Source organism: Capra hircus, chromosome 29 (assembly GCF_001704415.2).
Source record: "Capra hircus breed San Clemente chromosome 29, ASM170441v1, whole genome shotgun sequence".
Lineage (NCBI taxonomy): Eukaryota > Metazoa > Chordata > Mammalia > Artiodactyla > Bovidae > Capra > Capra hircus.
This window is the reverse complement of record NC_030836.1, coordinates 25,360,278-25,503,117: the sequence shown is the minus strand read 5'-3', so window position 1 is coordinate 25,503,117 and position 142,840 is coordinate 25,360,278. Positions and strand designations below refer to the sequence as shown.

Here is a 142,840-nt window from a genome sequence, read left to right as displayed (position 1 = left end):
TTAAATAGGCCCTTATACAAGTAACTACATAATTTTGCAATAATTCTTAAATACCGAGTGCCAAAAAAGTAAATCTAATCATTGAAGGATTCCTAATTAAGAATTGTATTCAATGCCTCTACTATTAATGTTTATTTTTCCCCCATAGAATGGATTATTCAAAATAAAAGTCTATATATACACACATATATATTTATATATAAATATATATATAAATCTTCTTTATCCTTACTTTTTTCGGTCATAGCCAAAGATTTCTCGAATGTGCTTGGATATTTCTTCCTGAGGTTCTCCTTCATCTTCAATAAAGTCTTCCATTTCAGAGTCATATTCTTCTTCTTCATCATCTTCCTCCTCTTCATATTCTCGCTGCCTTTTGTAACCACTAGGAAAGGGAAGCCTTTGAGGACCTAAGAATAAAAAGGCCATTATTTATAAGAGTAGTAAAATTTAATAGTCCCAACAAAGTCCTATGCAAGCTGAGATACTAAGAACTTACTAAGATGGCAGCCTCAAAAACCAGAGCCAGCAGGCTGGCCCCCAGCCAGCTGAATTCACTACTCCAGTCCTCTCTGTTGCTTCATGGTACTCAACAAGGAATACAACTTCTGTCTGTCCCAAGGCTTACCAGAACTGTTACATTTTTCTAGCTTAGTAGTTTCTATTATTTTGGATTTAAAAGACTAGAAAAATTTCTTAAAAAGAAAAAAAAGTTACAAATCGCTGAAGGAACACAAATTTTAATCTTGCCAAAAAAAGACACCAAAGGTAACAGTCTATTTATGATCATAATTCCATTACAGTTTTTAAAAGTCCAGTGAAGTATGAAAGATTCTCAGAAATGGATCATTGTTCGAACTGAGCAAGTCTGACTAAAAGGAAAAACTTGCCACACCAACCTTATTTTTGTCATTTTGCAAAAGCCAGGCACTGATCAACAGACTAGTATCTGGGAACAGCTGCTTCCTAGCCCTTGACTACAGGCACTCTCTTTGCTGTTCTGCAGCTGTTTTTAATATGCATGGCTCGTCTCCTTAGCTCAGAATTCCTTAACTTCAGCGCTTTGACGTTTTGGGTCAGCTGTTTGTTGGTTATGAGGAAGCTGTCCTGTACAATGAAGGGTGACAGCATCCATGGCCTCCATCAACTAGATGGCAGTAGCATCCCATCCCCACTTGTGTCAATCAAAAATGTCTCCAGATGTTGTCAAATGTTCACCGGGGATCAAAACTGTCCTTGGTTGAGAACCAATGTTTTGACAAAAGTAGGAAGTTTAACACATGGAATACCATCTTTTGTTTCTTTTTATATTCTCCATGGTGTCTAACACGTGCTTCATCAAATCCTTACTACCATGTAGAAACGACGATCTAGCAGTTAATAGGTGCCAACAATGATCCCATACCTTGGGACAGTAGATCCCTAAAGGACTGGTAGCTAGGGCCACGATGAGGAACAGAAACACAGGGACAGTCCAAAATCATTCCTGGCGTATCATGGGTGCTCAACAATATTTGATGGAATCAGTTATGCACCAAAAGGCTTCAAGCTTATAAATGCACTCCAGTCCCTGAAGAGAGGCACTTACAGTCTTCATGAAGAGGTAAAGATGAATTCATTCATTGAACCACAAAAGGCATATACAATATATGCTTATCCTATCAAACCACAAAAGGCATATACAATATACACTTATCCTATCATATAAATTCCATAGCTAAGCTTATTGCACTTGGAGACATTACAGAGGTGAACAAACAGGGCCCCAGATAAGTCTCTTTCTAAAGACTTTTCCAAGCCATAGTTATTAAAGGAACTCTCTGGCACAGGGCAGACAAAACATCATGATTCTATCAACACAAGAATACACTGAAAAGCACATAGAAGAGCTCACAGCATCTTTGGTTCTATAAAACAAAGCATTCTTCCCAATTTCCTAGTGACAAATAAATACTTTTAGGATAAGGGGAAATCTTACCATGGGCAGATCTGTAGCCAGATAAGGATGGCTTCATTCCATTCATCTGTCCATTGCTGGGCCGGCTGATTATATTCTTGGAAGAAATTGTTTCTGAGACAACAGTGCATTTGGGCTTCAGAGGGGGACCTGAGGTATTAACTGTTCGCCCAGGTCCCAAGCTGCTCACTGGTCTACCGGGGCCTGAGCTGCTGACAGGTCGTCCAGCTGGAGCTGGGCCACTGACTGACCGGCCGGGGCCACTGCTGGACCGCCCAGGGGGGCCTGAGCCACTCACTGGTCGTCGGAGGTCATGTGGACTGCTTACAGGCCGCCCAGGGCCCCCAGAGCTGCCCACGGGTCGCCCAGAACCACTGGAGCCACTGACAGGTCGCCCAGGGCCGCCTGAGCCGCTTGCAGGTCGACCAAGGCCACTTGTACCACTGACTGTCCGTCCTGGGGGACTGAAGTCACTGGCTGGCTTCCTGTTCCCACTGACTGATCGCTCGGGTCCTGAGTTGGAGCTGCCATTCTGGCGCTTGGGCACGGGGCCAGAACTAACCGTGGGCCGGGCAGTCCCCGTGCTAGGCCGCCCAGGGGCTGAGCTGGAGCTGCTGCCTGGCGGCCTGACACCTGGACTCTTGGCCTTATTGTGTGGGGTGGCCATGGGTCCAGGCCTGGAATGGCTAGGATGGGGAGGAGATTTTTTGGCTTTGTGCTCGGTAGCAGATTTCTGAGGCCCTTTAGCAGAAGTCTTTGGGACACTTGGTGAATAGGTGCTGGGGTGGGGCTTTCCAGCCCCATTAAAAACAGGTCTATCACGGCCCTCATGAAGCGAGGGTTGGGAGCAACTGCCAGGGGCTACTTTGGTCCTCTCCCCTGGCACGGATTTGGACGAAGACAAATGCAGGCGTTTCTCATCAGCTGGGCTGGGTCTGGGTTTCTTCTCAGGATGAGGAAGGACAGTACCCTTGCAAGGAGGATGCGTGTCTCCAGAGCCTCTGCTAAGCTTTGTGCCCACACCTTCTTTCTGAGAGGATGCTCTTCTGGTTGGCGGCAGTCTTGCATCTGTCTCAGGTGTCCTTTTCCTCCGCTTTCGTTCAAGGAATTCTCGCTCCCTAAGTTCTTCTGCAGTCATAGGCCGCTCTTCCGTCTTCTTCACGACCTTTATCTCCACCGGCTCGTACTGCTTCTTCTCAGCCAGCCTGAGTAGATCACTGAAGTTCATGACTGGTGGGGCACTTTTAAGGGGGACCTTTGGTTTGCTTTCAACTTTGGGAGGTTCTTGTTCTTCCTCGTACTCCTGCTCTGACTCTGCTTGATTGTATTCTAAGAATTCATCCTCTTCTTCCATCTCGTACTCTTGGTCTGCTCCCTGGCTAGTGTGACTTTGCATTGCCTGCCTCTTCTTTGACTTTTCCTCAACAGGAATCCCATTGTAACCGTGGAAATTATCCTTTGTCCTTTTGGCCATAGCTCTTGCTTTCTTGTCATGTTTTAGCTCAATTCGCTTTTTCACTAGCTCTTCTTTTCTCCTCTTCTCTTCTAAGGCTGAAAAAGACAAAACAACACAGTATTCCAAGGTCCGGATAAAACTGTACGTTTATCTGAAATCAGTAGGTGGCCGAAACCAAGCAACATTCAAGCTACAGTTTGAAGAAATTTGAAAACTTCTAAGAATCAAATGAGGAAGTCATTCAAACAAGTATCAATGAGTCATCTTTACACAATGACTGGATCACATATGGGTTTTTCTATATGACTAAGCAAGAGACGGTCTTGGCTTTTAGCTTTAAATACAGAAAACAGTTCATATTAAATAAATATACCAAGTTAAGAGAATACTAGTACCCACGTAATAGTTGTTAATTATGAATCAATGGATACTCAGACTTACTGAATCAGTTTCCTTGTCATTTGCATGAAGTAAAACTACTGCTTGAGTTTAATGGTTTTCAAAAACTATCCCTATTTTAATCTTTTAGATAGTACTCTCTATATTTTAAAAAATTAAAATACAAAGTAGGTAGAAACAGATTCAAAACTAAGTTTAAGAGGGAGTTTCCTGTGGTCTGGTGGTTAGGGCTCAGCACTTTCACTGCTGTGGTCCCAAGTTTAATTCCTGGTTGGGAAACTAAGATCCCGCAGGCTGTACAGTACAAGCAAAAAAAAGAAAAAGGAAAAAACCCACAAAAATAAACAAACAAAAAACAACAATAGTGGAAAGGAATATTTTTTAAATGTCTATATGTGTATAATATAACTGAGTCACTTTGCTGTACAGCAGAGATTGATACAACATTGTAAATCAACTACACATCAATTAAAAGTACAAAGAAAAAAGAAAGAACCAAGGTAAAAGAATGGAATTCTTACTGGAGTTGCTAATATGATCAATTAGAAGATATGGTCACTATTCTCAAAAGGCTTTTAATTTAGGAGGAAATAAAAGATAATATCTATACAAATGACCAACATAAGAACATATGTAATACTACAAGTACAGCTGACTCAGACACATACACAACAAATCCATTAGCCGCTTACGATATTACAAGCATCCCATGGTTAGTTACAAGCCAGTTGTGAAGACAGAAGACTTTAGAACTGAGAATAAGGCTATAGATTCATACCTTTTCGTCTGAGCTCCTCTTCTTTCCTTCTGAGAAAAGCCTGGACAGCTGCTGACTGGACACCCTTAACTTTTGGGTCTTTTTTGGGAGGTCCCACTGCCAAACTGTATCTTTTCTGAAAATAAAACAGAGTAAAAGTTACACACAATTAACTCTGAAGCAATAGAGAGGTCTAAATGTTGACTAAAAAACCTATTCTGAGTAATTAAAAGACCACATAACCCTCATGAAAGCTCAGCTATAAAATTTCAGGCTAAAAATGATTATATATGCCTGTTTCCAGGTATAGAGTCTCTTCAAACATCTTCAACAATACATAAATGAACAACTCACAGAAACATCATTTTCAAGCTATTTTCCCAAAAAGGTACCTGGACTGGGGGAATTGAAAAAAATCACCACTAAAACAGACTGTTCTAGAATTCTGATTTAAAAGAGTATCCTTTTTCAGAACTTTCCAAGTCTACGGTAGAAAAACCTATCACAACTGTTTTCCTCCTGAGTACCCAACTCATGGTTTTCAGCTGCTACACTGGTTATCTTGCCTACAATATTAAATATCGAGATCCTACTGTGATCTCGGGCAAAGGAGATGGCAAACCATAGCTAAAAGGCATTTCAAAGAAACTGAAGCCTCAAGAAGGGTCCAAGTCTCTGTAACCTCTAAGTGCAGCTCTATGTTCATTAAATATTAATTCTCCACACAAATCCTTTCAGACAAGTTTCCAGATCACCCAAAAGGTACTAACATCATCTTGGAACAGATGGTATTTCTCTGGCCTTTGATTTTTATGCAATTGCACTGGGAAATGACTAAAACTAGAATAATGCTAATTTAAACCATAAAAGGAAAAATATTTTCATTTTATAACTATCATTAGAGAAGTATAATTAAACAGAGCTAATAAATCAGACCAGGATGATTAATCTCTAGGACCATTTCACATTAAACTTACAGGCTAGGAAATAAGAATTTTTTAATGCCCTTCTTTCATCTTAGGCAGATGACATTCTTATCCACTCAACCTTGCTGTTGTGCTGGTTTAAAAAGAAACCTTAACCTATAAGAACAAATTGAGCTACTAAGGAAGCAAAAAAATGTGTATCAAATTCCTGGAGGAAAGCCAAAGGACTCCTGCTTACTATACAGCTGCCAAACAGAAGGCATCTTGAAACAGGCTGGAAGTTCCAGCTAAGTTAGTCTACTCATGAAGCAGCTGGCCAAGAAAGCAGGCCCTAATCCAACCTGAAAATCCTGCGTGATGGCAATGCTGAGACCTGACACGTCCCTCACACAGAGAAATCCCAAGAGAGCATCCAGATTCCTTTCCCAGTCGCCTTGGCTGCCAGTGAAATTCTTTAACAAGTCCCTATCTTTGTAAATTTAGTTGCAGGCCCTTTCCATATTGGATGGGGGCCCAAGGTTTAAAGGAGAAAAGGAGAGGGAAAGGAAGGTAGGAGAAAGAGAATACTGCTTACCTAATTATATAGACATAAAATCTGTCGTGGTTACAAGAACCTCAAACATCGGCCTTACTCATAGAAAACACACATTTTCTTAACAGAAGGGCTACTGTGAAGATGATTCAAGTTGCATAAGACACAAACTCATAAGCAGAGGCACGCACTCACATCAGGTAGATATATGAGAAGGGTGCATTTGTGCTGCCAAACTCCAAATATTTCTCTCCCTGCCAACTATATAGCCCAGATTCACCTGCCAAATCGAAGCTTAATATAGGGGTCCCCCTACCCCAAAATACCAATCTTAATGTTAATTATTTAAAATAGGATTAGCTTGTTATCTAGGTATTGCAACAGCAAATGAGCACTTCCTAATTTGATTTCAGGGTCGATATCTTTCTTCCTAACCTGGCACTTAAATAGGTAGGTAGTGGGTTATGTATTTTTGACTAGAGACACCAAAAGAGAAAAATAGTGCCAATGGGATATAGTTTAATACTGTGTTTAGTAAGCTTCAGCCACTCCCATATCACTGTCATGATTTTGCCCTTTTAGTATGCCAACTGTATTATTATTGACTAATTTTAAGAAAATATGTAGATTGAACACCATGACTTATTACTGCACCTTTACCTCAAGCAATAATACTCATGAAATGACAGGCCTGAAAGGCTAGTTCTGTTTTCCCAAATTCTATCAAAATATAATTTAAAATATGCATCTATAAGAATAAAAAGTATTTATGAGTCACCTAAAATCATGGTGACAGCCAGAGCTATGTGTACCGCACTTTGGGAAACACCAACTGAGGAACATAAACCCCGGAAAGGTGGAACGCAAGAAAGCAGCAAGGGAGGGGGTTCAGGAACTTGGATTCACTCAGAAGAGAATCCCAAAGACTCACTTAGCTTTCTTCCAAGTATACATCTATTTTCATCAATTCACATGCCAATTTCAAATTCAGCTTTGTTTAAAAAAAGACCTCCAATCCTTACGGACACTTACTAAGCTGGGCTCACATTGAACTCAACAATTTTGCTGTCCTTGTCCTGTCCCTACGATGGAGAAGGAATTCAATAAATCTATAAAATGTCTTATTTTGTGGGTCTACTGGGAAACAATTTAAGTAGGACAAGGTCCTACTTGATGAGGCTTGATCTTATTTACTGACTTGAGCTGAGTCATAATTAATAGTTTCTTACATCCTCTGTAGCTTGATGCACTCAAAGGCAGATACCAGGAGAATATTAAAATATTCTCTTAGGCAAAATTTAGATCAAAATGTAGACATTTGGGGCAGGAAAAAAAGGGGGAGGCTAGGCCTCCAGAGACAGCGATCTTTTTTAAAACATTTTCAATGAGATACAATTCACAAACCATAAAATCCACCCATTTAGTGTGTACTAGTATATTCCCAGAGTTGTACAACCATCACCACTATCTATTTCCAGAGCATTTTCACCTTCCCCAAAAGAAATCCCTTACCCTTCAGCAGTCATTCCCCATTCCCCTCACTATGGCCCTGGCAGCCATTAATCTTCTTTCTGCTTCTGTGGATTTGCCAGTTCTGAACACTTCATATAAATGAAATCATGCATCCAGTGTACACACATAGTGATTGATAATGCATCATAAAATAAAGTCTAGAAGCCATAGATACTGTATCAGTTCAGTTGTTCAGTCGTGTCCGACTCTTCGCGACCCCATGAATCGCAGCACGCCAGGCCTCCCTGTTCATATAGGTAAGTGATTATTCAAAGTATCTAAGATATTCCAATTCAAAAAACTGTTTTTTCTCTATCTGCTCCAGAATTTCTATGAGAAACTCTAACCCATCAGACTTTACTGGACACTGAGAAGTGTCATCACAAAATATAAGTTACTACCCAAGGCTTTATTAGGCTGGAGTAGAGAGATGGACGGAGAAGGCAATGGCACCTCACTCCAGTACTCTTGCCTGGAAAATTCCATGGACAGAGGAGCCTGGTAGGCTGCAGTCCATGGGGTCGCGAAGAGTCAGACACGACTGACTGACTTCACTTTCACTTTTCACTTTCATGCATTGGAGAAGGAAATGGCAACCCACTCCAGTGTTCTTGCCTGGAGAATCCCAGGGACGGGGGAGCCTGGTGGGCTGCCGTCTATGGGGTCGCACAGAGTCGGACACAACTGAAGCGACTTAGCAGCAGCAGCAGCAGCAGCAGCCGCAGCAGCGAGACGGATTCAGGTTTTATAGATGGCAATCCTTATTCACTTCCCATTCCTGACGGACTACAGTATTAACTCCAGCCTGAGTTTCCAGCCTGTCCTACAAATTTCAGACTTGCCAGTCCCCACAATTATGTGAGCCAATTTCCTAAAATATATCCTACTGGTTCTGTCTTTCTGGAGAACCCTAACTGCTGCAGTGGTCTTTTGTATTAATATCTTACCACTTTCATTTAATGTTTTAAAGGTTCATGCTGTAACATATGTCAGTACTTCACACCTTTTCTGGATGAATATTTCATTTTATGGATTATACCACATTTATCTAATCATCAGTTAATGGATATGTAGATTGTTTCTGCTTTTTGGCTATTATGAATAAGGCTCTGTGAACATATGTATACAAAGTTTTCTGTGAACAAATGCTTTCCTTTCTCTTGGGTCTATCACTATAAACCTTCTTAACATTGAGCTGGCTAGACTTTTGAAACAGGGGTTGCAGTCAGACCCTGGTATTAGCAGATTTACTATAGTAGAACATTTTACTGGACAGTTTTCTTCCTCCTCATGGGGCGCCCAGCAGAGAACCATGTTTTTAAAAGAAAGCTTCAGGCTGGGATTACACTGTATGCCATTTAATACGGCAGGAGAACTATTTGGCACTTTCTCCCACATCAGATGGTCACATTTAGCTCTAGCGGCAACACATCAAGATGTACCCATCAATTCTGAATCTGATTCAAGGCACCAGGCTGTTTCATTGTTTGAGCTTCATGAAAAGCAGCTGGACAAGAGTTTCTTTTATCCTAAGTATATCCATTTTATTACACTGCAGGCCAACTCAGTCATTCTGCTGGGCCCCAGTGAATGATCCACAACAGTGAAGCTTATGCCCTCTAAATGCAGTATCAGAGATTTTGCCAAGATTTGTAATTCTGAAGCCAAGAGACCTAGAAAACATTAAGTCACTTTAAACATATGTGTTCCTTGCACTGAAACCATACTGTCACAGTCTGACTAAGAAAATCAAGAGTTTTCAGTGTGGAAATACATGTTCACCAAATATGTTATTAACATATAGGAATCAACAGCAATTCCTTCTTGAAAGTTCTTCTTTACTCGAGAGATAATATATCGTTGTAAATGTAGAAAATAAATATTCTGATGATTTTGTATAGAGATTTATCATTGGTTAGAAATCAGAGTTGGAAATATTCAAAGGATATACCCTTAACTTTAATGACTATACAACTTCTACAATCCTCTCAATACGTAGTCAAGGAACGAATGCAAGCCTGGAAAACCACTGATGTGCATTAGGCTTGCCTACGCTAAGAGGGTGAAAATAAAAGCACCAAAAAGCATGCTATTCAAGACTGCTAAGAGGTCAAATATAAATTTTAGTATTACTGTTTATAAAACTATACTTGATTATAAAGTATAGTATCAGATAGACACCTCAGAGTCTCTAGTTCAACTTCATGTTAGAAATGGCCCCCAAAGGACAACTGTATATTTACTGGCTATCACTCATACCATTTGTAGCAAAGACTGAATTAGAATCTAGATCTCCTGACTCTGGGGCAAAAGTTTTCCTATTACAATGTGCCTCACTTCTAACTTAATCCCAACACTTTCATCTCTAGCTCTAACTTCATTCTACATGTCCCTCCTTAACTTCCATCTGCTTCCTAGACAACGCCATTACTCCAAACAAGTCCATCACAGAACCTTCCCCCAATCTCAGACCCCATTTCTGTTAACCATGCTGGCACTCTCCCAAACAGCCTGTAAATCTCTATTCACCAGTTTTCAAACGCTGTTAGTTTAGCCTTTAAATTTCTCTCCCATCAGATTTTACTGTACAGAGAGAAGTGTCATCAAAAAACCAACGGGGTTACTGCCTAAGGCTCTATTAGGATGGAGTTGGGGGTAGGGAACTAGATGGATTCAGGCTTCATATATGACAACCTTCCTCATCACCCCATTTCCAATAGACTCTCCTCATTCAACACAGGGTCATGATTAAGAAAACTCTGGAGCCACTTTGCCTGGACTAGATTCTCTGCTCTGCCATTACTAGCCCTGCCACTTATTAGCTGTGTGACTTTGGAAACGTTTCTTCGTCTCCCTGAACCTCAGTTTCCTTATCTGTAAAACAACCTTCCTTATATGGTTACTATGATAATTAAACTAATTAATATATAGAAAGTGCTTAGAACAGTGCCTGGCACAAAGTAAGCATTATAAATGCTAATTGCTGTTGTTATTATCCTTACTATTCATAAAGAGATTGCCTAGGTAGGGATGGGAAAGAGAACAGAATCTCTGTGGGGCAATATTACAGATGGACAAAAAGCACATGAAAAGATGCTCAACAGCACTAATTATTAGAGAAATGCAAATCAAAACTACAATCAGGTATCACCTCATAGCAGGCAGAATGGCCATAATCAAAAAATCTATAAACAATAAACAGTGGAGAGGGTATGGAGAAAGGGGAACCCTGTTACACTGCTGATAAGAAAGTAAATTGGTACAAGCATTATGGAGAACAGTACGGAGGTTCCTTAAAAAACTAAATATAGAACTACCTACCATATGATCCAGCAATCCCACACTTGGGCATACATCCAGAGAAAACCATTATTCAAAAGATAACATGCAAAAAAAAGATACATGCACCCAGTGTTCACTGCAGGACTATTTACAACAGCCAAGATATATGGAAGCAACCTAAGTATCCACTGACAGAGAAGTGGATAAAGGAGGATTGGATACAATGGAATATTACTTAGCCATAGAAAGAATGAAATAATGCCATTTGCAGTAACATGGATGGACCTAGAGATTATCATACTGAGTGAAGTCAAGACAGAGAAAGACAAATATATGATAAATGTGGAAAATCCACCTGCAATGCAGGAGACCCAGGTTCAATCTATAGGTCAGGAATATCCCCTGGAGAAGGGAATAGCAACCCACTCCAGTATTGTTGTCTGGAGAACCTCATGAAAAGAGGAGCCTGGAAGGCTACAGTCCATGGGGTCACAAAAAGTCGAGCATGAAAGTGACTAAGCATGCATATATAGCAGAGGGAACTCTACTCAGTACTCTGTAATGACCTATATGGGAAAATAATCTAAAAAAGAGCGTATATATGTATATGGAAAACTGACTCATTTTACTGTTCACCTCAAGGGTCCATAGACCCCTAAATCCTTATATGTCTAATACCATATGAAGGCTTCCTCTTTACTTTTTGATTTGAGGGTCACACCACAGTTACAGTATCTTGCCCGGGACAGTTTTCAGTCTGACTGTGAGAAAAACCATGTATCTTGCTTTGTGCACCACAAGGCATCAATTATAGTTACTTGAAACTTGCTTTTGCTAGAGGAGCTCAGTGAGAAAAATATTAAGGGTAAAGTTACCAAAAATATCGTTTCCCCTTTATATATAAACAAAGCTAATAACAGTGACTGGTTACATCACCTTGATCAGCTGTGGGTTTTTTTTGTATTCAGTTTTCCACTGGGAAAAGGCATGATGCAATCCTCCTTTGGTTTTAACCAAAATCTTTTACAGATAACTATTTCTCTTAAAAAGAAACAATATGAACGAAAGCTGTCCCAAATGGGAACTGTTCACTGCTTTTCAAGTCAGATATAGTAGACATTTCTTTAAATAAAGGGTTCAAAGTGGCTGTACAGGTGTTTCAGATTTTAGCCTCCTTTGGATTTTAGTCTAATAAACGCGTTTATTTCCTTTCTGTAACAAAGTTGTGACAAAGGAACTTGATGACTGAAATTGAAAGTCAACTATGATACGATCCAAATGGAAGGTGGGGACAAAGATGGCTAAAAGAGAAATACAAACCAAGCCCTAGAGAAGGATGGATAACTCAGTATTTGTGAAGCAGGGTGTGTCTGCGTGGTGTGTGTGTCTGTGTCTGTGTGTGTGTGGTGTGTGTATACTGTAACGCTGTTTGACTTGGATGTTGGTTTATAAGGATACTTGCTTTGTAGTACTCTCCCACTGTGCAAAATGTTAGATTTCAGAACTCATAGTGTGAGCTAAAAGGTTTCACTTGGAGCTGATAAAGAAAATAACTTAAAATAATCAGATGACTTAAGATCATGGATGAAATTTAATACAATCTTGCTGTATTCCTCAATAATTTCTTTTGTGTTTTACTTTCATCTGAAGTAAAAAGATAAGGATTATAGTGCTGATAACTAAATGAAACCTCCAGGCTTACTAGCTTTTGGGATGAGTGGGAGGGAAAAACATACTTTCATGAAGTATATGCCTATAATCATCTATTAAATTTTAAATGACCTCACCAATTTACCCATTTTCCTTTTGCTTCCAATCTTTGTTATTCCAATCATAGATCAATAATGTATATATTCCGAAATACAGACATAATTTGAAATTTCCCACTCTAGAAATATGTACTTCTCTGTCAGCAATTTGGTTTTTAGAGTAAGAAACAACTAACTTGGTACTGGTTCTTTCACAGGATAGTCCTGGGCCTCAGGGTATTATTTTTCTTTGATCTCCACTGAAATTGAGGAGGATGTAGAAAGAAATATGGACCCAATTATGCAAAGATAAATGTTACTAGATCCAATATTGACTTGCCTAGGAAATTTACAGAGGCAGAAAATAATTCTGTCTTTCAAGGTTTCATAACTTCAAGATCATTCAGAGTATTTGAGATGGGATGTGAATACATATAATAAACTGATCAATGTCGGTTTTATTTACCAGTTATTTTTACATCAGTATCCTCAAATGAGTAAAAGAATGAGCACAGGAGAGGAAAAAAAATATTGCAAGTATACAAAAATCTAAGAAATGCAGAACACATCATGAGAGCTCAATAAGATCTAGTTGAACTGACTTAAAAAGAGCGCCGTTTGAGCTCCACACCTCGTCGCTCAAACCGCAGGTATCACAATGCAATTCATCGGTTTACAGCTGGGGCTGTGGTACCATCTGAGGATCCTGAAATGATTAGTTTATGCAAAACAGCTACACCCTCGCAAACCAGGCCCTCACCACCACTACCCATTACTAAAGTCTTACACAGCTCAGCGAATTAGCAAACCTCATAGGGTAAATGGGACCTAGATTTCAAACAACAAATCTGGAAGACCACAGGTAAACGGAAGCTCAAACTATTTCTCTCATTCTGTTGGCCAAAATTTCGTGGAATCCACTCACACTCCCTTCCTAGGGAGGTGATAATTCAATCACCTGGTTGGCTGAGTGGATGGGGAACACAAGTCAAAAAACTTGTTCGGGAAATCACAAAACGTTTAACCCAAAGATCAGCGGAAAATCAGCTCAAAAACTATCAGGCCAAGCCCCTAATATTCCTGAACTCCCCAATCTCTGGGTTGAAGTTTATGCCGAAGCTAGAAACTACGAGCATTAGATTCCACTACGTGCCAGGCACGGCTCTACTCACCAACTTTCACGCAACTCTAAAATACCCTAAACGCAAAGTTCAAGTTGTAGGGGTAACTAAGCCGAAACAAACCAAATCTGCTCGTCAGCACGCTCCCGCTTGCTTATCTCAAGCCCCCAGTAACTTCACCCCCCTGTACCCAGAAGTACATGTCCAAAAGTTAAAAAAAAAAAAAAAAAATACGGCGTCCAGATCTTTCTTCTCCTGGAGCGGATGTGCTGATTCCTGAAGTTCCAAGGACCACACACTCGGAACTTGAAGACCAGGATCTCCTACAGTCGCGCCCCGGCTGATACTTACCGGCACGTTGTTGACACCCTGCGCTTTGGAAGCTATCAGGAGAATTTCCCTAAAGTCCATTCTGGTCGAGGAGGAGGACTGGGCCAGCCTCTCGGAGAGGAGGGAAAGCGCGCCTTACCGAGGCGACCAGCAACACCCTAATGATCTATCTGGCCAACCTCTCTCCCACCCCTCCTCTGCACGACCACTTCCGGCGCTTTCCAATGCCGTCTGCCCGCCCACTTTCCTCCAGAGGCCAGTATCCTTTCAGGCCCGCCGCTTCCCTCGCGAGTCTTTGGCGTAACTTCCGCTTTCAGGCTCGAGACACGTAGAAACGTGGTACGTGGCTGCTGGCGTCGGCTCGAAGGGGCGGGACTAAGTCCTACCCGGACCAAGGAGACTCAACCTGTAAACTGGGGGGCGTGGCCGACGGAAAGCCGCTTCCCTGGAGGCGCTGGCGCAAGGCCTGTGTTCGTGCTCCGTGTGCGCTCTCGTTCGCTAGAGCGAGGGCGGTGAGGCGTTACTCTCTGAGTGTCACGGTTGGACGCTCAGGTCCGAGACGGCGGTACCTCAACAGCAGAACCGACAGGTCTCGAGCAGGGGGTTACAGTTAGGCGTTTGTAGGCACTCGCCAGGCTGCGCAGATGCGAACGACACCGACTGGTCCCCTGTCCTGGGAACGCTTGATTCTTCGCATCCTGGCATAGGGTGTGTGCTCACCTCCTACACAGATGCGGCGTGTGATGTACAGAGGCGCCCGCTTACTGCTTTTGCTTCATTTTCTATTATAAGCCCCACGTAGGGCAGCCAACTGTGCTTTGTGTAGTGGCTGAATGGAGAAATTTCTCACAGACCCAGCCTGGATATATTTGGTGCACTGATCAAAATGTACATATATGCCCCAATTTCACATTTGTTGGGAGTCCAGTCCTGGCTTCCTCTTAAGGGTTATTTGGGGTCTCTAACGTCATTTCTAATTAGTGTAAAGTACACTAATTAGGCAGATAGGCTGTGGCTAAGAATAGGCGGGAATCCACCGCAGCCAAGCAGTAGGGATCTTCCAGTGTGATGAAATTGGTCCAAGACTGGTTATACTGATGGCTGGGCTACATTTTTACTAATCATAGTACTCTTAAGTCAGTTTTACAATGTGTAAATTATCTCAATAGGGTAAATTATCTCTGCTGCTGCTAAGTCACTTCAGTCGTGACCGACCCTGTGCCACCCCATAGACGGCAGCCCACCAAGCTCTGCCGTCCCTGGGATTCTCCAGACAAGAACACTGGAGTGGGTTGCCATTGCCTTCTCCAATGCATGAAAGTGAAAAGTGAAAGTGAAGTCGCTCAGTCCTGTCCAACTCTTAGCGACCCCATGGACTGCAGCCCACCAGGCTCCGTCCATGGGATTTTCCAGGCAAGAGTACTGGAGTGGGGTGCCATTGCCTTCTCCAAAATTATCTCTCGTGGTTGTATATTCGTTAAAAATCTGACTGCCAGTGCAGGGGACGGGTTGGAGCCCTGGTCTAGGAAGATCCCACAGGCCACTGAGCAACTGAGCCTGTGCTCTATAAACTGTGTTCCACAGCAAGCAATGAGAAACCTGCGAACCTGCAAGGAAGACTAACCCCTGCTCACTGCAACTATTGAAAGCCGGTGGGCAGCAATGAAGACTCAGAATAGCCATCAATCTTTAAAAAAAATCATCTCAATAAGGCTGTTTAAAAGTATTAGGCAAAGCCTCTCAGTCTTCTCTTCCAATCTAAGTTTTAAGGCTGAGGTGTGGCCCTGACTACATTTCCCTGTTTATGTTTGCCCAAACAACAGACCGAGATTAAATCTTTGTCCAGTGGCAGAACTGTAGTTCGAAACGTTTTTATTCCATCTGGGAAGTCCAGCATAGCCCACGGTAGCCTATGCCATCTTGTTGTTCAGTCGCTCAGTCGTGTCCAACTCTTTGCAACCCCATGGACTGCAGCATGCCATGCCTCCCTGGCCACCACCAACTCCCGGAGCTTGTTCAAACTCACATCCATCAAGTTGCTGATGCCATCCAACCATCTCATCCTCTGTCCTTCCCCCACCCATTTTTCCTCATGCTCTTAATCTTTGCCAGCATCAAGGTCCTTTCCAATGAGTCGGCTCTTCACATCAGGTCGCCAAAGTATTGGAACTTCACCATCATTCCTTCCAATGACTATTCACGGTTGATTTCCTTTTGGATTGACTGGTTTGATCTTGCAGTCCAAGGGACTCTCGAGTTGTCTCCAGTACCACTAATCAATTCTTCAGTGCTCATCCTTCTTTATGGTCCAGCTGTCACGTCTGTACATGACTATTGGAAAAACCATACCTTTGACTATACTGACCTTTGTCATATTTCCTTTCAAATACATATCAATCTGTTTTAAATAGTTCACTTGCAGAAGACCAACTCTACAAGTATTTCACCCTCATGGGATTGTGGGTTATAGGGAAGCTTGTGTGTAATATCAATATATTGAAAAAAATAACATGTCAGATTCCTCATCCATTAAAAGTTAAAACATAGATTTTAAAATTTTCTCCTAGTGGTTCTCTATCCAGTAGGCAGAGTCATCCTTCAATGGTTTCCCATTGTTTTTAGGATAAAGAACAAAATCTTAATCCTACCATGACTTGAAAGGACTGCTATGATTTACCTGCACCCTCATCTTTAAGGTCATCAGATAGATTCTTTCATTTTGTTAGAAGAACCAAGCTGTCTTCTGTTGCAGGCCCCTGGTATTCTAATCCCATCTGCCTGGTATGTGACCTCTAACATTTGCTGGGCCAGCTCCAACTTGTTTAGCACTCCATAAGCTGATGGTGATGGATATCAGGGTTCAAGGGCCAGTTTTGTTGATTCCTAGGTATTATATGAGACAAGTGCTTAACCTCTCTCTGTACCTCAGTTTAATCTATGATAGTAAAGTAATAATGATAGGATTGTTGTAAAATAATTCTTTTAAGGACTGTAGATTAGTACCTGGCTGTTATGGGATGTATTGTGTTCTCCTCCCGCCAAATTTCATTGTTGTTAACAGAAATAAGCAACACTCTATAATGGGAATGAGAAGACTCTTGAGAGTCCCTTGGACAGCAAAGAAATCCAACTAGTCCATCCTAAAGGAAATCAGTCCTGAATATTCATTGGAAGGACTGATGCTGAGGCTGAAAATCCAATACTTTGGCCACCTGATGGGAAGAACTGACTCATTGGAAAAGACCCTGATGCTAGGAAAGATTGAAGGCAGGAGGAGAAGGGGACGATAGAGGATGAGATGGTTGGATGGCATCACCAACTCGATGGACATGAGTTTGAGCAAGCTCTGGGAGTTGGTGGTAGCCAGGGAGGCCTGGCATGCTGCAGTTCACAGGGTTGCAAAGAGTCAGACACAACTGAGCAACTGAACTAAACTGAACTGAATAATGGGACTAGAAAAGAATTTTTATTTGAAGAATTGATGCTTTTGAACTGTGGTGTTGGAGAAGACTCTTGAGAGTCCCTTGGACTGCAAGGAGATCCAACCAGTCCACTCTAAAGGAGATCAGTCCTGGGTGTTCTTTGGAAGCAATGATGCTAAAGCTGAAACTCCAGTACTTTGGCCACCTCATTCTAAGAGTTGACTCATTGGAAAAGACTCTGATGCTAGGAGGGATTGGGGGCAGGAGGAGAAGGGGACGACAGAGGATGAGATGGCTGGATGGCATCACCAACTCGATGGACGTGAGTCTGAGTGAACTCTGGGAGTTAGTGATGGACAGGGAGGCCTGGTGTGCTGCAATTCATGGGGTCGCAAAGAGTCGGACACAACTGAGCGACTGAACTGAACTGAACTGAGGATGATAGCCAAGGAGACAGTCTCTCAGGTAGCTCTGAGGAACTATTCCAAAGAAACATGGTTTTTAGCACCATGGTTTTTATATCATGTCAGAACAATGAACCTGAGCCATCACAGGGTATATTCCTTCAAAGTTTTAAAGAAGGTAGATGAGCATGTATACAGCAAGTCAGCCTGGCTCTGACGCCTGGGAAGGGAGCCTTATCATTAAAGGAGCACCAGCACTGATGTCGGAGAAGGCGATGGCACCCCGCTCCAGTACTCTTGCCTGGAAAATCCCATGGACGGAGGAGCCTGGTGGGCTGCAGTCCATGGGGTCGAGAAGAGTCAGACACGACTCAGTGACTTCACTTTCACTTTCACGCATTGGAGAAGGCAATGGCAACCCACTCCAGTGTTCTTGCCTGGAGAATCCCAGGGACCGGGGAGCCTGGTGGGCTGCCATCTATGGGGTCGCACAGGGTCAGACACAACTGAAGCGACTTAGCAACAGCACTGATGTGCCAGGAAAGGAGGCATTTATCTCTATCTTCAAAACAGACATTCTTTGCTTCTGGAAAATGTACCCTTTTCTTGAATGGTTACAGCAGATGTATAGTGTATGTTTAATAGGCTACAAAACAGGCTATTCTAGTTGGCATAAAGTTTAAGTTGACTTGAGTGTGCTAAGTTGCCTCAGTCGTGACCTACTCTTTGCGCACCTGTCGGGCTTAGTCGCTCTGTGACATGTGGGATCTTCCTGGATCAGGGATCGAACCCATGTCTCCTGCTTTGGCAAGCAGGTTCTTCACCACTGAGCAAAAGGGAAGCCCTTAGATAGGGTCCTTAAAAACATTTTTTTTTTCTTTAGCCACTCCACATAGCTTGTAGGATCTTAGTTCTCTGATGAGGGATCCAACTTGTATCCTCTGCAGTGAAAGTGTGCAATCCTAACCACTGAACAAAGGAAATCTCTGCAGATAAGGTCTTTAAAGACATAGCTAAGTTAAAATGGGGTCATTAGAGTGGACCCTAATCTAGTATGATGGTAGTCCTTATACGAGGAAATATGGACACAAGTTCAGAGAGAAAACACAAGGAGAGACGATTATCTATAAGCCAAGGGGAAAGGCCTCAGAAGAAATCAGCCCTGCTGATACCTTGATCTCAGACTTCTAGCTTCAAAAATTGTAAGAAAATAAATTTCTGCTATTCATGCCATGCAGCCTACGGTTCTTCGTTACGGTAGCTCTAGCAAATACACTGGCATATGGTGAGTATTCAATAAATGTCAGGTATTATTTCTCAAGAAAGCTCTCTGTGAACTAGCTCAGGGCCAGTTTCGTAAATTCTTACAGGTACTGGCATTTTCCTGTGTAGAACCTTTCACAGTTTGTAATTACGCATTTGTGTTTTTTCTTTCTAGTTGCTGACTGTCTCTCACGTTCGATTGTAAGATCCATGAGAAAAGGGACCAAGCCTATTTTATCCATTATATTCGTGTCACCAGCACAGTTCCCTGCACATAAAAGCTGCGATAAACACTTTGGTATACAGTTTTAAGTTGCTAAGAGTATATTTTAAAAGTTCTCATCACAAGAAAAAAAATTCTTATAAGAAGGTATGGCAATGGATGCCAATTAGACTTAAGTGCTGATCATTTCACAATCTATACAACTACTGAATTGTTATGTTGTACACCTGAAATTTATATAATGTTTCATGTCAATTTACCACAATTTGAAAATAGATCTACCATTTAAAAAAATCACATTTGGGGCAAATTAATGAAAGCCCTCAATATTCAATATGATAATATTTGATTTAATCATAAGTGCCTGTGGTAAGGTGCTTGATCCTATTTTAGAGATGAAAAAACTGAGGTTCGAAGAGATACCAGTCATACAGTCATATGACTGGTCAATAGGAGAGCCAAGATTTAAATCTGTGAGAGACTGCCCACCGTACTAGACTGCCTCTTTATTTTTTAAATTATTTAATTAATTAATTAGGCTGTGCCAGGTCTTCATTGCAGCACGCAGAATCCAGTTTCCTGACCTGGGCCCCCTGCTTTGGGAGTGCAAAGTCTTAGCCACTGGATCACCAGGGAAGTCACTACACTTGTTTATATTTCAGTAAATCCATGAACAATTTATGTAAAAACCCAAATGAACTTTTTAGCCAATCCAATACATGTGAAATTAAAGATAATTTCGTAAGAGAGCTTGGATTAGATAATTAACATATGGTTACTCAAAAGCACCAAAAATAACTACTGGATGTGGGAATGAGGTAAGGAATAAGAGGAAAGGAAATTTTCTTGTACCCAAAGAAAATTTATATCACTGAATTCAGCAAGTATCTCCTGAGAAACTATTGTGTGCTCAGCCTTATTTACAGTGCAGAGAGGAAAGGCCCAGGGCTTGCCTGGCCGGGGCTCTCGTTCTTGTGTGAACACTAGATACAATGATCTAGTCAGACAAAGTATTACTGCCTTAGGGGCACAAGGTACTGGGCGTAGAGTTGCCAGATTTAACAAATAAAACGTTTATCTGAAACACCAAAAGCAATTTGTTATCTGAAATTCAAATTTCACTGGGTGTCCTGTATTTTATTTGGCAACTCTAGAGGCGATTTAGTTCCAGCTAGAACATGAGCAAAGGCAGAGAGGCAGGAAAGCGTATGAAAGCATTTAGAGAACAAGTAGGAGAGGTGTATTTAGAAGAATATAAGGTGACCCTCGTTGGATCTGAGGGGTAGGAAGACCTGCTAGAGTAGGAAATGGCAACCCACTCCAGTATTCTTGCCGGAGAATTCCATGAACAGAGGAGCCTGGTGGGCTACAGCCATGGGGTGGCAAAGAGTTGGACACAACTGATCAACCAATATACACAAAGTCAGATAAGTAGGTGAACCCGTGTTGAGAAGGTCTTGAGAGCCAAGCCAGGAGAGAAGGAGAAAGAGGAGCCAGTAAAAGGCCAATCACAAGACTTCCCTGGTGGTTCAGTGGCTAAGACTCCAAACTCCCAATGCAGGGGTCCCGGGTTAGATTCCTGATCAGGGAACTAGATCCTGGATGCTGCAACTAAGACCAGGTGAAGCCAAGTAATAATTAATTAATTTAGAAAAAAGACCAATCAGAGAGGCAGGCGGAGGACCGCAGGAGCAGAGTGCAGTATTCCAGAAGGCCCTAGAGAACTTTCCTAGGAAGAGAGGACAATCTAATAGGTCTAGGCTTCAAATGTCAAATACTGTGAGGAAGCTCTGTATGAATAAGACTCAGAAGGTCACTGAATTCATAATTGAATTTTTATATGAAAATTTAAATCAACGTGATATCATTTATATTATTGTTTAGTCACTAGGTCATGTCTGAGTTTTTCTGTGACCTTATGGACTGTAGCTCACCAGGTTCCTCAGTCCATGGGATTTCACAGGCAAGAATACTGGAATAGATGGCCATTTCCTTCTTTAGAGGATCTTCCTGACCCAGGGATTGAATCTGCATCTCCTGCATTGCAGGCAGATTCTTTACAACTGATCCAGGGAAGCCATCACTTAATTATGGAGTCTTAAAAAAAAGAGAGAAATGGATACTAATGAACTTACAGAAGTAGACTCATAGACATAGAAAGCAAAGAAGATGCGGGGGATAAATTAGGAATCTGGGATTAACATACACACACCACTATGTATAAAATAGATAAACATCAAAGAACAACTATGTAGCACAAGGAACTATCATCAATGTCTTATAATAACCTATTTTTATGGGAAAATGTGTTAATAATAATTTTGCTGTACGCATGAATACAACATACTATACTTCAGTTTTTTACATGGACCAAAAATAAAAGAAAAATTAAAATCACAGTGAGATCCCCTTTTCACCCATCTGATTGAACAAATTCAGAAGTTTAAAAAGGAGCAGTGTTGGTGAGTGAAAGTCGCTCAGTCATGTCCGACTCTTTGGATTTACAGTCCGTGAAATTCTCCAAGCCAGAATACTGGAGTGGGTAGCCTTTCCTTTCTCCAGGGGACCTTCCCAACTCAGGGATCGAACCTGTCTCCCACATTGCAGGCGGATTCTTTACCAGCTGAGCCATAAGGGAAGCCCAAGAATACTGGAGTGGGTAGCCTATCCCTTCTCCAGTGGATCTTCCCAACCCAGGAATCGAACCAGGGTCTCCTGCATTGCAGGCAGACAGTATGGTGGGAACATGTTACTTTAATCTCTTTGAAGGCAATATGACAAAGAATTATAATGAAGGCTAGTGCTATTTTTTATGTGCCAGATGCTCTTCTAAGCAGTTATTTTTCGTATATTAACTCATTGAATTTTCACAGCAACCCTGTGGGGGAGGTCCTAAATAGAGCTGGAGAAACTGTGGTTTTAGAGATGGGGTGGTGAAGGGCATTGTCCAGGTTCATCCAACTAGTAAGAGGATAAGCCAGCACTTGGCTCCAGTTTGTGCTCTACTACAATATCCTACTCCCATCAGTCAAAAATCTCAAATGCAATTACTCTGACACAAAAATTACCTTTCTAGGAAAATATTCTACCAGAATATTCACATGTGTGTGCAAAGACACTTGAATGACATCACTCATTGTATCATGGTTTGAAAAGCAATCTGAATGTCCAACAGTAGGAGACTAATTAAACACATTTTGGTATAGCCTTCAAGTGGAAAACTATGCGACCCTTACAAAGAATAAGGCAGATATATATGTACACAGAGGGAATGAGCTCTGAGCTAAGTGTTAGGTGAAAAGAGCAAGACTTAGAACAATGTGTGCCCCTGCTGGGGTTAAAAAAAATAGTGAATATAGATACTATACACACATGTGCTTGTATATGGAGAAGGAAATGGTAACCCCCTCCAGTATTCTTGCCTAGAGAATCCTGTGGACAGAGGAGCCTGGAGGGCTGCTGTCTATGGGGTCACACAGAGTCAGACATGACTGAAGTGACTTAGCAGCAGCAGCAGCAGCATGCTTGTATATATAAAGATTATCTCTGAAGGGATGGGGATCAAGAAGATGAGTTAGAAAATGATTCCTTTGCAGCTCCCCTGGTGGTCCAGTGGCTAAGACTCCATGCTTCCAGTGCAGGGAGCCCAGGTTCAATCCCTGGTCAGGGAACTAGATCCCACTTGCCACATGGTGCAAGTAAGACCCGGCGCAGTACAAACAAATAAATAAATATTTTTAAAAAAAAGAGAGAGAAGACGATTGTGTCTCTGGTAAAGTCAGTCACTGGTGGGAGGATGGAAGAAAGATTTTCTTTCCAGCTCAGTCTGTTTGGTAGCATTTGACTGTTTTCCCTTACACATGTACTACTTTTTCAAAAATAACACCTTTTTTTTTTTTCCAGATTTTTACAAAACATTAAAATAGCCAATAGTTTTGTAGCGTTCTCCACTTTATAATGTGCACTCAAACGCAGGAATGTCTTTGATGCTCAGATAACCTGTGAGGAAAACCTTATGAACCCCTTTTCCAGAGAGTCATGTCAGAAACAGGAGGTAACTCTTTCAGGAGCCTTTGTCTGGCGTGGCCTCTCTGGAGCACTGCACTATTGCAGCTGTGCTTGTATTGCCATTTATGAGAGGCAGAGGCCTGAGCAGGGCAGGCCTGTGTGTTTAGCTGTCTCAGCACTCAGAGTTCCTCTAGGAATTAAAGAAACCCAACCTGACGGCACGGCTTCAATAAGCAGTTTCAGCAATGTGAGCTGGGGAGAACAGTGACTAGGGGTTAATGAGGTGGGAGGAAGAACGGATGACTTTGGGATTTGAAGACATTGGGTGATGAAGGTGAGGCACATGCAAGAAGGAGGGTGGCGGCTACTGGGAGAAGGAGACTCAGATTGTGTGAACAGGGAATAATGGAATGAACTGCCTTCGCCAGTTGCAGGTCTAGGCTGTCGTCTTAGCCCTGCCTTGGAAGGGCTACATGTCCTTAGGCCAGTTACTGTTTTACTTTTTTTTTTTAATGCATGTATTACACGGTATTGGGGTTTAAAACATTTTTAAGTTTATTTTTATTTTTACCTTTTTTTTTTGTATTGGGGTATAGCCAATGAACAATGTTGTGATAGTTTCAGATGTACAGAGAAGGGACTCAGCCATACATATACATGTATCCATTCACCCCAAACTCCCCCGCCCCCATCTAGGCTACCACATAACATTGAACAGAGTTCCATAAGCTATGTAGTAGGTCCTTATTGATTATCCATTTCAAATATAGCAGTGTGTACAGGTCCATTCCAAACTCCCTAGCTATCCCTTCCAACATTCTTTCCCCATCCACCTCCTGTTTGCATAGTATTTGAATCCAATGCTTGATGTGAAAAAATTTCAAATAATACAAAAGCCCCTATCTGCCCTACTCAATTTCCCCTCCCCCTTACATGAGGAGTCATGTTGCTGGAGATGTTTTTATATGTTTTTATATGCACAATTATATCCAAGGTAAAATATATGGGTAATGCACATATTTAGGGTACAAAATAGATACCTACATAGGATATATAATATTTTCATATCAATACAGATCTAGAACAGGTATATTTGGAAACATGATTTGATATATTTACAGAAATAAGATCATCCCTTGTGTGAATGTATGTATATAAATTTTTTTCAGTTTAAAATATATTGTAGAGCTCTTTTCATACCAGTACTGTTAAAAAAATTTAACCAAGTAAGTTTGAAGATCTAGTTAGCTTTAATCAATAATTCATCCATCAGGCAGAATCCTATCTTATGAACAGATGGGCGCTCTAAGCGGGGTCGTCACTCACTGCAAGGGAGCTATGTTGTCGTTCAGTCACCCAGTCGACTTCAAGAATCTTCTCCAATACCACAGTTGAAAAGCATCAATTCTTCAGCCCTCAGCTTTCTCTATAGTCCAACTCTCACATCCATACGTGACTACTGGCAAAACCACAGCTTTGACTAGATAGACCTTTGTTGGCAAAGTAATGTCTGGTTTTTAGCATGCCGTCTAGGTTGGTCATAGCTTTTCTTCCAAGGAGCAAGTGTCTTTTAATTTCATGGTTGCAGTCACCATCTGCAGTGGTTTTGAAGCCCCCCAAAATAGACAGGTAAGATGGTTTGGTATTCCCTTCTCTCTAAGAGCTTTCCACAGTTTGTTATGATCCACACAAAAGCTTTAACGTAGTCAATGAAACAGAAACAAATGTTTTCCTGAAATTCCCTTGCTTTCTCTATAACCCAGTGAAGGTTGGCAATTTTATCTCTAGTTCCTTTTCCTTTTCTAAGCCCAGCTTAGACATCTGGAAGTTCTTGGTTTGCATAATGCTGAAGCCTAGCATGCAAGATTTTAAGCACAACCTTACTAGCATGGGAGATGAGTGTGACTGTCCAGTGGCTAGCACATTCTTTGGTACTACCCTTCTTGGGAACTGGGATGAGAATTGACCTTTTCCAGTCCTGTGACCACTGCTGTATCTTCCAAATTTGCTGACATAATGAAAGCAAAACCTTGATGGCATCTTCCTTTAGGGATTTAAATAGTTCTGCTGGAATTTCATCCCATCCACTAGCTTTATTAAAAGCAGTGCTTAGCAAAAGAAAAAAAAATTTAAGGCCAGGATGTCTACTTTTGGGAGGTGGGGAATGGGCAAGGTCTTTATCATGCAAACTACCTCTTCCAGAAGGAGGATGGGAATGAAGAGGGAAAGGTGACAGGTCACCTTTGTGTGCTGACCAGAAAATTCCAAAGACTAGTTAAGATTTCATTTCTGGTAAAAGTCAAAGCTACAGTTAGTTTAGGTATCAAATCTAGATTTGGTGTCCTGGGCACAAATGACGCCATTTGGAGCTTTTCTCCGTAACAGTACATATTGATCTTTTAATTGTTTATAGGAAAAAATCATATTTCATAGTATGTATTTTGTACAGTTTATTTAACCAAACTTAATGAACTATAGGGGCTTCCCTGGTGGCTCAGCCTGCAATGCAGGAGACCCAGGTTTCTCCTGGATTCTTCCAGATCCCTGCGTCTGGAAGATCCCTTGGAGGAGGCCAAGGCAACCCACTTTAGTACTGTTGCCTAGAGAATCCCATGGACAGAGGAGCCTGGCAGGCTGCAGTCCTTAAGGTCACGCAGAGTTGGACACGACTGAAGCGACTAAGCAGCAGCAGCAGCAATGAACTGCAAGGCTTTAACAAGTTTTTACTATCACAAAAAGTGCTGCAGTGAGTATCCTCATACGTGCTTTAACGTGTAAATAAATATTCCTCATGTTTTCCCGTGTTAGATATTTAGATACCTAGGAACTGGATTGCTGGGATGAAGTGTATGCACAATAAAAAGTTTGATAGCTACTATTTGATTGTCCTCCCTACTATTTAACTTGATCTATCAAGTTAGATGGGCTCCCTCGGTGGCTCAGCGGTAAAGAATCTGCCTGCAATGCAGGAGACACAGGAGATGCAGCTTCAATCCCTGGGTAGGGAAGATCCCTTGGAGGAGAGCATGGCAAGGCTAGTATCCCTGCTTGGAGAATCCCAGGGAAAGAGGAGCCGGGCAGGGCTACAGCCCATAGGGTTACAAAGAATTGGATGACTGAAGAAGGGACTCATCACGCACATACCAATTTAGATTCCTATCAATAATACATTGAAGCACTGTTTTCTCTATACATCAGATCTGAATAGTATTCAATTTAAATTTTTGCCATTTTGATGGGTTAAAAATATTCCATTGTTGTCTTATTTTTCCTATGCTCCATTACTAGCTGGGGTCTTTTCATGTGCTAATCAATCATTCGTTTTTCCTTTTCTTCTGTAAATTGTTCACATCTGCAATGGGTATTTTTGATTATTTTGCTGGCATCCATTCCACTCACTCTCCTATAGTATTAACAGAGATGCCATCTGGGTGTGACCCTACTATCAGCTTTACTGAGTGCTACAACCCAGTCAGCACAATCTCACCTTTGTTTTCCAAGTGATTAAATTAAAAGGCCTAAACCAATCAAGCAGGAGTCTGTATTCCTTAGACTGAGTACAATGCCTAGGGCCCATAGTCTTTTCATGAGCACAGAAAAACATCTTGCTGCTGCTAAGGTGCTTCAGTCGTGTCCGACTCTGTGCCACCCCTCAGACGGCAGCCCACCAGGCTCCCCCATCCCTGGGATTCTCCAGGCAAGAGTACTGGAGTGGGTTGCCATTTCCTTCTCCAATGAATGAAAGTGAAAAGTGAAAATAAAGTTGCTCAGTCGTGTCCTACTCCTAGCGACCCCATGGACTGCAGCCTACCAGGCTCCTCCGTCCATGGGATTTTCCATGCAAGAGTACTGGAGTGGGTTGCCATTGCTTTCTCCAAAAACATCTTAATTTCTTCTAAAATCAAAATTTAAAAAAAAATTTAGGTTAAAGAAGGTTCTTTAATAAATATTATGGGGGCTTCCCTGGTAGTCCAGTGGCTAAGACTTCAAGCTCCTAATGCAGGGGGCACAGGTTTGATTCCTGGTCAGGCTTCCTAGGTGGCTCAGTGATAAAGTATATGCCTGCAATGCAGGAGACAAAGGAGACACGGGAGACCTGGGTTTGATTCCTGGGTCAGGCAGATCCCCTGGAGGAAGGCATGGCAACCCACTCCAACACTCTTGCCTGGAAAATTCCATGGACAGAGGAGCCTGGTAGGTTACTGTCCATGGGGACACAAAGAGTCACACACGACTGAGCAGCATGCATGCAGGGAAGTAGATTCCACATGCTGCAACTAAAAGATTCTAAGCGCAGCAACTAAAATCGTGTGCAGCCAAATAAATACATTTTAAAAAATAAATGTTCTGGACTGAATTGTGTCACCCCCAAACTCATCCCAAATCTCCAATATGATTGTATTTGGTGATAGGGCCTTTAAGGAGGTAATTAAGGTTAAATGAAGTCGTGAGAGTGCAATCCTAATCCCATAGGACTGGTGTCCTTAAAAGTAGAGATTGAGATACCAAAGAGTTCTCCTTCCATGCCTACTTGGAAGAAAGGCCGTGTATTTTGCCATGGCCACTGAACAGAAGAATACAATACATAATATTTGTGTATCCATCTTAGCTTGCCAAGAGTCAGACATAACTGAAGCCATTTAGCATGCATCCATCTTTGCTATCAGTGAAGTCGTAAAATATAATTAAAAAACATTTTTAGTGCAGGAAGGGAACCATGAAGGCAAAGGTGCCTAGAGCCCATGAAAGCCATAATATGGCCCTGAAATTAGGCCCTAACACCTCTTGCTGCAGGCCTTTAGAATAAGAGTAGGGAAAGAGGGTTTCCTAGGCAGTTCAGTGGTAAAGAATCCACTTGGCGATGCAGGAGATGTAAGTTCAATCCCTGGGTCAGAAGATTCCCTGGAAAAGGAAATGGCAACCCACTCCAGTATTCATGCCTGGGAAATCCCATAGACAGGAGATCCCATGGTGGGCTATAGTCCATGGGGTCACGAAGAATTGGATGCAACTGAGTACAATCCCAAAGAAAGGCAATGCCAAAGAATGCTCAAACTACTGCACAATTGCACTCATCTCACACACTAGTAAAGTAATGCTCAAAATTCTCCAAGCCAGGCTTAAGCAATACGTGAACCGTGAACTTCCAGATGTTCAAGCTGCTTTTAGAAAAGGCAGAGGAACCAGAGATCAAATTGCCAACATCCGCTGGATCATGGAAAAAGCAAGAGAGTGCCAGAGAAACATCTATTTCTGCTTTATTGACTATGCCAAAGCCTTTGACTGTGTGGATCACAATAAATTGTGGAAATTTTTGAAAGAGATGGGAATATGAAACCACCTGACCTGCCTCTTGAGAAACCTGTATGCAGGTCAGGAAGCAATAGTTAGAACTGGACATGGAACAACAGACTGGTTCCAAATAGGAAAAGGAGTACGTCAAGGCTGTATATGTCACCCTGCTTATTTAACTTCTATGCAGAATACATCATGAGAAACGCTGGGCTGGAAGAAGCACAGCTGGAATCAAGATCTCTGGGAGAAATATCAAGAACCTCAGATATGCAGATGACACCACCCTTATAGCAGAAAGGGAAGAGGAACTTAAAAGCCTCTTGATGAAAATGAAATAGGAGAGTGAAAAAGGTGCCTTAAAGCTCAGCATTCAGAAAACTAAGACCATGGCATCTGGTCCCATCACTTCATGGGAAATAGATGGGGAAACAGTGGAAACAGTGTCAGACTTTATTTTTTGGGCTCCAAAATCACTGCAGATGGTGATTGCAGCCATGAAATTAAAAGACGCTTACTCCTTGGAAGGAAAGTTATGACCAACATAGATAGCATATTCAAAAGCAGAGACATTCCTTTGCCAACAAAGGTCCATCTAGTTAAGGCTATGGTTTTTCCAGTAGTCATGTATGGATGTGAGAGTTGGACTGTGAAGAAAGCTGAGCACCGAAGAATTGATGCTTTTGAACTGTGGTATTGGAGAAGACTCTTGAGAGTCCCTTGGACTGCAAGGAGATCCAACCAGTCCATTCTAAAGGAGATCAGTCCTGGGATTTCTTTGGGAGGAATGATGCTAAAGCTGAAACTCCAATACTTTGGCTACCTCATGAGAAGAGTTGACTCATTGGAAGAGACTCTGATGCTGGGGGAGATTGGGGGCAGGAGGAAAAGGGGGCGACAGAGGATGAGATGGCTGGATGGCATCACCGTCTCATTGCATGTGAGTTTGAGCGAACTCCAGGAGTTGGTGATGGACAAGGAGGCCTGGTGTGCTGCAATTCATGGAGGCTCAAAGAGTCAGACATGACTGAGCGACTGAACTGAGTACAATGCATGAATGCATTTGGTTTTAAATTTTATCATAAAATTATTAAATTAAATATTAATTAATATTAAACACGAAGATTATTTTTAGTAAGAATAGTTTTTTATCCACTCCTCTCCATACTCTTCAGAGTGCACCTTCCCTGCTGCAAGCAACCATACTCTGTCCTTCTGGATGCTTCCCTATTATTTAACTTTTAAATGTCTAAATAGTATCTTTATAATCTCTGCCTTTTAAAAAGTATTTGTGAAAAGAAGTGAAAGGAGAAGGAGGAAAGGAAAGGTATACCCATCTGAATTTAGAGTTCTATAGAATAGCAAGGAGAGATAAGAAAGCCTTCCTAAGTGAACAATGCAAGAAATAGAGGAAAGCAATAGAATGGGAATGACTAGAGATCTCTTCAAGAAAATCAGAGACACCAAGGGAACATTTCATGCAAAGATGGGCACATTAAAGGACAGAAATGGTATGGGCCTAACAGAAGCAGAAGATATTAAGAAGAGGTGGCAAGAATACACAGAAGAACTATACAAAAAAGATCTTAATGACTAGGATAAGCATGATGGTGTGATCACTCACCTAGAGCCAGACATCCTGAAGTTCAAAGTCAAGTGGGCCTTAGGAAGCATCACTATGAACAAAGCTAGTGGAGGTGATGGGATTCCAGCTGAGCTATTTCAAGTCCTAAAAGATGATGCTGTTAAAGTGCTGCACTCAATATGCCAGCAAATTTGGAAAACCCAGCAGTGGCCACAGGACTGGAAAAGGTCAGTTTTCATTCCAATCCCAAAGAAAGGCAATGCCAAAGAATGTTCAAATTACCCTAAAATTGCACTCATTTCACACACTAGCAAAATAATACTCAAAATTGTCCAAGCTAGGCTTCAACAGTACATGAACCGAGAACTTCCAGATGTTCAAGCTGGATTTAGAAAAGGCAGAGAAACCAGATATCAAATTGCCAACATTCATCAGGTCATTGATAAAGCAAGAGAATTCCAGAAAAACATCTGCTTCATTGACTATGCTAAAGCCTTTGACTGTGTGGAACATAACAAACTGGAAAATTCTTAAAGAGCTAGGAATACCAGACCACTTTACCTGCCTCTTGAGAAACTAGTATGCAGGTCAAGAAGCAATAGTTTGAACCAGACACGGAACAACAGGCTGGTTCAAAATTAGGAAAGGAGTATGTTAAGGCTGTGTATTGTCACCCTGCTTATTTAACTTATATGCAGAGTACATCATGCGAAATGCTGGGCTGGATGAAGCACAAGTTGGAATCAAGATTGCCGGGAGAAATATCAAACCTCAGATATACAGATGACACCACCCTTATGGCAGAAAGTGAAGAGGAACTAAAGAGCCTCTTGAAAATTAAAGAGGAGAGTGAACAAAGCTGGCTTAAAACACAACATTAAAAAAACTAAGATCATGGCACCTATTCCCATCACTTCGTGGCAAATAGATGGGGAAACAAAGGAAATAGTGACAAACTTTATTTTCTTGGGCTCCAAAATCACTGCAGATGGTGACTGCAGCCATGAAATCAAAAGACGCTTACTGCTTGGAAAAAAAGCTACAACAAACCTAGACAGCAAATTTAAAAGCAGAGACGTTACTTTAGAGTCAAAGCTTTGTTTTTTTCAGTAGTCATGTATAGATGCAAGAATTGGACCATAAAGAAGGTTGAGCACTGAAGAACTGATGCTTTTCCACTGTGATGGTGAAGAAGACTCTTGCAAGTCCCTTCGAGATCAAACCAGTCCATCCTAAAGGAAATCAGTCCTGAATATTCATTGGAAGGACTGATGGTGAAGCTGAAACTCCAATACCTTGGCCACCTGATGTGAAGAGTCAACTCATTGGAAAAGACCCTGATGCTGGGAAAGATAGAAGGTAGGAGAAGGGTACTACAGAGAATGAGATGGTTGGATGTCATCACTGACTCAATGGACATGAGTTTGATCTATCTCTGGGAGATGATGAACAGGGAAGCCTGGTGTGTTGCAGTCCATGGGATCTCAAAGAGTCACGGACACGACTGAGAGACTGAACAGAAACAAAAGGTATTTGTTTATTTGGCTGCACCACGTCTTAATTTCACCATACTGGAGCTTTAATTGTCGTTGCAGCATATGGAAAGCTGCAGCATGTGACCTCTTAGCTTCCACTTGTAAGATCTAGTTCCCCGACCAGGGATCCAACCCAGAGCCTGTGCTTTGGGAGCTGGAAACCTTAGCAACTGGACCACCCGAAAAGTCCCCTGATTTCTGTCTTTTTTACTCTAATAATGATCATAGGGGGCTTCTGTAGTGGCGCAGATGGTAAAGATTCTGCCTGCAATGCAGGAGACTTGGGTTAAATCCCTGCGTCAGGAAGATCCCCTGGAGAAGGGAATGGCTACCCACCCCAGTGTTCTTGCCTGGAAAATAGAAATCAACACATGTAAAGTGTTTAGTGCTCAACAAATTGTAGCTTTAATGTTATTAGTCATCAAAACAACACAATGAGGAAAACATTCTTCTGATGAAGAAACAGAGGCACCAGAGCGGATGTTACTTTCGTGAGATTTCACCTCTTGTAAGGGGCTGGAGCTAGGATTCTAAATCCAGAGCCACGGTAATTCACGTATCACCTGCAACCACCATCTTGAAAACCCCTGGGGTGGAATGTGATACTGTAGAAGTGTCTGAGAATAAGGGAGGTAAGGCGTGGTGAGGCTGGGAACTCAAATTTTTCAAAGTTCTGAAATAGGATTGCAGGATAAATTATGCAACACCTAGTTATATTTGAATTTCAGATAAACCAGGAGTAATTTTTTAGTACAAGTATGAACCAGCTAAAAAGTTCTTTGTCACTTATCTGATATTCATATTAACTGGAGATCTTGCATTTTAATTTACTTAAAGAGGTACCTAGGAACCAAGGCACAGGAAGCTGGCCCCAGTGGAGTAGGCAATTAGAGCCCTGGGGATGGGTGGTAAATCCACCCCCTGCCACTAGGAGGCAGTAGAGGACTGAGTAGGAGGGGCCGGGGGAGCTGAGGGTGTCTGCAGAGCAGGCCTGGGAAAAGGCTTTGGGACTGCTGTCCATCAAGACTAGAATTTTAAATCAAATCACAAAAGAAAGAGCACGAAGCTCACAGAAAAAGAACAGCTTATTCATGACTAATAAACATGAACCGAAGCTCACTGCCATTCATAATTAAATGAATAAGCCTGAAATAAAATGAGGTATTTTCCAACTCTCAAATTGGCAAAAATAAAAATATCAAAAGGATTAAAAACTCAGTTTCATGACAGTATGAGGAAATACTATGTGAGTGGAGTCTAGCATATCGTCTTTGGATTAATATAAAATTTAAAAATGCATGTAGCCTTTACATGCCTTTAAAAATTCATAGGTTTCCCTGGTGGCTCAGTCAGTAAAAAATCCACCTGTAATGCTGGAGACCTGGGTTGAGTCCCTGGGCTGGGAAGATCCCCTGGAGGTGGGCATGTAACCCACTCCAGTATTCTTGCCTGGTGAATCCGTGGACCAAGGAGCCTGGTGGGCTGCAGTCCGTGGGGTCGCAAAGAGTAGGACACAACTACTCTTTGAATGACTAAGGACATGTAGCCTTTAACCAATGGTTTAACTTTTAGGAATCTATCAGACAGATCTGCTTTCACATATAGGTGGAAACATATGAAGATGTTCATTTTTGTATTAGCTAAAACCAAGGCAAACAAACTGCCTAAACATTCATGCAAAGGAACATGATTAATAAATGATAACAGATAATGTAATACCATGGAATCATTTAAAGAATGCTATAGATCTATATGTTGATAAGTTTTAAAAATCCAGGGTATTTTTCCAAGTGAACAAAGCAGTGTGCACACCATTATACAGATTTTTTCCAATTTGTATGTAACAGAGAGGGAATGAGATGTGTTTATAAATTCATAAGACATTTCTGAAAGGATACCCAAGAAACCATCCGCAGTAGTTCTGTGGCAGAGGGACCTGGGATGGGCAGGGGGTCTGGGATGAGCAGGAAATTTACTACCTACTGTATCAGTTTTACTTGTTCGTTTTTTTAAACCTTATGTTGGTATAGCCTTTACCAATTTAAAATAAAGTAGAAATTTGGGAAGATACCCTGGAGAAGGAAATGCCAACCCACTCCATTATTCTTGCCTGGGAAATCCCATGGACAGAGAAGCCTGGTAACTCCATGGGAGTTGCAAAAACAGTCAGACAGGGCTTAGTGATTAATCAATAACACAAGAAATCTGAAGGGACAAAGAACGTCAAAGTCGGGCTAAGAGATAGAAGGCAATGTGTCCAAAAACGAGATAGGAAAAGAAAAATGGTCTAGTCCCTGGGGAACGCGTGAGTCAAGAGGCAGCAGCAAGCTGGGAAGGTCTGTCCAGAACCCATGGAAAACCTCTGCCTCCTAGGATGCCTGGCCTACCTTGGGGTGAGCTAGAGAAGTGCCCACAATCTCCGTAGTCAACAGGCTACTGTGCAGGGACTCTGCCCATTGGTCGCTTCTTGGGCAGCCAGAAGATGACTAATACAAACTGGGGTGAGGGAGGCCAGCCCAGGGCAGGGCCTGCAGCCTCTCCTCACCTGGGTACTTTATTTCAATTAAGACAGTCTGAGTCATCACTTTTCTGGTTTCACAAAGAGCTTGTGATCATGTTAGCCCACTGGGTTGTTTCTTGTTTTTAAATAATTTTGTTTATTTGTTTGTTTTTGGCTGTCCTGGGTCTTCATTGCTGTGCCAGCCTTTCTCTAGTTGTGGAGAGCCAGGCTACTCACTAGCTGTGGTGTACACGCATCTTATTGCCATGGCTTTTCTTGTTTTGGAGCACAGGCTCTTGGGCGAACCAGTTTCAGTAGCTGTGGCATGTTGGCTTGGTAATTTCGGCTCCCAGGTTCCAGAATGCTCTCAATACTTGATTGCGCACTGGTTTAGTCGATTTGCGGCCTGTGGAATATTCCTGGATCAGTGCTCGAACCCATGTCTCCTGCATTGGCAGGCAGATTCTTTATCATTGAGCCACCAGGGAAGCCCAGCCACTGGGTTTTTGATGCTACTGACAGGAGGAACCTAGAATATTATGGATGTGAGAGATGGACCGTAAAGAAGACTGAGCACCGAAAAACTGATGCTTTTGAACTATGGTGCTTAAGAAGACTCTTCAAAGTCTGGACTCTTCAAAGCCTTGGACTGCAAAGAGATCAAACCAGTCAATCCTAAAGGAAATCAGTCCTAAACATTCATTGGAAAGACTGATGCTGAAGCTGAGGCTCCAATACTTTGGCCACCTGATGCTAAGAACTGACTCATTGGAAAAGACCCTGATGATGGAAAAGATTGAAGGCAGGAGAAGAAGGGGACAACAGAGGATGAGATGGCATCACTGATTCAGTGGACATGAGTTTGAGCAAACTCAGAGAGATAGTGAAGGACAGAGAACCCTAGTGTGCTGCAGTTCACAGGGTCACAGAGTCGGACACAACTTAGTGACTGAACAACAACAAGAACAGAATATTAACAAAAGCAAGAAGAGAGAGACAGAGAGGCCAGAAGTAGTGGGAGGGGCTAAATGGGAAAATATGAAGATGTTTAGTCCAGGAGACAGAATTTAGAACGAGAACAGTGGTTCTCAAAGTGTGTACTGCAGACATGGCCCTAAACATTGAAAAACACTGACTCCACCTCCGATCACATTTGTAATTAAACAGTAAAAAGGTATGGAAGTCCAATAAAGTTCTGAATTCTCTCCTTGTGACATTTTCTCCATTGTTTTGATCTTTTAAATATCAAACAGAATCCTTTCCTCATCTTTCTGCCTCCCTTATTTGCTAATTCATGGAACTTGTGATTTAATCTCAGTACTGAATAATTACTACTAGCATCAAACATATTGGGTTGGCCAAAAAGTTTGTTAGTGTTTTTCCATACCGTCTTACAGAAAAACCCCAACAAACTTTTTGGACAACCCAATACCTGGCTTTTTGATGGCTACCTCAGCACTACTGCATTGGAAGGTCTACAGGCAGGGCCAGGAAATTGAATTTTAACCAGATGAGAAAATAATAATAAATCCTACAGTAACCAGCACTCAAGATGGGCTCACTGACGCCTGCACCGTGATGGTCCCAGCCTTGTGTGGTTTTCTCCTGCATGGTACTGGGGTTAGCATCTGGTGGCTGCAAAGTGATTTCATGCCCAAGATTAGGCTATAAATGTTTTTGGCTTCCACCTTGGGTGCCCACTTTCCATCTCTTTTCGGAATCTGTCACTCTGGAAAAGCAAGCTTCTACGTTGTGAAGCTTACGTTTTTAGGAGAGGCCTACAAGGCAAGCACTGGGGCTTCCCATGTGGCATTAGTGGTAAAGAACCTGTCTGCCAATGGAGGAGACATAAGAATCATGGGTTTTATACCTGGATCAGGAAGATCCCCTGGAGGAGAGAATAGCAACCAACTCCAGTATTTTTTGCCTGGAGAATCCCATGGAGAGAGGAGCCTGGTGGGCTATAGGCCATAGGGTCACACAGAGTTGGACATGACTGAAGCGACTTAGCATGCACGCACACGCACACACACACATAGGCAAGGACTAGAAGCCTCTGAGTAGCTAAGAACTGAAGCTTGTGAGAGTGAGAGTGAAAAAGCTGGCTTAAAACTCAACATTCAGAAAACTAAGATCGTGGCATCCCGTCCCATCACTTCATGCAAATAGTTGGGGAAACAATGGAAACGGTGACAGACTATTTTCTTGAGCTCCAAAATCACTGCAAATGGTGAGTGCAGCCATGAAATTAAGAGATACTTGCTCCTTGGAAGAAAAGCTGTGACCAACCTAGATAGCATATTACAAAGCAGAGACATTACTTTGCCAACAAAGGTCTGTCTAGTCAAAGCTATGGTTTTTCCAGTAGTCATGTATGGATGTGAGAGTTGGACCATAAAGAAAGCTGAGTGCCGAAGAATTGATACTTTTGAATTGTGGTACTGGAAGAAGACTCTTGGACTGCAAGGAGATCAAACCAGTCCATCCTAAAGGATATTAGTCCTGAATATTTATTGAAAGGACTGATGCTGAAACTGAAGCTCCAATACTTTGGCCACCTGATGTGAAGAACTGATTCATTGGAAAATGCCCTGATGCTGGGAAAGATTGAAGGCAGGAGGAGAAGGGGACTACAGAGGATGAGATAGTTGGATGGCATCACCAACTCGATGCATATGAGTTTGAGCAAGCTCTGAGAGTTGGAGATGGACAGGGAAGCCTGGTGTGCTGCAGTCCATGGGGTCACAAAGAGTCAGACACGACTGAGTGACTGATCTGAACTGAACTGAAGCTTGTGAACAACCATGTGAATGACATTGGTAGAGGATTCTTCAGCCCCATTTGAGCCCTGAGATAACTGCAGCCCCAGGCTTGACTGCAGCCTCATGCAAGACTGATTCCAATCATCTCTGCTAGCTACTTCTGCATTCCTGACCCTCGGAATCCATGAGATAAGAAATGCCTGTTGTTTAAGTTTAGAAGTAAAGTGTTCTGCAGCAATAGAAAACTAGTACAAGTGCTTTTGGGGGGAAGCTTACTATGTATTACACTTTCTTCCAAGTGTTCAACACACATTATGCCATGTGAATTTCTCTGCATATTTGTGGGGTAGGGATTATTGTCCCCTTTTTACAAGGGAAAAACTAAAGTTCAATGAGAGTGCTAAAATACCATCGTTTTGCTTACAAAGGTTGTACTAGAATATACAAAACGTTGAGTGAAGATATCACAAGCCAGTTACTTTAACAACAAATTAAAAATTTTTTTAACTAAAACTGAGCTTTGGTTTAAATATCAGACAAAATCATTTATATTTCTTCCCCAAAATGTACTCCCAAATGTACCCAGAGTAGCTAAATTAGTTGGCCATTCAACATAATATTTTTCACTTACATTTTGGAGAATTCCTGCCAAGTTTCAGTATATTAAAATTGAGGCGTAATTAATGCTAAGGACAGAGAAGGCAATGGCAACCCACTCCAGTACTCTTGCCTGGAGAATCCCATGGACGGAGGAGCCCACCTGTCTATGGGGTCGCACAGAGTCGGACCCGACTGAAGCGACTTAGCATGCAATGCTGAGGCAGCCTTCTTACAATAAATTGGTAGTAAAATAGTAATCCCTTTTTAGTGAGCTTATCAACTCATGTCAATAAAATCATGCCATTAGCAGAAGTGATAAGAAAGAAAAAGAAAGATTAAGAGAGTTTAAGAGGCATGTTCTCAGGAATTCCCCGATTTCAGCCATTAAGACTCACTTAACTGAGTGAGCATTCACTGCACAGGGCATTTGTTTGATCCCTGGTCGGGGAAATAAAATCCAGGAAGCTGCATGGTGTGGCCAAATAAATAAACAAATAAATTTTTAAAATGGCAGAGATTCTATGACAGAATATCACAATAAATCTCATTTTCAGAGACAGTGGACTAGAACAATAGTAAACCTGTCATTGATAAACAAGACAAGTAACAGTCACTCATCTTAGCCAAGACAGAAGGATGAGTGGTAAAGATCCTGCAAGCCTCGACATGGGCCAAAAAACAAAAAGCATGTTCTCACGCTGGGTGGTTGCTAAATTGGAATTTAGCCTAGGCCTCTGCACTCCTGAGCTGGGCCCATTCCTATAGCTTGAGGCTTTCCCTCTGTGAAATCCCGCACAGGCCTCTTACAGAGGCAAGGTAGAACTGGGTCACAGGTCCTGATGGCCGCTGGATGTGAACATGGACTTTACTGGCCATGAAGTGTGACTGGACCTGAGGAAAGAGATAGGGGAAGCTCGGATTTAGCCAGCTGAATGTTAGCTAACTCCCTCCTCCCAACTTCTTCCTCCGATAGTGCTCATCTCTGCTGCAGCAAAGACAGAACAGATTTTTAGAACCAGCTGGACCTGATGTCTAACCCAGGCTCTGCCACTTACTTGCTGTGTGACTGTGGCCTAGCAATTTCACCTCTGTGCCTAAGCTGCTTATTTTCATTCATTCATTCATTTAATCAATCAATTGCATATTTATTAAAGAGTATTGATTGAGAACTTACTAGGTACTAGAATTTCGTGGTGAACAAGACGAAGTCCCTTATCTGCAAGAGCTTTCATTCTAGCAGGTATGAAAGGGTGTTTGGGAGACAGAAACAAACAAGAAAACTAACAGATAATGTCATGGGAAAGGTAGCAGACGCTATAAAACACAAGAAAACAAGTAAAAGGATAGAGTGACCAGGCGTGCTTCTTACATGTAGGAGATGGTAATCCCTACTTCATAGGATTGTTATAAAAATTCTGTAAGATATAATGTACAAAATACTTTGCACTGTACCTGGGAAGGAGTAGTAATGATGGTAACAGTTACTGAGTGCTTGTTATGCGCTAGATACCGTTCCAGGTACTATAGATATATTGACTCATATAGTCACTTCCTTCCATAGATGCGCGAACTGGCACAGGTAGGTTCAAGGTCAGGAGGTTAACAGCTCATAGAATTGGGACTTGAACCCTAACATTCTGGCCTCAGAGCCTATGATTTTAGTTGATTTGCTAAATGTTAGTGGCTCTCTCTGCCATCCATATCATGGCATCTGGTCCCATCACTTCATGGGAAATAGATGGGGAAACAGTGAAAACAGTGTCAGACTTTCTTTTGGGGGGCTCCAAAATCACTGCAGATGGTGACTGCAGCCATGAAATTAAAAGACGCTTACTCCTTGGAAGGAAAGTTATGACCAACCTAGATAGCACATTAAAAAGCAAAGACATTACTAAGGTCCGTCTAGTCAAGGCTATGGTTTTTCCTGTGGTCATGCATGGATGCGAGAGTTGGACTGTGAAGAAGGCTGAGTGCCAAAGAATTGATGCGTTTGAACTGTGGTGTTGGAGAAGACTCTTGAGAGTCCCTTGGACTGCAAGGAGATCCAACCAGTCCATTCTGAAGGAGATCAGTCCTGGGATTTCTTTGGAAGGAATGATGCTAAAGCTGAAGCTACAGTACTTTGGCCACCTCATGCGAAGAGTTGACTTATTGGAAAAGACTCTGATGCTGGGAGGGATTGGGGGCAGGAGGAGAAGGGGACGACAGAGCATGAAATGGCTGGATGGCATCACCGACTCGATGGACATGAATCTGAGTGAACTCTGGGAGTTGGTGATGGACAGGGAGGCCTGGCGTACTGCGATTCATGGGGTCACAAAGAGTCGGACACGACTGAGCGACTGAACTGAACTGAGAACCGCAGAGGGGGGCATATTCAGTTTTGTTGGAGTTGGCAGGGATAGACACCAGGTGGGGCTTAGGGCAGCTTGTGGAGCAGAAGCAGGGCATCTGGAATTGAGTAACCAAGTAATCTGATGATGGGACTAGATAACAAAGAAGGGGAGAGTTTGAGATGATGGAGTTATGAAATAATGGAGTAGGATGGTGTCTTCATTGGCTTAGGCTACTGTGTGGCTTACAGAGTAGACATTTATATTCTCATAGTTGTAGGGGTTGAAAGTCTGAGATCAGGACGCCAGTATGGTCAAGTTCTGATTAAGGGCTCTCTACCTGGCCTGCTGATTGCTCTCTTCTAGCTATGAAATCAGTGGTGGACAGAAAGATAGAGAGGGAGAGGCCGAGGGCAATGTCTCTTCTTATATGGGCACTAATCCCATCAAGAGCGTCTCACCCACATGACTTCATTTAACCCTAATTACCTCCCCAAAGTCCTATTTCCATGTACGATCGTACTGGGGATCAGGGCTTTAACATTTTAATTTGAGGAGAGACACAATTCAGTCACCAGCAAAGAGGATAGATAGAACCTATGGAACTTACTGCCAGAATCTGGATTCACAAGGCTGCCAATGGACAAGAATCAACAAGGATTAAACATAGTAGGAAAAATGCCAAGTCCTGAATTTAGATACAAAACAATTACAAAGTCAAAGGATGGAAAAAAGTATTTCTAGGTAATTAACTAGAAAATAACCCAAGCTGGTGGGACAAGATGGTCATCAAAAAAGCTGACTCTTCTTTGGTCAGATGTAGGCATTCCTGGGACAACATTCTATCTGGGCATCCCTCACAACACAGTTCTAAGGTGCTCTGAAGTTTTAATGTGGGGTCTCCCAGCCCCTGCCACCTAAAAACAAATCCTGCCATCCGCAACCCACTTTCCCAGATTTTTTTCAAAAAGGCTGTCATATTTGTATTCATGAACTTTATGGAGCACTGATGCATTAAATTTTTAGCGACTATATGTCACATAAAATGCCACAGTATGCTAGGTCTTTGTATAGATAATGAATAGCGGTTATTAAAAAGTTAAAAAAAAACCACATGAAAATAAAAATTTAAGTTGAGAAAATTAAAATTGAGAACAAGTCTAGGATTATCTTAAGTGGTACAAAACCATGTTCAGGGCAACTTATAGAACATTAAGAAACAGTCTGAGAGCGACTGCTTTACTGTGTAACTGCCTCCATTTTTTCAGCCCCTTAAGTGCCTTGTTACCAGTGGGCTTTTCATACTGTGGCCACAAAACCCAGTCCTTCTGTTTCTCCCTCTTCATCATTTTTAGCTCTCCTCCCTCAGTGGCTATATGGCAGGTCTAATCAGACAGTCATTCACTCATTTGCCAAATATTTATTGAGCAGCTACTGTGCCAGACTCTGTGTTAAACATTGATGATACAATATGACCAGAAATAGGCATGGTCTCATCTCTTAGGAAACTTCTAATCGGGTAGGGGGAAAGTTAATCAAATAGCCTCCTTTAATTGTGCCTATAATTATAAATTGAGATGACAACTATAAAAGAACAAACTGATGTAGGCACCATGGGAACAGATATCAAAGGCAGTTCAGTCACCTTTACCATTAAATTTACTTGATTAAGTTAAGGAAGTCATAGGGAGTTAATTATGACAGATCAATACAATGCCTTATGAAAAACACAGTTTATCATCTTGAGTAAACAACCCAGTTTCATACAAAAAGCATCTCAATAAAAGTCATTTCTTTAAAAAATATTTATGGGGTAAATGTTGTTAGTCAGCAATCCTTGAAACCATGAAAACCAACCTGTCATATTACAAGGAAGCTCTTTGCCTCTTAGTAAGCAAATATAGAAGCTCAACTTTATAATGACAGGCTATAAGTTAACATAGATTTAACATAAATTTTATGATAATGATATGTAAATATTCTCTAGTCTTTAAATTATCTACCCAAGATGTAAGGCCAGCCGAAAACTTTGTCTCCAAGCAGCTGTGTCAGCAGTCATCTTATTCTTTTCAAGACTCCTCATTAAATGGGAAATTAAAGTTTGTGGCCTCTGGCTTCAGATATAATTTCTGGGCAACGTTAATTAAAGAATTCTGGGAGATTTATAATTTCTGTTTCCTTGTACGTGACCTAAGTCAAGTCTCTTAGCCTCTCTGAGCCTCAAGTTACCCATGGAGACAATAATAGTGCCTATATAAAAAAGATTCTATAAGAATTAAAAACTATATAGGGAATTCTCTGGCAGTCCACTGGTTAGGCATGCACTGCAGGGGTGATGGGTTCAATCCCTGGTCAGGGAACTGAGATCCCACAAGCTATGTGGGGCAGCCAAAAAAAACCAAAACAACAATAAATAAACAAATAAACTGAATTATTATATAATATAACTATAAATAACTTAGTTCAGTTCTGTCACTCAGTCCTGTCTGATTCTTTGTGACCCCATGGACTGCAGCATACCAGGCTTCCCTGTCCATCACCAACTCCCAGAGCTTGCTCAAATTCAAGTGCATCGAGTCACTGATGCCATCCAACCATGTCATCTCCTGTCATCCCCTTCTCCTCCTGTCTTCAGTCTTTCCCAGAATCAGGGTCTTTTCCAATGAGTCAGGTCTTCACATCAGGTGGCCAAAGTATTGGAGTTTCAGCTTCAAAATCAGTCCTTCCAATGAACACCCAGGACTAATCTCCTTTAGGATGGACTGGTTTGATCTCCTTGCAGTCCAAAGGACTCTCAAGAGTCTTCTCCAACAACACAGGTCAAAAGCACTTATATACAGATACAATAAATATAAAATATTATATAATTCAGTTTATTTACTTATTTATTATTTTTTTCCCTGTATATGTACAGTGAAAGTATCCAATAGAGTGTCTGGCATATAGCAAACACTAAAAACATTTGTTGTTATTGATTAAAAAAATTTTTTTTTCATTTGTTGTTATTAATACAGGAAGTAGAGGTTCTAGGAAATTAATTAAACAGAAATGTGATCTTTATATCAGGCATAAGTGAAGAATTTACATGCTTATTTCCCAGCTGAATTACTGTGCTTCATAGTCATTATAAAAGGAAAAAGGTTTGTTTGGGGAGTAAAGTGCTGGAGAGATGTTTATGAATCATAAATATAATACTTTGCTTTGGCTTAATCATCTTACTTCTAAGAAATTTTCCTAAGAAAATAATCAAAGATGTGAGTAAAGATTTGTGTGGAGTACTGTGTGATTCATTATAGCATCATTTATATTAGGGAAAAATCTACATATTCAGCAATATGGGAAAATTAAATTATAGTGAATTTATAGTTTAAAACTTAAATATGCATGTCAAACAATTGGAAGGAAATATACCAAAACATTCAGCTGTGATTATCTCTGGACTGTGACATTATAGGTGATTCTTATTATTTATACTTTTCTATATTTTCCATATTTTTCATAATGAATATGTTACTTTCACAGTCAAAAGAGGTTCTTTTTAATAGCCTCATAGACAAATTTGCTCCATTTCCCAACCAGTCAGCAGGAAACTTTGGGAAGGTCCAGCCAGCCCTTGCTCAATTTTCTGGCCTTGGAGACCTAGGGAAGAGGTGTGGAGTGGATGTGGGAGGCTGAGGTTGTGGTTTCATTGCATCGGCTTGTCCTGCTGGATCGTGAGTGCCACAAGGACAGGAAAGGTCTGTTTGTTCATATCTGTGACACAGATCTAGCCTGGCCCGCTGTAAGTGGTTGATAAATACCAGATTCATGAATGGATGACTGTATCTCAGCGAAGTAACTAGACAAAGAGTCCAGTGAAAGAAGTTCATCTGTTTGGGAAGATGCAGTCTTTGAGAGGAGGAGATTGGAGGGTCTGCTCTGGACAGTTAGCCTAAGGGAGCCGAGGCTGAGGACAGAACTAGGCATTCAGTGTCCTGAGGCTTGATGTGTGGGATCTTCTAGGTTTTTGTTTGTTTCTCAAAACCATCTTCCTGCTTAACCCCCAGCCACTTCACTTTTCTTGCTTCTGTTTCCTCATACTAACTTACTTTTTAATAGCTGAAGGAACCATCCAAATGCACAAGCCAGAAAGCTTAGGGTCTGGATGGAGGGAGCATGTTGGGTGGTGGGGGAGGGACTGAGGCTGTTGGTGAGACAGCTGAACTTGGATGACCTCAATACAAGGAGTGACTAAAACACTTGGACTTCACGAAGTTTGGGATGCTAGACTCTTGGGTGTTGGTGGTCTTCTAATCCCACGCATCTCAGCAAAGTTAGGTATCCCTCCTAGACATCCCTGCACTGAACCCCATCAGGAGAGCCTTGATTTGGTAGTTTCACAGTTAGAGAAATCCACGTATGTTTAAGGTCAGTGATATCCCTGTCAATAGACAAAGGAAAGGAAAGAAGAGTAAGAACCCAGGTGTGTCTGGCCCCAAGCCCAGAAGCCAAACAAAGAGCCCAGAATGTCCTTAGAGATACCGACCCACAAGTTATCTCAAGACAGCATTAAAATTTCATCCTAATGGAGGGTCTGGAAAGGTGAGTTTTGCTAAAAATCTTTGTCCTTTTCCTAAAGGCTCCAGGAGCAGACCGTGAATCATGGGCTATATCAGCTACTCCAGGGCTCATGGTTCAGGTGGGGTCAAGCATGAGAGAGGCATTCTGGAACCAGCGTCTTCAGAAGATGGGTTACACTGGGATTTGGTCCACCTAGGCTGACTCCTGTAAGCCGACAGGGCAGGAGAGACCTTCAGGAATGCCCTGGGCTGGAGTCGAGAGAGTGGAACACACAGTGAGGAATGAAGATGTGTCATTGCTTTCCGTCTTCAGAGTTTCTGAACTACTCCAATAAGGAAGCAGAACCGCCATGTGTCCCCTGTTCCGGAAGGAGGGAGCCAAACCACAAATACCATAGATCGTCTATGTGAACCTACGCTTCCCTGGGTGTGTCTGTCTCTTCCCCGATGAGTATACCGGAGGTGTCAGAAACAGCTTTGACCTGACTGTTGACCTGTGTGTTTGTCTCCTTCCCAGTTCTCCTCTTTTTTTTCTTTACCCTGAAATATGACCTTCAGGGCTTGGTCTAGTCCCCCTTCTCTCCTTCTTCAAGATCTCCCTGGCTAATTGCTTCCATATAGTCTTCAGAATGGCTTTGGCTTCCAAGTCTCTACTGTCTTTTCACCTTGTGTTCTGAGCTCCAGATTTGTAACTGATTCCTCCCAAACGCCTCCACTTGGCACACACATTCAGCTCACTTTCAACAACGCACCAAGACACTCCCCCTGCATTGCTATAGGAACATCTAAACTTATCACACCCTCCTTAATATTTACTCATCATTGTCTGATTTTCCTCCCCAGATGTCCAAGAGGGATAGGGATTGGATGGGGCGGGGTGGCTTTGAGAGTTGATTAGAGGTGTTCTGGGGATCTGAAACAGTCATGGAGAAATTAGCTGAGATCCAGCAGTACGTGAGGAATCAGGTAAACAAGCAGATGGTGACTGCAGCCATGAAATTAAAAGACGCTTACTCCTTGGAAGGAAAGTTATGACCAACATAGATAGCATATTCAAAAGCAGAGACATTACTTTGCCAACAAAGGTCTGTCTAGTTAATGCTATGGTTTTTCCAGTGGTCATGTATGGATGTGAGAGTTAGACTATAAAGAAAGCTGAGGGCCAAAGAATTGATGTTTTTGAACTGTGGTGTTGGATAAGACTCTTGAGAGTCCCTTGGACTGCAAGGAGATCCAACCAGTCCATCCTAAAGGAGATTAGTCCTGGGTGTTCATTGGAAGGACTGATGTTGAAGCTGAAACTCCAATACTTTGGCCACCTGATGCGAAGAGCTGACTCATTTCAAAAGACCCTGATGCTGGGAAAGATTGAGGGCAGGAGGAGAAAGGGATGACAGAGGATGAGATGGTTGGATGGCAACACTGACTCAATGGACATGGGTTTGGATGGACTCTGGGAGTTGATGATGAACAGGGAGGCCTGGCGTGCTCCAATTCATGGGGTCGCAAAGAGTTGGACATGACTGAGTGACTAATCTGAACTGAACTGAAACAGGTTAGAGCTGCATTACAATGCCAAGTGGGGCAAACCAAGAAAATATCCCAGGGCAAAACTATGGTGATCAGAGATGGAGAAGGCTACTGGTGAGAAAAAGCCCCCAAAGAGGAAAAAAGGCAAGCCCAGACGAATGATCAGTCACCATTTCTGCGTATCCTCCATGTATCTGGTGTGCGAGAGCAGAAAACAATCACAGAAACTGAGGAACAAAAGACAACTGGCTTCTTGGCGCTTGTTAGGTCAAGTCCAAACTGGCTGGCAGAACATTCAGATCCTTTCTGATCTGGCTCCTTCTTACTTCTCCAGGTTCACCTTTCCCACCCCCCAGCACTCCCCAAGATGATAGGTATTTCCTTGAATTCAGTGTGTCTCTTGTGCTTCTGTGTACACACGCAATTCCCTCTGTCCAATGTTGACCAAATAAAAAGCACAATATGAGAGTTGCGAGTTAAGTTTTATTTGGGGAAAATGAAGACTATAGCCTGGGAGACAGTGTTTGAGACGGATCTGAGGAACTGCTTCAAAGATGTGTGGCAGGGGACAGTATTATGTATGATTTTAGTGAAGGGGGATACGTGCATATATTGGGCAGAGGGTTGCTGCTAGTCATGAGAAATTTGCTGCTAGTCATGAGGAGCAGATACCTCTGTTAATGAGTTTAGTGCTTTTCTAGATATGAGAAGATATGAGAAACTGGGGTCATAAAATCTCCTGAAAATACCTATCTGAAGGCCTGTTCTGCCAGTTTTTTCCAGAGCACAGAGGGCCTCATTCCTGGTCTCCTCCCTGATCTCCTTTCACAGTGTGTTAAAGGTCAGAGACTGCAGTGGCTAGTGGCCTTGTAGAGGTAGAAAGCAAGTGATAATTTTTAGTTGGCACCTAGAATATCGGTGTCTACTCAGTGAAGACCAGCTCACCTCTATAGATTTAGCTGCAGCTTTCTTAGCTCCTCAAGGCAGGCTAAAAGATAATTTTAGATGTCTTTTTGATGTCAGACTTCCCTGGTGGCTCAGACAGTAGAGCGTCTGTCTACAATGCAGGAGACCTGTGTTCGATCCCTGGGTCGGGAAGACCCCCTGGAGAAGGAAATGGCAATCCACTCCAGTACTATTGCCTGGAAAATCCCATGGACAGAGGAGCCTGGTTGGTTACTGTCCATGGGGTCACAGAGTCAGACACAACCTTCATACCTCAATTATTTAAATTGTGTAATTATTGTTTACTTGCCTGCCTGAACTGAACTCCATGACAGAACCTATATTTATTTTTCTTTTGGTTGCACGGCCTGGCATGTGGGATCTTATTTCCTGGAACAGGGATTGAACCTGGGCCCTCAGCAGTGAAAGTGCAGAGTCCTAACCACTAGACCGCCAGGGAGTCCCTAGAACCTATATCTTAAAGAAGGTTTTAAACCCCATCATCTAACATAGTGGCTAAGACATACTTGGTGCACAATAAACATTTGTTGAATGAATGGATGAACATGCTCAAACTTTGGTAGGGGAAACAAGCAAACAAAATTACCAAGTTGTGTGAAATAGGTAGTTTTGGGTACAGAGAGGAAGGGATGTCTAATTTTAGGCAGCCCTATCCCATTTTCTGCCTGTTATACTATGTAATCAACATAAAAACACTACACAGTACATACAATTGCATTTTTGAAACAACTGAGAAATCTTATTCATAGGAATGAAATTAGATAAGCTCTTTCTGTAGGGGAAGGGGGCAGTGCCTCTGCCTCATTGATGACTCACTCTATCAATCAAGTTGCTGATTCAAGAATATAACTTATGAGATGGCAGAGATGTGGGCAGGGTTAAGGAAACTAGTCAGAGCTGAAGAGCAACAACTAGCCACAAATCAGTCAGGGTTGAAGACTAGCAATAGCGGGAAGCTGTTGCCAATCCTAGGCCTGGGGTCCAGGGTGGAAGACTGGAGTTGTAGCCACGGAAGAGCACAGCCACTATTGGAAATTCAGTCGCACTCAGCAGACTAGTGGTGGGTGGAGGGGGACCTCAACCATGTTCTCTTCCAACCACAGATCAGCCTCTGCCTCTTATTAGCTGAGCGCAGAAGCCAGAACACAAGTGAACCCTAGTGATACAGTTCCTAGAGGTCAACCTCCAGGGGCAAGGTGGAGAAGGACCAAGAAAGGATCTGGGTGGTGGAAGGGCAAACAAAATAATCAGCACGGAGGGGAGATGCCTCTGCTTTGTGGACGACCTATATAATTGATTCTCGCCTATTCAGTAATCAGACATTGATACAGCCCTGTGGATTGCAATTCTAGGTCTCATGTTTTATCTATTTGCTCTGCTTAGTTGCTCAGTCATGTCTGACTTTTTCGACCCCATGGACTGTAGCCTGCCAGGCTCCCCTGTCCATGGGGATTCTCCAGGCAAGAATAGGTGGAGTGGATTGCCATGCCCTCCTCCAGGGGATCTTCCCAACCCAGGGATCGAACCCAGGTGTACATTGCAGGTAGATTCTTTGCCATCTGAGCCACCAAGGGACGTCAAAGGTGTTGATATACTCAAGTTTATTACAGTCTGTGCCACCTAATTAGCAGGTCTGGGGTGGAACAAGGGTATCTATGTTTTTAAAAAGCTTCCCAAGTAATTTTGATAGGCCCTAGTTGTTGAAAACCACTGTGATAGTCCTCTCATTTTTATGGATAGGAAACTAACATCCAGAGAAATGAAAAATACCCTAACTTGGCCACTCTCTGAGAATTATCCCTTAGGTGACATTAAAGGGTTTAGGTCAAAAGCTGACACATTTGCACATATCTTCTGGCCCAATTTTACCGACAAGAAAACAAAAGTGGAGTGATGTGCCCAGCTATATATGTGCCCAGTAAGTCACAGAGGAGGAAGGGCTAGTACTGTGTTTGTAACTTTTAATGCAGTGTTCATTCCAGGCAGCACACTTGGTAAGAGTGTGTGTGTGTGTGTGTGTGTGTGTGCGCGTGTGTGTGCGTGTGTGTGTGTGTGTGTGTGTGTGTGACAAAGCAGCTGGGGGCAGCAATGGTAAGGTGAGTTCTGGTAAGGTGAGTTTCCCCACAGCTCCTGACTAGAAAGAAAGTAGAACAAGGGGAGTTCATACCATTGGGACTCTGTAGCAAGAGCCTGGAGGGGATAGGGGAAGAGTGTGAGAGAGCCTCAGCCCCAGTCCTTGCTTCTCACCTTTATTTCCCTGGCTCTGAATCTCTGCCAATTCTTTCACTAGAAGAGGGCTGCTCCTGGCTTGGAGAGACTGTCATGTGGACCACACTGGCTTTAGGGAAAGTAGGCAGGGTCCAAAAAAAAAGAGGCCTATTGCGGGAGGGGCTTACAGGAGATCTCAGTCTGTGGGCTTCTCCCCAGCCAGCACAAGGAAGAATTAAGTACTATGGTGTCACTATTCCATGATGCTGAAAATTCCTTTATGGTTGCTAATTAGAGATAAGTAGGGCTGATTACTCCACCCCAGTTCCCAAAGGCTGACACACAGCTACTTCCCTCTTTGTTGCTGTAGTTCAGTCACTAAGTTGTGTCCGACTCTTTGCCATCCCTCGGACTGCAGCACACCAGGCTTACCTGTCCTTCACTATCTCCCGGAGTTTTGCAGCAGATCAAAGATCACTGGGACATCCTTTAAGATGTTTCTGAGATTGGAAATTAATGCTGATATTACACAGACTAAAGGTACATGGACACATTGGGAACCAAGCATGTTCAGAATCATGGGAATTACATGAGAGAAGTGAGAGGCAGTCAAATGAACTGGGACCTAGTCCCAGTTTTACCACTCCAGGAAGACCTCTAGACTTAAATTTCCTGACACCAGCAGCCCCTGCCCTTCCCTATCCTATACATGTTGGACTTGGAAGGAACATTGGAGATCATCCACTTATATATGAAGAAATCAAGATGAGATGGGGGAAATGATTCACCCAAACACACAGCATGGGAGTGGCAAAACTGGGACTAGGTCCCAGTCCATTTGATTGCCTCCCACTTCTCTCACCCAATTCCCATGATTCTGCAAGTGCTTGGTTCCAAATGTGCTTGTGTACCTTTAGTTTGTGTTCTATCAGCATTAATCTGCTTAAGTTGCATTTTTGGCAGAGTTCATTCATACTCCTTTGGGTCCTTGAGTATGCTCAGGTCTGCCTGTCTTTCATTCCCGGTGTGTTCTTGTGGGTGTTAAGGTGTCTCTGAGTTGTGAGAGAGTGTGTCTAAGGATGATTGAGTAACTGTGGTTGTTGTCGGTCTATAGGCATGCCTATATATGTGTCTCTCTTTTCACCTTGAAGGATATATGTGCATCTGGGCCTGTCAGTTTTGTGGCTATGTATTGGTTTAGTGCTTAACTGTGATCCTGTATGGGTTTGTGCATGTGTATGGGTCTCTGCGGGGGCTTCCCCAGTGGCTCAGCGGATAAAGAATATGCCTGCAATGCAGGCGACACAGGAGACGCTGGTTCCATTCCTGGGTTCGGAAGATCTCCTGGAGAAGGGCATAACAACCCACTCCAGTATTATTGCCTGGAGAATCCCATGGATAAAGGAGCCTGGTGGGCTACAGTCCAAAAGGTCACAGAGAGTCGGACGCGACTGTACCACACACACACACTCATGGGTCTATGGATTGTTATATGTTTCTTTTTATGTTAAAAAGTTGTGTGTCAACGGACCATCGTGTGTCCATTTCGATGTGTATTTGTGTACAGTGAAGGTTGTGGGTCTAACCAAATGTGTTCATGTGGACTGCATGTTTAAAGGCTGAAGGGAATTTGTCTTTGCATTTTACCCCGGTTTATGAGAAAAATATGTGTAGCCCTGTGTCCGGGACAGGAAAGTGTTTGTCTCTCTGCCAACCTCTGTCGTTCCTCAAAGCCTGGGGTCACAGTTAGGTTCCAGGAGGCCTTGGCACGGACTCCTAGAGGGGCGCGACCTGAAAAGCCTCTCCCTCTGGGGCAGTAAAGATGGGGTACAGGAGGGTGGGGTGGGGTGGGGGTGGGGAGGGGCGGGGCCTCTCGCGACTCCGGGGCCGCCCTCCTGCTCTGCGCCCCCGCCCCGGCCGACTCCAGCCCTCTCATTGGCTGTGTCTGCCGTGACGTCGCGCGGATCGCAGACAGAAGCTCCGGCACCCGGCGCGCGGGAGGTATCCTGGGTCACCGGGGCTTCGTTACTTCGTCGCCTCCTCACCTGCGGCGCGTCCCGGGCCGCTGCCTCCCGGAACCGGGTGCCAGCCGCCGCCGCCGCCGCCGCCATGGTGTCCCCGGTCACTGTGGTGAGTGTGTGAGCGAGCGAGCGAGCGGGCCAGTGTCCGGCGCGGCCGGAGCCCACCGGCCTGGGGACTGAGCTGCCGCAGGCCAAGCCGCGGGCGGCGGGGCGGGGGCGGTACGAGGAAAGGCAGAGATCCTGCGGCCGCCCGCGTCCCCCCGGCCGGAGGCGGCGCGGTCACGGCCCCCCGCATCCCAGACTCTGGCACCCCTCCTCCGCGCGCCCCCCGTCGGCCCGCGGGAGGGAGGAAAACAGCGGGCACGTGACTCGGAAGCGTGACTTTGTTGATCTCCGAGTGTCTGGCGCGGGTCGGCCGGGTGGCCCGCCTGAGAGAGGAAAGGGACGGCAGCGGGCCGCCAGCTCTGCGTGGGCAGACCGCAGAGAAGAGGGGGAGAGCGGGAACGGGGCTGGGACCTCCTGGGAGTCTTTTTCCCAATTTCTTCCCTCCCTTTCCTCATCTTTACAAGAAGTCTCGGGGGCAGTGTAGGTGACGCCTCTGAGTCTAGGCAGCCTGGATCACGCGCAGAAGGGAAAAAGGGTCGTTCTCTATTGACACCCCTTGTTCAGGCTTTCTCACCTGAACTTTTGTCTCTTTTCTGCCCCTCTCCTACTCCTAGCGCTGGGTTCTCCAAGACTGTCAAAGCCTCCCCCGCTACTACTGCTGTTTCTTCTTCTAGGGAATAGGGGACCTGGGGGAGAACTGTGGCGTAGATGCTTCCAAGGGCTAGCAGGTGAGGCTGGGGAGATCTGGGGACTGTGAGGATAAGCTATCTCCTCCTCTGCCCGTGTCCCTGCCCTGACCAGCCTGCACTGGGGAAATCGCTATAGGAAGGAACTCTGTCATCTCTTCTCACTGCTCTCACCCCTGGCAGAGCAAGGGCAGGCTTAGCCCCTGGATCCGCATCTGCCTCTTCCCAGCCTCCTTCATCACAGTCTGTTCAGTGCCAGGTAACCACAGCCTGGAGATCTGAGAGTCTTGAGTGTGTACCCATGGCCCTGTGCTGGGCAGCTCACTGGCCCAGAGACCTGTCTCTTGGGCAGAGCATGAATATACCGGGAACCTCAGCTCCTTCACATCACTCTCTGAGCCCCAGTACCAAATGTCCAAGGAAAACAGCTTCAGGGTATCCGAAATTCAGAATATCCACAGCAGCTCCCTCCCTGAGCTTGCAGAGTGCCTGCATGGCCTGGGAAGCAACACTTCTTTAGCTCCCTTCCCCCCTAATCCGGCTGAGACCCAGTCAGCTGCTCTAACTTCCCCCTCTCAGTTCCTCATCTCCTCCCAGCCTGACTGCTGGCTTCAGATCAAAAGCTGGTGAGAGAACCCTGCCTCCCCGTCCTGCCTCTCTTTCTGATGTGCCTGAAGTTGCTCTTGTTTTCTGGGAAATGAGAATGACTGACACCCTCTCCAACCCCTCAACCCCTGAGATTGCTGGTATTCCAGGGACAGTTTTCTTGCTCCCCACTCATGGGTGCATTTCTCTAGGCAGTATCCCTGTCTCTTCTCCGTGTCCCTGATGGTACCTTTAGGCTAGGGTAGCTAAAGTGGAGGCTGAGTTGTAGACTGGCTGAGAAGAGAGCCAGTGGGAGCTGAGATGGTTGACAGTGCTCATTCTCACACATTCCTGGCACTCACCTGGTGTTGCCGGGCCCGTGTCCTGGCCCCACTGCTGAGGATCACGAGTTGGCCAGCTGTGGCATCTCTGTCGTCTGCTGCTGACTCCACTCTATTCCAGACAGCTGGGGATTGATGCTGCCAGAGAGAGGCTGAGGGGGCTTTGTAGGGGAAGAAGGAAGGGGCAGAAAGGGAGAAGCCTTGGGCTGCAGGATGGGACACTATCCCAAAGTCTGCTTTCTGCCCAGTGACTATTTTGGTCCTGCCCCAGGGCCAAGAATGGGACGTGAGTAGCAGGCTCAATGGAGCCCTTTGTCTTCCTAATCATTTAAGCCTCAAGTTAACGACGGGCTCTTTCACACTGGCTGCTTGGGGCAGGTCAAACTGGGTTTGTGTCAGCCCTCCCTGCTTTGGTGGTGGGCCTGTCTTTGGGGTGGATGCCTGGGCTGAGGGTCCTGCTCTGAGCCCTGCTCTGGGCTCCCATGCTCTGAATGCTGCCGTCGCCCCGTGTCTTCCAGGTGAAGAGTGAGGGACCCAAGCTGGTGCCCTTCTTCAAGGCTACCTGTGTGTATTTCGTGCTCTGGCTGCCCTCGTCCAGCCCGTCGTGGGTCAGCGCCCTCATCAAGTGCCTGCCAATCTTCTGCCTCTGGCTCTTCCTCCTGGCCCATGGCCTGGGGTTCCTGCTGACCCACCCCAGCGCTACCCGCATCTTCGTGGGGCTTGTCTTCTCTGCCATAGGCGACGCCTTCCTCATCTGGCAGGACCAGGGTTACTTTGTCCACGGTCAGTCATCACAGTCACCGCCTGGGAGGAATCTTGGGCTAGAGGACCCTGGGGAGGGGCCAAGGATTTAGGAAAGAGAATTTTTTTTAAAACAAGAACATGGGGAATTAAAGGGGTTCTGAGGCCAAAGACTGTTGGGGCCCCTGTTGCCGCATGACCTTGCCAGTGATACGGTGATCCGTTCTGGAGTACCACAGGAGAGTTTGGAGGTATCTTTGCCTTCGTGGATTTCTCCCCACCCCTGTTACTCCCCTGGGTTATCCCAAGCACTGCACTCCTATCCCACCTCCTGTTACTCGTTCCTCACCTGAGCTTGCCTTCAACATCCCATCATCCCCTCTCACTCCCAGGTCTGCTGATGTTTGCTGTGACCCACATGCTCTACGCCTCGGCCTTTGGCATGCGGCCACTGGCTCTTCGGACAGGTCTGCTGATGGCAGTATTGTCGTGCCTGTGCTATGCCTTCCTCTACCCAAACCTCACGGGTGCCTTCACCTACCTGGTGGGGGTCTATGTGGCCCTTATTGGCTTCATGGGCTGGCGAGCAATGGCGGGGCTACAGCTGGTCGGAGCAGCCTGGCGCTGGACTGAGCTAGCGGCGGGCAGTGGCGCACTGCTATTTATTGTCTCAGACCTGACCATCGCCCTCGACAAGTTCTGCTTCCCTGTGCCCTACTCGCGGGCATTCATCATGTCCACCTACTACGCCGCCCAGATGCTCATCGCCCTGTCAGCTGTTGAGAGCCGGGAGCCAGTGGAGGACTACCGACTGAGCAAGGCCAAATGAGGGTCAGGTTCTGGTCACCTCTCTCTTCTCCTGGGACTGGAGTCCAGAACCTGGGAGTCTGCCAGAGCTGGATTGAGATGACCACAGTACCAACCTGGGGCAGCAGGTACCACCTGTGAAATGTGCAAGTTTGAGGGATAAGCAGAAAAAAGATTCTAGCAAAGCTAGTAGTCCAGGACCATGCTGAGAACTAAAAAAAGCCAGCCTAATGCTCCTTGCCGGAGCCAGGATCTTCCCACCTCTACCCCATCCAGACTGTCAGAGCCCCTCTGGAGGGCTGTGGTGCTCAGCCTCTTGACCTCCCCCACTTCTACTAGATGGAAGAGTCTGATTCACCCACTTCCACTCTTTCTGATTTACGCAGAGTTGAGTGAGGAAGGGAAGAGTCTGTGCTGAGATGCCCAGGGCTTGAAGCCCCTTTCCCAGGCCCCTACGTGGAAAGACTGGATGAGGGTGGAGTCTCCCTTTCCTGCATCTATCCTTGTTACTTGAACAATCTTAATGTCTAAGTGTTGGGTGGGAAGGTGGAGGGGTGTCTGTCTAGGTAGGCAAGATTGGGGACTACTTTGGCCTTGGGAGTTCTGCGTACCAAGGATTCAAGTTGGTCCCATCTCTCAAAGGGCATCCCAGAGTTCAGGCCCCACACCACTACCCTCAGACCCTATCCCCAGGGCTAGGGTGAACCATGCCAAAGGAAGGGGCCAGCCTCTGTGTGTGTGTGTGTGTGTGTGTGTGTGTGTGTGTGTGTGTGTGTGTGTGAGTCTTGTTTGTATGGTCTGTCTCCCAGCCTACCTATGTCTTACTCTGCCAGCTGTCTCTGACCTGCTGTGTGTCAAAGTCTTACAGGGAGAGGGCCTCAGGGAGCTGCTGAGGGGTTGCTGAGCCTGGCTCAGAGAGCTTGGCACCCCCCACATACACACCCACTCTCAGTTCTTTCCTCCTTGCCCCTCCTGCACTGGGAGCAAGAGGAACGGGCTCCAATGACACTCTAGGGTCATAAGACCCAAGGCACATTCAATGCAAGGGGAGCAAGGATGGGACGACTCCATCCTGTTGCTCACATGAAAGAAAAAATAAATAAAAAAAAACAAGAGTCACTGGCTGCCCTGCTTGTCTGCCTATGTGGCACGTGCCTGTCCTGGAGAGGTGGGGGTGGGGCTTGGCACCAGGGGCCCTGGATGTCCTCACAGCGCGGGTCACAGTCCTGTCCAGTGCATGTTGGCATCAGGCCGGCTCCCTGGCTCTGGTGACACTGTCCTGGTTGGAGTAGGTCTCTTTCTGGTCACGTGTGTGGGTGAGGATGTAGTTCGGGACGATAGGGGATGGGTAGTAGTTGCCACCATCCAAACTTGTCCTTAATGCCCTCCCCTATGCACAGGTGCCCCGCGTCTCATTACTTGGTGTCCTCTACTGCTAGCCACCTCCTCCCCTCCCCAGCCCAGACTTGCTACCTGCTCCAGAATAATCTAGATTCCCTTCATGCTTCTCCTCCTCCCTGGAGTCTGGGCTCAGCTGAACAGCTGGGAGGAATGAGATTAGATTGTATGATTCATGCTTTAGATGTGAAGCCTTGGCAGAATAACGTGTCACCTGACTCCAGGGGCATTTTCATCTTAATGGGCAGCTCCCTGACCCAGAATAAAAAGGGAAGTCATGGATGGTAATGAATACTCCATCAGGAGAGGGGTTGTACAATTGTGGGGATGTGGTAGACTCAAGCCCCGTATGGATGTTGGATGAATCAGTAATTTTCAAACTAGCATCTGTACAGAGATTAGTGTTGGGAGCTGAAAGTGAAAGTCACTCAGTCCATCTGACTCTTTGCGACTCCATGGACAATCCATGGAATTCTCCAGGCCAGAATGCTGGAGTCGGTAGCCTTTCTCTTCTCCAGGGGATCTTCCCAACCCAGGGATCGAACTCAGGTTCTCCCACATTGCAGGCCAATTCTTTACCAGCTGAACCACCAGGGAAGCCCTGCTGGTGGGAACTAGCAAAAGAATAAAGTAGAGGAGGGAGGTTCAAAGACCCCCATCCTTGTTTCAAGTCCAGTAGCTTAAAATTTTTTTAAGGAAGAGCTTGCTGCTGTCAGACATAGTGAGGTGGATGACCAATCCTATTACAGATTCTCTAATTCTCAGGAGGAATATGCATGAGTGTGTGCTCGGTCGCTGAGTTGTGTCCCCCTGGACTGTAACACACAATGCTCCGCTGTCCATGGGATTTTCCAGGCAAGAATACTGGAGTGGGTTGCCATTTCCTTCTCCAGAGGATCTTCTTGACCCAGGGATTGAACCTGTGTCTCCTGTATCGACAAGTGAATTCTTCACCACTCAGCCACCTGGGATGCTCAGATAGTAGGAACCCTGCACACTAAAAAGGCAAGGTCTTGATCCATTTGAATCCCAGAACTGAAGACATACCTACTTGTAGTTAAGAAATTGGAAGGGCAGGCTGGGGAGGAAGTTGCAAACTTCCCTGCTAAGCCCTGAGGGGAGGGCCAGGTACAGTGCAGCTGTGGAGGAGGGAAGGCAGGGCAAGGCCCAGCCAAAAGGGGACTGGTCACTCCCCATGTGGGTGGGTTGGGAGCAGGCTCTTGGGGGTTGGGCTTCTGAGTATCCCCATCCCACTCCCAAGTCCCATTGGTCCCTGGTGCACACTATGGTCAGGAATATACGCAAAGGCACACTCACTCAGTGTATTGTCCTGTCCCTTCAGTGAATGTTTATGTTGACAAAGACCACAGAGCATACAGGGCCTCCCTCACTGGGACCACACAGAGGACAGGCCAAGAAGCCCCACATCACAACATCCTCCTGATGCCTGGGCTGGGCTGGAGTTCACATGAGGTACTTTGATTTCTTCTGGAGACTCTCAGTGACAGATGCTAGAACTGACTTGTCATCTTTGTCTGAAAGAGCAAAGAAAGTTTTTGTCAGTGTGAATGACCCTAGGGACAAGGGAACCTCCAAACTCCTGGACTTTGAGTCACTATGCAGAAACCAGAGGCTGGACCCTGCCTAGGATCCTCAGTCCTTTCCAGCTGCAGTCTGCCAAGGTCAGCCGAGTGTGTGGGGCCAAGAGCTGCCAGTTATTCATTTAATGTATGCCACGCATAGTGCCAGGCGCTTCTATGCACTATCTCATTTAATCCTCATAACAGCCTTAAGAAGTAGATGAGAAAACAAGCTTAGAGTGGCTTGCCAAGGTCACATGGCTGATTAGTGTTAGAGCCAGGGCCTTGTGCCCATGTGCTTAAACCAGAATTAAGTTGTCAGGGATCTCTCTAGCTGTGGAATGAGAGCTGGATGTCTCCCATGGTGCCTTCCCTGGCCTAGTTCTGTTACACAGTTCAGCAGCCACTGTGGAGGCATCATCTCAGTGCCAGGCACTTAGCTGAGTACTTGAGAGACAGAGCAACAGGACATGGTCCTTTCCCCAGAGAAAGACATCTGTAACAGGATGGTTACAGTCTGTAACCATGGAGACTGTGGACACCAATACATGCCATGGAAACTTCAGAGAGTGGCAGAGGAGGAGGCTGGAGAGGTAGGTGGTGGGGAGTGAGTTTAAAGGATCATAACAAAGCTAGGAGGCTTAAAGCAAAGGGGGAAGAGCAAGGTAGGTCATCTTTGCATTTAGAGAGTTCATGCAACTAGCTGTCTAGCTGTGAAGACAGTAGAATGTAGGAAGAAATAAAACATTTCCCCTACTTGTGCACACATGAGCAGAGACATGGTGCACCTGTGTGCAGAGGGAGGGCCTCCCTTGTATGCTTCAATTATGTCTGACTTTGCGACGCCAAGGACTGTAGCCCACCAGGCTCCTCTGTCCATGGGATTCTCCAAGCTAGCATACTGGAATGGGTTGCCATGCCCTCCTCCAGGGGATCTTCCCAAGCCAGGGATCGACCCCTCCTCTCTCCTGCAGTGGCAGACAGGTTCTTTACCACTAGCGCCACCTGGGGGGAAGCCTTGATTCCCTACAGTGCCTCCTGTCTATCCTTATCCTGAGCCACTATAGTTTTGTCTTGGTTGCACATGAAAATATATTGACATTTTTGTCAATATAAAAGATTCCTTTTAGAACCTTACCAGGGAGATTGTGCTTGTCAAGTCTGGTTTAGACCTGATCACTACTGTTTTTTTTCAAATGCATGTTTAGGCCCACCGAGGGTTGCAAACTACCCTGATGCTGGGAAAGATTGAAGGCAGGAGGAGAAGGGAACCACAGAGCATGAGATGGTTGGATGGCATCACCGACCCGACGGACAATGAGTTTGTGCAAGCTCAGGGAGTTGGTGATGTACAGGGAAGCCTGGTGTGTTGCAGTCCATGGGTTCGCAAAGAGTCAGACACAACTGAGCCACTGAACTGAACTGAAGGGTTGCAAACTACAGACTCTTTTTTTTGCCAACTCCCAAATCTGCAGGGGCCAGATACATAACAAATGATATGGAGAAGATGGCAGAGTGGGTCGAACTTTGGTCAGTTAGAGAATATTTACACCACCCCATGGTAGATTAAATAAAAGGTAGTGTCAGCCATAGGAAAATAATCTATCGACCTCCCACAAGACTGCCATTTTGCGCTTCCACCCCCGGTAGGACTCAGCCTGGGGCGCCCACCACCTCCAGGCCTGCTGGAGGCAGGCTCGGCACCCTCACGGTAGACGGTAAGCTTGCAGCTGCTGCAGTCCTTGCCCAGCTTATTCTCCACCAGCACGCAGTACTCGCCGCTGTCCTTGAGCGTGCAGGTGGGGATGACGATGGTGCACACGCTGCTAGTGGAGATGTACCAGAACCGTGAGTTGGCTGTGATGTTGACGTGGCCCTTGTAGAGGGTGATGGTGGGGCGCGGGTTCCCCAGGAAGGCGCGGGTCACGGTGCAATCCTGGCCGCGCAGCACGTGGCGCCAGCCCTTCTGCTGGTACGGCTTCAGCTTGGTGCTCAGGTCCTCGATTGTGCGGGGGTCGGGTGGGGGTGAGGGTGGGGGACGTGGCGAGCGGTAACCGCACCCCAAGGTCCCCCACCCACCGCGCTCCCGCCTAGAGCTCGAAAGACGCCCCGAATACCCAGCTCACGAAACCCCGATGACCTGGGTTAGATTCCCACGCACCGTCAGCTCTAGGGCCCCGACTTCATAGTGGTTCCTGAAGTTCTCCCTTCGTCACTCTCCCACCCCCATGCCACTGCTGGTTCCAAGACCCAAACCAGGTCCGCGGGCTTTTGCGTTTTTCCAGACCTGGGCATCCTAGACTTCTTTCCGGCCATCAGCTTCTGGACCGGGCTGTTGACTGGCATTTTTTTTCCCCCTAATTAATAAATTTATTTTAATGGAGGCTGATTACTTTACAATATTGTGATGGGTTTTGCCATACATTGACATGAATCAGCCACTGGTGTTCATGTGTCTGATCACCACTCCCCACCCCCACCCCACGCCCGTCCCGCACCGGTCCAAGCTTTCCCCAAGGCCATCCCAGTCTCTACCGTCTCTGCTCTCTCCAATTGAATCATATTTCAAGTTTCCTGCAGCTTTCCCAATCCTTAATCCCCTCCCTCCGGGGTTTCTGGATGTCGTCCCCGCTTCTTGGACCCTCCCTGAATCCTCAATCAGGACGTCAGTTAGCCTCTCCCCTGAAACAGCTTCTCAGCTCCACATCCCCGTCCCCCACCTCCATCCCCGCCCCTCCTTCCCGCCCCCTACCGGCATCCCCGCCCCCAGGGGGATCTCCCCACCTCCGCGTTAGTCCCACCCCTCAGAGTCCCCTGAAGGAATCCCCTCCCCTAGGCTTCCAGACCTCAACTGTTCTCCCCAGGGTCCCCGACGTTAGTTCTTTCACCTCAGTGCTTCTCAGCATTGGGTAACCCTGGCAATCCTTATTTCATCCCCGCCAGCAGGGATCAAAGATCTGAACCCCTAAGTCCCCAGACTCACTCCGGTCCTTGTTGACAAGCCAGGCAGGTACCATTGGAGTCACCGCTGCGTTCTGGGCCAGCACTCGGAAGTAGTACTTCCTGCCGAGGAGCGAGTCGGTCACCGTGTACTTGTTGCTGAAGACGCGGTCGACCGCCTTGAGCCAGGTGGCGGTGCTGGCATCCCGCTCCATGATAGTGTAGTGGACCTCGCCGCCCTCCTGAAGGTCGGGGGCTGTGGTTCCAGGTCAGAGTCACCGTGTTGGTGACCTCCTCCTGTAGCTTTGTGGGTGGCCGCAGAAAATCTGGAAGGGTCCGAAAAATCCATCAGCCTCCCTGGGGAAATATCGTGCACATCCCCGCCGAAATATCGTGCCCCCGTGCCAGCCACCTGCCAAGTCCTAAGGAGGATGGGACGGGGCACCTTCACCTTCTAAGTCTCAGGCAGCCAGAGTCTTGGAGTCAGAACTATTTATGAAGTGTAGCTCTAGCTTTGTCATTTACTAGTCCTGTGAACTTAGACAAGTTACTATCAGAGACCCATTTCCTCACTTGCAGAAAAGGCTAACAACTATCATAAAAATGTTTGGGTAAAGTGCCCATTTAATAAAAGGTCACCCCTTCATCCCTTGGGGGTTTAGGGCTTTATTATAAAGCTTCCAATTCTCTTTAAGAGGTCACCCCAATTTGGAGGGGCTGTTATGCTTTTAACAGAGGGAGGTACAAAATTCATCAATGCAAAAGAATGTTTCACATATTCTTTAGCATAGTGATTAATGTAAATTTAGGAATACACAGTGTGTTAAACCTCAAAACCTGCAGTTTCCTGAAACTTAAGATGATGAAAAGACTCTTTCTTAGGTTTTACCCACCATCTTTATTATTAAAATTCTAAATGGTATCTGGGGGGAAACTAAAAATTAATAGGAAGCTCATTTCAGTTGTGGTTCAGGAATTCTAATGAAGCTATATGGCAGTGACACTGTGGGATTGTGAAGTTTCCCCAAAAGGGCTTTCTAGGTGACCACATCACATGCTTTGAAAGTATTTCCAATAACATACAGGCCAGTTACCCCAATTTTTAATGGACTCATTTCCATCTGTCTCTCCTGCCTCTTACCTGTTCCTGCCTCTCTCTCTGCTCACTGACCCTACTCTGCATATGCCCTGAAGCTCTCCAGATAGGACTGCAAAAACTGAAACAAGGGCTTAGTCCTAGTTCAATGCCTCTGGGGTTTCAAGACACTGAGAAAAAGTGGAAACAACTCTGCCCATTAAGGCAAAAGCTAAGAGTCTTGCTCTGCGGTGCCAAAGGAGCCTGACTACTTTTAGGAATGCCGTTACAGTGGTAAAACTCCAGCAGTAGAGGGGAGTGTAGGCAGGGATGTCTACCCAGGCCTCTGCTCATTGTCATACCTGCCACACACACGTGGAAGTCGTGGTATACCTCTCCAGACACATTCTGGAGCTCAGTGTGGTACACCCCTGAGTCAGAGCACTTGGTGCTCTTGATGAGGAACTGGGAGTGGTTTTTGCTCTTGGTGATAATTTCCCGGCCCTTGGTAGGGATGCCATCTTTCAGCCAGATCACGATGGGTGGTGGGGAGCCCTGGGTGGTGACAGGAGATAGCACCATGGGTCACCTGGGTGGTGTTTGGGGGCTGGCCCCCTCCCACTGTCCAGGAGTCTCCTATCAGCCTCTAGTGCCAGAGGTCTGGCGAGGGGCAGAGGGAGAGGCTATGGCAGCCATGGTAACCATCTGGGTTTAGTGGTGGGCCTCTGGGGGTCAGGGTCAGGAATGACTCACAGAGAAGGCGGCGTGGATGCAGAGGGCTGTCCCAGCGCAAACCACCGTATGACTCTTCAATCGGGCACTGAGGTCAAACTTGGGAGCAGCTGAGATGGAAAAGACAAAGATGGGAGCAAGTAGCGCTCTATCCAGAAGACTCAAGTTTAAGCCTCCCTTCTGAAGCCTTTCCCAATCTCTTCCCCTTCATGCTCTCACTTCAGGCCAGACAGGCAGCTAGGAACCCTGCAGTGCTGCAAAGCATTTATTTTTTCTCATCTGTCTCCCTCTATTTTTATGTAAGACTCTTTAGGGCAGATCCTGTGTTGTTGATTTTTCCCCCTATATCCCTAACAGCTCCTTTGACACACACTATCTGGCACACAATAAGTGAGATTTTTGGTTTTTGGGTTTTTTATTGTTTTGTTTTGGGTGGGGAAGCCCCTGGGGTTACCCCTAGCTCCATCCCCAGCACTGCCCAATTGTCTCCTACGGAATGAGGTCCAAGAGGAAGCGGTGGAGCTAGGATGTTGAGAGGGCTAAACCCCAGCCCTCTCTGCATCTCTCCTCTGGTGTTGGCATGGCACAGACCCCCTCGTCCAGCTCCACTGCCTCTCCAACCGCAGCCTCATTCACCACCAGGATTTGGAAGAAGTACTGCTGCCTCTCAGTGAGGCCTCCCACTGTGTAGCAGGTGCCTGAGATGGGGATCTCTGTGCACTTGGACCGCTCCATGGTGTCTTCAGCCTGCATCTCAAGGAGGTAGCCAGAGGGTGGGTCTCCCCCTGCAGGCTCTCGCCAGGCCAGGGAGATGCTGGTGTTGGAGGAATCAGACATGTACAGGCCTTGCACCAGGCCTGGGGTGCTCTGGGTGACACAGACAACTCATCAGCTCCCATACTCTTCCCACTCAACCCCAAGGCCAATTCCCACACTCAGTAACCCTGAAAACTTTTACCACCTCTACTTTGAACACTCATAGTTGACATGTTCAGCACCCAGCCTTGCACCCTCAACAACCTCCAAATTCAATTTTCTCACTGACGCAACACTTTCAGCCTTGAAGTCAGTACCCTCCAAATTCAGTATGCACTATATACTCCAACCCTCTGCATTCAAAACTCCAGCCTTTAGCCCAACCATCTCTACCACATCCAGTCTTGTGCAGTGTCCCCATCTCACCACCTGAGCTCAGCACCTGCCCAACCATTTACCCACCACCTTGCTCAGTCCTCACACATTTCTCTACCACCTCACCTAACCAGACATACTCTACTTTTGATAAAAACTTTTTTTTCCAGCTGCCTCCTCGCTATCCCTAACACTCAATCTTTATTTGCTGGCTTTCTCCTTTCTGTGAATCTTGTCCCTCAATCAGGCTGGCAGCTCCCAGAGAGTAGAGACTGTGTGACCCCTTTCCTGTTAGACTTTTCCAAGAAGAACCCCTCTTTCTACCTCAAATGGCTATTTCCACTATGCGCTGGCAGCCCTGCACTCACTCACTGGGTGCTTGGCTACCACTGAGTTGGATGACATACTGGATGTCCAGGGCCTGACTTATTCACAGCTACAACTCGGAATTCATATTCTGTGTCCTCCAGGACATCATCCACAGTGTACTTGGTGCCTAACATTGGCATTTGAGGGGTCATGAGGCCTGGGGTGGGGGGGTGTCGATGTGGTAGGAGACCACAGAATGAGTGAGGTTTGCTATTAAAACCCGCAAAGGAATATGAGGAGGAGTTATGTTCCGAGCAGCAGGGGTACATGGGTCCACCCAGCAAAATCTCCCTTGGTCCCTCCTGGGCCTTTGTCTCTAGGACCTCACCCTGGATGGGGTCCTTGTTGACTGGCACCCACAGGTTACTGCCTTTCTTCCTTTGCTCCACAACGTAGTGGAGCCCTGGAGCTCCCCCATCTTGGGTAGGGGCATTCCACGTGACGGCCAGGGCCTCATTGGTCACGTCAGTCACTTAAGCCTGGGAGGCAAGACCAGAGGCTCTGTGGGAGACAGAGGGGCTGAGAGAGGGTACAGGTTAGGAGGGGGAGTATGTAGACAGTTGTCCAACTAATGCTGAGCTCTGGTTCCCTCCTTTTTAAAAAAATTTTACTTTTACTTTACAATACTGTATTGGTTTTGCCATACATTGACATGAGTCCACCACAGGTGTACATGAGTTCCCAATCCTGAACCCCCCTCCCACCTCTCTCCCCATATCATCTCTCTGGGTCATCCCAGTGCACCAGACCCAAGCATCATGTATCCTGTATCGAGCCTAGACTGGCAATTCGTTTCTTACATGATAGTATACATTTTTCAATGCCATTCTCCCAAATCATCCCACCCTCTCCCTCTCCCACAGAGTCCAAAAGTCTATTCCATACATCTGTGTCTCTTTTGCTGTCTCGCATACAGGGTTATCATTACCACCTTTCTAAATTCCATATATATGTGTTAGTATACTGTATTGGTGTTTTTCTTTCTGGCTTACTTCACTCTGTATAATCAGCTCCAGTTTCATCCACCTCATTAGAACTGATTCAAATGTATTCTTTTTAATGGCTGAGTAATACCCCATTGTGTATATGTACCACAGCTTTCTTATCCATTCGTCTTCTGATGGACATCTAGGTTGCTTCCATGTCCTGGCTATTATAAACAGTGCTGCGATGAACATTGGGGTACACGTGTCTCTTTCAGTTCTGGTTTCCTCGGTGTGTATGCCCAGCAGTGGGATTGTATGCCCAGCAGTGGGATTCCTGGGTCATAAGGCAGTTCTATTTCCAGTTTTTTAAGGTTCCCTCCTTAAAAACCTTAAAGCCGATGATTCTTAACTAATTCTGGTTGCACATTAATGTCAAGTGAGCAGTAAAAAAAAACCCCAAAACACCCTTCCAACAACTAGTGTCTGGGTTGTATCTCCTGATTTAACTGGCCTAGGTGGAGTCCAAGCATCAGCACTGTTTTAGAGAACTCAAGTGGTTCTAATGTGAAGCCAAGATAGAGAACGGCGACTTGAATTTTCTAACCTGTGTCGTCCCCAATGGCACAATTTTTAAGGTACTGTCTTGACACATAGAAACATGGAGATCAGTTTGGAGGCCTGTAGCAAGTAATTAACTAGTGATCATAATTAAAATGCCAATGTTGTCAAGAGTTTTCTTTGGAAAAAGCAATTAGAATGGGTTCAAGGTCATCCCTAAAGTAACATCGCTCTCCCTTGGATGAGGGATGGTTTCTGGAATGGAGGAACAAGTGGAATTACTTTTCTGCCATCGTGCATAGTTCTGGATATATACACAGGGGTGTGTTGTACATGCGACCTCACTGGAAAATGTTGAGCATTTCTGTCCAACACGGTTTTGCTCTTACTCTAGAATCTATCTGTCTCATAGGGCAGCTACAGATGACCCTGTGGAATCCCCCACTAGCATTTCTCACCAGCTGAAGGCCCCACAGTGGCTCCTGGGATCCACAGTGAGCTATCTCACTGACCAATAGCATTTCCTGAAAATACTTCCTCTGCCTCCGGGGAGTAGCTCACTCCTTCTGAATTGACAGCCAGGATAGGAAACTGGTAGGCTTTCCCTGCTTCCACCTTCTTGGTGGAGAATTTGGTGACTTTGCTGCCCACCTCCCCGATCTTAATCCAGGACTTCTTGCCGACTGCCCTCGGTTCCACTATGAACTGTGTTATAAGCCACTGTCCGTTGTCCTTAGGTGCCTTCCACTTCATGTGCACACAATTACCCAAGAGCTCCAGGAACTCCACCTGGCCCTGGGGAGGCTTGGGATGGTCTCAGGACAGAAGATAGCATCAGAATGGGGCTTTGGAGCAAAGGACCAGAAGGGCTTCATCCTACTGGTTGGAGTCCACCAGACTGGAACATAGCTAGATCCTGAGCTTTGCAGCTCTTTTGTGCTTCTCTGAGTCACTGTCCTCCTAAGACCTGCTCAAATAGCTTGATCCTTGCCCTCACAAAGATTCTCATCTGCCTAGGAATGGGTGAACTGGAGACCTGAGGGGACCCTGCCTCAGCTGATTCCCACTTGTCCTCTTCAAAGGTCTCCCCTCCTCTCAGCTTCCAGAACTCCAGTATAACAGTTTATTTTGTAATTCCATGTCTGCTGGTTTTGTTTTTTTTTTTTTTCCTATATCCCTTTTAGGTTGGAGGACTGCTGGGGATAATTCATCCCTGTGTCCTCAGCACTGAGAACACAGAGGAGGTGCTCAGTCATGCTGCCAAACTGAACTGAAACCCACTCCATTCCAGCCCACCACCTGATGGAGATGCAGGTGGGGGAGGTGGTCATGGTATGTATGTGTTGGACGTTGACTATGAGTTCATTAAGGCCAGTTCCGCATCTCTTTCCTTAACATTATGTTCAGACCATCCCAAATCCCATTTCTACCTGCATTTCAGCTTTCTCTCCAATTTCACTTTATCCTTGACCCTATCTTACTCCCTTCCCACCGTTTCACTTCCAACTCCAAAATGCTTCCCAAGGAACCTCACTTTCATCCCTAAACCCCACCTCTCTTCCACCTCATTTTCACCTTGCTTCATCTCCAAGTCGATTACAATACTTCAGTAACATGTGAAGGTCAATAATGTGCTGTGCACTCTTCTACAGCCTTTAAATTCACTCATAAAAAGACACTTTAAACAACCACCCTATCACAGATGAGAAACTGAGGCTCAGGAAAGTTAACTGACTTGCCCAAGGCCACCGAGTTAAGGAACTGGAAGCGGTCTCTTCTGGCTGCAAAGTCAGCACTCAGTCCCATTCTCAACCCAGACTCCAACTCTGTCCTCAGCCTGCTTGTTGCCCTGAGCCCAGGGCAGCGGGGGTCCCCATCTTGGCCGAGCAGGGGCCCTGCGCTCACCCAGCACGCTGAGGTGCAGAGTGGCTGTGGCGGAGCCATGGTCATTCTTGAGCCCGAGCAGGATCAGGCCGCTGTCCTCTAGCACGCACTTTGAAATGGTGAGTAGCGCCTGGTCGTCGCCACGCTTCATGGACACGCGTTCCTCTTCTGTCATCTCCCTGCCTTCCTTGTACCACGTCACTTTGGGCAGCGGCTTTGCTCGGAAGGGCACCTTGATGTTCGCGGTGTGGCCCACCCTCACTGTGACCGGGTGCGCGGCCAGTGCCTCCAGGACGGACCGGTGGACTTTTGGCGAATCTGCAAGGAGGGGCGGCAGGAAAGGCACGCCCAGCAGGGGTGGGGGAGGAGCCCACGGGGATGGGGGAGGGGCTAAGAGTAGGTGGGCGGGCCAGGCGTGGTCTCGCTTTGTCTACAGTGGGCAGCGACCTTACCTGCGATAAACACCGAGGCTTCCCTCTCTGCACCCTTGACCCTGAAGGTGTACTTGCCCTCGAGCTCGGGCCCCATACTGAGGAAGATAAGCTTGTGTACCGCACCCTGCTTCAGGATCCGCACGCCAGGCAAATCTGCGAGGGCGAGGGGTAGTCTTGGGTGCGAATGTGTGCCTGGTCGGTCCCTTCGTCCTTCACTCCCTTCGCTCCTGCTTTGGACCTCCTTGCCATCCTCCAGTCGCACGCCCTCCACCTTCTCATCGCACTAAGCACAGCTCAGCTGGGCTCCCAGTGGCCTCATGCACGTCGGACATTGAGCTCTTGATGGTGGCCAGGCGCTCTGGAAGAGAACCGGGCGGGGCTGGGTTAGGGTATGCTGTGGAAAGGACTTATGTTACGGGAAAAGGGCTGGTTGCTGCTAAGTCGCTTCAGTCGTGTCCGACTCTGTGCGACCCCAGAGACGGAAGCCCACCAGGCTCCCCCGTCCCCGGGATTCTCCAGGCAAGAACACTGGAGTGGGTTGCCATTTCCTTCTCCAATGCATGAAAGTGAAAAGTGAAAGGGAAGTCTCTCAGTCGTGTCCGACTCTCAGCGACCTCATGGACTGCAGCCCACCAGGCTCCTCCATCCACGGGATTTTCCAGGCAAGAGTACTGGAGTGGGGTGCCATTGCCTTCTCCGAAAAGGGCTGGTGGCATCTATCAAAGTCATTTATGATGAGCAGGATGTTTAAAAATGGGCACGTGGGTAAGGGGTCAGTGGGGGGATTAGGGCCTGTAGGTGGGGTTTGGGGGAAAGTCAGTGGCATTGGGAAATGGTAACCAGGAATTCTGGGAGATGGCTAATGGGGGGCTGATCATCAGAGCATATGGTCAGTGGGAACTCAGGCTGCTCAGGTGAAGAAGACTAGATGGTGGGATGCAGATGGTTAGTGGAGCTGGGATGTTTAGCTGTGGTTATGCTGGCCGGTGGGATGCCCAGGGTTTATTAGGAGTAGAGGGTGGCCAGGGTCAGTGAGAAATGGCCAGGGATAGTGAGTAGGGCCTGGTCAGGGTCAAGGGATGTGAGATGATCAGATCTGCTGGGGGTGGTCAGAGTCTCGAAGTAAAGGATGGATGAAGTCAAGGGATTTCAGATAGAGTTCAAAAGATGAAGGACGATCAGGGTCTAGGAGGTAGAAACGGTCAGAATTTGGGAGACGGGTTGGTTAGAGTGGGGAGGCAGAAATAGATCAAGACCTGGAGGAGGGCTGATGTCATGGGGGACTGGTGTTCACCCCATGGTAGGAAAGCGGAGGGTCAGTCGGTGGGGACTGACAGGGGGGGTGTATACCTTCCATGGTGACCACAGCAGTGCTGTAGTATTCAGTGAGGCCCTCATCCTGCAGAGCCACCACAGTGTACCTGCCACCGTCAGTGAGCTGTGCATCCTCAGTGAACAGCCCTGCTCGCTTGCCCTCATGGTTCATGCTGTACTTGGAGCTTCGCGCCAGCAGCTGCCCATTCTTCCGGTACAAGGTCACATCCTTGGACGTCAGCTCACACTCAAGGCAGGCACAGCTCCTCTCTTTCACATGCACATTCTTGAGGGTGCTACAAATTTTATAGGGATGCCTACGGACAGACAAACAAACAGTTGCTTCTGCTCCCAACCTCCTACGACGCTTTCCTGCAGCTAGATGCTGCTGTGGTCCTCTTTTTGACCCCAGAAACTACAGGGCCCTGTGACATGAAGTGTGTACCCGACTCACAGAAGTACCTGACAGGGAAATTCCCAGCTCTGCTTATTTGCTAGCTGACTCTGTGCAGTGTATTCACTTCCTAAGTCTGTTTGTTTGCTCATATGTAAAACAGGGCAACAGCTTTTACCTCCTCACAGGACTGCAGTCAATATCTCTAATGCCCCCTTGGCCCTCCAACCATAACTGCATTGTCTCTCTGGTGTCTGGACCTTTATACGTGCTGAAAATGTTCTCTTCTCTTGCCCCTTCTCTGAAAACTGAAAGCCTTTTCATTTTTCTTGGTAAAGCTTTGCCATCATCTTATCATATCCCTTCTGACATTGCAAGGTGGTATCTCTTCTCTGGGTTCCCACAGCCTCTGTGTCTCCCTCCATCACAGCAATGATTATTCCATGTCACATGTGTCAAGAGTGGTTCACATGTGTGACTCACCGTCATGTGTAACTCTCCAAACTAGCTATAAGAATGTATGTAGTCAAGATGTAATATATGGTATGTGCTGTAATATATAACACTAGAGCCATAAAGGCTAATAATTTCTTGGCTCGAGATCTCCCAGCCGACAGTAAGATCTTAGTGTGTCTTGATTCCTTGCTTAAGAACTTTTTTTTCTAATTCCATTTCCACACCTACATGTCCCACCAGACTAGGAGTTAGCAGAGAGGAGAACTCTTTATTTTTCTAATATCCATCAAAGGACCTTGCAAGGAGGAGACAGATAGATACATGGATGGCTGGATAGATGGATGGATGGATGGAGGGATGAATGCCCACATCGAGGCTGCTGTGGCATGAAGCCCACCACTCAAGCTCTGCCCCAAACACTCATGGTCAGTAGTGAGCTGGGTCTTCTGAACCAGGTCTCCTGCCTTGGCAGAGAACTCACCACTATCACTGAATCTGGCATCCTGAATCTTATACGTGTGGGTCAGACCATCCTCAGACGCTGTGATTTCATACTTTTCATCCCTCTTCAGCTCCTTTCCACTGAACTTCCACACAAAGTCGGGCACTTTCCTAGAGAGGCGGATCTCAAACACAGCTGTCTGGCACTCTGTCACCTTCACCAGCTTCATCTCTCCCAAGAACTTCAGTAACTTATCTGCAGCAAAGAGTAGGAAGGGCAGCCCTTGGGCTGATCCCTGGTCCCTCCTGAGGGGTAGGATGAAGGCGGCATAAAGACTCAGGTGTCATCAGCCTCTTGTAGCCCACAGCTGGGGAAAACATACTGCCTTTTGTTCTGCTTGTGAATCATGGGAATCCCCTCCCATGACGTTCATATGGTCTCCTTCCCAATAACATTAACAGCAGTTTTAGAAAGAATATGTATCTATGTGCCAGGCACTATTAAGGCATCCAGTCCTCATACAGGAAGAGTCTGTTATCTCCCATTTTACAGATGGGAAAACTGAGGCAAAGAGAAGTTGAATCACTTGTCCCAAATATACAGCTCATAAGTGACAGAAGTTAGGATTTGAACTCCAGTAGTTCAACTCCAGACGCTGTACTCTTAACCACTGTGCTACATCGCCCCACGGCACTTTATCTCATAGCCGTATCCACAGGCCCCACGTTTCTCTCCTCTGTTAACGCCCAACCCCATGCAGCCTGTGCTAGCTCTGCAGTCCTTCCTGCCATATCCCCATGGACCCCAGCCCTGGTTCTTCCTTTGCCCTGACCCTGACCATGTCCTCCTTGTGGCCCCTGGTGCCCACACTCGTGCCCAGCACCATGAGCTCTGCATCCATCCGCCTGTTGGCCACAGCCAGGCTGTAGGCGCCTGCATCACTCATGTAATGGGCAGCATGCACTCGGTGCCCATCTGCTTCACATCATATTTCCCCAGGAAGTACCGGATCCTCAGTGGCTCATTATCCTGCCTCATGGACTAGGTAGAAAAACTGATGAATGGATTTAAGAGGAGATTTCTATTCCATTCCATAAGGCCAGCCTGAGCTGAAAGGAGCCATATCTACCTTTCTAAGGCTCTCAAACACAGTCAGAGGCCCCTAACATTTTTCTAGCTTCATTATCTGGCTTGGTGGCATCCAGGGTCCCTGCCTCCCCCAAAGCCTGAACTCTTAATATGCATGAGTTCACTAGATGTTTTCTCTTAGAGGTCCAGATCATCAGTAATCTTCAGGACTGTCTAATTCAGCCCTTCAGATGGGTAGGCTGAGGCACAGAGAAAGGAGAGTAATTATCTCAAATCAAACAGCAAACCGGTGGAACACCTAAGAATAAAGCCCAGCTCCCAGCCCATTTCAGCCGTGCCGGATGGCATCGTTTTCCTGGGATGGAGAAGAGGACAGGGCTTATGGGTAATGAGAGGGTCTTGGAAGGAAAGGGGTGAAGAGGAAGAAATGATATTCCAATCATATCCCTCCCTGGGTGCTCTCCCCACCTTGACCCATGGCATTTTGACATTGGGGTCCTTTAGCTCCATGATGCAGTCAGAGACCACCGTGGTGTCCACCTTGGCTGTTCTGTCTTCCAGGGATTTCAGAATTCATATGGCCTGAGGGAGTGTGATAACAAACAGGCAGGTGTCAGAGGCATCTTAAATCTGCCCAGTCTGTGTCCCCAGGCCTGGAGAAGCCCTCTGAGCTTCCAGGGACAAATGACTAGGCTGATTAATTAGACAGCTGCATTCCCCTCCCTCCGCATGGAACAACTAGAAGATCGAGGAGGAAACGGACATGACAAGGGAAGAAAAAGGAACACCATCCGAGGAACAGTTACCAAGTACAGAGGTCCCCTTGTGTATAGGTCCTCTGATTCTGGTGCAGATGTTTCACAATGACAAGTTGATTGAATGAATGAGTGAGAACCGCAATATAAAAACAAATGAACAGGGCAAAAGTAATTTTCATTTTGCAGATGAAGAAACAGGTTTGGAGAGACCCCCCCCAAGTTCACTTAGTTAATAATGCAGTAAAACTGGACTTTGAACCCAGGTCTCTCAGATTCCAAAGTCGATGCAAATATATTAGGGAGCAGTCAAGAGAAAAGAGGTGGAAGGAAGATGACCTGAGTTCCTCACTGCCCTGGCAGTAGAGAACGCCCTTGACTAGGCATGGGCAGGGTGGGGAAACCTTGCCTCCAGGAGTCCCAAAGGCATTAGCACTTTTGGTAAGGCCCAGCCCCCGGCCTGCAGCCCCCCTTCCCCCTGGTGGCCACTGACCTCCCTTTGAGCTTCTTGAGCAGCCCCCAGAAGTTGGTGAAACCATACTCCATGCAGACCTTCTCAAAGTCCTTCTTGGGCATCTTGGAAAAAGTCTATAGCATCTCTTTCTCACCTGTCACCTTGTTCTGCTTCTTGGGAGCAGGGGGTCCACTGGGAGGAAGAAGGTGGGTGACAAGCCTGGATTTAGTGCCTTTCTCTGAAGACAGAGGGAGGCTCTCCCAACCTTGACATGCCCCTCCCTACTCCATGGATTCTTGGAGCCTGGGCCATTAACTCAGGGCCCTGTTGAAAAGCCTGGAGGGTGGGGGGACCACACCCTGGAAAGAGGAGCCTCCCAGTCTCACTTCTTCTTCAACATCTTTTTGAAATCCAATTTTTCTTGACCTGAGGACAGAGAAAGGGACAGGGTCAGACAGGGGGAGTTTGGTCCCCAAGAGGAAAGGCCAGGAGGATTGGACTGGCTCACCCTCAGTCACCAGCAAGGACACAGTGTAGATGGCATCTGCGTGCTCATTGCTTGCAACACACTTGTAGTTGTCAGAGTCGTCCGAGGTCAGTGACTCCAGCTGGATCAGTCAGGCCCTTAGTAGGGGGTGGGGGAGGGAACCACAGGGAGACAGGGTGTTTTGGGAGGAGGGGGAGGAGCTGAGTGCTGGATGTATGTATTGAGGACTGAGCTGCCTCTATGATTGGAAGGTGCCAGGGAGCAGTCAGTGTGAGTGTGTCTGTTTGAAGCCTGATTCCACATTGGATTCTCCCCCTTGGCTGTGAACTCCTGGAGGACAAGGACTTCCTCTGAGTTGCAACTTTATCTGCAGTTTCTGGCACTGGGCTGAGTGCTCCTTTATTTAACACAGACTTACTCCTCTGTGTCAGGTATTGGGTTGAGCCCTGAGGAAATGGGGGTGAACAAGGCTGCCTTGGCGCCTGTAGAAAGGAGCTTAGGTACCAGTGGGTTTCCTAAAAGGTCTTGCTGACTGAATGAGCTTGTGTAAGGAGTGGCTGGCCAGTAGGGGGCTCTGGAGCAGCTTGTGTGTACTGTGGGGAGTGCTAAGGCCCAATGATGGCTCTTTGGGAGGGGAAGGAAGCACCTGGCATGGGTGGGGAGAGGGGAGGCTCTGTCCTTTCACAGTGGGAAGTCAGGGCAGATCCAGGAACATAAGTAATTATAGACCTAGATCCCTCAGGGACCCATCCCGCCCTTTCCTCAAAGGGTCTGGACCCAGAGGCTGCAGAAGATGCTTAGACCTTAGGACGATCGGCCCTTGGCATTGCTCTTCTGTAATGTGCCCCTGAAGAGCCCAGGAATCCTAACCCTCACCTCCACTCTATGACTAGCCCTTCCCTTCGTGCAGATCCCGCCTCCCCTCAGCCTGCTTGAGGTCCCTTGGTCTCATTCCCTTCTAGCCATGCGCATAGCTTTTGTCTCACGTTCCTTTGAGGCTCATCACCTGCTGGAACCTCTCTCTTTTCCATTTGGTCCTGCCCCCTCCTTGTTCTGGCATTGCCCTAGCTCTGCCTTGCCCTGCCCCTAATTTGGGGCCCCTGCTCACTCTGGTAAGGACGCCCTAGCTCCTGACTCACCTTTCTTATCCTGCTCCTCCTCTAGGGCATTGAGAGCCCCTTTTCTCATCTCCCAGCTCTTGGGTCTCCATTGTGGATCTCTTGGCTGTGAGAGGACCTGGGGCTCATCCCAGGGTCTTGGCCTCTGGCCTTAGGGGTCACTGGCCCTGGCACCTTCAACACATGCTCCTTGTTCATGCTGTTGTAGAAGATCTTGGCAGAGTCCTTGATGGGCATGCCATTCTCTCTCCCAAAAACATTGAGTTAGGGGTTCCCCTGCACCCGGACTCGGAACATGGCTTTATTCCCTGCAGTGGGCACCTATTTTTGCCCCTTAGCCTGGAAGCTGCACCTCGACCTGTTCCCAGCTCTGGGCTGGGAAGAGACCCTTGGCCTGTCTCCACCAGTGATTGTGTACTGGGGGGACGACGGCGGGGGTGGCAGCAGCAGCGAGAGGCTGGGGCACTGGGATAGAAAGGGAAGCAGCCGGGGCCTTGGGGAGACTCTGGGAGGGATGCATCCTCGGGTGAGGCAACCAGCTGAGGCTTCTCCATGAACTCCGGGACATTCTCGCCAGCAGAGATGTTTGAACTTTGGGTCACCAAGCTGAAGAACTCTGTGGAGCTGGAGAACTTCCTCCTCACCACTTCCTCTGTGCTGACAGGCTAGAGAGGTCAGAATAGGCTCCAGGCAGAGCTTAGTCTGGGACCTCTTCTCGAGGGGACAGTGGAGCATTTTAGGTCAGTGAGAACAGGAAACGCTTTGGCCAAGAAAGGAGGACCTTAGAGTCGGTGGGTCATTGTGTTATGGCAAATACCAACCACTAGGGGAGTGAAAGCCTTATCCATCCCTCAGTGGTCAATCTCTACAATCTTTACCGGGTCAAGGTCTTGCGTTCTACTTCCCCCTCAGCACCACCCCCCTGCCCCGGCCCTTTTTTTAGAAGTAGTTTTCTTTTTTAGATTTTATGGGTCTCTTTGGGTTCCTCTCCTGGAAGTTCTGGTCCCCCAGTGACCAGAGGTCTACAGGCTGCAGCCGGTCTATTGATGTTTTTTATTTGATGTTTCCAATGTTTAAATGGGCTTCCCCGGTGGCTCAGGGGATAAAGCATCTGCCTGCAATGCGGGAGACCCAGGTTCGATCCCTAGGTCAGGAAGATGCCCTGGCGAAGGAAATGGCAACCTACTCCAGTACTCTTGCTGGGAGAATCCCATGGACAGAGGAGCCTGGTAGGCTACAGTCCACAGGATGGCAAAGAGTCAGACATGACCGAGTGACTTCACTTTCCTTTCCTTTAATATTTAAACAAAAAGGAGCCCTACATCTAAAAATTGAGAAATTTCACATAAAAATTCGAATTTCTGGATCCTTAACACTGGACGCATATTCCTACATGGCAACAGTGGGAGGTCAAGAGGGGCTGTCCCTTTCGATGGGCTACATTCTGGGCAATTCACCTCAAACTTTTTTTTTGCATTTATGTTCCCTGCTGGACGCTATCTGACAGTGGTTTTCAAGTCTGGCTGCAAATCAGGGTCCCTGGAGATCTTAAAAACACTATCAGATTTAACGGTCTGAGGTAAGACTCACATGTCACTGCTTTTTTTTACTCCCTTCTCCCACCTGTACATTAAGATGGTTCTGTTGTGCCGTCAGGGCTGAGAATCACAAATTATAGTCACTTGAGTTTGAAGCTTCTGGTCTTGAGTCCCAGCTGTTCCACTTGCTATGCCTCACTTGTGGGCTTCGCTGGTGGCTCAGAGGTTAAAGCATCTGCCTCCAATGTGGGAAACCCAGGTTCGATCCCTGGGTCAGGAAGATCCCCTGGAGAAGGAAATGGCAACCCACTCCAGTATTCTTGCCTGGAGAATCCCATGGACAGAGGAGCTTGGTAGGCTACAGTCCACGGGGTCACAAAGAGTCGGATATGAATGAGTGACTTCACTTTCACTTTCATGCCTCACTTGGAGAAGGAAATGGCAACACACTCCAGTACTCTTGCCTGGAGAATCCCATGGACAGAGGAGCCTGGCTGGCCATGGCCCATGGGGTCGCAGAGAGTCGGACACGACTGAAGTGACTAAGCATGCATGCACACATGCCTCACTTGGCCAGGGGGACTTGCTGCTTATCTGGCCTTGACCTCTATGCACAGAGGACTGACTGAAGGAGGGATGGCTGGGATATCCTGGTTCCTTGCCATCTTTGAATCACTCTCCTCTGGAGACATGGCTAAAACAATCTGTTCTGTTCTGAGGCCATTTCTCAGCTTTCCCTTGGCTCTGCCCTCCCTTAAGTCTGGTCCCCAAGTCTGAACACCTGGAAGCTCAAGTCACTTGTTTATGTATTCATCCTGTCTCCACTGGCAGCCCAAGTCTTCTCTTTCTTAAGTGGAGCAGGGCCAGCATTATTCTTAAGTAGATAAGGCGGCTACCTCCCTAACTTCCTCCATGCCTGAAATTCTACCATTAGAAATTTGTGCATTTGCCTATGGCTTTGGTCTCCAGCAATTAAGAGTTCAATCACTTACACATATCCATGTAATTGATTTTTCCTAAGCTGTTTTCCTGGAGACAGCATTTGTGGACAAGCATCCTGCTGGCTTAGCTTTATCAAATCACAGATTAGAAGCACAGGTTGGGAGGGTTGTTGGTGGTATCTTGGGCTTTTGAGGGGTCCCTTGGTCACAAAGATGGGAAGAAGAAAGGCTGCCTCTACCTAATTCTGCCCCCTTGCCAGCCATCCCACTCTATTTGCCTCCCACGATCTTGGTTGTCTTGGAGAAGGTCTGCATGTGGGTGGTAGAGCTGGAGAACGCCATGGACACGTGCTCCTGAAGTATCTGCTTGTGGTGAATGGTTGTCGTGGTGAATGGTTGTCATGGTTACAAGGCATGGGCACTCACCTGGGAGGACCAGGAAGGGGATGAGGCTGTGAAGGACAAGGAAGGGAGCAGGAGGGAGACTCAGAGATGTTTGTGTATGTATGTGTGTGCACGCACAGTGGGACAGGGGAAGGGACAGAACAGGTGAACACAGAGAGAGATGACTGTTTACAGGGAGGGTGAGGAGAGGTTGGGTGGCAAGCCTATTCCCTCTGTCCTCTCTTCTCTTCCCTTGGTATCTCCTTTTCCCTGGTTGGCTACAAGGACCAATGGGCCTCTCACTGAGTAACCCCAAACCATTCCAGATCCGTGGAGGGGGAGAAGATAGGGTTTAGACTTACCCAGTGAACCCAGCAAGGCCCAGAGGGAGCTGAGGATACCTTTTGATAGCTACATGGAACTGGTGGGGTGGGGCAGTGCTGGAGGCTTCATCAGGAGAGAATGAAGTCAGACCTGAGAAGAAACTTCCTGACTAAGCCATACTGGAGCCGGCTTTGAAAGGAAACTGGATCTTCTTGCTGGGCCCTGGGGAGCCCTGGCATTGGCGGAATGCTAAGACAAATGACAGCACATTCCTACCACTCTGCTTTCCTTTCCGATATGATAAAGACGGAGGTTGAGTCTTTCTTTCTCATAATTTTTGAGTTGGTAATTCAATCACATGGTTAAAAAACAAAACAATAGAAACATCTGTTGTAAAGAGGCTCCCTCCTGCTCCCAAGGCCCTCTGTCTCCCAGCCTTCCACAACAGGTAACCACCTGTGGTCTTTATGCTCCTTCTGGAGCTCTTTCAGGCAAATTTGAATATGTTTTTGTCTTCATTCCCCCCCTTTTTTTAATACATAAGGTAGCCTATTATACAAGCTATTCAGCCCTCTTTTTACTTTGTACACCTTGGAGGTCTTTCCATCCCTGTTTATGAAGTTTTCGCATTCTTGTTAACACCTACATAGTATTTCATCAAATAGATGTACATACCATCTTTTCTTTAACCAGAGTGGTATGTGGGAATCTTTAGGTACGACACAGTGTTAGTCGCTCAGTCATCTCCAACTCTTTGCGACCCCATGGACTACAGCCCATCAGGCTCCTCTGTCCATGGGATTCTCCACAAGAATACTGGAATGGGTTGCCATTTCCTTTGCCACAGAGTGGCAGTTTTTACACCCCAATTTTTTGTATATGAGAAACTGACATCTGAGAAATAACCAAGGGCACTCAGACTAGAATCCTGGCCCCTTGACTCCCAGTCCAGTGCCCTTCCAGAGGACCCCAAGGCCTTCTTCCAAGCCAGAAAGAAGGTTTGGGGCTAAACTTTGCCCCCTCATCCGATGACACCTCTCTACCTGGTCCCTCCGGGTTTGGAGACGTCTCCCCAGCCCCAACTCCTGCTGTCCCCCTCAGAAAGCAGACTCTGCCCCTTTCCTCAGGAAAGGGGGAAGCCTTACCTTCATGTCACCAGTCCCTTCTAACCCTCAAGGGCTGTGTCCACCCACGACTTTGGAGACCCAGCTGGTCCCTGGGCTGTAGACTGACCAGTCTCCTTCTTCTTTGTCCCAGCAATGTGACCACCAGGAGTCACTGGTTCCTTAAATGCCTGGCCCCCGGGGGTGACCCCTTACTCAGGCTCCACAGCTGCCCCAGCCAGCTGGCTCACTGCTTTGGGGGGTAGCTGGGGCCAGGGCTGGAGGAAGTGCAGGGGTCTGGGCAGGCAGGTGGTCGAGCGTGGTGGTCCTGGGGTACTTTTTCTGTTCCTTTGCGCAGAGGTTTGGGTTCTCACTGCTGCTGGGTGGGACCTCTCTGAGCTGAGGGGCTCAGGGTAATGTGTGTGTCCAATAGGGCTTGGGGAGCAAAGCAACAGGTCTGTGTTTTCCAGGGACCAGGAGCGGGTGACTGGGGGAGAGTCCAGGGAGCACCGTTCATGCCATGCTCTGCACTTGGTGCCTGCACAACCTGAGTGGCCTCACGGGGCCACCCCCAGGAGAGAAGGGGAAATGTTAGCTCTTCCTCCCCATCTCACTCTTGCTGATTAACCCCCTGATCTGGGCGGAGGGGTAGGAGGGCCCATCCTCTTGTTGGAGAGTAGTTGGACAGCAGGCCCCCTTCTCTGGGACCTCTGTCTAAGCCACTCCCCTGTTCTTTCCTCATTGTCTGCAGTAAATCTGCAGCCCAGACCCTTGACCAGCCCACTCAGGGCTCTGCGACCTTGTAAGGACCTGCTGGTTGGTCAACAGTCCTGCCCCTGGCCTCCCTCTTGCCCTGGGGTGACCCACCCCTGTCAGCAAGGGCAGGACAGCTATGTTTGCTGCATCCCTGGGGACTGGGGTAAGAATAGAGTGGGAGTGTCTGGAAGGCACAGGATCTTGGTCTAGGGGCATATTCTCCAGGTTCCTTGGGCGGGACTGCTCTCAGCCCAGGCCTTGCAAGGCAAATTGCTGGGCTGCAGCTGCTGTTGGGACCTGCAGGGCAAGTAAGTGGGCTGGTCAACAGGGAGGGGCCTGTGTAGTCTGAAGGTCCCCCTGCTCTGACTTTGGCATCTCTGGCCCTCTGTCGAAACTGATGGCCTGCCAGCCACTTTTCCTTCTATGAAAGCCTCCAACATCTGTCCCTGTGGCTTTGCAGGGCCCCTGGCTTCTGGCTGGGTGCGAGGGTGCAGGTATATGAGAATTATGCTCAGTGGACTTTTGGAATTTCAAATCTGGATTCACGCCATCTCCCAACCTACACAATGGGGCACTAGGGATCTCAAAGGCCTGGGTGTGTGTGGGTGTGTCTGTGTGCGCATGCGCATCTGTATTAGTAAGAGGGGCAATAAGATGGGGGTACAGGGAGGCAGGAAGTAGAGGGGAGAGGCAATCACACAGACCCAGGAAGCTAGTTTTGCTCAAAATGCTCCATTTATTGCTCTATTCAATGACCATGAGCAAATTATAAAAAGACACCAAATGTCTCTGTCTGCCATGGAATAAATATTCAAAGTCACCAATAAAAACACGTGGCTCCAAGATAACACATGTTGCCATAGAGTCATGCACGCCCTGCTGACGGGCTCTCAACACACGCATGAACACAGGACACACGCAGAGCTACACACGGCAAGACTTCTGGGAGGGGTTTCCCACAGCGACACAGAAAAATGCTTCACACGGATCTGGGGCCGAGTTCCCACCCTACCCTCAGAGCTTCCCGTCTCCCACTGGCCCAGGCCCCCTGGGTTCATTCTCCCCTATGTGTCCCCTTTCTCACCATTGCCCCACAGGCTAGTCACTGCCTGCTGAGGGCGTCTGATACCTGGGGGTCCCCCTGGATGCGATCCTCCTCCCCCACCCCCATCCAGAGACCTCTCCCCAGCTGCGATCTTTCTGCCAACCCCTCAGGGCTTTCCTGTGCCTGACTTCCGGGGTCTTCAGGCCCTTCCTTCCCATCCTGGTTCCAGGAACTAGGGGCAAAGTACAACCTGTCTGCAGGGAGAAGCGGGGCTGGGGACCTGAGGCAGGCACCCGTGCCAGGGCCCCTGAGGGGCTGGAGCTCACAACCCCTCTCCCGGGCTGAGGAGACACAGTGTTCGGTACAGACAGCAGAGACGATGGACAGACAGAACACGCTGCGGCAGGACACGTGGAGTTGCGGCAGGGAAACGTTTTGGATCAAGTAGCAGTGGAACCATCGTTAAAAACTGAGGCCCCAGGTCACGCAGTTTGGGTCAGGCCCTGGGGCCCCAGGCCTGGCCTGGCACACCCCTCCCCCACCCTCCCCACTCCCCAGTATGTACAGTAGGAAGAGCTATGTTGGGGGGGCAGGGGTCCGGCCGAGGCAGCGGGGCAGGGGGAGCAAACTGAAGAGAGGAAGCGGGAGGGAAGGGGAGCAGGCCGGGACCTGAGGCAGGGCCCTGGGTGTGGCTGCGAGGAGGGCCCCAACTCAGGCTGGGAGGTACCAGAGGACCTCGGCGAGGCGTGTGGTCACTCCGGGGACTGGTGGGACAGCTGCTTCTCGTAGAGGCTCATGACGTGGTGCACGAACTGGTACTGCTCGCACGTCTGGATCATACCGCCCCTACCCGACAGATGAAGGGGCCGGGTCATGGAAGAACAGCTGCGGAGCCGTCCCCAGACCCACAGAGTGCCAGTCCTCTGGGAGGCACATCAGGGCCTCTGTGCAGCTTAGAGAGGTCAGCCTTGGCCAGCCAGCCACTTCCACCTGCCCTTCCTGTCCCTCCTGGCTCTGGCATAGACAGCGGGGACAGAGGTGGCATGACCCTCCACTCTCAGCCTCTGCCCCTGTGTCTACCAGCTCTGTCCCTCTTCCCTCTGCATCCCAGCTACCAACTGCCTGGATCTGGCTTCTCCACCCATCTGTCCACAGGTCGGTCCCCGTGGGGTGTGTCTCCCTAACCTTCACCCTATGCACAGGTCAGGCTCTCTCTGCTGCCCTCTCCCCCGCTCCCCAGCTCCCCATGGGCCCCACCCTCAGCTGACCTGTCCTGACGGAGCTGGCATGTGGTCTTCAGGATGTCCACCACGCCCTCGTGCCGCAGCTGCTGGCAACAGATGCTGGTGGCGATGAAGCAGCCGGTCCTCCCAATCCCTGCGCTGAGGGCCCAGGGCACGGGGGTGAGGGGTGGGGCCGCCGGGAAGCCCCGCCCCGCCCCAGTGGGTGTCTGGGAGGACCCACCTGCAGTGCACCACGATGGGGGCGCAGCGGGGCCCCTCCTGCTGGGCCGCCTCCTCCACCTCCCGCACCAGGTGCAGGAGTGGGGGCGCGCGGTCTGGGGTCTTCTGGTCGGGCCAGGACGTGAACCAGTAATGCTTCAGGCCTCGCTCTTCTGTCCCGCTCTGTCCAGGAGACACAGGCCCACCCCAGATACACGTGAACTGAGCCCAGCAACCAGCCCAGAGATAGAGATGGGAAGGGAGAAGGAAACACAGGAGGGAGGCCACAGGGAGTGGGACTTCGGACCTCTGCCATCTACCCCGTACAGCCCAGTGGCAGCAGCCAGAGACCCGAGGCCAGGTGGGCAGTGGGGACTGGTGAGCAGCGTCAGCACTGGTCTTCACATGGGTTTTGCCCAGTGACTCCAGGATCTTCCAAGAGAGGTGAAGAGCCCCTTCTCCATTTCACTCCTGTCTCCTGGTTGCCCCTTCACAGATAGCCCAGTCACCCCAACAAGAGCCCTGGGACCCTTCCTCTTGCCTCAATATACTTTCCTGCCCACCAGTACCCCTGGTCCCCCCCAGCCAGTGTCCCAGTGCTATCCTCTCCACCATCACCTTCACTTTGTTCTCTGGACTGTGTGGGGCCCTCTCCTCCTCCTCCCTGATCGCCCAGATCCACAGTGGTCCAGAAGGCCTGTCTACAGCCCATCCTGTTCTACCGCTCAGAACGCTCTGATAGCTCTTGTTGCTCTAAAACTCAAACACACCCTCCCCACTCTTTATTCGGGCAAACAAGACACATGGTACAGCGTCTACCTCTCCAAGCCCAAGTCCTCCTGTGAACTTGTACTTGATGCCTTTGCACTCCAAATGGTTTGTAGATCAAACCTCTGCTTCCCCCATTCCCTGTACATTTATACAGAGAGCTGTTCTATCTTCTGTGCCCTTACTTTTAGTTTCCCTTTGTCTGGAATGCTCTCTCTACATGTCTGCCCCCCAGCCAACTCTTATCCTTCAGAACCCCATTCAGCACCACCACTTCCAGGAAGCCCTCCCTGAGCACCCTAGCTGACAACATGTCCTTCTTCTCTGCTTTTACTTATTTCTAGGTCAGTACTTACCATTTTATAGGTGCTCCTTGAGGAGAGAGTCCAGGCTTTGGACAGCTCTGTGTTTTCCCAGTACCCAACCCAGAACCAGGCTCAGGGCAGGTGCTTGTAAAGGTTACGGACAAAAGTAAATGCCCAGTGGTCCCTGACCAGTCCCATAGCACTGAGAAGATGTGGCAGCCCCAGCCTCTCTTTCAGGGGAAAAAGGAAGCTGCTCCATGGGCTACCACAGCCTCTATCCTCCACCTCTGAAATGCCCTCGAGCAAGCCTACATCCTGGAAATGCTTACTGGGCACTGCCCTCGAGGGGCTGACTTCTCCTTGACACGCCGTTTTTCACCTTCTCCAGTGGGAGGGGGCAGCTCAGAGGAACAAGTCTCATGCCCTTGACCCCCTATTCAGACCCTGTGGCTGCCAGCATCAGTGGACCTCCCTGTTTCTGGATAGGATGTCAGCTTCCTGGCACCTAGGTCACCTCTTCCAGACTTTGGGATAATTACAGTGGTACCACTTTCCCCAAAAAGGGTTCACAAAGATTTCTCAAAAGCAGAATGCACTGATTTTCTTGACTCCAAAGGAACAATCTCCCCTATTATGCTGAGCCTGGAAGAAGCACAATCTTCAGGGTGGGAGGATACTTCCCCACACTCTTCTGGGCTGTTCTGTACTGCTCATAATTTTTATGTCCTCTTCTCTTTCTCCTATAACCACAACCTCCTTGTGCTACCCAAATGCAGCAAAAAGCGCCTGTCCTCTAGTGGACAGATTCGGTACTACAGGTTGGAAGCCCAGCATCCCAGGTGAAGGGATGTTTCCAGGCAGAATATGGAAGCTGCTGAAGCCCCCTCTTCCAGACAGCCTTGGCCTTGGGTACATTTGAAGCCGAGCTTGAAGACATTATGAACGACAGTGTGGATGGACAGACGCCAGTGATAAGAAATGCACTGAGAATTTGGTCCTGCCTCTGATGTGCAAGATGACTCACCCCTTCTTCCCCTCATCCCTGCTCATCAGTAAAGCCTGGAGTGACACATGCCTTAATTTCAGCTATTTTGGCCTCTGGGACCCTGTTGGCTGTGGAGTGCCCCCTCCTCCCAGCCCAGCCCAGCCCAACCCCAGGCCTCACCCTGAGGGCAATGAGCCGAAGCCGGTAATCCTCAGTGTGGATGACTTTCCGCACGGTGATCTCCACGCCATCGTAAACCACCTGCTCCTCCGGCCAATACTCGGTGCACTTCTGCAGGGGCCCAGATCAGGCTGAGATACTCCCAGCGCCCCGACCACGCCCTCCCCAGTGCCTGTCCCGGGCCAGTGGGGAGACAGACGACGGGGCAGTAGGTTTGCAGTTAGCTCAAATCTCAACTTCTCACTTGTTAAGTTACTTCCCTTTTCTGAGTCTCAGTTTCCTCATCTGGGAAAATGGAAGTAATACTCAGTTTGAAGGACCTTCATGGGACTTCAATTAAATGGGCTGTGATGAGTATGGAAGTAGCCAGCATCAGCCCTGGCAGGCTGGGCGGCAGCGGAGCAGCGTGTTTAAGATCCTGAGCACTGAAGGTGGAGAGGCCAGCTCCAGGCTCTGCCTCTGACTATTTGTGTGGCTCTGAGTAACTGACTTAACCTCTCTGAGCCTCACATTTCCTTCCCTGGGCAAGGCAGCAAGGTGAACATACCAACCTCCCAAGATTGCTGAAAGGATTAACACGGAAATAAGATGCTTGGCACGGGGCACCAAGCAGCAGACACCTGGTGAGGTCCAGAGGGGCCTACCTCGTTCATCTCCTCGATGTTGGTGATCATGACAATGATGGGCGTGTGCTCCTGCCACACCATACGCCAGAAGTCGCCGACCGTGCTGACGATGGGTCCCTGAGTGGCGATGTACACCTTCTCTTCCCCACCATAGCCCTGTGATCAGCCAAGTCCAGGCCATCAGGGTTACTTGTTGGGCTCCCGGGGCCCATTTCCCCCACTCAGCCTCTTCCCCGGGGGCTGGCAGGAACCAGACGGACTTAGGGACAAGCCTAGTGGATGGACCCCATTGACCCGGGCCTCCCTTTTAGGGAGAGACTGTTGGGATGGGGTTACATACCCGAATGTAGTTGGCGTTGATGTAGGAACTCAGAGGGTCGTCAGGGTCTGGTGAGGTCAGACACACTCTGCTGTGAGGGTCTGAGGTAGTGGAGACAGGTGAGGCTGGGATTTGAATGTGTAATCCCTCTTGTGTGGGCCCACCTTCTCTGGCCCATGTCAGGGCACCTACATTTCTTCTGGGACCAGAAGTTCCTTCTTCCCTTGCCAGAAGCAAAACACTGACCCATCCCTGTGGCCCACTCAGGAAAGTGAGGACCCAGGCTGAAGAGAATGGTACAGGGAGGCCTTGGCTCTCTCCCTCTGTAGGATCCAGGCCACCCTTGCCTGCATCCCTTAAGCTGCCTGGTCCTCTCTGTGCTTCATGTTCTGGGGAGGAGACAGCTCAGACAGTAAGAAATTCCCTAGGGGATACATCCTAGCCAGCAGGACCAGCAAGAGTTTGAGTATACATTGTCCCCAATCTGCTGTGTAAGCTTGTAAAGCACATGGCCTTTTTAAGCCTGTTTTCTGATCTGTAATATGGGGGTAAAGATGCCTAGTTCCTTGGATTGTTGGGAAGACAATTGAGAAAACAGATGGGAAGGGCTATGTCAATTGTAAAGCACGTTATAGCTAAGATTTGGGTAGGATGCCAGGGGAGAGTATCACAATGAAAGGAGTAAAGTCTTCTGAGCCTGAGATGAGACGACACACACGTCCATAAGGGTTCACCCCCACCCCAATCTAGTCACCTGTCAAATCCCAGAGCAGCAGATTCTCACTGCGTCATGCTCTGCCTCCTAGAGCCTCCCTGTATTGATTTAGTCTGTCCTGGAAACTCGCAGAGGCTGGGACTGAGCCAGGAGGTTGGGGGGGCTGGGGGCCTGGGTTCTGGGCTCTGTCCAGCTTTGTCGCCAGCTTGCATCTCCTCCCTTCTTTGGCCCCCAGGGTCTTTCCCGTGGAAGGAGGGTTGGACTAAAGGCCCTGCCCGTGTGCCCCGTACAGGGCTCTCAAAGACTGCATCAGCAGTCAGGAGTCTACACCGCCCACCAGCAAGCCTGGGTTCAAGCCCTGGTGGTGCCAGTGCAGGCCATTCACTGAGTACCCCTGTGCCTCCTCCATAAACTGGGAACATTCCTTCCGTCACAACCTCACTCATCCTGTCAGGGTTCAAGAGTGGCCGTTCATAATGAGTCCTCAGACCCATAACTTAGGCCAGCACCCAGTCACTATAGAGCAAGTTGGTGCTGCTACTGATATCACTGCAAGTATAAATTAAATCAATTTCTAAATTAACAGGTCAAAAAGAGGATCCCAAACCTGGAATATGAAATGGAAAGGGATACCCACAGAACTCCCCTCGCCAGCCCTTTCATGCCCTGGTCCAAGTGCCTGAGGTTTGGGCAGGTGATTTGTGGAGGGGAAGGTGGGGGTGAGGCAGCTCTCGTGGAGAGGGGTGTGGAGGAGAGTCGGGTATGGGGAAGGGCGAGGGTGAACGGAAGGGGGCGCTGTGTGACCAGGGGAGAGGAACAGGCAGCCCTGCATGGGCCCCCTCCCTCCTCTCATGGTACCCAGATTGGGATCCAGAAGTAGCCTCTGAATGAATGAGAAAGCAAGCCTCGGGGTGTCCTTGATCCGAGAGGGGCCTCTACCACTCACCCCAGTCCAGTCTCTGAGGGCACAGGGTCAATTCTTGCTGGCTACAGTGAAGATTCTCTGTTGGGCGTGGGGGCTGCAGGCATAGGGCACGGCTGGAGGCTGGATTACTCTCAGGAATCCAGTGGGGACCAGATGGAGCGATGGCCTGGCTCTCATACTCCCCCGGTGGCTATTTTGAGTGGCCAGCAAAGCCCGAGACTGTGGGGTACCCGAAGCCCTCCCTTCAGGTAGGGCTTGGTGGGTGGAGGGGGGAGCAAGAGGAAGGAAGAGGTGAGCAGCCTCGAATCTTGGCCTTAAATGGTGCTTTGTCTAACTGGAACTACCTAGACTCTGTGTAACCATAGCAACCACAAGTCGATATTCTAAAAGTTAAAAATAAGTCATGACATCTTACATGTTGTTGGAGATGCTGATGGCAAAACTGCTTTTTTAAAGCCTCCTTACTCCATAAACTGAGTGAAGTAGGTTTGTGGGGATTTGGTTTCAATAAGTCACCCCCCAAGCTAGTCCTAGGGCCTTGGGCCAGAACTTGGCAGGGGTGACAGGCAGACAGGGGCCTGATGAAAGTTACCTGAAAATGACATCCCGGGCTAAAAGAGGAATATCAGGTTACCTGGTCTAACCACCCCTAAAGGGGGAAAATCCCTATGAAACCTTCCAGGGGGACCACTCATGCATTCTAGCTTGAATACCCTAGCCAATGGGGAGTTTCCTACCTGACAGGCAGCTCGCTCCCTTTTGAGGTGGCTCTGCCTGTTAGAGGATTCATAATCTAGCCAAAGTGAACTCCAGGTAGACAAAAGAGCTCAATTTTGAGGTTACAGAGGCCTAGTTTCAAACTTGGTTCTGTACATCTTAGCTGTGTGACAATGGATGAGCCACTTAACCTCTCTCAGCCTTAATGTCCTCTCTTTAAAACCTGTCGACTCTGAAGAGACCAGGGATGTGACCACAATTTTCAGCCACCATGCCCTGTCTAGGAGCTGCTGTTATTGTTCCCCTTTTTCTCTGGGTTTCCACAGAGCCCAGCACAATGCTTGTCCAGGGCAAAGATCTGGAGAGTGCCGTATGAAGGAACCAAGAGCCCTCTGCCCTCTAAAGGGGGTGTTTCCCTTCACCGGGCACCCCCACCTTCCATCCCTTTGCCTGGCGACCCTGGAGGCCCATGCTGGAGTTAAGGGCATGGGCCTCAAGGTTTAAGGGCACCCAGGTGAGGGGCAGCCGAGTACTCACTGGGAAGGATGGTTTTATATCGGTTCTTCCGCACCAGCCCAGGGATGTCATATTCTTTTGGATCCACAAAATTCATGGGGATTTCCTGTAGGAGGAAGGCACAGGGTTGAGAGCAGCTGTGGGCTGGCTTGACGCATGCATTCATTCAACACACATCGACTATTAACTGAGTGAGGGCACATGAAAAGCGTCCAGAGCAGTCCTGGCACATGCTGAGTGCATAATGAATGTTAGCACCAGCACTGTTTATAGCGGGCCAGCCTGGCACAGAGTCAGCACTCAGTGAACGCTGGATGAACAGAGAAGAAGTGACCTGGCTAATCACCACCTTTGTCTACACCCTGCGCTGCAGCCACGTCGAGTGGCTTTGCTGACTCACGTTCCTACCCCAGGTAGGTGCCCCGCTCAGGGCCTTGGGTCGTGCTGCTTGCCTGGTAGTAACATCCATTCCATCCTCATCTTCTCATGCCCTGCTGTGCACCGTAAATGACACCTCCTCCAAGAAGCCTTCCCTGATTCTCCAGCAGGGAGGCAACCTCATTCTGGGCCTTCCCAGAGTTGTATTTGCACCTCTCAATCACTCTGCATGTCAAGAGCGCCAAGTCTGAACTTTTCTGCCTGGAATGTGAGGTCTTCTTGGAGCTGGCCTTTCTTTACCACCAGCTGCTGTCAAAACCCCCACCCTCCAGTTGTGCCCATCTCTTCTCTAGTTAATCTCTCAGTCTCCGGCTAGCCTCCACGTCTGAGTTTGCGGCACTCCACTTGTCGGGAGCACTGGTCGCATCCCTCTTCATCACCCTAATCCTTCTCAGCCTTTAAGGTTCTCTGCTGCCCCTCCCACCAGGTCCTGTGGGATGACTCCTCAGTGACTGTCCTCTTGTGCCCCTTCCCTCTGTCTACACACTTTAGCACCCTTGCCATCTCTCACCATCATCAATCACAGTGTTCACTGTGGACACACTAAGAATGCACTTTGTACAAAGAGGATCACGAGACTCACTTTCTAGGTGGTTGTGAGAATCAGAAGAATAAAAAGCAGGTGCAGAAGTGCCCATGGGGTGGGTATGTGAGCACCCCCACTTCCTCTCTCTCTGGGCAAAACTGACAATGAACTATGAAACCGGAGATGACAAGGACATGCCACACACCCTTAAAGGGAGGTGTGGCCATGGGGACACATCCAGGCTGGGTAGCCCAGGAAGTCATCTTAAGGGCCTCCAGGGTGAGGGCTGATGACTGTGAAGGCGCGGGGAGGGGGTGGGCTGAGGGCCAAGTTTGAAGTGGGCAGTCCTGCGGGGATGGGGCCCTGAGTCTGGAAAAGGCGGCTGGGGCTGGCTCAACTCAGGTAAGGCAGGCTGGACCACATACTGGAGACTTTGGAGCCACAGGTCAGAGGTTTGGTCAGGGCTGCTCAGAGAGGAGAGCCATCCAGTTCTGCTAGGGAGCAGGTGGCCTGGGACAAGGGGAGCTGTGAGGGAGGCATGCAGGTTCCCCATCCCTCAGGCTTCTCCCAGGAGGGACTCTCTCCAAATGCTCCTGGCTCTTGCCCATTCCTGCCCACACGGTGGGTGAGTAACCGGATGGTGTCTGATTGAGAAACTCAGCTTTGGGGCGCTAGCCCCTTACTTCCTCCTCCTCCTCCTCCGACCCTCCTGCTAAGAAAGAATTACAGGGCACCCCCATGGGGTGAGGCTGGCAATGTACCAGCACCGCCTGGGGTGGCAGGAAAGTTGCTTCATTCTGGCGGTTGGTATTAGGAGGCTCACTACTGCTACACACGTAATCCTCGTGTTAACCCTAGCATTGGGATTTCGTTGCTGGTCCAGTGATAAAGAATCTGCCTTCCAATGCAGGGAACATGGGTTTGATTGCAGCTCAGGGAACTAACATCCTACATGCCTCCGGGCAACTAAGCCTGCGTGGCACAACTAGAGAAAGAAGCCTGTGGTCTGCAGCAAAGACTCAGAGCAGTCAAAATGGAAAAACAAAAAACAAACAAGAACAGAAGCTTACCTAGCCTTTATCAGCAAAAATAAAGGTGGTTTTGTGATCTTCTCTATCTTAGCTTTTAACTGGTTGAGTGCTCGGGCAGGTAAAACAGGGGGGTCATTTATAAGCCCCTCAAAGTCCAACAGGAGGCAGCTGGAGGCTGCTGTTAGAGTCTGGAGGGGGAGGTAATCAGGACCACCCTAAGCTGGAGCCACAGGACTGGAGAGATTTCAAAGGAGGATGAACATTGTTTGGTGATGCCAGGTAAAAGGAGAGTGGGAAAACGGGAGAGTCAGAAGAGAAGGCTTTCGGGATTTGTCTGGCGGGCCAGTGGTTGGGATTCAGCACTTTCACTGCTGGGCCCCAGGTATAATCCCTGGTGCCACATAGTGTCATACCCCACATCTCCAAATAGAGAAGAGAAAGCTGTCTAAGACTTTCGGAGGACAATCCTAGGTGATGATGACTTAAGAATGCCACAAACACCAATCACCTGATGGGCACTTTGCACACTTTCTGCATCTTTCAAATTCTTGCAACACCCCTGTTATCTTTATCCCCATTTTCCAGATGAGAAACTGAGGCCCAGAGAGGAAGCAGCTAGCCCAAGACAGTAGGAGAGGTGAGAATGAAATGATGTTCATCAGATGCTGAGTTTGGGGTACCCTGTTCCAAAGCCTTGCTCGGGGGACCAACATGAGCATAAAGGGCTGGCCACTGTGGGGGCGCTGGTTCAGGGGGACTCACAAAGAATTCTGCCTGCAGCAGGAAGGGGTCCAGGGCCTTCTCGTGAAGCTCTTCAGCCTGGAGCACGCGGGAGGCGCTGAGCAGGTACTCTCGGGCTGACTCCTCACGGGGGGACATGAGATAGCCGAAGCCTTCCTCGTTGCAGCCTGGCGTGCACATGTCCAGGGTCAGGGAGACATTGGAGCCCCTCCTGGAAGGACCGGGAAGGGGGGTGGTGAGTATCAGGGGCAGGAAGGGCCATTAGCTGGGGGCCTTGGAGCAGGAGGATGAGGGAGCGGCAGATGGGGTGGGAACCTGATGGGTCCCAGGGAGAGGAGTGGGCATGACGTAACCCCAACACAGATAGCATGAGGCTCAGCTCTAAGGCTTAAGCCTGCCACCTGCTCCTGCCCCATGCAGCAGAGTAGCTAACTGCGTGTGGGCTTGGGCCCCAGTCCCAAAGATTCCATGTGAGGCCCCTCAATACAGTCCTTCCCTGCACTCTCCTGTGCCCCTGCCAGAGACAGCTCCCAGAGCCAGGGGAAGCTCACCAAGAGGGCACATGCCTGGGGCAGAGAAGCAGGGCTCCACCCTCAGTACCCCAGCCCCCAGGGCCGCAGCCTCCAAGGACATCTCATCCAGGAAAGGCTCGGGAAAGACGGGATCCCAGGGGTAGCACAGCTGAGCAAGGGTGAGTGGACTGAGCAGACTCTGCTGTGTTCAGAGTCTAGTGGCCCATTACCCTCATTACCTAGAAAGGGAAACTGAAAGCCACAGAGGGGATAAGAATTGCCCAAGCACGTACAGTAAGGGGGTAGCAGAGCTGAAACAAAAACCTAGGTTTTCTGACTCCTCCTCCAGTGCTCTTTCCATGACATCATGTGGACAACACAACCCTGGTGGGATCTAGCTAACCCAGCCAGGCTCTGCAGAGGGTGTTGACATCTCCCAACATGTGCTGTGTGGAACCCTAGAGACACTATGAAAGTAGGGTTCTGTGGTTGGATAACTTTGAGGAAGGCTACACACAACCTCTTGTCAATCTACAATGACTACAAGCATGTTAAAGGCTCCCAACAAGTCCTACAGTAAAGAAAGCTATCCGAGCCACAAGAGTTGTATGTGTGAGTGTGCGAGTGTGCACGTGTGCACACCTCTGCATGCCTACATGTCTGTGTGCAGTAACGTTTCTTCGTGTTCACTTTGGGGCATTCAGATCTACATGAATCAGACCTGAAGAGCACATGTCTGCATTGGTGGGGCTATGAGCTCAGCTCTGCCCTGGGCACTGAGTCAGAGTCAGGTGTCTGCCCTTCCGACAGGGAGCTAAGAGCTCCATGCACCTCTGCCGCACCCACCTCTCCTGCAGACCCATGGCTTTGACAGTCAGGGAGGTGGGGTCAGCCTCCAGCTTGATGTCCATCACGCAGTCAAACACAGGGGTCTCGGGGACGGGGTCCAGATCCAGGAAGTCATCCTCGACTTTCTCCTCCATCCACTCCGAGTAGGTGAAGGAAGGCTGACGGCTTACCGATTGGCGCCTGTCCTCGGGGGGCAGCGGGCTGGATGGCTCTGGGGGAGTCCTCAGGAGGAGCCACACCTAGTTGGGGACATAACTGGCATCATGGACCATGCTGGCAGCAGCCCCCGGATGACGGCGTGCCCAGGGTCTTGAGCTCCCTGCCCCTCCATGTGTCTGGAGCAGGCTTGTTCTCCTGGGAACTGTCTGCAGAGTACCACCACTCACCTAGATGGGAGGCTACCTAGATGTCCTCCCAGCCCCCTCCTTCCCCAACCCTCAGGTTGTTATGCTTTGAAGCTTTGTTAGTGGGTTGGGGTGTTCCTACTCCGGTTTTCACACTGTCTCAGCTCCTTTCCCCAGCCAAGAACACTGCAAACCAATTTTGAGAAAGAAGGGGCCTCTCTCCACCCCAGCCTGGGCACATTGGTGGAAGACAACAGGTGCCCCTCCTCAGCCCTGCCCACAACATCTAGTCTGTAGGTCAAAGGAGACAAGGTGGGGACTGGGTCTTGGAGTCACGGGAGGGGAGCAGCGAGGTCGGGTCAGGAGGAGCCTTACCAGGGTGGTGACGAGGATCACACAGAGAGAGACCAGCAGCAGACTGGGGATGTCCCAGGTCCCAGTGCCCAGCCAGGCCTGGGGAACATCAGACAAACAGCTCAGGGTGATGCGGGTGGGGGGTGGGGGCACGTTCTCATCTATTTCAGCACGGGTAAGATTGAGGCTCTGAGAACTTTGTACCTGGTTCTGGGGAGGGGACAGGAAGAAGCCTTTCAGGGTTATCATCTGAACTCAAAGAAGCCCCAGGCAGGGGCTGGTGGGGCTGGAGGACCCCAAGCGATCCCTCCTACCCTGGGGCTCCCTGGAGCTTACTCACCACGGGTCCCAGCCGCTCCAGGAACGTGAGCGCAGAGGAGACGACGTCTGTGGTGTTCTGTGTCCAGATGGGGCCAAAGCCGCTGAGCCAGAGCATCCCACAGGCAAGCTGGGGTGGCCGGGGCCAGCGCACTGAGTTCGGAGTCTGGCCTCCTTGCCCCCACATCTCCCCGTTCCCCCACCCTCAAGAGTTCACCTGGAGCCTCAACCTACCGCCTACCCCGCCCGTGCCCCCGCCAAGGTCCGGACTGTGCAACGAAGGCCAAGGGCATAGGACTTTGCCTGGAGAAAATCTGACTTAAGGGAGCCTTCGCAGAGGGGAGCCCACCACCCCACCAGGTATACACATCACAGGGAGAGTCTCCTGGAGGTGCCTGCAGAGACAGGAAGTCCTCAGAAGGACGCCCGCAGGACCATGGGGGGCTGGGGGCCGGGCCTGCATCCCTGCTTCTGAGCTCAGCGCATGAGGGGCTCAGCCCTCAAGGCTGTGGCTTGGAACTCCAGCCTTCTCTCAGGCCAGCCGGATGGCCGTAGGCACGAGGGACGCCGGGAAGGCCCCTCACTCCTCTGTGTCCCCAGGCGGCCATCTTGGGGAGGAAGTGGAGGCCATCCCTCAACCCGCCCTCCCTCCAGGCCCGGCGAGGCCTGTGATGTTCTTACCAGGAACTGGGAGGCAGCCAACAGGCACAGGCTGCTTCTGGCGGTGAGGGAGTGGCTCCCGGCGCCTCGAGGTGGCGGCTTCTGAGCTGGCTCCGAGGGCGGTGAAGCAGGTGGGGGCGGTGGCATCTCTCTCTGTGAGGCCGCGGGCCCCTCGGCCTGGTCCAGCGCCTCCATCCCTACCGGCTGGCGGACACCTGCGGAAGGTGACAACGTGGCCGGTGACCCGGGCCCTGCCGACCCCGCGGGCTGCTCCGTCTGGGGTTGCCGTGGCTTCCTCTCAAACCAAGATCAGTCAGCCCGGCTCCACTTCCAGCAGTCACCCTCGACTAGCAAAGCAATATTCACCTACCTTCGTCAGAAAGAGCTAAGTGTGGGTGGACAAATTATTTCTCTTTTATTTCTCCAGTAACAGAGTTAAAATGGCAGGAGGTTTTTCAGGGAGTTAACATTGTGGTGTTTACGCAGCTTCATTCTGTTCCCATTTCTTAAGGAAACAAAAACAACCACCTCAAACTCAATTAAAAGAGAGAGAGACGGGAAAAAAAGGCACAGCGTAACCAGGCCGTGACCCTGAACAGCTCACCCACGCCTGCCCTCCCTGTTTTTGTCTCTCATTCTCTGTATCCTGACTTGACAAGGTCACAGCCACATGCCCCTGCCCCACCTTGAGACACCACACTAGGGGAATGGGGGTGGTCAGGTGGCAGTGGAGCAAAACCTTGGGGTAGCAGAGCTGATGTCAAATGTCTGGGATCCAGTTTTGGGTCTGTCCCTGGTTGTGTGACCTTGGCAGAGTCGCCCCCTCCTCTCTGGACCTCAGTTTCCACACCTCAAAAGTGGGGGCTAAGCTCCTCCCTTGGCTTTCTGTGTTTCAGGGAGCCCTGGCGTTTTTCTCCGGTGACCCAGCTATGACCAGGTGCTCTGAGTCCCCATACCCAAGCCTCAGCCATGGAAGCTGTTCGGTCGCATTCCGTATAGTGGGTATCCTCTACGATCATCTCAACACAAGGCGCCACCACTAAACAAGTCTGAACAGCACTGGGCTAGAGCTGAGGCCCCAGTGGAGTGGGGGATTCCAGCAGCACCACCTTACTGAACTCCCCATCCAAACTGACGCTGTCTAGTCTATTGCCAAGAAGAGAGGGACCATGGGACTTCCCTGGCAATGGTCCAGTGGTTAAGACTGTTTCCAATGCAGGGGGCACAGGTTCAATCCCTGGTCAGGGAACTAAGATCCCACGTGCCATGTGGTGGTGTGGCAGAAAAAAAAGAGAGAGAGAGAGAGAGGGACCAGCAAAACAGATGTGTATAGCTTGACAGTGAGGGGTTGGGACAGTTCACATATTAGGTACATGGGACAATAGACTCCTTTTCTGGATGGGGGACTTGGAATAGTCATAGCCAAGATACCATGTCTGCATGCTCGATTGCTTACGTGACAAATACTTACTGAGCCTCTCCCACTACCTGGATCAACAGTGTGGAGCAGAGCGCTGGGTCCTGGAGATGCCTGAACTTCTGTGCCAGTATTTCCCTCTTCCCAGGGAAAGAGCCCACCCGCTGTGTTCTGAGTATCCTGTCCTCTCTGCCAGGATCATCCCTCCAACATCCTGCTCCCCTCACCTGCCTCCAAAACACTTTGCCAAGTTAACTCCTACTCATCCTGTAGAACTCCATCATTTGTCTCCTAAAGCAGGTCCTCCCCATCATACACACGTGGCAACCCACGTCTCTCCTTCATACGGCCAGCAAAATAATACACTTGGAACATAGCCCTGCTCTGAGTGCTTTGTGCATGTTAATCTATTCACTCTTCATGGTACCCCATGAAGTTGGCACTCCTGTGATCCTCATTTTACAGAAGAGGAGGATGAGGTGCAGAGAGGCTAATAAGTGGTGGGTTTGAACTAAGCCACCTGGACAGGGATTTGATTTAGGCCATACCTGAATGGTCTAGTGGGTTTCCCCACTTTCTTCAATTTAAGTCAGAATTTGACAATAAGGAGTTCATGATCTGAGCCACAGTCAGTTCCTGGTCTTGTTTTTGCTGACTGTATAATGTTTCTCCATCTTTGGCTGCAATATAATCAATTTGATTACGGTATTAACCATCTGGTGATGTCCATGTGCAGAATTTTGTGTTGTTGGAAGAAGGTATTTGCTATGACCAGGGCATTCTCTTGGCAAAACTCTGTTGGCCTTTGCCCTGTTTTATTTTGTACTTCAAGGGCAAATATGTCTGTTACTCCAGGTAGCTCTTGAATTCCTACTTTTGCATTCCAGTCCCCTATGATGAAAATGACATCCTTTTTGGGTGTTAGTTCTAGAAGGTCTTGTAGGTCTTCACAGAAATGTTCAAACTTTGGCTTCTTTGGTGTTACTGGTTGGGGTATAGACTAGGATTATTGTGATATTGAATAGTTTGCCTTGGAAATGAACAGAGATTATCCTGTCATTTTTGAGACTGCACCCAAGTACTGCATTTCAGACTCTTTTGTTGACTATGAGGGCTACTCCATTTCTTCTAAGGGACTCTTGGCCACAGTAGTAGATATAATGGTCATCTGAATTAAATTCGCCCGTTCCAGTCCATTTCAGTTCACTGATTCCTAAAATGTTGATGTTCACTCTTGCCATCTCCTGTTTGACCACTTCTAATTTACCTTGATTCATGGACCAAACATTCCAGGTTCCTATGCAATACTGTTTTTTATAGCATTACATTTTACTTCCATCACCAGTCATATCCACAACTGGGCGATGTTTTTGCTTTGGTTCTGTCTCTTCATTCTTTCTGGAGTTATTTCTCCACTATTCTCCAGCAGCATATTGGAGAAGAGCATACCAACCTGGGGAGTTCATCTTCATATATTTTTGCCTTTCCATACTGTTCATGAGGTTCTCAAGGCAAGAATACTGAAGTGGTTCACCATGCCCTTCTCCAGTGCAATAATACATAATGGTTTTTATGTGTTCAAATTTATAATGTTAGTATAGTACCTAGCATATAACTAAAACAAATAATAGGTTTCTAATATCTATTGATTGATTGTAGTTAAGAAGAATTAGCTACAGTACATGAACTGTGAACTTTCAGATGTTCAATCTGGATTTAGAAAAGGCAAGGAACCAGAGATTAAATTGTCAACATCTGTTGGACGGTCAAAAAAGCAAGAGAATTCCAGAAAAACATCTACTTCTGCTTTATTGATTACACCAAAGTCTTTGACTGTGTAGATCACAACAAACTGTGGAAAATTCTTCAAGAGATGGGAATACCAGACGACCTTACCTGTCAACTGAGAAATCTGTAAGCAGGTCAAGAAGCAACAGTTAGAACCAGGGAACAACAGACTGGTTCCAAATTGGGAAAGGAGTAATGTCAAAGCTGTATATTGTCACCCTGCTTATTTAACTTATATGCAGAGTACATCATGTGAAATGCCAGGCTGGATGAAGCACAAGCTGGAATCAAGATTGCAGGAAGAAATAAAAATAACCTCATATATGCAGATTATACCATCCTTATGAAAGAAATCAAAGCAATAAAGAGCCTCTTGATGAAAGTGAAAGAGGAGAGTGAAAAAGCTGGCTTAAAACTCAACAGTCAAAAAACTAAGATCATGGCAACTAGTCCCATCACTTCATGGCATATAGATGGGGGAAACAATGGAAACAGTGAGATAATTTATTTTGGGGGGCTCCAAAATCACTGCACATGGGTGACAGCAGCCATGAAATTAAAAGATGCTTGCTCTTTGGAAGAAAAACTATGACCAATCTAGATAGCATATTAAAAAACAAAGATGTTACTTTGCCAACAAACGCCCATCCAGTCAAGGCTATGGTTTGTCCAGTAGTCATGTATGGATGTGAGAGCTGGACCATAAAAAAAGCTGAGTGCTGAAGAATTGATGCTTTTGAACTGTGGTGTTGGAGAAGACTCTTGAGAGTCTCTTGGACTGCAAGGAGATCCAACCAGTCCATCCTAAAGGAAATCAGCCCTGAATATTCATTGGAAGGACTGATGCTGAAGCTGAGACTCCAATACTTTGACCATCTGATGCAAAGAATTGACTCACTGGAAAAGACCCTGATATTGGGAAAGACTGAAAGTGGGAGGAGAAGGGGACGACAGAGGATGAGATGGTTGGATGGCATCACCAACTCGATGGACATGAATTTGAGAAAGCTCCGGGAGTTGGTGATGGACAGGGAGGCCTGGCGTGCTGTAGTCCATGGGGTCGCAGAGTTGGACATGACTGAGTAACTGAACTGAACTTGGATAGGCCCTTGAACTACATTACACTCCCTACAGTGTGTCCAAATTGTTTGTTGAATATATCATCTTTGCCAGTTCTTTGTAAGTTCCATGACGGGAAGAGCAGTTATGGTCATCATGATTGTCCACAGCATATAGCATCAGTGCTAGCGTGTAGGTCTACAATAAATATTTCTGTGGTGAGTGAATGAGGATGGACAAGTGATAGACGAGGATGATGGTACATTTGAAAAGTTGTGATGGGAACTTCCCTGGTGGTTCAATGGTTGAGGGTCTGTCTTGCAATGCAGGGGATGTGGGTTCAATGCCTGGTACAGAAACTAAGAGACCACATGCCTTAAAGCCCGCACACTGCAACTAGCAAGCCTGTACACCACAACTGGAGAGCCAACATGTAGCAACTAGAACCTGACGCAACCAAATAAATAAATGAATACATAAATAAATTTAAAGCAAAGAAAAGCTGTGATAACGACAGTAGATCCTATGGATGAAACATCAGACTTGGGACTAAGTGCTCAAGACACATCAGATAATAATGACCAAACGTAACTCCTGCCTTTAAAGGCTCAGGTCAGCTGGGTCAAACAGACCTGTGGATCCGTATTTACCATACAGCGCACTAAGTGAAAAAGCTAAGTGCTGGTGGAGCCTAGGGGCCTCTGCCTTTGCCCTGGGAGGCTACTGTTACTAACCACATGAGCAGACACCTCAGATCCTGGCCAGCAAGGTGAAAAAAGGAAAAGCCGCTGTTAAGAGATGGATCACATAGAAGTCGAAAGTTTCCATGACTGATAAGCAGAAGGTCAGTTACTCAAGCCGTAAGCTTTCCACCCACATCCTCAGAAACAGTGGTCGATACGTGAGTGCAAACACGGATAGGTGGGACAGGTACAGCTCAGAGGCTACCGGGCTTGACTTGTGACACTCACACTGGACCCTGGGCAATCCGTTCTCCTTCCCGGGTCTCAGTTCCCTTAATTGTAAGAAGAGGGAGAGCTCAGAGCTTCTCAGATGTTTCTCCTATCTTCAGAGCGGAGGGGACATGGGTCTTTGGGGGAAAACTGCAAGTCACATGACCTGGACTTTGCTGCTTTGTTTTAAAATTCATGGGCGTTCTTTATTCTATTCTGTAGCATATCTGTGCTTGTTTTGATCTTAATGTTTTTTTCCCCTCCCAAAGCTTGGAATCAAATTTATGCTTCAGGAAAATGTTCTACATTTATCCTGTGGCTTTGCCCTCAGGGGTACATGCACCCCAGTCTGAGAAGCCTGGCACCTGCCAGCAATAAAACATCATCATGCTGCCGTTAAAAATGACTCCGTAGATGAATATTTAATAACAGGGGAAGAAATTTCGATGGTGTGGAGTAAGAAAGGCAAAGTTACAAAACAGCCTTCTCTGCTTGGCCTCAAAAACTAAGAAAGTATAAACATGCATATAAAAAGGTGGAGAATCCCCGATGAATGAAGAGAGGTTGGGGACTTCCCTGGTGGTTCAGTGGTTGAGAATCTGCCTTCCAATGCAGGGGACAAGGCTTTGATCTCTGGTTGGGGAACTAAGATCTCATATGCTTCGGGGAAACTAAGCCCATGTGCCACAACTAGAGAAATTCATGCAATGAAGACCCATTGCAGGTATAATTAAACAACAACAACAAAAAGATGATGGATTAACTCAAGTGGTGCTCAGACAGCATGAAGCACAGTGGACGCTGGGCACATAGTAAGCGCTCAATGAACCTCATACACGGTACATGGGAAGAACAGAAGTAGGGTAGTAACAATAGTTTTTGGAGGATGGTGAGAATAGAGTGATATTTTTCATTGTTACTTACTCTAAATTTCCTATAATAATAGGCACATACATAAAGAGATAAATATATATGTACATACATACATATTTATTAATATTTGTAATGAGGAAAAATATTTTTAAAAGGAGGGTACCGTTCTGAGTTCAGATATTACAAGGCCTGATTAGTATTCCTGGGTCCAGGGCCCTGACGCTCACCTGTCACATCTAAATGCAAGTGGGGGGACTGGAGAGCTGGAGAGGGAGTGCAAGGCTCTGTGAGACCCACCCAACAGGAGTGCAGCCACTCAGAACACTGGTCCCCTGACGATGCTCCATCATCACTTGTGCATATGAAAGATGGCAGGTTAACTGCCTGGCACCTTATGGGGGTGGAAGGAAAAACTGTAGGTTTGAAGGGTCCTGCATGTACCTTTCAGAGGCAAGGGTGGAGGCTGGTCTTTTTTTTTTTTTTTTAACTCACAGAGTACCTAGCAGTCCTGGAGTCCAGGTGAATCCAACTGAGCAACGTACCTTTCAGGGCCGGGCTTATTTAAAACTTTTCCTGGACAGAAATCTAACATGTCTTCACTCAGGAAGATGCCTGCACACACACATGGACACACACACCCTCAGTTCTGTATATAGTTCTGGAGGGGATCCATGGACCTCAGGTTAAGAGCCTCAGATCTCAGGGATGGGGAGCGAAGGTCTGTGATCAGGTGGCAGAAGTTGGGAGGCAGAGAACTGGGCTGATTTTAGTCTCTGCTCATTCATGTGTGAGTTCAGCACGTGTTGAGTACCAATTATATGCTGTGCCAAGCACCGGACTAGGTTTTGCAGATACATACAGAGCAGTGAACGGGCTTCCCTGGTGGCTCAGATGGTCAAGAATCTGCCTGCAATGCGTGAGACCTGGGTTTGATCCCTGTGTTGCGAAGATCCCCTGGAGGAGGGCTTGGCCACCCACCCCAGTATTCTTGCCTGGAGAATTCCCATGGACAGAGGTGCCTGGTGGGCTACAGTCCATGGGGCTGCAAAGAGTCGGACACAACTGAGCGACTCAGCACACCATATACAGCAGTGAGCAACACAGTGCCTGCCCACATGAACCACTGAGGTCTTGGGCCACTTTGTTCTTTGGGTTCTGCTCCTAGAGATCACACCGGCCCTTCTCCTCACTCTGTCCATCCTTCACTCACTGTCCTGCTCTGCAATGAGAGTGCCAGCTCTCTGGGCAGGCCCCATGCAGCTTCCGGAGCGCCTGTGTGCACGCAGCTCCTTTTGCTTCTCTCAGCAGCCGCCCCCTACCCCGGGGTGGGGGGTAGGCATTAGCATCATCAACCCCGTTCTGCCGGTGAGAGGCGGGTGCTTGTGTCAAGGACTGGCTTTTCAGTAGTTCACAGCAAGGTAGCTCCTCTGTCATGCACGGAGCCCTGACTCAGAGGCAGCTTGCTGACAGCGACGGAACACCCGGCTCCTCACCGGCTTGCCTCCTGCATCAGGTGAAGGGGATTTTTCAGGCATGGAAATCAGGCTGAGTGAGCTGAAGTGGCTTGCCCAAGTACAGGCAGACCCAAGAAGCAAACCCTGGCCTTCCTGATATCCAGTGATCTTTCTGCTTTCCCAAACTGCTTCTCAGGAAAGGGCCACTATGGCAAAGGCAGGGAGACAGTGAGAACCCGGGAGGCAAGGAAGGAGTCCCTGTGTCTGGGGGACCCTTGAACTCTAACCAGCAGCATGGGGGTGGTGGTGCAGCTTTTGTGCCTGATCCTGGCTGATGGCTCCTCAAAGCCTACATCATATGAAAGGGAGGTACACGGGAAGGCAGGGGCTCTGTACCCTGGGCCAAAGCTCTAGGGGCTCTGGGTAGAGCACGCAGGCAAAGGGCCTTGAGAGTTTAGTTGGCAAATGGAAACACTGTGACCCCTCTCCTGTCACCTGGCACCCAGGTCCCACTACCAAACTCTGCAGCCAGGGTGTGCCCTGGGGCTGGCAACACCCGAGCCCAAGAACCCATGGCTGCTCCTGCTGGTGACTCATCCTTGGAGCTGCCAGCTGCCATCCACCAGGACTGGAGCTGGAGGCTGGCTCAGCCTGTTTCTGTTGACATGAGGAGGGAGCTCCTGGCCCATTCAGCTTTTCTTCCCTTCCCAAATGTGGCCAGGAGGGACCTCCCCACCATGCCGACACAGTCACAGGGCTGCTGACCAGCAGAACACCATGCTTAGCCCTGCCAGGGCTTCTAGAACCACTGACGGGCAGAGTCTGACTGGCCCTGACGGGCATCTGGTCTAGTCCGCTGCTTTCTCAAATAGGGAAACTGAGGCCAAGGGGGAAAGAGGCTTGCCGTAGGTCAGTAGCCAGCTGCAGGCAGAGCCAGGACCACTGAGGGCTAACACCTACCGAGTGCTCACCATGTGTGGGCACTGCTCTAAGAGCTTCATATATATTAACTCATTTAATTTTCAACAGTCCTAGGAGGTACTGCTCTCACTCCCATTTTACAGATGAGGAAACTGAGGCACATGGGCGCTAAGTCACTTGGCTGAGGTCAGCTAATAATGGGCAGAAGCTAAGACCAGAAACCAGGCAGCTTTCAGCCAGAGCCCATAACACCAACCAACCCATCAGATGAGACTAGCTCTGGTGATCTGCTCTCCTTACCTGGGCATTCTTAAGAATGCATGCCTGACCCGCCATGCGTTCACAAGTATGGCCTCATCCCTGTGGGAAATGGTGCTTGGCGCCACAGCCCATCACTGTGTCTGAAATCCCACCCTCAGCCATGGACACTTGTTTATAGGATTGCTGCTCCTACCTCACTGTGGGGAGGAAGGGAGCAGAGGCTAGAGGGGCAGGAGGCTGAGTGCTGTTTGCAGACCCCCGAGGAGGCTATGCTAGGGGAAGGGGTCCTGTCAAGAGATGAGAATAGGACCAACGTGTGGCTGCTCTTGGGAAGTAGATTTCCAAGTATCTCAGAGACACTATGGGTTCAGTTCCAGGCCACTGCAATAAATCAAACAGCCCAACAAAGCAAGTCACACTAATTATTTGGTTTCCCAATGCATACAAAGTTACATTTATACTCTGACTCATTGGAAAAGACTTTGATGCTGGGAGGGACGACAGAGGATGAGATGGCTGGATGGCATCACTGACTCAATGGATGTGAATCTGAGTGAACTCCGGGAGTTGGTGATGGACAGGGAGGCCTGGCGTGCTGTGATTCATGGGGTCCCAAAGAGTCGGACACGACTGAGCAACTGAACTGAACTGAAGGTCTATTAAGTGTGCAGTAGCATTATATCTTAAAAAAAAAAAACTATGTACAACTTTAAAAAAAATGCTGCTGTAGAAATGGCACTGACAGACTTGCTTAATGCAGGGTTACCACAAAACTTCAATTCGTGAAAAACGCAGTGTCTGTGGAGCTGGATAAAGCCAAGTGAGTGCAGTAAAGGGCAGTACGCCTGTAACAAGAACCAGCTCTCGGACCTGGCCCCACCCAGTCAGAACTGCAGCCCCTGAAGTCTCTACAAGAGGCTTGTTTCTGGACAGGAAGCTCGTTCTGTGGGGACTTCCAACAAAAACTCTGGAATCACCCAGACTTAGGTTTGAAGCCCGATGGTGCCACTGACGACCTGTGTGGCCCTGGGGAAGCAACTCAATGTCACCTCTGGACAACAGATCTACTAAATCCTGCTAGCTGGGGTCTGAGGATGCCATCAGGTAAAAAAAAAAAATGCTCAGTGCTTTGCCTGGTCCCTGGCACGTAGTGAACACTCAGTAAACAGCAGCAGAATTTAGACAGGAAGGGGAAGACGGGAGGGAAGCACGAGCGGCAGGCAGCAGGACTTTCCTTTCATCTGCCAGGTGAGCCCCTCAGGAGGACAGTGGGGACCCCACATCTTACGTGGGCAGGGGTTTTGAGGCTGCCGGCGGGCACCTGGGGTTGGTGGATAGAGTGGACATAGGCTGGGGGTGGCGGAAGTGGGGAAGCTTTTGTCTCTGTCAGTTAATTAAATCTGAAATGCTAACAAGCTTCCAAAACAAAAGCCAACTCAAGTACTCTTTGGATGGCATATAATAAAATGGTTCTATCTGAAATTGCAAACAGCTTTGTTGCTGCAAACAAAGGCTTGGTTCTTTGTGCCTCTCTGGAGCAGAGGCCCAGAAGTACAAGGGTGAAAAGGGTCAATGAAACTCTGAGGGTGCAGTGCCTTCCTCCCTCGAGCCCATGGTGAGAACTAAAAGAACAGAAGGAGAGGCCGTGGGAGGTGGGACCAGAGGTTCCAAGTGCCTGAGACTAAAGCACCAACATGGAGTGAGGCGGGGACAGACTTGGGAGAGCCTCTTGCTCCACGCTCCCACTTCACAGATGAAGAAACTGAGGTCTAGAGAGGAAAAGGCAGAACCAGGATTGGCGTGCATGTCTTTAACCCTCTGTTTTGGTTCTCACTCATTGAGCCAGCAAGGGATGTTTTGCAGGGCCGTTTGTGGGTGTCTGATAGTCTGGGGCCTCCCTCCCTGGAAGCAGGAGGGTGGATCCTGGTAAGTGCCCTCAGAGGTCTTAGAAAGTCCAGGGGATAGGGGGAGAGCAAGGTCGACCCAAGATCCTGCCTCTCCCGTCCAGGGACAGATATGCTGACAAACCCCAGCCCAGCAGAGGCTGCTGCCTTCAGATAGCCCTCAGCAACCAAGGAGGCTCACAACACTGGCCAAGTGGCAGGGGCGCCTGGGTAGCAGTTCTGGCTCTGTTAACTAGTCACAGTGGGCTCTGTGACCCTGGGTATCTCATGGCCTCTGTGGGCCTCAGAGGCCTACTGTAAATTCAGAGTGTGCCTAGAGGTCTCTAAGGGTCCTTCTAGCACTAAAGATCCACTGCTACCTTAAAAAAAAAAAAAAGCAAACGAATCTGAGCCTTTGCTGTAGTTTTGTTCTAGGGCTTCCCTTTGTTCTTGGGATAAGGACCCAGATCCCCGCCATGGCCATCAATAATGGCCCAGCTTGCTCCTGTGTGTCTCCCCATCTCCACCTACACCACTTCCTCCTGGTTTTCTGTGTTCCAGTTTCTGTCCGATTCTCTGCTGGAACCAATCTGGGAAGTAGAAAACTCTGAAAATGAGTGCGTCCACTCGAAAAAAAAACGCCTTACACAGTCCCAGGAAACACACGAGCCAAAGTTCCCTCCTGCGTTACCTGTGGTGGGGTGGGAGGAGGGGGGCATCTACATGCCCATCACTTGGGGGAGCTGGTAGGCCATGTGCAGGTCCAGAGACACACGGGGGAATACACTGCAAGCCTCGGGAGCAAAGGGTCAGAGGACAGATGGCACGGTGGAAGGATCTCAGAAACGGGGCTGCTGACGAGAAGAATGAGATTGAATGCAGCAGACACAAGTTTAAAATACACACACATGCACAAAACATTGCCCCCTGTTCTATAAGAGCACATAGAAACAAACGAACAAAATGCACACGATACGTTAGGGCACGTTAACGACGCGGAGAAGGGACAGGGCGGTGGGAGGCAAAAGAGAAACACGTGAGTGAAGCCAGAGAGGGGCCTTGTGAGGATCTCTGAAGATAACCAGGCCGCACACAGGGGAGTGTGCCTGACAGTACCTAAAGCTACCAACCATCATCACCCTTTCCTCTCCGAGGTCTAGACAAAACCAGCTGAGCTGGAAGTGGGGCCGAGGGCCAGCGTGGGAAGAACGAACGAAAGCAGAGGACGCCTCAAGCTGGCTGCGTCCTGGGACTGGGAGAGCTGCAGAGAGAGGACTCCGCCACGAGGCACAGACTTAGTGAAGCAGAGCTGACTGCCTAGGACCCCCGAGTTTCTCTTTGTCTGAACTGGTTCACCAACATGCTGTAAGTAATTTCATTGGCTTTCTGGAGGGAGATTCTGTCTCCATAGATGCCCCTGCAGGATTAACTCCTGTTAAGATCCTTGGGGTTGGGGCTTTCCTGGAAGTCCAGTAGTAAGGAATCAGCCTGCCAATGCAGGAGACATGGGTTTGATCCCTGGTTCAGGAAGATCCCATGTGCCACAGAGCAACTAAGCCTGTGCACCACAACTACTGAGCCTGCGCTCTAGAGCCTGGGAGCTGCACCTACTGAGCCCACGTACCACAGCTGCTGAAGCCCGAGGGCCCTAGAGCCTCTGTACCACTACAGGAGAAGCCCCTGCAATGAAGCCACAGCTAGAGAGCAGCTGCCACTTGCTGCAACTAGAGAAAAGACCACACAGCAACGAAGACCCAGCACAGCTAAAAAAGAAGAAAATCCCTGGGGTTGGGTCAGCCCGGACTGCCAGGCTGAGCAGGGGCCCGCACTCCCTCCCTCTGGCCATCCCACTCCCCAGGAGATGAGAGGTCCACTGGGCCCAGGATATGTGCACATGCCCCTCTTTTCAGGCCATGCTCTGGTGGTGAGGACTCCAGGACCCTCTGTCCAAATGGCCTGAAGCCTTCAGGAAGGCGGGAACACCCTTCTGAGGGGAGACATGGCCTTCCACAAGGGTATCTATAGGTCTGAAGGGTGACCGAGGGTCAACTAGCAGGGTGGAGTGTGGCCCATGCTTGCACGCACAGACTGACGTGCCCCTATGCATGCACACAAGAGCCGTCACCGTGCAGAACTGGGCAGGGGGTGGCGCCCCACCTGCAGTCTGACCTTGGTCCCTGCCAACGTCAGGAACAGGCCTGCCCATGCAGCTGCCTGCTGGAGGTGCTGTGAACAACACACGGTGACATCATGCCATCATCAGCATCTACTGTTGTCTTTTTTAAAAAATAATTTTATCTTTGTTTATTTTTCGCTGCGCTGGGTTTCTGTTGCCGCGTGGGCTTTTCTCTAGCTGTGTTAGGAAGGGACTACCCTCCAGTGGCGGTGTGTGGGCTTCTTACTGCAGCGGCTTCTCTTGTTGTGGAGCACGGGACCCAGGGTGCTTGGACTCAGTAGCTGCAGCTCCCCAGGTCTAGAACGCAGGCTTAATGGTTGTGGAGTATGGGCTTAGCTGCTCTGCGGCATGAGCGCTCCTCTGGGATCAGGGATCGAACCTGTGTCTCCTGCGTGGGCAGGCGGATCCTTTACCACTGAGGCACCAGGGAAGCCAAGGAAGCCCCTGCTGTCATCCTATTCACCTCCTTCCTCTGCCCCACACCCCTGAGGAAGCTGCTGGTCCCAGGCCAGGCCTGCACTCGTGCTGTTCGGCAGGAGCCGAGGCCCCAGCATCAGCAGGCTTGCCTTGTTCCTCGCAAATGTGAACACCTACACACAGAAGGGGGGTTGGGGAGTGTGAGTTTGCATGTATAAATGTGTTTGGGTGACTGTGAGCAAGTAAATGAGCAAGGAAGTGAGCAGGCAAAGGGGACGTACAAGAGGAGGGTGAGCATGTGGAAAAGAATGTGTGCACGCTGGAAAAAAAACCTATGTGTGCATGTGCACAAAGGGGAGTGTGTGCACGCCCTTGTCCACCACAGCACATAGGAACTGCATGCAGTGAGGGCTGGGGACAGGGTGGAGAAGCAGCGGGAAGGAACAAGCCTGCTTATCTGCACGTGCAGGAGAAGGGGGCGTGGCTTCAGGAAAGAAAGAGCCCTAAAGAGGAAACAGTGAAAAGCAAGTGTGTCCGCCTCTAAGCTCATCTCTAGTGGAAAGGGCTGGATGACAGAGCGGTGGAGCTGAGAGGTCCTGGGTGTGCAAGAGGAAGAAAACTCGCAGGTGTGGGGGCTGCGTGTGCCCAGGGGACTGAGTGTGGGTATGACGTGCACGTGAATACATGAGCATGAGGCTGTGACAAGTGAGCAAACACGAGCACGTGTGCGCCTGCGTGGAACGCCTCCGGGCATGCGAGCGAGTGTGCCTGTCCCGGGGGCAGCTGTGGGCTGCCTGCAGGTGTTGGCGATGCCTGATGATGTTTTCACCCAGAAATCTCAGTCTGGGAGGACTGGATGACCTGCTTGGCGCCAGCTCAGGATGACCGCGGCCCCAGGAATGTTGGCCGTGTTGCCCCTGCCTGGCAGTGTGTGTAGGAATGAGTGAGTCACCCAGGCATGGCTGGTCCTCACTCTGCCTTGCCTCTTAGTCTTGCCCAGTGGGGAAGACAGCTGGGAGGGGGAGAGATTACTCAAGGGCTGTATTTTTACACCATCGTTATGCAACTGCTTGCCATGCCCGTGGGCTCATTCTAAAGGCCCAACGTCCCAAGTCTCTGGGCCTGTATATCTCCATCTCCTTTTAGGTCCAAGTGGAGGCTTAGGGCAGTGGTTCTGGCTGATGAAAACTGTGGAAGTCTACTCCTTATCAGGTTTCAGGGCTACCCTATTCATAATGCCAAGGCCCATCCCACCCCCTCTCCCGAGTCCCAGTCCTTTCCAACCCCTCCTTTCTTGGCTTTAAATTCTCCATAGCACTATCACCATCTGCCCTACTATATATTCTCCTTATTTATTGTCTATCTTTTCCTTAATAGCAATGCCTATGTAATTTTTTTTAAACATTTATTTGGTTGCGCCAGGTCTTAGCTGCAACACAAAGGGTCTTCAATTCTTACTGCAGCACGTGCAATCTTTTTTAGTTTCAGCATGTGGGACATAGTTCCCTGACCGGGGATCGAACCTGGACCCCTGCATTGAGAGCCTGGACTCTTAGCCACTGGATCACCAGGGAAGTCCCACAGATGTTTATGCAATACTCGCTACATTCCAGGCACTGCTTCGAGCTCCATTCATTCATTTCATCCTCCAACAGTTCCACGTGGGAGTGAATGTTATTCTTGCTGTTTTTGTGAACGGAAGGTACTAAGAGGCTAAGGAGCCTGCCCATAATCACCCCAGTGGTGGAGCCACGTTTGGGTTCAGAATGCCTGCTCTTAGCTAGTTCACGATCCTGTCCTGTGAGGGGGGGAATTTTCTCAGGTCGGCTCACTGTTGAATCTCTAGGACTTACAGAGTGCCTGGCACATGGAGGTGGTCAGTGAACGGTGAGTAAACAGATGAAGACATGAGTGAATAAATGCTGCCACGGAGGACGGAAGAGAGAGGCAGTTGCCCTCGAAGAGCTCATGGCCCCATGGAGGAAACAGACAAAAAGTTATTTCAGTATCAATCAAGATGTCTAGAGGGGCCCATAACTTGCCTGGGCCCTGGCAGGCAGGCTTCCCAGAGGAAGAGCACAGATGGAGACAGGCATAGTGACATCACCCAACTCCTCCTAACACCTCCCTGGAGACACACGCACCTTAGTTATTTCTGCCTCCGTCCACAAGGTACCAGGAGAAGATGATGGGGCAGTGGCTCCTGGGCTCCGGGAAGAAACTGCCTGGAATGAAGCCTCCCTCTACCACACATGAGCTAGACAAACCTGGACAGACTCTCTAACTTCTCTGGACCCTGGTCCTTTCTTCTATGAGAAAAGTGAAAGCGTTAGTAGCTCAGTTGTGTCTGACTCTTTGCGACCCCATGGACTGTAGCCCACCAAGCTTCTCTGTCCATGAAATTGTCCAGCCAATGATAATGGAGTGGGTAGCCATTCCCTTTCCCAGGGGATCTTTTGGATCCAGGGATCGAACCCAGGTATCCTGCATTGCAGGCGGATTCTTTATCATCTTAGCCACCAGGAAAGTCCCTTTCTTCTATGAGATGGGGGATAGCAAATAATATCTGATTTCTTAGGGCAATCATTGTATTTCCTAGGGAAATAATACCTAATTTCCCAGGGCAATCATTGTTTCCTAGGGAAACAATGGAAACAGTAACAGACTTTATTATTTGGGGCTCCAAAATCACTGCGGGTGGTGACTGCAGCCATGAAATTAAAAGACGCTTGCTCTTTGGAAGAAAAGCTATGACTAACCTAGACAGCATATTAAAAAGCAGAGACATTACCTTGCCTACAGGGTCTGTCTAGTCAAAGCTATGGTTTTTCCAGTGGTCATGTATGGATGTGAGAGTTGGACTGTAAAGAAAGCTGAGTGCCGAAGAACTGATGCTTTTGAACTGTGGTGTGGAAGACTCTCGACAGTCCCTTGGACTGCAAGGAGACCAAACCAGTCAATCCTCAAGGAGATCAGTCATTGGAAGGACTGATGCTGAAGCTCCAACACTTGGGCCACCTGACGTGAAGAACTGACTCATTTGAAAAGACCCTGATGCTGGGAGAGATTGAGGGCAGGAGGAGGAGGGGACGACAGAGGATGAGATGGCTGGATGGCATCACTGACTTGATGGACATGAGTTTGAGCAAGCTTCGGGAGTTGGTGATGGACAAGGAAGCCTGGCATGCTGCAGTCCATGGGGTCACAGAGAGTCGAAAATGACTGAGCCACTTAACTGAACTGAACTTCCTAGGGCAGCAGAGAGGATTGAGTAAGACATGTTACGATATTATGATTCATAAGAAATTTATAATTGGTCATTCAGATGACCAAAATATATATTTCTCAAATATACTTGGGCTTTATCCACAGTTTCTAACTCATATCTTCCAAAACCTTTGGAATTTCTTGAGCTAGAAGAGCAATGGGATAATATTTGGTCACATCTCTAGTTCCTGAAAATGCTTCAGGGAAGGTGCCTTGTGGATCCCACCCAAGGGTAGGGGCTGGTAGCCAGGAGAACCATGTGATTAGAGCACGGGAACTTTCCAGTCCCAGGCCCGACCTCGAGAGACAGAGGCCGGGGATGGAGTCAGTCACCAATGGCCAATGATTTAATCAATCGTGTTTATGTAACACAGCCTCGGGAAACATCCAGACGGACAGGACTTGGAGAGCTTCCGGGCCAGTGACTACATGGATGTGAGGAGAGTGGTGCTGGGAGAGGATGGGGCCTCCGAGCAGGGAAACCGACACCCTTCCCGACGCATCGTCTTCGGTCTGGGCGGTCATCTTCTGCATCATTTAATATCCTCTTATAATAAACTGGGGATCTGAAAATGTTTCTGAGTGCTGAGAGCCATTCTAGCAAACCTGAGGGCAGTGTGCTGTGGGAACCTCTGATATATAGCCAATCATAGGTCAGAAGTACAGGTGACCTTCAGGACTTGTGACTGAATCCTGAGTTGGAGGGGGTTGTTGGAACCTCCAAATGGTAGCGGGTCACCCAAAAGCACAGGTAACAACCTGGGCTTGTGACTGGCATCTGAAGTGGAGGGTGGACTTGTGGGTTCGAGCCCTTTATCTGTGGAATCTGATGCTCTCTCCCAGTAGACAGTGTTAGGAATGAGCTGACTACTCACATACCCTGCTGGTGTCCCTGCCCCTTGGCATACAGGTAAAAGCATTTAGTACAGTGCCTGGCACCAGGAGGGCAATGTGCTGGCCCTGTGGAGGTGATCACTACTCCCCTTCCATTCTCTGCTGGTTGCTGGCTTTTGGAGAGGACTGGGAAAGAGGGTTGGAACACATCACGCCTATTACTGCAGCCTCTCTGCAGTGGCTTCATGCTATTTTCCAGAAGCAGCTCAAAGCAGGGCAACGACTATGTTTGTTATTCCTAGCACAGTCCACTATATTCCTAGCGTACCATCTGACACACAGTAGGTGCTCAACAAGTATTTGTGGAATGACTGCTCATGTGATTACATTTATTTCATTCTGGTGAGGATTAATGTACATATTGTTGTCTCCATTCACAAACAAAGGACTAGAGGACCAGCAAGGTTAAGTGACTTGTCCATAAACACACAGCTTGTATACACAACAGCCGGATTCTAAGGCCAGAGCTGGTGTTCTTTCCTCCACACTATGCTACTCTGGATTCCTATACACTATGTCCTATTTTCTGTAGATTTTTTTCTAGCCAGTGGGGCCATCCCTGTTTGTAGAATCATCTCTGAATTCTATGACTCATATCTGAATCACAGAACTGTTTAATAGTTGAAAGGACTGTGATGTCATCTCGACCTCCCACCCTTTGCGGAAATTTCCAGTGTCTATCCAGACAATACTTGAATGCCTCGAGTGACGGAACACTCATTTTGTCTTGAATTATCAAGTTCCGGGACCAGATTTCTTTTAGAGTCAAAAATAAAGTTCTGTATCCTGTGGGCCAACAAGGTCTCTTTTTAAAATTTCTATGTATTGGATTTACGCCCTCTTTCTGAGACATACAGAATGGATATGCTGTCCCCTTCACAAGACAGCCTTTCAGATGTTTGTAGACAGCCCCCATAGCCCTTTGGAGAATTCTTCCCCTCAAGATAGCTGTTTTGGGTTCCCACAAGGACTCTGGTGCAATGGCATCCATCCTAGCCTATGTTAACAGGCCATCCAAAGTGTTTTGAGCAATGGCACCCCCTACTGGACAAGGTATGAATTACGTCAAAGGGCCAAACACTCATCAGGAGCCTGGAGGAGCTTCATCAGTTGCTGGGGCCCTGGCTCCTGGTGTGGATAAAACAACTGCTTAAACAGTCATCGCTATTCTGTCAGCATTGAAACATGTATATTATCATATATGAAACAGATCACAAGTCCAGGTTCGATGCATGAGACAGGGCTGGTGCACTGGGATGACCCAGAGGGATGGAATGGGAGGGAGGTGGGAGTGGGGTTCAGGATGGGGAACACAGGTAAACCCATGGCTGATTCATATCAATGTATGGCAAAAACCACTACAATATTTTAAAGTAATTAGCCTCCAACTAAAAAAAAACAAACAAACCAGTCATCGCTTTAGAGTCACACCTAGTTATTTTCTGTGTCTTTGTTAAAGAGGATCGCTGAAGACTCGATACTGTTTCCTTGCCAATCATGAGGTTTCTGACAAGCTACAGGTCTGAGCTGAGTGCTGAAGAACTGATGCTTCTGAACTGGGGTGTTGGAGAAGACTCCTGAGAGTCCCTTGGACTGCAAGGAGATCCAACCAGTCCATCCTAAAGGAGATCAGTCCTGAGTGTTCATTGGAAGGACTGATGCTAAAGCTGAAACTCCACTACTTTGGCCACCTGATACAAAGAACCGACTCACTGGGAAAGACCCTGATGCTGGGAAAGATTGAAGGCGGGAGGAGAAGTGGATGACAGGGGATGAGATGGCTGGATGACTTGATGCACATGAGTTTGAGTGAACTCCGGGAGTTGGTGATGGACAGGGAGGCCTGGTGTGCTGCAGTCCATGGGGTCGAAGAGTTGGACACGACTGAGCTGAACTGAACAGGTCTGATACTTCAAAATTAGAATTCAAAAGCTGTTGATTTTCCCTTAACAAAGAGGTCTGGCAAGGGAGGGGCTTCCCTGGTGACTCAGGTGGTAAGTAATTCACCTGCAATGCAGGAAACCTGGGATGGATCTGTGGTCGGGAAGGTCTGCTGAAGGAGAAATGGCAATCCACTCCACTACTCTTGCCTGGAAAAATCCCATGGGCAGAGGAGCCTGGTGGGCTAGCCCATGGGGTTGCAAAGAGTCGAACATGACTGAGTAATTAACACTAACACTTTTGGAAAAGGAGCTATGAAAATGTATGCGGTGTGATAGGATTAGGGTGATTTTTCTTTTCTTTTTTTAACTTGTCTTTATTTTCTAGTATTTCTACAATGGATATTTGTTATTAGGACAGAAAAATCAATAAAAACTTTCATAAAAGGTAAAAGCACACAAAAAACTCCCCCCACCTTCCTTCCTTCCTTCCAAGGCGGTTTATCATGACTTGGGTATCTGGTCTCTAACTGGGATGGGCTGCCACCTCGTGGGCCGGAGTGCCTTGGTAATATCTCTGCGGTGACAGTAATGGTCTCGGTTCACACTCCGCGCAAGAGCAGTCAATGGGACTCAGGCAGCATAACTGGACATTCACAGCCAGGCTTCCCCACAGCCCTGTCAAGGAGTTTCTCCACATCGTCCCCCCTACCCTTGATTCATGCCGCGGTGAGGCTGTGTTTCCTCATCTTACCTTTCGAAGTCTGCCCAGTACACCACTAGCCAGCGGTCATGTCCCAGTCAAGTCTGGACTCTCTAGCTCTCCCCCCGTCTCTCCACCCTCCCCACACACCTTCAGCTGCCTGCTCGTCCCTCCAGCTGAGCCTAGAGCAGCTCCAAACGGTATCAGAGAGACATCAGGGATGCGCAAAACAAATCTTCACTGAAATCAAGACCTACGGACCAGCCGGGTCACTCTTCTCGAGCTGATTCACAGCCACCCAGGTTCTCCTCCAGCCCCAGGGTCCTTGGGGGCTCTCTGCCTCCATTCAGAGCTCTGGGAGCACCTGGGTGCTGGGAAGACTCACCGGGCAGCCTCTCGCTGCAGCACATGTCCAGGGCCCCTCCCTCGGAGTCATCAGCAGTGTGGTTCTCTCTCTCACTCCTGCAGCAGGATGAAAAATGGGAGGTGAGGCTGTTGATGAGTGGGGATCAAGACAAAACACTGAGCAAAGAGAAAAAGCCTTCCTTTCTTGGACCGGGTCCTTTGGAATAACCCTGTCCCATTTAAGGGGATCTGAGGAAAAGACCAACCCACGGAGGGGTCAAGCTGGAGAGGCAGGGGCAGAGTTTTGCAGGTGTCTTCCACGTGGAATAACACCATATCTCCACCATAGAAGGAGGGCTTACTTCATGCAAAGCACTTGACAAACTTTATCACACTGAGTCTTCATCAGGACCCCATGAATTAGGGATCATTCCACTTGGCTCAGAGAAATTAAGTAACCTGCCTCAGGTCACACAGCACCTTCGGGTAGAGCGGGGTATGAAATTATAGTCTAGGACTCCAGGCTCACATTTGCACTGCGGTGCCATTCTGCCTCCGAGTTTCTGTGGGTTTGAACCATGGGTGGTCAAGAGGGATCTGGGTGATGTCCAGTCTGTGTCCAGCACCCCCCCCCCAAGTCTTGCACATTTCCTGTGGCTCAGGCAGTACAAAGTGGTATGCAAAACTCTTCTCTAGAAACAGCTAGAAAAAGTAGCTCTCAATGTATTTGCATATTCTAAATGTTCTATTTCCTTCTGAAATCAGAAAACCTTCTTTATCAGGGTTCCTTTCAGGACTAGGCTGGGGTCTAGAGTTTCTCCTTTACCCAATAAGCTAGAAAAAGTTTGCTGGAGATTAGCCAGACCCCAGGGAGTTTCTGTGGACTTCCCTGGTGACTCAGACGGTAAAGAAGATGCTGTCTGGGTATCTTCTGGGTTAGGAAGATGCCCCAGAGAAGGGAATGGCGACCCACTCTAGTATTCTTGCCTAGAGAATCCCATGGACAGAGTTACCTGGTGGGCTACAGTTCGCGGAGTCGCAGAGAGCTGGACACAACTTTCCCTTTTCACTTTCATTTTCCAGGGAGTTTGAGTCATCTGACATATCCTGAGGTGACTGCTCTGCTCTCAGGGCTTCCCCTGCTTTGGGAAGAGCCTGCTGCGCAGCGTGGGCTCCAGGGTCTCTGCCTGCCCTTTGTGTTCGACTCCCAGCAGTAGCTGACTGATTCTCGGCTGGACAAGCCCACCAGCCTGGGACAATCAGAACCTCTCCCCTGCACTTTTCAAATGTATTCTGGGGGCTGGACCATGGTAGCCACAGTGCCCTGGAGAGAAGGTCCAGAAACATCTGCTGCTGAGGGCCTTGGAACTGCTTCATTCCGGCCCATCGTGAACCTTTGTTGAGCAACATGCCTGTTAAGACCATCAGATGCCCCAGGATCCTTCCAATTGCTGTTCAGTCACTCAGTCGTGTCTGACTCTTTGAGACCCCATGGACTGCAGCACGCCAGGCTTTCCTGTCCTTTACCACCTCCCAGAGCTTGCTCAAACTTATGATCTTTGAGTTGGTGATGCCATCCAACCAACTCATCCTCTGCTGCCCCCTTCTCCTCCTGCCTTCTATCTTCCCAGCATCAGGGTCTTTTCCAATGAGTCAGCTCTTCTCAACAGGTGGCCAAAAGTATTGGAGCTTCAGCTTTAGAATCAGTCCTTCCAATGAATATTCAGGGTTGATTTCCTTTAGGATTGACTGGTTGGATCTCCTAGCAGTCCAAGGGACTCTCAAGAATCTTCTCTAGCACCACAATTTGAAAGCATCAATTCAGCCCTCGGCCTTCTATATGGTTCAGCTCTCACATCCATACATGACCACTGGAAAAACCATAGCTTTGACTAGATGGACCTTTGTTGGCAAAGTAATGTCTCTGCTTTTTAATATGCTGTTTAGGTTTGTCATAGCTATTCTTCTAAGGAGCGTGTTTTAATTTCATGGCTGCAGTTAACTGTCTATGGTGATTTTGATCCTTCCAATAAATTCCAAAATTTTAGCTTAAGATGGTGGTATTTGATTTCTGAAACTGGCAGCCAGAAGAAACTTTAATCGACCCTTGCTAGCATAGCACTGCCAAGAAGTTCAAGAGGTCAGCTGCCTCTCCACCCACTAGCCCTGCAATCCTGCCTCTTGGACTGGTCCTGAGGCCGACTCCAGGCCCAACTGCAACCCTGAATCAGTGAAGGGCACAGAGGTCGGAGTAAGGATGCCCCTTTTGATTCTGACATCTTCTGCTCTCAACTGGCAACTGTTTTACTCTCTCCTCACTCCAGTTGGCATGATCTCTGAGAATCCCAAACCCCAGGGCCTGGCTCTCCTGCAGAGACAAGTGCTATCTTCAGGGCCCCTTAAATGTCTCTGGAGTCTCTCCACTTTTCCCCCCTCTCTGCCACCTACATCTTGGTCCAGGGCAGCATCTCTTGCCTAGATTCCTGAGGCTGTCTTTTAACTGGTCTCTGGCATCCACTCAGGCTGGCCTCCGAAACCTTCTCCGTATGGTTCTAATATATATGGCTTCGTAGGTTGTGCAGCTTACAACCTGCACAACTGGATAGGGGAGGCCTGAGCTAGAATCAGCTCTTTCACACTTACCATATAACTTGCTTCTTTTAAAAAATACTTGAATGGCATCCTATTACACTCAAAACAGAGACTATAATCCTTAGATGTGGTTTGCCAGATCTTGAACGTTCTGTCCTCCATTCATCCCTCCAGCCTTATTTCATGGCCCTTTCCTGTTTAACCTCTGCACCCTAGCTACATCAGGGCAGGCTTTTTTCTGCACAGTGCCTTTGCACATGCTTTTCTCCCTGCCTGGAGGGCTCCCAACCCCCCGCCCCCCCAAGGTCTAATTCCCATTAGCTTTTACTCATAGCCTTTGATAAAGTTTGAAATTTCATTTTACCTTATGCCATTATTTGACTAACACTGGATTATAAATGACATGAGGGCAGGGACCACCATTTGGGTTTCATTTATCACTGTAGCTTCAGAGTCTTGCTTGGTGCCTGCTTCATAGAAGGTGTTCAATACATAAACAAACACTCAGTGAATAAGTGAACGTTGCCCTGACCTTCTTAAAAAAAACCTCAGGCCCCTCAAACATGGCCATTATCTGAGCTGCCTTTGTGAAGGCAGATCTTCGTGAAGGTACTTGGAACCCTTCTCCCCTGCTGCAGTCCACAGCAGACCAGTAACACGGAGCTGGAAGCCCTTTCATTTAGCAGAGGAGGAAACGGAGGCACAGAAGGGAGGTCTGCCTGGTCCCAGGTTATATGCCGAGCGGGTAGCCAGCAGATGGGGATGGAGAACACCTACCCTCTACCTCCTGATCCAGAGCTTTTGCTTTCTTTACCTTGAAGAGAGCCCTGGCTGGAGGGTAGCCCCAAAGGTCTGACCCTTGGCTCAGTGCAAAAAGGTAACCCAGGTATATCCAGATACCTCTGCAATAGGACCCACGAGTGACTCACAGCTGCTTTCACACCTCAAGCCTCCCAGGCCCCAAGTCGTGTTCAGAATAGCTCAGCCCTGCATGTGTGCAGCGGACTCTATAAATAAGCTTCCTAGAAAATGACTAATTTCATCATCAGGAAAGCAGAAAGAGTAGCACCTCTCATCTGGAGAGGACAATGAAGCAAGAGCCTGCTCTGGGCCCTGCAGTCGAAGGACTCCAGGCAACCTCGCCAAAACCTGCATGTCGAGGCTGTTCAGGGGAGGGTTTGGATTAGATTTCCAAAGGGAAGAGCTGGTGCATTCAGGCTGACTCGAGAAGCCCAGTCTCTGGGCACTGTCCTCCTTCCTCCCAGCCATGAGAAGAAATAGCTGCTTGCTGTGGATTACTGCAGGCTCCTTCTCTCCCCTTATCCGGCTGGGGACACAGGAGGAGAAAACTGGCCTGTGACCACAGGCAGCCACTTGCTGGACTGGCCCCTCACTGCTACTCTTAGAAACCAGAGAACCCCCAAGAAAAAGGGACTAGGCGATCACCCGGCCTGTCCCTCCCTCACCGATGGAGAATGTCTGGGAGGGGAAAGAACCTTTCCAAAGCCACTGCCCCAGTCACCAAGCGCTCACCGAGCAGCTTCGGGGAGCAGGGCAGCAGAACTAGGAACACGCCAGGCCCTCCCCCCCGCAACCCCCAGTCTTCTGGGGAGACACACCGGCAAACACGATTGCTCCCACACCAGCTTTAACAGGCTGTATGCCCATGATACCTTGGGGAGCTCAGCTTGTGGTGAGGGGGTGGAGGGGGTGGCAAGGGGAAGATAGGAGCCGGTTCTTAAAGGGTGTTTCCAGGTGGATGAGGGGTCACAAGGAAAAGAACTTCTTTCATGGTGCAAACAGAAACAGGAGAACATCCCAGAGGCTCAAGATGGAGAGAGTATTTGGCATTAACTGAAGTAGTTGGCCAACCGGCTGGGGAAGTGATGCAGGCCAGGACACAGCAGAGGGACCTGAGCAGAAATCCTGCCACCCAGGTGGGGCTTCCCTTGAACCAAGAGGTGCCATGGGCTCCCTCATCCCTGGGCTGAGGAGGTCTGTTGTAGGAAGTGTGATTAGTGGCATAGATTTGAGGAACAGACATTAGACCCAGTTGGTGGTTACCTGATTTGGTCCCAAACTACATTTGGGGTAAAATTCACATAACATAAAATTCACCATTTAAACCATTTTAAATCATAAGAAATGCTGGGCTGGAGGAAGCACAAGCTGGAATCAAGACTGCCGGGAGAAATATCAATAACTTCAGATATGCAGATGACACCACCCTTATGGCAGAAAGTGAAGAAGAACTGAAAATACTCTTGATGAAAGTGAAAGAGGAGAGTGAAAAAGTTGGCTTAAAGCTCAACATTTGGAAAACTAAGATCATGGCATCCGGTCCCATCACTTCATGGAAAATAGATGGGGAAACAGTGGCTGACTTTATTTTCTGGGCTCCAAGATTGCTGCAGATGGTGATTGCAGCCATGAAATTAAAAGATGCTTACTCCTTGGAAGGAAAGTTATGACCAACCTAGACAGCATATTAAAAAGCAGAGACATTGCTTTGCCAACAAAAGTCTGTCTAGTCAAGGCTATGGTTTTTCCAGTGGTCATGTATGGATGTCAGAGTTGGACTATAAAGAAAGCTGAGCACTGAAGAATTGATGCTTTTGAACTGTGGTGTTGGAGAAGACTCTTGAGAGTCCCTTGGACCGCAAGGAGATTCAACCAGTCCATCCTAAAGGATATCAGTCCTGGGTGTTCATTGGAAGGACTGATGTTGAAGCTGAAACTCCAATATTTTGGCCACCTGATGCGAACAGCTGACTCATTTGAAAAGACCCTGATGCTGGGAAAGATTGAGGGCAGGAGAAGGGCACAACAGAGGATGAGATGGTTGGATGGCATCACCGACTCAATGGACATGGGCTTGGGTAGACTCCAGGAGTTGGTAATGGACAGGGAGGCCTGGCATGCTATAGTTCATGAGATTGCAAAGAGTCGGACATGACTGAGCAACTGAACTGAACTGAAAACATACAGTTCCAGAGTACTTATTACATCCATAATGTTGTGACACCACCACCATCATCTAGCTCCAGAAGAGTTTCATTGCCCCCAAAAGAAAAGCCTGTACCCCTTAAGGAGTCCCTCCCATCCTCCCCTCCCTCAGCCTCTGGCAACCACTATCCTCTTCCTGTCTCACAGATTTGCCTGTTCTGTGTATTTTAACTAAATGGAATCTTACAATATTGTAGCCTTTTGCATCCGGATCCTTTCACTCAGCGTAACATGTTCTAGGTTCATCCCCGCTCTAGCATGTGTCAGTACTTAATTTCTTTCAATGGCTGGATAATATCCGACTCCATGGGCAAACTACATCTTACCCATCCATCGTCTGATGGACTTCTGGACTGCTTCCACCTTTTGGGTGTTGTGAATAGTGCTGCTATGATCCAAACTTACCTTTTAAACTCTGCTCCCCACTTGCTTATGACTTTGGGCAATCCTCTTTCACTCTGGACCCCTGAGGCTTCATCTATGAAATAAGGTGGTTTAGACCCTAGGCTCCTGGAACCTTAAATGCCATCAGTGTCATTCGTCCATTCATGTTTGAAGGTGCTGGTGCATCTGGCGGGCTGCTGGAGACTCAGCCTGGACCAGCCCACCTTGTCTTCCAGGAGCTGATGGGGGAGACAGACCAGGTGACACTGGGGACTGCGTGAAGAGTGCTAACAGAGGCCTGCCTGGGATGGACTGTGGGCACATCACCTCTGCCTGGAGGGTGGGACGGTGGATGCGTGGGTGCTCTTAGGAGACATCCTGGAGTGGGTGTCAGCTTTGCCCAGGATGCACGCAGAGAAATAGCTGACGGGTTTGGGGAGGGAGGCAGAGGAGTCTGCACTCTCCTCCCAGGTGGGTGAGGAGGAGCTGGGATGCTGAAGCCAGCTTCTCTGGGTGGGAGGCTGAGCCCCTAGGAACCTCCTGACCCAACCCCAGGCAGATATGCCCTCTACCTTGGGATTCCTGCTTCTGGGACTCCCAGGGCTCGCTAGAGCAGGGGTCTCCAACATTTGGGATCTAAAGCCTGATGATCTGAGGTGAAGCGGATGTAATAAAAGAATACGTAGAAATAAAGAATAAATAGAAATAAAGTGCACAATAAACGTAATGTGCTTGAATCATCCCAACAGCATCCCCGACCCCCATCCGTGGAGAAATTGTCTTCCATGAAACTGATCTCTGGTGCCAAGAAGGTTGGGGACAATGGCTCTAGGCTCTAGACACCCCAAAGTGTCCACACGGAGTCTCCACCACCTCCCAAAGCTTGAATCCCACTACACGGCTATGTCCTCAGGACCAAACCTGCCCACTCCGACTTCCAGGCCTCTGTTCATGCTGTTACCTTAGCCTGATGTTTCTTTTCCCCCTCCTGTCAAATTTTACTAATTCTCCCCATCGCCTCTTTCATGAAGCACCTCCTGATCTCCGGGGAAGAATCAAGCTCTCCCATCTCTGCTCCCGGCCCACACTGGCTCTTACTCCTCTCTGCCTCTGACTTTGTTCTGCTGCTATAGTTAGCTGTTTGTGCACCTGCCTCCCCGAGCACTGACTTGAGAGCACACTCACCCCATCAGCCACCCCTGCATCCCAGGTGTTCAGGGCCCAAGCCTGTTGATGTACATGTTAAAGGACAGATGGGGGGCAGTGGCAGGGTCTTCGGGGTAGTGGTTTTGAGGGTTCTGGGTGGGCAGAACCTGGCCGGGAGCTTCCCAACCTGGAGAAGACGGCCATGCCATGGCCAGAAAGGGACCCAGAATGCCACTAGGTTCTCATCAACACTGCAGTGAGCAGGGGCAGAGGACATGCTTGCTTCATGGAGAACCAGGCTGACCGCCTCCTGCAAATGAGCCACGTGCTTTAGAGCCGGCAGGTGGAGAGACCTCACCCTCCTTCCCAGGGCTGTAGCAGGGAAGCACATAGGTGCTCAGTCACCTCCTCGTCACTATCTGCAGCCAGGGCAGAAAGTTTTCTCTGGACAAAGCACATGAGACGTGAATGCAGGAGAGAGGCCGCCTTTAGGATACCCCTAAAGGGAAACCAAGGCAAGGGAGATTCAGTACATGCCTCAGGTCACAAAGGGTGTGAACAATTGTTTTCAGGCACTTAAAAATCCCGATTCCCTATCAGGAGTTGCCTCTCTCTTCCGCAGGTGCTCTGCCGGTCCCCTGCCACAGGGAGGGCCCAAGACCAGGGCTCAGTTACCTGTCATCCTGTGCCACACCCCGAAGCCTTCTAACAAGCAGCTTTCCTGCGTAAGTTTGTCAGTTTCTGTTGCTGGCAACCACGGTGCTCAGACTGACGCGTGCAGCTAACTCGCGGAACAGATAGGCTCTGAGCCCAGGACTCCCAATGCTTAGCTCACTGCTATTTCCATCCTGCCCAGCTGCCTACCCTCCCTGCCCAGCTGTCCACTGTCCAGCCATCTGTCCCCACGTCTGAGCAGACTGCAAACTCAGAGCACTCTGGTTCCCAAACACAGGGTCTGTGAGTCCTCTGCTTGGGACGTGCCCTGATGAATGATGACGCCTTCTCCACCTTGCTCTGCTGGTGGGAGACAGTGGCGTGGGCGTGGCAGACAGCCAAGGGAAGGGGAGCTGAAGCGGTGCTGGAGAGGTCCAGGCTGCAAAGGGGTGGGGGCTGGGCAAGATGGGAGTTTTCCATCTTTCACATGAGTCTGATTCTGGTCTGGAACACTCATGCGTTTGACTAGTGATGACCAAACACTGCTGCTGCTGCTAAGTCGCTTCAGTTGTGTCCAACTCTGTGCGACCCCATAGACAGCAGACCACCAGGCTCCCCCGTCCCTGGGATTCTCCAGGCAAGGACACTAGAGTGGGTTGCCATTTCCTTCTCCAATGATGAAAGTGAAAGTGAAGTCGCTCAGTCGTATCCGACTCTTAGCGACCCCATGGACTGTAGCCCACCAGGCTCCTCCATCCATGGGATTTTCCAGGCAAGAGTACTGGAGTGGGGTGCCATTGCCTTCTCCGTGACCAAACACTAGTGTTTACCAAACACCAACTATGTGCGGGCCACAGGGGGAGGCCCCGGGGATACAGCAAAGTGCAGGCTCTCAGAGCACAGAGGGGGAGTACAGGGAAGCAAAAGGCAAAGAAACACAGGCGGCCTGTTTGATGGGAGAAATGCCGGGTGTAGGGGCTGCTGGTGAGGCCCTGAGACAGGCAGGAGAGTCGAGGAAGGTTCCCAGGAAGGAACCAATGAGGGGACATGAAGGAGAGGAGGGGGTCAGGACTTGTGGAGTGACAGAGGAGCAGCTGGGGTGTTCCAGGCCAAAGGAAGGCCCGTGAAGGGGCCTGGAGTTGAGAGGAAGCGGGGCACGCTCAAACGACAGGAAAGAAATTCAGTCTGACAAGGGCACGTGGGAAGGGCGTGCGGACGGGGACACCTTCCGAGGGGCTCGTTTGTCATGATCTTCCTGTGTGTTTTCCTCCTCCCTCCCCTTCTTTCCAGAGACATAAGGCAGACCTTAATCTCCACAACAGCCCTAGGAGGCACATGCGATCATTACCTTGTAGTTTCTAGATGAGGAAATGGCGATTCAGAGAAGTCCAGCGACCTGCCCGAGGGCACACAGCTAGTAGTAACAGGTCTGCCTCTTGCTGCCCATAGTCCTCAGCTCTCTTCTCTTCTGGCTTTTGGTATTCGTTGAAAACAACACTCTGAAAATAGGAAGAGAGTGAACGTGAATGAAACGGCAGTTACCTTGCACGTGTTCTTTGAAACTATCCTCACCTAGGTCTTTGGGGGCAGCACACCCATTTTACAGATGAAGAAACTGAGGCTCAGGTGGTGAAGTGACTCGGCTAGATTCATACAGCAGGTGACTTAGTGAAGGAGCCCGAGGGGGAGACTCCTGTCCCCAGGGATCTGAAGAAGTTCACAGCTGCAGGGCCGTTACCTCATGTGTCCTCCCCAGGAACAGAAGGAAGCCCTGCCCTGGACCCTGGCCTCAGGTTGCTCCACCTGAAGCAGCAGCCCAGAGATCCCGCCTTGGGAGACTGGCTGGAGTGGAGACTGTGCGTGATAGTAGCAGCCGTGCTCCATGACTGGAGGAACACATGCGCTCCACGGCCAAGGGCAAAGCAGCCCTAGGCTCTAGTCCAGCGTGTGACCCTGGGCCAGTCATTTCCCCCAATCCGAGTCACAGCATCCACAAATGAAAATTTTAAAAAAATGAATTTAATGACATTTAAGGGCCTTTCCTTAAGGTCCCAAGTTTTGATTCTGGGTTATCAAGGTTTGATGAGGCAGGGCTGGTGGAGCAGGGAACCAGCAGAGGGCGCTCCCAGCAGCAGGGAAACGCTTTGGTCCATGGGTGGGGCTTGGGGGGAGTGGGAGTGCCGGGTAGAGGGTGGGGCAAGGGGAGCTTTCCCACCCCAGTCAATGACTGACACAGGCCCAGCTCCCCTGGGTCGGTCAGTATCTATTGCGGACAGGTATATCTGTGTGGTGGACAGGAGACCAGAAGATGTTCAATCGAAGACTGGGATTTCAGGGCAGAAAGGTCATCTGGTTTAATCCTCTGCTCTCCAAGATTCTGAAAACACCCCCCTTCGGCCCTCTCTTCCTCCACCCGAAGTATATAGTTTAACTTACAAGGAGGAAACAGACAGTTACAAATGTGAAGGCGTGATCACATCTCTTGCAAGAGGAGTGTTTTTGTTTCCATTCTGTTAGATGCTCGCTCCTACTGAGGATGCCTTGGAATGCACTTTGCCCTTCAGGGAAAAGCCCCCGTTTCCCTTCTCTGCTTGAAAAACTCTTTAAGACCCATTCAAGACCCTGTTCAAATGTGGCCTCAGCAGTACTCTCCCTGACTCCCTTAGAAAGAACTGGGTGCCCCCTCGGTTCTCACGCTCTATTCAGTGGTTATGTTTTAATTATTATTATTTTTCTTGGCCACGCCACATGGCATGCAGGATCTTAGTTCTCCGACCAGAGGCTAAACCCGTGTCCCCTGCAATGGAGGACTCTTAACCGCTAGACCACCAGGGAAGTCCCTCGGTGATTATCTCCTGATGCCTGTATCCCCACCTCACACGGAGCTACCCAAACACAAACCTGTGGACAGTAATCACGGCAGCTTCCTTCTATGGAGTGCCTAGGGGGTGCTGGATACCGTGCCAATAGTGCCCATGTATTACATCACTCATCTCTCACCACAGCCCTATGAGCTAAACACAGTTGTCAGCCCCCTCCTACACATGCGGAGATGAGGACTTGGAGAGAGTCACTTGCTCAAGGTCATCCAGTTGGTAAGTGGCAGAAGCAGGCTTCAAACTCAGTTGGCCTCCACCCCAGACCCAGGCTTTATTGAAGCCACCAGGTGCATGGCCTCTGATGTGGACGTTCCTATCTCCTCACTTAATACCCTGTCTGGCACCAGGAAGATACTCAAGATCTAGTCTTGAAAAAATAAATGAAAATAGGGCTAGGGTTTGAGCGTGTATAAGTGGCTCATCAAAAACGCCACAAAGCACAGGCTTTGGGATTGGGCGGCCAAGTCTGAGTCGATGCTCCCTCATTGACTGCCTGATCTTAGATAAGACGCTTGACTTCTCCGCAGCTCAGCCTCCTGATCTGTGAAACAGGGAAAGCAGTGTCTACACTTCAGAGGGTCTCAGGGAGACTGAATGAATGCTGATCCGTACATGAAGTTTTTACATGAGATGCAAGTAAAATGCTTAGACAGGGACCAAGTGTTGCCTGCTTTTCAGTTAATACAAGCCTTCTCACCCATAGGTGAGGTTCATGGAGGCTCTGGAATGTGCCTGAAGTGAAGTGAAAGTCACTCAGTCATGTCCGACTCTTTGTGACCCCATGGACTGTAGCCTGCCAGGCTCCTCTGTCCATGGATTTCTCCAGGCAAGAATATTAGAGTGGGTAGCTGTTCCCTTCTCCATGGGAATCTTCCCAACCCAGGGATCGAACCCAGGTCTCCTGCACTGCAGGTGGATTCTTTACCCTCTGAGCCTAGTGGTATGCTAACAAACTGGTTCTCACAAAATAAATAAATAAATAAATAAATAAAAATTTTAAAAGCTATAATTTGTGGCATTTGCCAATTTCCCTGGTGTAAATGCTCCCGCCATGGCTGAGGGCAAGCTATGAATGTGAAGGGCCATGCTGCCAATCTTGGAAGAGATCAGAAGTTTGACTTAAATGCTTGGTGCCTCAGTTTTCTCATCTGTAAAATGGACCTGTAGCACGGAATGCACTACATAAGTGCTGTTGTTGCTGTTTAGTCACTGAGTTGTGTCCAGCCCTTTTGCGACCCCATGGACTGCAGCCTGCCAGGCTCCTCTGTCCATGGGATTTCCCAGGCAAGAATATTAGAGCGGGTTGTCATTTCCTTCTCCAGGCGATTTTCCTGACCCAGGGAGCAAACCCGCATCTCCTGCCCTGGCAGGCAGATTCTTTACCACTGAGCCACCAAGGACGCTCATTTAAGTGTTAACTATTATGTTCACAACAGTCAGTCTCACTCTTGCTCATCTGGCTCTGACACTGCCCCAACACTGGCCCCATCCCAGCACCTGGCCTTCCGCCTGATGCCCTGGCAGGCACAATCTCTGTCTCGGTCGTCTTCCTTCGAGGACTGAGGCCTTGTCCACTCTTGCAGCTCTGCCCCCTCCAAACGGAACTAGAATCCTGACCTAGCCAGTGCTGGTGACATACACACCCTGATCGCAAATGATTCTGGGCTTCTGGTCTCTACCTGCCTCTGGTTTTAGCCCTAGATGTCCCCGATGCCAACCTTGGGCCTGAATGCCAGGGCCGCCTGTGTGTTGCTCTGGATTATCCACGAAGATCCTGTCTGGCATCTGCTCCGCTCTCCGTCACCTACAGAACCACCTCTCACAGGGCTCGAACACACTTGGAAAGGAGGGGGCTGGGGTACAGAGCTAGGTCTGTTCCCACCTGCGGCTAGGGAGACCTCTGGCTCCTGCCACACCTCACTGTGGGGTCTAGTCCTCCATCAGGGCCCTCACCCTCAGCCTCTCAGGTAACCCTTCTGTGCTCAGGTTGCGAAGATGCTGGCACTTCAGGGTTTGGTAAAAGAATTAGGCAAAACTGAGACACAGAGCCGGGGCGGGGGATGCAAGACGGAAACTGTTTGGAAACGTGAGCTGGGTTTGAGGCAGCTTTGCTAGGAGAGAGGATACTGTATGAGCCAGGAAGTTGAATGGAATAGGAAAGAGGAAAAAGGAAGCCAAAATTCAAGGCTGAAAAGAGTCTAGAGACCTGGGGCCGGGGGAGGGCTGTGACCGAGCTGTCAGTCGCTGGGAGAATCCCTCAAAACACAGCAGACTGGACATTCTGAGGATTGCAAACCTCAAGGTAGCCACGGTCCTCTGCAAAGAGGATGGATTTGGAGGCCGAGAGACCAGGCTGAAACGCTGTGCTCTGCCACCTTGTCCCCATGGGGCCCTGGACCTGTGTCCTAGCTTCTCTGAGCCTTGGTTTCTTCTTTTGGGCTGCGGAAGCAATAGGAGCTGCCGGTCACAAGCTTGTGGTAAAGACGGTGGAAGTGACCGAGGTAGAGAAAGTACGAGGCCACCTGGGGCTGACAGCCTCCCTGTCTCCATGCTGACCTGCTTCAACGCTGCCTCTCCCAGGGCCCTCCAAGTCAACCCCGCAACAGGAGCCGCTCCTGCCCTCCATACCAGGCAGTGCCATCAGCTGCAAAGCTCTGTTTGCTTTGTCCTTAGGCTCCGCCAGGTGTCCTGGAGCTAAGGAGAGCAATGCTGAAGAGGCTACCCTGAGGATGAACGGGGCCTCTCTGGCAGAACTGCTCTCTCCCCTTTGGAGAGCCCTGGGCTGTTTCGGGGTCCCCTGGGTCAGACACAGGGCCCAGAGGAAGGTGGGGCATAAAGAGCTGAAAACCCAGCTTCGTGGGGCTCCCCAGATCCTCTTCCATCATAAACACCGCCCCAGCCCCCAGCCATGCTCACTGTTGCTTCTCAGCCCGTGTCTCCCTGATCCTCCGTCCTGGACAGGCCCCCCTGCTCCTCTCCCCTGAGCTGTGGCCAGGGCCTGCCGAAGCTCACGCCACCTCCGGGAAGCCTCCCCAGGGAATCCAGCGCACACTGACCCCTCTTCCAGCTGAATTCTTTCTCTAGTGTTTTGATCTGTAACTCGGCACCTGGCGATGGCCCACACTCCAGCCTGGGCCACTCCCTGGCTCTCTTGCCCAGAACCTTGACTGTTGTGAGCTGCCCAGGCTGGGGGTAGGAGGGACAGGGGATGGGCCTCCTTCTGTCTCCTCTAAGACGGGGAGTCCAGTACACTGAGGACGGGATGGAAGGCCAAGCAATGTACATCCAGCTCCTCCTGCACATTCAAGTTTGTAAAGGAGATGCAAAGGAGATTAAATAGGAGAAAAGAGGGAAGGAAGAAGTGAATGAAAAGGAGTGAAAGGTGAGGGAAGGGGACCTATGTGAGACTCAGGACCACAGTCACAAGAAGACAGATCAGACCATGATCCAGGCTGCCTTGGCTCATGCTTTAAGGCTTTCTATAGATTCCCCTTGATTATGTAACTCTGGCTCAACAGACTCCTCTCTCTGAAAACCCTTTGGGGCTTACCTCCTCCAGGCAGCCTTCCTTGATTGGCTCTACTCTTTTGCCCATCCCCTTGACTCCCTGAGCTGTATTACTTTGCACTTATTAATGCCCATGGATTTCCCATGAATCCAGATCCTCTAGGCCAGGGGGCAAGGTTTCTGCCTCACTGTAGTGAGTTTAATGCTACATTTATCATTTTTGGTCAGAGATTACACTCTTTTTTCCATCACTTTTCTTTGATCAATTTCAAAGAATTGGGGATATATTTTGCACAGCTGTTTTAGACCCAATTTGCCTCGAAGTAAGCTTGAGAAAGAATCTGCTATAATCTTAAATCTGTTTCTTTACTATCAGGCTCTGTGTGTTGGACCTGCGAGGATATACAGATGACTAAACCCCAGTCCTGCCCTCAACCAGCTTGCAGTCCTGTGAGCAGAGTTGAATAGGTGCTAAATGTCACTGGAGGCTGTGGGATATGGGTGCCTGGGAGGGCACAGCGGGAAAATCCAGGAAGCTGCACAGGAATTGCTGTCTGAGCACCCTGAGGACCAAAGGACCAGGAGAGCTCACCAGACCGTGCAGAGGGTGTTCCAGGCAGAGAACACTGCAGCGGCAAAGGCCAGAAGAGGTGAAAGGGCAAGGCGAGCTGGGAGAGGGCCCCTCAGTGTGGCTGGACAGTGGGCAGGAGGGGCCCTCATTTCCCACGGCTGAGGGCTTCATGCATCCTGCGAACACACACAGACTGTAACTCACAACCCATTTTCCCTCGGTAGGATAAAGGCGAGGACTGCCATTCTAGCTGGCATTTAGAGATCTGCATGTCGGGGAGAGTGGGGGTGTAACAAAACAGATGGATTTCAAAAACTACTTATGACACAAAGACAACATGCTACCTGAGTTTGTTTATACCAAGATCAAGAACAGACAAAAGTCATCTTCAGCGACAGAAATGGCGAGGACGGTTCCCTCTGAGGGCGGGAACTGACTGACGGAGAAAGAAGGAACTCTGAGAGGTGATGGAAACGTCCCACATCCCCATCCCGATGATGGTTATTCCACTTCATATAGTCATCAAAACTCGCTGAATGCAGCGCTGAAGGTCTATACATCTTCCCGCTCGTAAAACAGACCTTCAAATGTGTGTGAGCATTCTGTTGTCCTGATGACTGAAGGGTGCTCCTGGGAAATATTCAGGGGAGTGGGCAGGGATGCTGTCGTAATAAAGAACTCCCCACCTACAGACCAGCAGGGTCCTTGTTGAGAAACACTGCTGTAGGCCTCAGGGAGCTACAAGGGGTTTAAAGAGCAGAGAGAACTGGCTACTTCTGGGTTCAGGGCTTTGAGGTGATGGGAGCCCACAGGTCCAGGTACCTTGGGTGTGAAGCGACACAGAGGTGGATATGGGACTTCCACTGCCACTCCTGGGCCTTGTATTTGGCCAACTCCAGCCCACTGGCCCAACGCTGCCCAGACCTGGGAGGCATCCTGGGCTGTCCCTCTAAGGCGTCCCAGAAGGGGTTGGAAGGCAGGCAGCTAAGGGAGTCAGAGGCAGCAAATGTCAGACAGAAAAGGACAGGCTCCACGCTGGCCGCCCTACCTCGATAAGCATCGGGGATGCTGACTCTGAGCGTCTTCCTCTGAAACGTAGTCTCAATGGAGCTGGAGCAGGTGGAGATTGCGGGTGCCCTGGGTGACCAGAGGCACAGCAAGCAGGGCTGGATGCTGCCACTGCTCCTACCAAAAACCATGTTCTGAAATCATGAGCCACAGAAGAACACAGCCAACTTCCACCAAGATGCTCACCTGACCCCTTCCTTCAGGAAGCCTTCTCTGACCTCCACAATGAGCAGGTGCCTGTCCTGGGTCCCCACAGCCCTCAGCTCATCACCAGAGCACGGTTACATACCTAGGTGTGAATTCCTGCTCTGCCACTTACTTGTTGTGTGTTTCTGGCAAGTTACTTAAACTCTTTGAGTCTTTATCAATACACTGAGGACAATAAAAACTTGTCTGCAATGAACCGTGATAAGAGATCAGTGAGATAACGTAGTAAGCACTCAGAAACTTTAGTACTTATGACCGCCATAGTGAGCATCTGTACAGACCACTGTTGTCCGGATAGTCACTGGTGACCCCAACAGACACACACAAGCTCCTGTGGGCAGGGTCCCCATGGCAGGTTGATTTCCTGGCGCAGTAAATACCTGCATGTGTGAATGAATCCCAACTTTGAAAGATCTCTCCTGAGAGCTTTCTTTTTCCACCCACGATGCCTCTAAATCACCATAATTCTTCAGAAATGGAGGGTGGATTCATTTGTATTCTGCTCCCTTTTCTCTCTTCCCTCCAACGCCATGGAGAAACCTACACAACATTTACTTAGAAAAATTAATGGTTTCTTCCTGGACCCTCCACTCCTAAGACTTCAATTAGTGGTCTTTTTCAATGAGTACACAAAAATCCTTAATAAAAACCACCCTGTGGTTCCTCAAAAAGTTAAATATAGATGTACCATTTGATCTAGCAATTCCACTTCTAGGCAAGTACCCCAAATAATTGGAAGCACGGGCTCAAGGAGGTACCTGTATGTCAAAGTTCATAACAGCACTATTCACAATATCCAGAAGGTAGAAGTAGCCCCAGTGTCCAATCAACAGATGGATGGATGAACAAATGTGGCATATCCATACAATGGACTATTATTCACTCTTAAAAAGGAAGGAAATTCTGACACATGGTACAACATGGGTGAACCCTGAAAATATGCTAAGTGAAATAAGCTAGCCTCTAAAGGACAAATGGCATATGATTCCACTTATACACGGTGCCTAGAATATGTGAAAGCAGAAAGAGCTTATTAGAGACTGGGGTAAGGGGAACAAGGCGTCATTGTTTAATGGGTACAGAGTTTCAGTTTTGCAATGTGAAGAGTTCCAAGGACAGATGGTGACAATGGCTGTACAACAATATGAATGCATTTCCTGCTACTAAACTATATACTTAGAAGGTTACAGTAGTATATTTTATCTATTGCTTCCTAATTTAAAAAAGGCACCCCAAACCAAATCATCAAACCGCTGGAGGAGCTCCATCTGAAATCTGACACCCCTCTATCACACCCTCAATGCCTGTGACTCTGGCCTCCTGGCCCACAGTCTCCCTTTCCAGCCTCTCCTTGGCTCCAGCTGTGGTATCCACTGTTCTCTTTCCACCTCAGGATCCAGGGCCATGTCATCAGCATCCATGAAATCAACCTGCATCGACATGTTCTTTAATTGTGTGCTCCTCTTCCCCCCTCCCCAGCAGCCCCGTCCTGTCCACCCTCTTCAGCTCAGTCGTGTCCGACTCTTTGTGACCCCAGGAATCGCAGCACGCCAGGCCTCCCTGTCTATCACCAACTCCTGGAGTTCACTCAGACTCACGTCCATCAAGTCAGTGATGCCATCCAGCCATCTCATCCTCTGTTGTCCCCTTCTTCTCCTGCCCTCAATCCCTCCCAGCATCAGAGTCTTTTCCAATGAGTCAACTCTTCACAAGAGGTGGCCAAAGTACTGAAGTTTCAGCTTTAACATCATTCCTTCCAAAGAGTCCATCCTCTTGGGGATGGTTAAATCAGAAGCCTTGAGGATCTGAGATGGAAGAGTTGTGTTCATAAAGATGTTCACTACTGAGTATGTCCACCAAATAAGAAACGGCTAAGTAAAGTATGGTAAAACCACTGAGGATGGAAGAAGGTCATGCATGAAAACAAAAGGTATGAGAAAATGTTAAGTAAAAAATGCTGGGTACAAAATTAGTTGTGGACTGATTTCAACTATTAAAAGATACAGATCTATAGAAGAAACAGAATGGAACAGATAAAATCATGGTTCATCTTACATTTAATTCTATAGTATGGTTCTGTTATTTTTATGGTATAACTTATTTTTTAAAGACTGGACCACTCTCCTAGGCAGATGATGAAATCTTTGGGTCCACTCCAGACAGCCACATGCTGCCCACCACTGAAGTCCACTGAATCCCTCCTGAGTGGCTTCCAGAGAATTGGGGGGAGAAAAGGAACATTTCCCCTCTTAAGAAAGACATCTTAAAGCTTGGTACAGTATGTCTCTCTAGGTTTCTTAGCCAATCATCTCATCACATGAAGGTCCGTATGTTGCCATCACAGTAACCAGATACAGTCAAGAACAGTCAATGCCCTTCATTAGGCCAAAGTCAGGAATTCTTACTAAGACACTGCTCACTTATGAATTGTGGATCCCCTGTGTCTAGCTTGAGGGGATCCTTTCCCAACTCAACGTGCTGCACTCCAGCTATAGAAACTTAAGTCTAGACTGTGTCAAGGGGGCACACAGAAAGGAAGATGGCTTTGATTCTAAGTGCACAGTTGAGCAGAGAAGGCAATGGCACCCCACTCTAGTACTCTTGCCTGGAGAACCCCATGGACGGAGGAGCCTGGTAGGCTACAGTCCATGGGGTTGCTAAGAGTCGGACACAACTGAACGACTTCAATTTCACTTTTCACTTTCATGCACTGGAGAAGGAAATGGCAACCCACTCGTTTTCTTGCCTGGAGAATCCCAGGGACGGGGAAGCCTGGTGGGCTGCCATCTATGGGGTCGCACAGGGTCGGACATGACTGAAGCGACTTAGCAGCAGTAACAGCAGCCACATTTGAGTGGGAAAAGCTTTATTCTAAGAGTCTGGGATTTCTGGAGCTTTGCCAGACATTGCTGGCCAAGGTACTCATCCCATATCTTACCAGATGCAAAAAAGATGGAGGTAATATTAAAGAATGGGGGAAAACCTTATTTTCCACAATGCCACTGTTGATGGTAAGGAAGAGCTTTTTGGTGATGGTGTTGTGCAAAAATTAAAAGGGTTAAGGGTTTTTTTTTCTTCAGCTGACTTGAGTTTCCAGTTCCTAGAAGTGACAAGACATGCAGAAATCAGATGGAATTTGGACCAGGGCACCTAGAGACAGTCTATGCTTCTCAGATTTAGATTACCTGTCAACTTGCCCCCTCAGAAGGTCCGGCCTAGTATCTGGTTCTGTCTGCTTGGTGGAAGCATCCTATCTTCTCTGTGACAGGACCACCTGTCTGCCTCCTATATGTCACGTCATCTGAGTGTCACAGGGAGCCACATCCCCACGCTGCAACACTGGTTACTGTCCTCCCGGAAGATGACAGTGTGGGCCTACAGATATCACAGACCACCGTGCTGAGTCCTCAAGGGCCCCAGAAACCCAAGCCTTACCGCCCAGAGACAGGGAAACAGTTTGGGAGAGGGGAAGGACTTTGACCCAACTCACGTAACTACAAGTAAGCTTTGAACTGAACAGATACACGGAGAGCTATACTGACCCTTCCTGGTAAGAACATCTTTCCTGGTCTGTGGGTTAAATTTTCGGTAAAAGGTGCCATATATTTTGAAGTGTTCACACATATCCTGTGTTCAACTTAACACAGACAGAAAGCTTTAAACGATAAACCATCTTCTGGAGTTTTTCCATTCCTACTTGTAGATCCATTTAAACAATTAATTAGGTGCTTGAAGAATTTATACTTCTATAAATAGCTTCTCTCTCCCCACCACCCTCCCTGCTTTCTTTGAAATCTGTCAATTTATTGAAGAAGATGATACTTCCTTGTCCTGCCAATATGGGCCTTTGTGCTTCAGGTGAGTTAATTTAAAATCTCTATTAAGGGAAATGGCTGAGGGCATGAGTTGCACAAGGGAAAATCTGAAATGAAACCAAAAGGCTGTATATTTGCACTGGAAAGGGGATGAGGGAAGACCATAAAAGGTTACCATTTTAACTGTATTACAATCATTTCAGGTATGTTTTCCTATTTCATCTTAGTCAACAGTCACACTGAATATGCAGACATGACTCAAACTTTCATACTTGAATGATATCACAGATATTTAGATCATCTGAACTTTATCATTTTGATCATACACAGCTTGCTATGCCCTTACCTTACTATGCTACAATATCTTTATTTAGTCCAAGATATGAGGCTTTAAGAGAAAGGGAAAGTTAGACAGCATCATCAACTCAATGGACATGAATCTGAGCAAACTCCGGGAGATAGTGGAGGACAGAGGAGCCTGGAGGGCTGCAGTCTATGAGGCCGCAAAGATTCGGACACAACTGAGCAATTGAACACCACCACCAACACTTTCACTTTTCACTTTCATGCACTGGAAAAGGAAATGGTAACCCACTCCAGTGTTCTTGCCTGGAGAATCCCAGGGATGGGGGAGCTTGGTGGGCTGCCATCTATGGGGTCGCACAGAGTCGGACACGACTGAAGCGACTTAGCAGCAGCAGCAGTAACACCACCAAAAAGCTGCATACATAAATGGTGGTTTCCTGCTTGTTAGACAACTATTTAGTGAGCCACTGCTGAGTGTCAGGCTTGCTTCTCTGGGCATGAAACACACATGGAGAATGGGACCTTAATTCTCTTGGACCCATTAACATCATGTGATTTCTTCTTACTCAGGCCTGTGTGATCTGGGCCTGCCCCTCTCTCCTCCATTTTTCCTTCCCACTCTCCCTCTTGACCTATGTTGTATAGCCACACTTGCTGTTCCCTGAAAACACCAAGCTATTCTTACCCAGGGGCTCTTGCACTTGTGGTCTCCTCTCCCTAGAACCCTCTTCCCCAGGGTCCCCTCCTCACTCCATTCAGGACTTTCAAATACCACTTCCTGGAAGACGAGTCTACGTAAGGGTGAATCTCTTCCCCCCAGTCACCCCTCACTGGGTTCTGTCTGTCTCCAGAGTATTGCTTGCCTCTTGAAATGTTGTACTTGCTTATGATTTCTTTCCTGTCTCCCTTGGTAGAGGCAGTTCATCTTTTTTAGCAATGCGTCTCTACAGAGTCGAGAACAACCTCGCGCAACAGATGTTTCTATGTGAATAATGAATGAAGCAACGGGTTCTGGACAGGTTGGGGTGCTCGGTGAGCCAGCTTGGCAGGAGTTGTTCTGGTGCCCTGTCAGATCATGGCCCTCCACTCCTGGGCCTCCCCCTCCCCTTCCTGTTGGACTCTGTGAATGGACGCTCAGCCACTCAGGTTCCAAGCCTTGCCATCATTTCTTGTTCCTCTCTTCTCTCCTCCCATATCCAGTCCACTACTGATTCTGATGACACTGTGGCCTCTGCATCAAATCCTCTTTCTCCTCATTCTTACAAACCACTTGTGCTCTCTGCCCCGCCCAGACCCTCCTTATCTCTTACCTATAGGACTGTCATTGCTTCCTACCTGAGCTCCCTGACAGCAGGCTCTCTCCTCCAATCTGTTCTGTGCAGCCAGAGTGAGTTTCCTAATGGCCATGTCTGATCACGTCTCTCCCCTACTCAGAAACTAAAGGCCGGCCCCTTGGCTTGACACTCCTGCCCTAGCCACTGCTTCCACGTTCCTACCCAGCCTTCCTTCTCACAGCTCCTCGTTTATCCTTTTTGCTCCAATGGGAATGAACAACTTTCCAGTTTCTACACTCATCCTAGAAGCCCCTACCACCAACTCTCTGCTCTTGCTGTTTTCACTACTTGTAATATTTTCTTCCTTCCTTCCACCATACAAATCATGCAGACCCAGCTCCAATGCTACTGAGCTTCTCCAAGAAGCCACTTCTCATCTTCCAGAAGAATAAAGCCTTCCTTCTCAACTCTGTCCAAGGGGTCAGCTGTCTCTTTCAGGACAGGTTTCAGGAAAGGATAGGCAAAGTGACACAGAAGAAAGGGTTCAGGTTAAACTCTGAGTCTATAAAGTGGGAATAATAACACTATTGCTATCATAAGATCAAATATGTAAGTGACAGCCTGTAAGAAAAACTTTGACTGTACATAAATGATCAAATTCAATCACCTTTAGGCATGAAATAACTGATAAACAAAAGTGCGACTTCTCCTACGAAGCTTCATGGATGTCCTATGCTGGCTGAGCCCTAAGTCCAGGAATAGATCAGTGGAGGAGGGATTTTTTGAGAGACAGGGCCTTTCAGGATCTAAAATCTCATGTCCTTGAGCAATCTTTAAGAAGAGAAGAAGTGGAGGGTATATCCATAAGGCCAGGACCTAAATGGTATTAATAGCTACCTATTCTGAGTTTTTTCTATGCCCCAGGCACTGTGCTAAGTACCCTACATAAATGATCTCATCATAGAGTAATAGAAGAGGAAAACCAGGCCCACAGCAGTTATATAAATAAGTGCTTCCTCCCTCCCCCCGCCACACTAACAATTTAGACCTGAAAGCTATCCTGAAAATCTCCAATCCAATGATCTTATTTTTTGGATGGAGAAATTGAGACCCAGACAGGTTCTAAGCATTCACTGAAATTGTCCAGCCAGGAAGGAGACCTGGAACCCAGATCTCTTCACTCTGAGGGTGAGAGACACGGCACTGCAATTGCAACTCAGGGGCCACCGCTCATTATGAAGTCTATGCAAACGGTGCTTCTGGAGCACTATGCCATTTACATACCCAACAATATGAGTGGTGGCTCCTGGAGAGATGCCAGCTGATCACCCTGTCTCTGCTCCTTGCCAGGCTGCTCCCTCAAGAAGGAAGCTCTCGAGACAAGAGCCTCAGGCCCCTAGAGATTGAATACTGTCCTCCTCGCCAACTCCCCCATCCAACACAGTCTTTTCAAAGGTGGCTGACTTTATCCATTCACCACCCACCTTGCACTCACTCCATCAACACACCTCTCAGGACACCTCTCTGTACCAGGCACTGGGTTCAGCTCTGGGGACACCCAGCTGCCCTTGAGGGAACCTTGCCCTGAGCCACCACCCGAGCCTGATGGGGCTGTAACTCAAGCCTCCCCAGCAGCTCCATCAGCAGTACCAAAAGGCTGCACGCAACAAACATCAAGGAGGGAGAGATGGCCGGACAGGAAGGCCCTAGAGACCTCAGCAAAGGGATTATGAAGGGAGCTTGGTTGGATCAGAAGGGTGAGGCCCTTAAGGTGAAGTGGAGAGTGAGGGGGAAGGCATCTCATCAGGTCAAAGTTTGGGGGGGGGGAGCGGGTGATGGCTCCTCAACCACGACATCACCTGGTCCAATTGAGGACACTGTTTCAATGACTTCAAACCTGGAGTACCTGCCTAAGAGAGATCCCCTGTGCGGCTGAAAGATGCAAATTGAAGGCCAGCCTTTTTTTTTAAAAACAGTAAATATGGTAGCCAATGAAGGGTATCTGCTGCTCCAAGGTGGGGGGGGGGGCAGGGTGGAATTACAAAGACTTTCCTGATATACTGGGGTAAATTTTTATGTTCTAGGGTTTCAGTGAGGATAAGGATGGAATTGTATAGGAGAGGAAGTAAGTCTGAAAGCCAGGGACGCTAGATTCTAATGCAGGCTTTGCCTTGAACCCTCCTGTGACCTTGGTCAAGCCACCTCACTGGGCCTCAGTTTCCCCATCTGTAGAATGAGGGGGCTAAATGAATTCCCAAGGTTCACCTGGTCCTGACCCTCGAAAGCCACACGATCCCTGGTAAGGTAAGCCCCTCAGAGCTCTGACCCGAGCAATCTCCAGGTTTTGCAGGAGTCTGGGCCTCAGCCGGTAGAAGGGGCACGCTGGGGGAGGGGAACGCTCTGGGCTTTTATTTTGGGGGTGGGTGGGGGAACTGGTGGTTTAAGCTACACGGTCGGGGGAGGCAAAGCGAAGGCTGGGAGCCACGGTTAACAGGCCAGCAGGCTAGCGGCGATCTCCAACCTCCCCCCGGAGCTTCGGACCCTGGAGAGGTAATGCAGCCAGGAGCCGCGCACCCGCCACAGCAGCAGAGGCTCGGACCCGGGACCGCCATCGCGATCCCTCCCCTCTCGGGAACCGCGCACGAGCTTCGTGGGGAGTGGCTGCTGCTCCCTTCCCTCTACCCAGCGCCGGGTCCCCTCCCGGGCGTGGAGGACCCTTCCCCCAGTCCGGGGGCGTCGGGAGCCCCATGGGGGCGTGGCGGGGGCGGGCGCCGGCTTCTCCGCCGGGGGGTCTGGAGGAGATCTGTTGCCGGGCCTCCCTGGGAGGGACCCTGCGCCCTCCACCTCCCAGCTCCCCACACAAAGGCGCCGACTGAGACACCGCACTTACCGGCCAAAGGGCTCCGGGCGCCGGCGAGCGGGCGGGCAGGCTGGCGGGAGGATGTGCGCGCGCGAGTGTGCTTGTGTCCCTGTGTGTGTCAGCGCGAGTGTGTGAATGTGTGTATGTGACGGGGACCTCGCCGAGCTCTGCGCGTCTGCGTGTGCGGGGGCGTCCGTCCGTCCGTGGGTCCGTCTGCCCTGCGCTCTGTCCCGTGCTCCGTGCGCGCTCCCTTGCCCGGCCGCCTCGCCAAACCGGCTTCGGCTGCAGAGTCTCGGGCGCAGCCGCCGGGTCGGCTCGGCACCCTCGGCCCCGGCTCCGCCCCGCCCCCGGGCGGGCTTGCGCCGCTCCGCGGGAATTGCGCAGGGCCCGCGGGGCTGGCGGGCGGGGGGCGGGGAGATCTGGCGGCGTCCGGGGCCCAAGTCGGGCGGGATCACAGACCCTTCATCCCTGCCTGACCCTGATCTCGGGCGCCTCCACCCCGCAACTCCGCTTGGAGTCCACGCAGACTCTGCGCCCGCGCCGAGGTTGCCTGGACAGGGAGGGCGGGGGAGCGGGAGCACCGCATCCATTTCATTCATGATTTTCTCCTCTCGGAAGCCCGGAGGCCCGGGCCGCGCCGCTACGGCGGCCGTCAGAGGGACCCCGGCAGGGCCGTGAGCGCCGAACCCGGTGCAGGAGGGACCGGGGGGTAGGCAGACAGCTGGGGGTAGGGGAAAGCAAGACAAAGGGGTCATAGCCGGGTTGGGGGGAATTCTATGGAGGGGGTGCTGTGGCGCTCCCCGCATGACGCCCGCAAGATGTCATTGCCACACCTGCACAAGCAGAGTGGTTGCAAACCCGGGGCGCACGCAGTGCCGGGTTCCCAGGACCTGCTCCCTTACTGTCGGTGGAGGCACTCGCCTTGCCACCCTTCCCTGTTGAGTCGCTGAGGAGTAAAACCTTCCTCTGCCGGATCTCACCCTCCTGATTCGCGTCATGGGGCGTGCATCTGTCTAGGCTTTATGGGGGGGGGGGACCGGGGGGCCGGAAGTTCAAGGAGCTGCCCACGCACCCCACAGACCCACGTTCCTCAGGCTGGCGCCCCATTCTGTCCCTACTTTTTGAGATATTGGGAGACACACACGGCCGGGATCCTAAGCTTCGTTTTTACAGGAGGTTACCAAGGTCCACCATCACAGAGCTACCACCCTAATTCCAGCTACCGCCCTCTTTCGCCTGGATTTCTGCAATAGCCTCCTTCCTGGTCTCCCCGCTGCCACCCTTAGCCCCCTGCAGTCGATTCTCTACTGTCAGAGCTGACCTTTGAAAATGTAAGTCAGATGGCCTTGCTCCTTTACTGGAAATCCTTCAATGGCTCTCCACTCATTCAAGGGAAAGCTACAGCCCCTGTAATGGCCTGCAAGGCCTCTCATGAGCCGGCTTCCTTTTGTTTTAACTCTGTGACTTCACCTCCTACTGCTCCAGTCACAGGGGCCTTTTTAGTGCATCACCAACATGGTAGCCACCCTGTGGCCTCAGGGCCTTGGCACTGCTATTTTCTCTGCCTGGAAACTTCCCCCAGATAGTCACATGGCTTGCTCCTTTACCTCTTAAAAGTGTAGCCTCAAACAGGCTTCTGTGACCACTCTATTTTAAATGCGCACCCATTTTCTCCATGGTAGTCATGACCTTTGTTTCGTGTTCCCTGCCCGTAAGGTTCGCTGGCCCTTCACTTCCAGCTCTCACCTTAGTCCTCTGGCACCCTAGTTCTCCAGCCTTACCGCACTCTTCTCTAAACAGACTGCATTTTCCCACTTCTAGCCTTTGTTCAGGCTGTGCTGCCTGCGTCAGCCAGTACTCAAGGACCCTCCTTCTCTCCCAGAAAGCATCATCTCCGTCATCCAGCATAAGGCTGATTTTCCCCAGACAGTGTCGGTGTAACCTTAGCGGCTACCACGACTGAGTGCTCAGTGTGTGGCGGGCACTGTTTGGTCTGCTTCCGATGCTCTTCATGGCGACTTCGTGAGGCAGGCATTTTGATATCACGGTTCTTAGAAGAGGAACGGGAAAGAGATGATGTGCTTACAGTCCCACAGCTGTTATATGAGGGGTATGTGTTTCAAATCAAGAGCGAGCTGATTCCCAAGCCCAAGCTCATAGAGTAGAGACCCCGGTGGCTGAAGCGTGAGGCAGCCTCAGCAGGGTCCGCCATGGCCCCGGTTTTTGCTGAATTGAAGCCAGCTCGGGAATCACAGGGGCGTGGCTCTGGGGCTGAGAGGAGACCTCGCTGTCTGTGGTACCTGGGATGTCCTATGGTGGAGGCTAGTTGTTGCCCTTCATGAAGTCAACTTTGGAAGGCCAGAGCTGCCTCCTAAGCATTCCTCCCTGTGTGCGCTGGGTTCATAGCCCAGCCCCAGCTGTCAGGAGTGGCTAACAATGCCCATGTCAAAGGGTTATGGTGAGGAAGGAGCATGATAATATACTTACAGGATAGGAGGGGATCAAAAATAGTCTTTCTCCTCTGCTTCTTGTGGGGAGTTTCTGTCACTTAGAGATACACCCAAACTTGTCTTCTCACCCCATTTCTCCCCTATGCATCCTTTCATTTAAAATTTCCAGATTCCTGTAGTCCATTGAGCGTTGCCCTGGGGTACAGGTAAGGAAAGAAAGCAACATTTATTGAGGGCTAGCCATGTTACTTGTGCACACTCTCCTTTCTTCTTCGCAAACCCTTGAAAAGGGAGGTTCTGTTGTTACCAGTGAGGACACTGAGGCACAGGGAGTCCAGAGGACTTCCCTATGGCTACAGCCCCCACTAATTAGTAGCAGTAAAGAGATTCTAACCTGCATCTGATGCTGCACTTAGCCACCACCTGTCTTCCTCAGTCTCATCACCATGAAAAACACCTCCAGCGATTTCCTTTCTCGTCCCTGATGGGGAAGAAGGAGTGTTTTCCAAGGTCCCCAGCAATGAAGTAGTTGTGAGGTTGGGAGGATTTAGGCTTCCTGAGTCATTTTGTGTGACTCACTTACCCTCCCTTGATGGAGAGAGGAAGAGGGGTTTGGGAGAGAGAAAGATGGGCTGAGTAACCAAAGTGTGTCTTGCTGGTGGTTTCTGATGGACTGTTAGAGTCAATATTTCTTGCTTTTGACTTCTCTTCCAATTCACTCTATCAGTAATGAAATGTTTTGCTTTGGTGAAAATGTTCCCCTATCCAGATTTTTATTTATTTACTTACTTATTTATAATCCGCCCCAATCCTCAAAGGATTTGAGGTTGCTTACCACTGGAGTAGAAACCATAAAACAATGTTAAAATATCAATAGAGACAGAGAAGCAGGACCAGGGAAGATGTAAATAAACTTTGAGAGACAAGACCAAGGCTTAATCCTTACAGCTGATGTTTATTGAGTTCTTCCAGTCTGCAGAGGAACTTTGTACCTTATTCCATTTAGTCCTTAAGAGAGTCCTGCACGGTAGGTGCTCTTATTGTCTTTATTTGGGGATATAGGGAACCAAGGCTCAGAGATTAAATATGATGACCAAAGTCATGTAGCTAGTCAGTCATAGCAAAAGTGAACATTTAGTCACTCAGTCGTGTCCGACTCTTTGCGACCCCATGGACTGTAGCCTACCAGGCTCCTCTGTGCATGGGATTTTCCAGGCAAGGGTACGGAGGGGGTTGCCATTTCCTTCTCCAGAGGATCCTTGAACCTGGGTCTCCCGCATTGTAGGCAGATGCTCTACCATCTGAGCCACCAGCGAGGTCACAGAGCCAGTATTGAAGTCTAGTTTGGCTTTGGAACTCATGTCCTTAATCACTGTCCTGTCCTGCCTCTCCAAGGGACAAAAGACTACAGGTTTGCTGACCACTCTGGATTCCTCTAGTGTACTGGATTTGAGTCTCATATTTGGTTTTGATTTTCTTGACTATCAACAAGGAAGGGAAACAGCAAGTTAAATGGCACTAATACCCTCATAGCCTTCAGGCCTTTGCTCAATGTCACTCAGTCTCAATGGGATCTACCGTGACTCCTCGTCCTAATTCATACTGGAGCCTGCCTCTTCCTGCTCCCTTCAGCAATCCCAATCTCCTTTTTGCTTTGCTTTTATGATGGCACATTTTATCTTCTAACATTGGATGCTTTATTAACTATATTATATATTTCAAATATTGCATACTTTGTGCAACACACAGGAGGTTCTACAGTATAGTCTATAGTAATAAATTCATTTATGAATTGCAAATTAGATACTTCATCTGTTTAATACATTCATTGTTTAATTGTCTGTCTTCTTCCTCTAAAATACCATGGGGAGCATCGTTGTCTGTTTGGATTACTGTTGGATCCCAAGTGTCATGGACCATGCCTGATATATAGCAGGTACTTAATAACAGTTTTATCGAACATTTAAATGACAGTTTCAGAGAGGAAGGACAGAACCATATATCTGAAGTGGCAAAGTGGGTCAATTTTTTACTGGCTCATGTTTTCTTTCTCTTTCTTTCTTTTCTCATTTTCTTCCTTTTTCTCTACTTGTTTCCATGATGAACTCGAGGCAGCTCTAGCACTTAACTCTCAAACCAACTCTTCAGGAGGGTTTTCTGACTGTAGATCCTGACCTTACAGTCATCATTATAGCAAATGTGTCAAGGGGTTTCATGATGCTGATTTTGATGGAATCTTTCAACGAAAGATGGACATCTAAGTCTGCAAAGGCAATCCTTTTAGGGGTCTAAGAATAGTGTCTGTACCATTCCCAGCGATTTGGGTTTTATAGCAGATCCTGTAGGGATGGAGATGGGAAAATAAAAAGTGGAGTTTTTGTGTGAAACAATTGATTTAAAGGGAGGACAGCCTTTGTGTCCCTAGGAGGTCACCTC

The 142,840-nt window shown here is 48.3% G+C and overlaps 4 protein-coding genes and 1 long non-coding RNA gene across 6 annotated transcripts in view; 2 read left to right on the top strand and 3 right to left on the bottom strand.

The window, feature by feature from the left end:
* The window catches only part of SPTY2D1 (SPT2 chromatin protein domain containing 1), a 19,322-nt gene extending 5,020 nt beyond the window's left edge, over positions 1-14,302 (bottom strand). The window contains exons 1-4 of the mRNA XM_005699524.3: positions 14,042-14,302; positions 4,591-4,705; positions 1,979-3,508; positions 233-410 (exon numbers count right to left, since the gene is read on the bottom strand). Coding sequence (XP_005699581.2) covers positions 233-410; positions 1,979-3,508; positions 4,591-4,705; positions 14,042-14,101 — 1,883 coding nt within the window. The 5' untranslated portion in view covers positions 14,102-14,302. The remainder of the gene's footprint in view (positions 1-232; positions 411-1,978; positions 3,509-4,590; positions 4,706-14,041) is intronic.
* On the top strand, positions 51,180-55,611 carry TMEM86A (transmembrane protein 86A). Its single transcript, XM_018043519.1, has 3 exons — positions 51,180-51,340; positions 53,467-53,731; positions 54,082-55,611. Exons 1-3 carry the CDS (start codon positions 51,320-51,322, stop codon positions 54,516-54,518), a joined length of 723 nt encoding a protein of 240 aa, XP_017899008.1. The 5' UTR covers positions 51,180-51,319; the 3' UTR covers positions 54,519-55,611.
* IGSF22 (immunoglobulin superfamily member 22) lies at positions 56,813-76,904 on the bottom strand (the record flags this gene model as incomplete). Its single annotated transcript, XM_018042675.1, is given in 27 exon segments — positions 56,813-57,429; positions 59,185-59,473; positions 60,321-60,325; positions 60,458-60,668; positions 60,670-60,740; positions 61,852-62,044; positions 62,243-62,331; positions 62,767-63,086; positions 63,717-63,759; positions 63,762-63,848; positions 64,050-64,222; positions 65,714-66,020; positions 67,111-67,407; positions 67,542-67,676; positions 67,755-67,804; positions 67,806-67,881; positions 68,874-69,154; positions 70,108-70,384; positions 71,006-71,077; positions 71,080-71,158; positions 71,687-71,800; positions 72,418-72,619; positions 72,814-72,853; positions 72,936-73,035; positions 74,207-74,342; positions 74,555-74,684; positions 76,790-76,904. Coding segments are annotated over 27 exon segments (3,963 nt in total), but the record flags the coding sequence as incomplete, so codon positions are not given.
* On the bottom strand, positions 79,792-138,283 carry PTPN5 (protein tyrosine phosphatase, non-receptor type 5). 2 transcript variants are annotated; one of them, XM_018043567.1, is made up of 16 exons: positions 137,985-138,283; positions 122,816-122,966; positions 113,726-113,802; positions 93,416-93,609; positions 92,757-92,864; positions 92,621-92,626; positions 92,438-92,515; positions 91,716-91,957; positions 90,379-90,568; positions 87,643-87,727; positions 84,770-84,849; positions 84,448-84,585; positions 83,804-83,914; positions 81,588-81,748; positions 81,392-81,505; positions 79,792-80,969 (listed from the first exon to the last, which is right to left on the bottom strand). In XM_018043567.1, exons 3-16 carry the CDS (start codon positions 113,748-113,750, stop codon positions 80,876-80,878), a joined length of 1,626 nt encoding a protein of 541 aa, XP_017899056.1. In that variant the 5' UTR covers positions 113,751-113,802; positions 122,816-122,966; positions 137,985-138,283; the 3' UTR covers positions 79,792-80,875. The 2 variants fall into 2 exon arrangements, with proteins under 2 accessions (XP_017899056.1, XP_017899057.1); XM_018043568.1 differs by lacking the exon at positions 92,621-92,626.
* LOC106503738 lies at positions 102,986-110,388 on the top strand. The gene is made up of 3 exons (XR_001297454.1): positions 102,986-103,224; positions 105,158-105,368; positions 110,238-110,388. It is a non-coding gene; the product is annotated as an uncharacterized LOC106503738 (long non-coding RNA).

Bases quoted from the DNA above. Each gene is read 5' to 3' on its own strand.
- TMEM86A (XM_018043519.1), top strand. From the start codon at position 51,320: ATGGTGTCCCCGGTCACTGTG. The intron at 51,341-53,466 runs GTGAGTGTGTGA...CGTGTCTTCCAG, and splicing joins TGGTGTCCCCGGTCACTGTG to GTGAAGAGTGAGGGACCCAA. The intron at 53,732-54,081 runs GTCAGTCATCAC...TCTCACTCCCAG, and splicing joins CCAGGGTTACTTTGTCCACG to GTCTGCTGATGTTTGCTGTG.
- PTPN5 (XM_018043567.1), bottom strand. From the start codon at position 113,750: ATGTGCTGCAGCGAGAGGCTGCCCG. The intron at 93,610-113,725 runs GTGAGTCTTCCC...CACCTTCCGCAG, and splicing joins CTGCAGCGAGAGGCTGCCCG to GTGTCCGCCAGCCGGTAGGG. The intron at 84,586-84,769 runs GTATGTAACCCC...GGCTGATCACAG, and splicing joins TCAACGCCAACTACATTCGG to GGCTATGGTGGGGAAGAGAA.